Source organism: Dysidea avara, chromosome 5 (assembly GCF_963678975.1).
Source record: "Dysidea avara chromosome 5, odDysAvar1.4, whole genome shotgun sequence".
Taxonomy (NCBI): domain Eukaryota; kingdom Metazoa; phylum Porifera; class Demospongiae; order Dictyoceratida; family Dysideidae; genus Dysidea; species Dysidea avara.
The window spans coordinates 2869891-2994489 of record NC_089276.1 but is presented as its reverse complement, the minus strand read 5'-3'; the positions used below and the strand labels follow the sequence as shown (position 1 = coordinate 2994489).

The 124599-nt window shown below is 38.6% G+C and overlaps 4 protein-coding genes and 1 long non-coding RNA gene across 7 annotated transcripts; 3 read left to right on the top strand and 2 right to left on the bottom strand.

Moving 5' to 3' along the window:
• Positions 1 to 30664: 30664 nt before the first annotated feature.
• LOC136255720 (uncharacterized) lies at positions 30665 to 102537 on the bottom strand. 3 transcript variants are annotated; one of them, XM_066048554.1, is made up of 8 exons: positions 102389 to 102537; positions 82465 to 82953; positions 76211 to 76696; positions 73707 to 73901; positions 69683 to 70168; positions 69150 to 69539; positions 43289 to 43490; positions 30665 to 31075 (listed from the first exon to the last, which is right to left on the bottom strand). In XM_066048554.1, the coding sequence occupies exons 1-8, from the start codon at positions 102435 to 102437 to the stop codon at positions 30847 to 30849; spliced, it is 2526 nt and encodes an 841-aa protein (XP_065904626.1). In that variant the 5' UTR covers positions 102438 to 102537; the 3' UTR covers positions 30665 to 30846. The 3 variants fall into 3 exon arrangements, with proteins under 3 accessions (XP_065904626.1, XP_065904627.1, XP_065904629.1); XM_066048555.1 differs by having other exon boundaries at positions 76211 to 76693; XM_066048557.1 differs by having other exon boundaries at positions 82465 to 82950.
• On the top strand, positions 59346 to 60160 carry LOC136256753 (uncharacterized). The gene is made up of 2 exons (XM_066049770.1): positions 59346 to 59680; positions 59981 to 60160. The coding sequence occupies exons 1-2, from the start codon at positions 59396 to 59398 to the stop codon at positions 60053 to 60055; spliced, it is 360 nt and encodes a 119-aa protein (XP_065905842.1). The 5' UTR covers positions 59346 to 59395; the 3' UTR covers positions 60056 to 60160.
• On the top strand, positions 60152 to 62984 carry LOC136256752 (uncharacterized). Its single transcript, XM_066049769.1, has one exon. It carries the CDS (start codon positions 60159 to 60161, stop codon positions 62724 to 62726), a length of 2568 nt encoding a protein of 855 aa, XP_065905841.1. The 5' UTR covers positions 60152 to 60158; the 3' UTR covers positions 62727 to 62984.
• LOC136255721 (uncharacterized) lies at positions 82037 to 83175 on the top strand. The gene is made up of 3 exons (XR_010701055.1): positions 82037 to 82381; positions 82459 to 83014; positions 83070 to 83175. It is a non-coding gene; the product is annotated as an uncharacterized lncRNA (long non-coding RNA).
• Positions 102538 to 116229: 13692 nt separating the features above from the next.
• LOC136256524 (uncharacterized) lies at positions 116230 to 118359 on the bottom strand. Its single transcript, XM_066049502.1, has 2 exons — positions 118343 to 118359; positions 116230 to 117127 (listed from the first exon to the last, which is right to left on the bottom strand). The coding sequence occupies exons 1-2, from the start codon at positions 118357 to 118359 to the stop codon at positions 116230 to 116232; spliced, it is 915 nt and encodes a 304-aa protein (XP_065905574.1).
• Between the last annotated feature and the right edge of the window lie 6240 nt (positions 118360 to 124599).

Sequence of the window (124599 nt, the reverse complement as noted above, 5' to 3'; positions counted from 1 at the left end):
TGATCCGATATTTGCGTTACAAACAAAAGTCATAGTTAGTCTATGCAAAAGTGTACTGTACCTACTCTACAACAACATGTGGATATATTCATTGCTCACTCTATGCCTGTGGTAATAGTGGCTTGGGTTTCTATTGTGCAATCCAGACAATTAGGCACCCACAAACATTTTTATGCATACTCCCATGGAACCTTAAACGGATATTTCTGCATTACTCCGCATTTTATTGGCTTGTGTGAAGGCTGATACAGTAGGTTTTCTTGTGACTGTTCTTTTATTACAAAGGTACTATATATATAACTGCTTCATTTATTTAAGACTGATAAGCTTTCCAGCAACAAACACTAGAATCGCATGTATTTGTATGGCTTCTCGTACATAGCGCTTGCTGTCCAGTGAACAATAAGCCACTGCTACTGAACAGCCACATGGATAACGTAGAAAACCAATATTATAATCCATTTATGTACAAACTATTGCTGTATAAATATCGGTAGCGATATCGGTCCTCGTATCTGTACCGATGCCGATATTGGTAAAAATTGCCATATCGGTGGCCAATATTTTGGCCGATCTGATTATCGGTACAGCTCTATACTTTATTAGCCATGAATAACTAAAGTAGTGAGTAATATTGTTAACACTAATGGCCAAATCAATTTAGGCCACTTCAACTAAATCTTTTGTTTCTCGGGCCCGACCGACCCTGTATTTTTCAGCATAAAATAATTATGTTAATCACGTGATCACCTTGCAAAGAGTGATAACGCCATGAAGGAGTTGCAAATTTATCTTTAAGCTCTCAAAAAGTAAATATCTCAACATATAGCTGCCTACTCACAAGTGATACAGCAACCGTAATGTAGCTTAGCCACCGTTTGACTCGCAATATCACTCTTCAGCTAGCAAAATAGCCTATTTTTATTTTTATTTTACTGACCTACCGACTTTTATTTGGCTGAATTTCGCCCGAGAAACAAAAGATTTAGTTGAAGTGGCCTTAGCGCTACGCCTAGTGTCTGGACATTGCCACATGACTATACAATCAAAACAACAATATAAACTAACTTGTGACCTTCTTCATTCAGTAAAACAATGAAACTCTATCTTCTTCCCCAAGTTCATGATCTATGCTTCGGCTCACTTTACAAAATTAAAACCCACTATCAATCCTGTGAAATGTCACTATATTAAAGCAAAGGAGATCACAGAGTTTCATCAAAGAAATCAGATGATTTCTGAGAATGCTTGGCATACATTAATGAGAATGGGAGGTACAAGACTGCTCAAACGTAATGCCGCACTCGCTTGCACCGCTCGATTGCAAGTGATTAAAAAACTCACTAATTAAAGGGTGTGGCACCTGTTTCCTTCATGAGTATTCATCCCGTTTCGTATGAGATGAATACTTACGAGGGAAACGGGTGCCATGCCCTTTGCTTCGTGATTTTTTAATCACTTGCTGTGAGCAAGTACGACGTTACGTTTGAGTGGTACCGTAGTATATACAAGTTATATCCCTCCTAGGAGGGATATAGCTTGTATATACTACCTCCATTTCTCGTTAATGCATTCCTGAGCACTGATAGCAGTGCTATTATACCACTTATACACCTTCTTTTCCCTTTGAAGTGAGGTGTGAAAGTGGTATATATATATATGCATATATCTCCCTTGTCAAGATCTCACCGTGATTTGCTCACCACCATCAAACTTTGTGCGTGTATGCATCCAGCAACATTAATGGTAAAATTGCCTATGAATAGTTTCATTACATACTATTTTGTTGATCTAAACTTACTTTTGCCACCAGTATGCTCACAGCTCGCTGAATGTCACATATCATTGTTTGGTCTACATCATTGTGTGAGGTAACTGGTATGTCTCTGATCTCTAAACCAGCTAGTTGTAATTGATGGAATGGAACGACTGGTTTGTGTGCCGAGTAGAAAAATTGTTTTTAGTAGGTTGTGCACTGTTTCCAATGGTAACCCAGTAACTAGGATTGTGCTAGAGTTTGTTTTCTTCTACTTATAGGCATGCTAGATATCGCCTGCTCAAAATTTCTAGTTAATAATTCCCACTACAAGAATGCATTTTACAATCACCTATGCTGAAAAATGATTATTTAAGCTGCTAAACTATTTTATTGTAAACATGCAATTCATAGCCACTAACATACACTGCAGTTAACTCTTGTAAATCATTGCTAATGGTAGCAGAATTATAGCCACTTCAAAAAACCAGCCTCACTCGCTTAAACTTACAATTAACATAAAATATTACAGTAGTTACCTTTTAGATTGGTAATGAAGTAATTCTACATGGAATTTGATAGATTGTTAAGAGCACTATCCCATGTGATGGGTATTAAATAGAAGCATCAAGTGAGTGACTACAGAGGGGTAGGGTAAGCTCACGTGTGATGCTGATGATCGTAGCATATGACTTCGTTGCTCAGGACTGAAGTGTACTTTGTAGAAATTGCTGTGTATTCTGTTTATATCTTTTACTTTGTGTGATAATTTCTTTTAACAGATTTTTTCTTTGCGCATTGTCGTGCTGACTGTAAGTAGACTTTCTAGCGCATCGTGCATTAATTAGAATATGAAGTTGTTGACATGTCAGAATCACTCCGTACTCCAGAACGAGTTAGTTTTATGCTTGGTATAACAAACCTGTGAATGCTTTAAGTGAAATGCACAAACTTGCATGATTATTTCATGCGTAAGGGTACACACCCATTTATGGTATCACGTAGAAAAATCCACATGAAATGTATTGAAAATTGCTACAGGCACACACTTCAGTAACCATTACGACTACATTCTACCATATAATTCTATGAAATTTCATGGTTAAAGTCATAATGCTACCTTGTCATGAAAGCCGGTTGATAGAACCTGTTACGGAACGAGATTTATGCAAGGTGATAATGCGACAGACGCTTCCGCCGTGTTAGAACTCGCTGAAGAAACCCATTCGAAAAAAAACAAAAGCAGTTAAATTATTGGGGATCTGATTTCAAAAGTGACTGACCAGCTGGAGCAGATAAACGTGGTCCAAGTGGAAAGGTACAACTTATTGATGAACTAGACAGATGCTAACAGCATTGAGGGGCGAGCCTGAGCAAATATTCGAGAAGGTATAATGTGTGATCATCACCTATATATAGTGTTGTTCTAGCAGACCCATAGTCTGTGGCTGGGCATATTGATTAGAGATTATAAGTGCGGCCATTTAAAAGTGCGTGCTGCGATTACGAGACTATGTTGTTATAGCTAGTATGTATGTATGCAGCATTAGATCAATTGCTTGCATTGTAAATATGTCAGCACGTATGGTAGGCTATTATGATAGCTAACATAATGCAGCAATAGTGCCAACACAACTGCTGCTTAAAACACACAAACATTACAAAGTTGATGGTAAAAACACAGTTTTTTCAATTACACAAGATATTTAGAATTTTTGATGTTTGATTGTGGACCATACTATTAAATTAAACGCATAATTACATTTTATTAATGAATATATAATGTGGAGTTGCCGTTTTGACTTCGGGTTCTATTTTTTTGATCATATGTGCATGTTTTGTTATGTTCTATGCATGTAGCCTCTTTATAGTTCTTCCTCCATGCATGTAGCTGGAACAAATTATGTTACTGTCTTGTTTTCCATTACACAGTTAGGCACAAGACAATGCCATAGTGGAATATGCTGAGTCAAGTGATTGATGATGCAACAAGCTGTATTCACCCAGGGTGCTAAATGCTTTGATCTACAACATAAAGGGCATAAGTATGTTTGAACAGAAGTCACTAATGTGCAACACTGAAATAGTTCACTTTATTCAGTTTATTATTAGATCTGGTAAAGCTACTAACAAAGGCGTAGGAACGATTTTCAGAGTGTGGGGGCCAAAGATAGCCATGACCAGTTAACCATAAACCCATGCAGACACACAGGGTCCCATTGATATGGCTCCTCTGTACCCATGCAGTTCATATGTGCGTTTATATAAAGGTGTTGTGGGGTGTGTTATCACTAGCTAATAGTCCTACACCTATACTGCATAGCTATATCTCTTCATTCCCTACACCCGCCGCTATGCTCCTCTACACCTACTGCATGTGCTTGATGCATGTATGTATCACATGAGAAATCATTGTCACATGAAGGTCTTTTCTTTATGCGAGCTTTACGTACTTCACACTACAAGGATTACAGCATTAATAGTTGTTATCCGCAAAGTGGAACATCGTTACCTTTAAGGAACTATAAGCTGGGATGTCTGTTCTAGCAGGTGTTCCCAAACTGAGTGTAGATCACGTGAATACCACACTGCGTTCATGGTTGGCCACTTTGATTTTCAACATCCTTGTTTGTTTTCTTCATAAATCAACTTCACCATAAAGTCTTAATAATGTCTGGTTTAATCGTCGGTAGTCAGCAACTCCCATGCACTCATGCACTACAGTGTGACTGCCCTCTTAGACTTAGATCTGTTACTGCCCTCAATTTGAGTTAAATCTTTCCCACATCACTGATATAACACTCTTTCTACTGTTCAAACTTCTTACTGCACAGGATCCAGGAAATATTTGAACAACAGATATCACGTGCAAGCAGAACAGAAATAAAATTACAGGCGCTTTTGTGTTTAATACAGTGCCTCGTACAGTACAATGAATGGCTTGATTGTGGTGGACTGGTGATGCCACACCCCAGAGTGCTTTTGTGTGATGGTTGTATGGCTTCTCGTATGGAGGTATGCATTTCTGTGTGTGTATATAACTTTGGCTGATTGGCTACTGGTACTTGGTCCAAAAAGTGGGGGGCGAAAACATGCTTTTGAAAATAGTGTGGGGGCCTGGCCCCCCGGTTCTGACGCCCTTGGCTACTAATAGCTATATTTGATATATACACAATATACAAAAATTACATACTTGAGAAATACTTCATCAAGCAAACAAAATAAATTAAACATAACACAGTTATAAGATGAATAAAAATTGGAAATTTTAAAATGGGAATAGGGATCGCTGAAAAAAGCCACCAAACAAGAAGGGATCGCTGGGGTGGTAATGCAAACCACAAATTCCTATTTTGACTATCTGTCATAAATATTTAGTTACATGCTCTAGTCATTTTGAAATAAGTCAAAATAGGGATTTGTGGTTTACATTACCACCCCAGCGATCCCTTCTTGTTTGGTGGCTTTTTTCAGCGATTCCTATTCCCATTTTAAAATTTCCAATTGTTTATTCATCTAGTTTGTGTACTTTTTACTTAATCCAGTAATGGATTTGTTTTATTGATAATGATAATTATTGTAGATACAAGCCTCTTATAGTCATGTTGTCACATTAGCATCCTAATGCAGAGTTCATGAATTCACACCAGATGGTGTGATACTGAGCTAGCTACCTGTCACAAGACATGGGACTCTGACAAGCATATAATTATAAGTTAAAATAGTCAGTGGTTGTGCATTTATTATTTGAGCCAAGACCTTATACAATAAGAATCACATGCAGATTTTCCATGGGTGCATGGACTTAACATTGGCTCACTGGTGCACAGTTGTATTAAATGATAATATAATGTAGTTTGTACAGCTGGAGTTTGTCGTTCATGTGAGTACTGTTTCCATTTGGTATATATACCACAGTGAAGAAATCTATGTTGACATGTGTGAATGCATATGGCTTCCCACAGACAATATGTGGCATCCACAAATAAATTGTTTCACACACCAGAGAGAGATGTCTTGTTTTGTTAAGACAAAATACAGTGACAACTTAAGTACAGGGGTCTAGACTCAGGGGTACCAAGCACTGGATAAACAGTACAGGAGCCCTGGCAAGACTTACACTATTAAATTACAATACAAAAATAATAATTATAGCATGCAATTTTAGGAAAACCGATAAATCCCAGTCCAGGGAGGCTCTAGAATTAAAAATTCTGTATAAGCAGGAGACAGCAATGCGAGCAGCCTGGGATCTTATGGTCTTCTTTGCCATTTCACAAGCATTGGCTACTTGGGAAATTGTGTCAGGCATAAAATGGCCTAAACAACCAATCTCAATGGAAATGAGATTGACAGACTCATAAGCCAGAAAGCTGAAGGTCATATTGTAAATAGCTATACCGGTCTTCTTTCCTAGCTCTAGCAGCCAAAAGATGTTGCTGGGTATTGGTGGGAATAGTTAGTTCAAACAAACAGATGGAATTATTGGAAACTAAAACCAAGTCAGGTCTGCTAAGGGTGGAGGAAAGATTGGTTGGAATAGTGCTGGGAGGGCAGACACTAGCAAGATATCCTGGAAGGTCAGCATAGAGTTTAAAACTGTCAGGTAAGTGCTGTTGGAGTCCATGAACGAGAACCTGTAGGACTGAATCATACTTCCAGGTATACCTGCCTTGATCAAGAGCAACAGGACATCCAGTCAAGATATGGTTTGTTATGGGCTGGGTAGTTAGACAAAGGGTGGCTCATCATTATGCATATAGAGTTAGCCTGTAGATTAGCTAATCTGCATGCACTCACATACAGTCAGATACGGGTAAGTAGAATTCTAGGAAAGCAGGAACTGAAACGGAAAGTGGGAACGGAAACGACCATCGGAAAATGCCTGATGAAGGTTATCATGTCAATAGATTTTACAGCATGATGTTTCTTTGTAACATTGTTGGACCCTTTCGCACTGTTCCGCTAAAGCGATCGAAACTCTCTAATAGAGCAGTCACCGTGCATTAAAATACTCTAATAGATCAACAGTCAAGAATGTTTTGTAAACTATGCGGACCTGTGAATGATGGAGCAACTGTAGCTGGCAAAGATTAGGTATGTATATATCAGCCGGACCAGGCTATCAGCTGCAATTGAAACTGCACTGCTTTGAAGTACTTGCATTGCTTGTTCTTGCATAAAAATTATAGGTGCATAGCACAACCAGTGTGGATTAGAGAGCTGCATTTTTCGAGGCCTTCCGGACCATCAATTAACGGAGGAGTGATGCATATGCCGGACAACAAAGGAATTACTTCCACATTGCAAAGAAACGTTATCCTTTTAGCTAACTACATGTCAGTCTATGCACATCATTCTATGTAGTCACCCCCTATGGTTGGTAATGAGTAGTCAGTCCCTCCCTCCCTCTTTAATGCAGTCATAAAGGCTCCAAGTACCTAACTTTCAATGCACGGACTATAGCCAGCTATAAAGTGCACAAATTCCAGTGCATAGCTTTGGTAAATGGTATGTTACGGCATTTGAAGTCATCAATGGCACATTTTAAATTTTAATAAGAAATTTTTTAATAATACAAATGTATTATTTGTAGCTACTACGAAAATCAAGTCACAAGTGCATTAGCTAGCTAATCACATGCAGAGTTGACTGCAATTATAAAGTTTTCTGCATGTAGTCTCCTGCTCCTAAATATCACAGCTATTGTTTTCTTTGCTTCAATTGGCTAAATCAATCTTGCCAGCTCACTCCAATCCATTGCCTTAGCTTATTTAATAAACAATTTTTACAGTGAGCTAAGGCCCTAATGGGTTACACTTGTCGACACTATAGTGCTGCACCGTGCGTGATTATTAGCTAGACAATTAGACGTCACCTCCCACCCACACTGCGAATAGATATCCAACGTAGCTACGGTGCACGGGTAGTAGTGTCCGGAATTAGATGCAGTCCATTATTATGTGGTTTCCGGAATTTGAAAACATACTCGGTACGCTGGTCCGGTCCAGTCCGTAAATTATACCCTACGCTAATAATGATTCGTCTCCTGGCTTCTCATCTTCTATCCCAGGACTTTCATGATCTAGTGTTTCCAAATGAAGAACATGCTGTTGCTACCTTTGAAAGGTTTACATCTGATATCTATTCCCTCTGCTACCCAGCAGGACTTACAGGCTCTGTTAGATCAAAATCAGTATGACCAACTATTTGCTTCTTTCAACATCCGAAACTGTGCTCGACTTACTGCTTTCTCTCACTGATCTGGTACTAGCAGTGGATGGCTCAAAGCTATTCCTCAAGTCTCCCTTGCTCTGGCTATTCCTGGTCCTGAGTTTGTTGTTGGCCTTCGTTTGTGGCTCGGAATCCCTCTATTTCCACTTTCCCCATTATATGTGTGTCTTACTTCCATTGACCAATTTGGTGACCATCTTCTAGAATGTTCTCATGGTCCTATGAGAATTCGTCGCCATGATGCTCTAGTTGACATTGTTTGTCATGCTTTGTCCCAGAGTCACTCAGGAGTTTTGAAGGAACAACGTGTTTCTTATGAAGATAATTCTTGTCCAGGTGATGTGTAGCTACCACCCTGATTTTCAGCATGGTCGTCCAGCTTATTTTGATGTGTCTGTTCGTAGCACTACCCAGCCTTCTCACATTTCTTTCTCTTCTTCTTGTGCTGGGGTAGCTGCTGCAGCTGGTGAGTTAGCCAAGGACCAGAGACATCAAGATGCTGTAGATAGGGTATGCAAACCAAAAAAAATCGATATCTTCAAATCGACTTACAAACTATAGTCATGTGTAGGGGTAGGTCTAATCAAGAAAACACTAGAGTGGCAGCAAATTTCGTCCATGTCTTCTAGCGAAAATAACGCGAAATACCTTGAATTCGATCGACTTTTTGCCGTCGTAATTTACAATGTTATTCTTTTGGGCCAAAACTCTCTCTCAAGCTTTGAGAGGTTGTCCATTCTTACTTTGGAGTATAGGTAGTTTAATATAATTAATTAATATTTGGTAGTGGCGTCGCGTGCATCGCCGATTGGCGAAAAAAAAGACGTTTCGTGATCTGGAGCACAGCAGACTTGCAGGAAATACTGCAACATTTACTGCAGTGATCACCTCCAAGTCAAGTACCTGTGTGCAGAATATGGTGTGGATTGAAGTTTGTTGACCATCTGGCTGAGACCAGCCTCGCCCGATTTAGCAAAAATTTCCTCCACGATCCAACAAATACTGCAGTTTCGTGCAAATTAACACCTTTAGGCGTGCTGAAGTATGGAAATGATTGCTCAGAGCAAGTATAAACTAACAGCAATGGCTTGATTACTGACGGAAAATTTTTACAGTTAGCCGATAATGCAATTTATTTCCGGTGCAAAACTAAAACTCTTGTAATGAAAGTTCTACGGAATTCAGCTTAATGTTACTGACTTGATATGATTATAAATCGCTGTGAGCACAGTAAGATGATCATTTCTGTAGCAAGGATGGAGTCCAGAGGTCTTGAGTGCAAGGCCAGATCTATATAGCTATAGCTATGCAGGTCATGCAGCATAGTTATAATCATGCACACCTTTTTGATAGTTAAATTAGAGCTTATAATTATCTGATCATCTATTTTATGTGATACTCAGATGCAGTAGCATGCAAGGTCAAATGGTATGCTCCCAAGACAAGTTTTTACATGCCTTTAAACCACATCTGCATGGAAAACTATCACACAAAGCCGTGATATTTTCTGGTAGCTAATTTTGTACCAAAGTACCAATTGCAACTTATTCAGTCTCAATCATGTCTATCCTGTGCAAGACATTAAAAACATAGTGTTACTTCCATGACACAAAATCTCTAAAAATGAAGTTTAGTTATTTGTGATTTGGAAAAAATTTTAATTGTTATAATGATATGCCAATTGGATGATTTACTGGAACTTAAAATTGACATAGTTATAATGGATTAGATCAACATTAATAAGAGCAGTAGTCACATGTCACTGAATTTAGAGTAATTATCACAATGACTTTGTCATACTAATATAGATCTGTTCACAAAATTCAAATAGATGAAAATTTGTCCTGCACTGGGTCCTGGTTTTGAAGTTTTTGATGTATAATTTTAGTAGTTTGGAACATTACATGGAATGTATAAGAGTGGCCCACACAGATAGGATATACAAATATGTATGTACATTAAACTGTTGTTTTGAAGATTGCTTTTAGTCGTATAACTCAACTTTTGATTTTATTTTACATATCCTCACAGTAGTCGGCAGAGTCACTCTTCCCTACCATCAACTATGGAATTGGAGCAAACCCTTGGTTTCTGCTTTTGATAGTTACTATAATTATTGCTAATACCACCCCCATGCATAAGTATAGGATCAGTATTATACATACCAAATAGTACATTGCATATCAAAATGAAAATGCAGATGCTATGTCTAGACTATACCTTTAACGCTGTTGAGTATATGTGAGGAAGAAGATTTTCAGAAAAAGGCACAATGATTTTACTATAGCATGCAATATGCCAGCATTAAAATTAATTATATAGGTCAATTTACACCAACGCCACATAGCTATAATATGTATATAACTTGCATGAAGGAAACTCTCCAATAGAGCAGTCAGATATTCCTATAGAACAGTCAGAAATTGATTTTTTATACATAATGTTACTGAAATTAATTAACAATCACAAACATGTTTATTTAACTGCACTCAGAGTAGTTGTTAAGTATATCTAATCCAAAACAGCCAAGCTGTAAAAAAACAGTGCGGCCCTCAAAAAGACTATGGTGAAAAAAGATGTGAAATCTTAGGTGGCAGCCAAGAAATGGCTGTGATGGTAGGTTAATGGTAAAAATTTTAATAACGACAATTCGGGTGAATTTTTGTGCCTCTTGGTCTTGGCACAAAATTCACCTAAATTGCCATTATTAAAATTTTTACCATTAACCTACCATCACAGCCATTTCTTGGCCGCCACCTTGGATTTCACATCTTTTTCACCATAGCCGTTTTGAGGGCCGCACTGTTTTTTTTTTTTACAGCTTGGCTGTTTCGGATTAGATTTCATTTCTTTTTGCATTTGTATACCCCAAAGTCAGCCTATGGCTGGCTTTGGGACTTTTTTAACCTGTCTTTTTTTCTTTACCACAGGAAGAAGAAAAGATGAAGCAGATGTACTTTAAATATTTCTGATTTTATCAGTAAATGTACAAATTATATTTAAATAATACATTTATTTATTACAGAACTCTCCATGGTGGTTGAACACTCTACAAGGTGACTTCTTCTAGCTGCTCTCTCTACAGGGTGAATTGTTTGTAGCTGAACGATCTACAAGGTAACTTCTTCTAGCTGATCTCTCTACAGGGTGATTTGTTTGTAGCTGAATTCTGTGCAGGTGATTTGTTTGCAGCTGAGCTCTTTACAGAATGGTTTCTTTGTAGCTGAACTCTCTACAAGGTAACTTCTTCTAACTGATCTTTCTACAGGGCAATTTGTTTGTGGCTGAATTTTCTACAGGGTGATTTCTTTGCAGCTGAACTCTCTACATGGTAGTTTCTTTGTAGCTGAACTCTCTACAAGGTAATTTCTTCTAGCTGATCTCTCTACAGGGAGATTTGTTTGTAGCTAAACTCTCTACATGATGGTTTCTTTGTAGCTGAACTCTCCACAAGGTAACTTCTTCTAGCTGATCTTTCTACAGGGTGATTTGTTTGTAGCTGAACTCTCTACAAGGAAACTTCTTCTAGCTGATCTCTCTACAGGGAGATTTGTTTGTAGCTGAACTCTCTACAGGTGATTTGTTTGCAGCTGAACTCTCTACATGATGGTTTCTTTGTAGCTGAACTCTCTACAAGGTAACTGATGTCTCTACAAGGTCACTAGTTTGTAGCTGAGCTCTCTACACGGTGGTTTCTTTGTAACTGTCATTATGTTAAATTGTGTTGATAGTGACTACTGCAAACATTCCAATAACAAATTAGCACTTGTTTGCTTTATCTTAAAGGTAAATCTATCTGAAAATCTCCCAAAACAACAGAATGAAGCACCTTCCTATTTTGAGTGGAAACCCTAAAGTCTATGTTGCTTAAAGGTGGATATGACCAATGCATTTAATGAGTGTAGCCAGGATTCCTTTCTATCACGCTATCGATCTGATCTCCCTGAATTTTTTAGCTGGGTGCAGTGGTCTTACTGCTGCATTGGGGAACTACATTTTGGCCCCCACCGGATTGCATCCTCAACTGGCGTACAGCAGGGTGATCCCCTTGGACCATTACTGTTTTCCCTTGTCCTTATTGATTTCTTATCCAGTGTTACTTTCCCAGCTAGACTGGCTTTTCAGTTATGGTACTTGGATGACGGAACCTTGGTGGGTACGCGCTCCAGCCTTGCCTCCTTTTTGCAAATGCTTGTACAGCAGGGTCCGAGTTTTGGTCTCTACCCTAATTTATCTAAATGTGAGGTCTTTTGGCCTTCTGGTAATCAGTCGTTTCCAGAGTTTCCATCATCTGTCACCCGTATTTCGTTGTTGCAAGAGGAAGGAGCTGCCTTTCTTGGTTCCCCTGTGTGGGGATCCTGTGATTATTTCTTGTCATTTGTTGGCAAGGCTGTTGATAAGGTGGCTTCTCTTCAGGACCGTGTTGGGGGTTGGGAAACCCTCAAGTTGAATTCCATCTTCTCCGAAGTTGTCTGGGTGTTTGTAAACTTAATCATCTCTTGCGTACTATATTCCCAAATTGTGTTATTTCTCAACTTGAAAGTTTTGATTATAATCTTCGATCTGCTTTAGGTCGTATTTGCAAATCTTCTATATCTGACTTATCTTGGCTGCAGGCTACTTTACCGTGTTCTATGGGAGGATTGGGTTTGTGTGAAGCTACCAGTACCTCTTCAGCAGCCTTTTTAGGCTCTTGTTTCAGCTCCCAAGAATTGTGTTATCGTCTGCTCCAGTCTTTTAGTGTGGGTCCTGACGTGTTTCCTTCCATCCCGGATCAGGATGTTGCTACCTCAATTCTGCTGCCCTTGATTAACAGTGATTCCCTTCCTGATCTTATCCATCCAGCTTGTGGGCAGCGTGTTTTCCAACATGAACTTGATATTGCTCGTCAGACCCTTTTGCTTAATTCACTTACCATTCGGGACCAAGCCAGAATTCGTTCAATTTCTGCTGACACCTGTACCAGTTCATGGCTTCAGGCCATTCCTTGTGATTCTTTAGGCCTATCCATGTCCTCACAGGAGTTTGTATGTTCTCTTCTATACTGGCTTGGTGTCCCTCTCTTTTCTGCCACTTCTCCAGTTCGCTGCCCATGTGGTAGTGTTGTTGATCAGTTTGGTGATCATCTGCTGGGCTGTGGACATGGACCCATGCGTATACGTAGGCACGATGCTTTATGTGATGTGATATATCATGCTTTACTTCAGGACAACACTGGTTGCCGTAAAGAGCAACGGTGTGCTGGTTCCCAATTAGATCACCCGGGTGATGTTTTTCACCCTGACTTTGTGCATGGGAAGCCTGCGTACTTCGATGTTACTGTACGTTGTCCATTACAAGAATCTCTGTTGGGTCGGCCTGCAGTTTCAGCAGGTGTGGCTGCTGCTAAGGGAGAAGAAGATAAGGATGCTCACCATGATGAGCTTGTACAGGCCGCTGGAGGTGTCTTTGTCCCCCTGGTGGTTGAGTCCTTGGGTTTGTGGTCTGCTGCTAGTTGTTCTGTATTGCAGGATATTGCTTTGAGGACAACCACCAGGAGTGGCATTTCTCGTGGCCTAGCATACCGCCATCTGCTAGAGCAACTCTCTGTTTGTCTGTGGCGCCACAATGCCCGGACATTTTTACATCTATTTAGCCTGTTGCCTGGCAGTCCTTTGTGGGAGTTTAACTGTGTTCCATGCTCCCACTCCCTGCAGTTTGGTCAGTAGTTTGCAGGGATTTCTTGTTAAGGCCTCTGTCCAGGGGTTTTGCTGTGTGTATGCTGGCGGTCCATGCGGTGTTTTTGTAGGTCTGTGTAGGCTCTGTAGGTTTAGCTGCTTTTTGTCATTTATAAATTAAATTAGGTCCAACGTCTAGCTAGAGATCGGGGAGGATGGGAGTGCCATTAGGGCCGGAATAAAAAAAAAAGCCTTAATGGTACAACTATCCACCACACTGTAACTCAAGCGAAGATGTTCTATTTAAAAGGTTTTGCCTATACCTACACCAACAGAACCTACAGAACAAAGAATAGAAGATATTTCTTTGGTTGTTCTATTAGAGTGTATTAATTCAGACTGTGACAACTGTACTTGTGGTTAATCTTGTTGAAGTTCTCCGCCGCACTCATTGTCCCACTTTCCACAGTAGGGTTAATACATCGGATTAATCTTGCATGCATAAATAGATTTATCTTGTATAAATTGTGCTGAAATTTTCATTTGCTATATCTCGATAATCTATGGCTATATTGTCGCGAAATTTTGTTACGACGTCGCTCGCGATAGCGTGAATGTCTCCACTTACGTCACCGTAAAAATGTTTCATTACACGGCATTGTGAAATATTTCATTACACGGTGTCATGAAATTAACCATAGCTATGGCGTTGCCAATTTTAGATAATCAACAATCATCGAATTTCATTGTAACGACACATGCGACATGCTTAGTATGTCATGGTGTAGCTACTGACGGGAAGTTGATCCGCCTTGTTTGTGATGAAGATGTTTCTAAAAACCTATATTAGCGTTCTAGTCATCCTAGGTTTTGTGACAGTGAGTTTTTAAAACTATTGGTGTTCCAGTAATACAGCAGCATCGTTTCACCTTGAGTACAAACAGCCTATGTTAACGCCAACTCATTACGTCTCCAAAGCTATCCACGAATTAAGTCCCAATGATACAGCGATTGTAACATCGTTAAATGCTCCGATAACAGTAACAACCCAGTCAACAAGCGACAACGCAGCCGTCATAGCTGAGGAAGCTACCACAAAAAGCCAGGAATCACAAGGGCATGCTTTTATTTATAGCAACTTTGAAGAACAAACTAATGGGGCTAGAAACGTATGGCAGTTAGAAATATGGGCTAAATTGGTGGGCATGAAGGTTGCTGAACCATTTGCTGTAGATTCTAATTTTGGTGTGATGGGAGTAACTTCTACATTTAGCCAAGCATTACGATTCAGTGACTACTATGATATAGAAGACTGGAACCATAAGGTAACGAAGTTTGGTGGAAATCCATTAGTCAAGTGGGAAGACTTTCTTTCTACAGCACCTCGTAATGCTATACTTTTTTATACGATGATAAGAGGAGGTGTACAGACACCGATATTTAGTTATGGTAAAGATGACATAAAGAAATATAATCCTGGTAAGTATGAACAGATTACAAATGATGACATGGTTTGGATTGAAAAGAACTTCAACATCACCAAAGTGGTAAACTATGTTCGTGGAGGTGTTCGAAAACCAATGATATTGGAACAGTTCAAGTCTAGTGTATATGGGAGCTTGAAACCAAATGAAGTAACTTTAATAATTGTAAATTGGTTTGGTACAGAGAGGGTAAAATTCAGACCATCTGGTTCTGCTTTTAATGCTGCTGCAAATGTACAATTCTTTTTCCCACATGAATCAAATTATGCAACACTTGTGATTTCACCAAGTCAGAGAATTTTAAAGGCTTACAAATCTTATGTCTCCAAATACATCGGTGATCGGAAGTATATTGGAATTGCATTTAGAACACATAACATTTTACATTATGCTCCAAGACATCATCTTGCAGAGAAAAGCAAATATTTGTTTGACTGTAGTAAAACCCTTAGCCATTTGCTTGAAAAAATTAGGAGTAAGTGGGGAATATTCTTAGCATATGATATGGGTACGTATGGAAGTATTGGATTTTACAATTCGCTTGCTGACAAAAACTTGATTCCACTGCGTGATCAAATAATGTTAGACGTCTTTAATGGTAGTCTTCTAGCAGAACAAAGATTGATTAAAGTTGCAGGTGGGATTACAGACAGAGGATTTATTGCAATTCTGGAGAAAACAATTGCTACACATGCTGATTGTATTGTATTACTAGGAGCAATCACTAGTTTTGTGAGATCATCAGCATCGACATATATTTCACTCCATGATACTAATAGATGTATTTTGTCAATCTGTGCAGAGGACTACTATGACCCAACTGGTAAAAAGGTCTCATCTAATACAATACAACACTTTTAAAAAATCAATACCCTTATTTAGGTATCAGTTATTATGAATTTTTGTATATATTCACTTTCATATCCTTGAAGTGGTCACTGATAAATTTCTAGTAAAGCCATGCATACAAAAAATTTACAGAAACTGTATAGCAGTTATTGGATGGACAATAAGGAGTACAAGGATTGATTTACCTTTAAAGAAAGTAGAAGCCTACTAGCTACATTAAATGGTCAGAATCCCTAGAAACAAGGTGTCAATGGTCCCTAAAGTATACAGTGCACTTTTTGGTTTCTTGTATGCCTTTACCGTGATTAATGTTTAGTTACGCTACCACTCACCTACTTATGTGGTCTGTTCCTCGGATCTTCATTCTTCACCTCCAGCAATCCATTGATTGAGGAGGGGTTTGGTAAGTGCTAGGGGCCTCATCTGCCATGGTATATGGCCTAGGCAAGGTTATGTAATTCCAGTGGGACCAAAGTAGGAAGTACTTTTGATTTATTGATGCTTGGGTATGCTTGGGTAATGAAAGAATTTAGAGCAGAGAAGCGTCTCTGTCCTAAACTCTTTACAATAGAGGCAAACGGGAGAACCTAGTGGATAAGGCAGATATCCTAAGTGAGGCCCCTTGCTGTCTCAGACTCCTCTAAGGAGAATGGACGAACTGCTTATAGCAGCAGTAGGTGATGTGTTGACCTGCGGGTCAACACTAATCGCAGGTCAACACTAATTTGTGTCACATGGCTTTTAGCTTTAGCCAGATTGTGACAGCATCAACACCTGTGCGCGGGTGATACAATGGTCAGGGCGTGACCGTTGTTCTCAGAGTTGTCAATATCCACTGTTGAGAGTGGCACTGTCTTAAATAGCATCAACACTTGATAATAGCACTGTGGTCCCTCTATGGTGGTTAGCTGGTTGGTACTCTATAGCTGGGTCATGTTTGATAGTGTTCGTGACAGAAAGTGTCTTCTGGGAGATGGGAGATAGTGATCTGGATGGGAGAGCGTCTCCGGCTAGCAATCCAATTGTGAGAACATCTCTAGTTAGCGATATGAATGGGAGAGCATCTCCTAATACTGATCTGGATGATAGAGCGTCTTCGGCTAGTGATCTGGTTGAGAGAGCATCTCTAGTTAGCAATTTGGATGGGAAGGCATCTCCTGATACTGATCTGGATGAGAGAGGCAAGCAGCTGTTAGCAACACTAATTTGTGTCACGTGGCTTTAGCCAGATTGTGACAGCATCAACACCTGTGCACAGGTGATACAATGGTCAGAGCGTGACCGTTGTTCTCAGAGTTGTCACAATCCACTGTTGAGAGTGGCACTGTCTGACATAGCATCAACACTTGATAGTAGCACTGCGGTCCCTCTATGGTGGTTAGCTAGTTGGTACTCTATAGCTAGGTCATGTTTGATAGTGTTCATGACAGCAAGTGTCTTCTAGTAGATGGGAGAGTGTCTCCTGATAGTGATCTAGATGGGAGAGCGTCTCCGGCTAGCAATCTGGTTGGGAGAGCGTCTCTAGTTAGTGATTTGAATGGGAGAGCGTCTCCTAATACTGATTTGGATGGGAGAACATCTTCAGCTAGTGATTTGGTTGAGAGAGCGTCTCTAGTTAGCAATTTGGATGGGGAGACATCTCGTGATACTGATCTGGGAGGGAGAGGCAAGTAGCTGTCAGCAACCCGATTTCCTGATGACACTCTGAACTAGAGGGCCTGTCTGTGACTGCAGGCAGGATAAAAGAGCATCTCTCCTGACAAAAATTTAAACTGCGAGCATCCCTCAATAGCAATCTCTACTTGTGGTAGCAGCTGGCACAGTGAAGGAATCCAGTCAGATCTGCAGCTGAAGAACTCACAACAAAATGCATATAATAGCAAATAGTCTTTCATGTAAATGTTTCTGAGTAATTGAATGCAGGCACAGTGAAGTACAGAGTACAACAACATTATGTGTCTACTTGCTCCACTGCTTACACTACAAATGTACATAAGTACCACTATTGACAGTGGAATACTAACTAGAATTGTTATCTACTGGCATACAATGCCAATTAACATAGAGCACCTGCTTATAGTGAAGTTTGTGAACTGTTCAGTGGGTAGGGACAGGGTGTGGAGATTTCTTACAACAGGTATGAATTACTGCCAATGTGTTCTGCTCACAATGCTGCGCATGCATTGTTCTTATTAGAGCCCACTGTTGCATGCTAATATTTTGGATACTTGCATGGCCTACGCTTCACAACATTAACTGTGTTTAATAACTTAAACTTTATTTAATGTTTAGTTATGCTACCACTCACCTACTTATGTGGTCTGTTCCTCGGATCTTCATTCTTCATCTCCAGCAATCCATTGATTGAGGAGGGGTTTGGTAAGTGCTAGGGGCCTCATCTGCCATGGTATATGGCCTAGGCAAGGATATGTAATTCCAACGGGGCCAAAGTAGGAAGTACTTTTGATTTATTGATGCTTGGGTAATGAAAGAGTTTAGAGCAGAGAAGCGTCTCTGTCCTAAACTCTTTACAATAGAGGCCATAGGTAGGTCATAATATATTATATATATATATATATATATATATATTGTGATCTACCCCCCCAAGCATCAAGGTTATTTATTTAATTTAGACCATGCAATGTGCAGAAATTTGATGGTGACAACATCTAGTAATATGCACAATAAGCTATGCTTGCAACATACAGATGATGTGCAAACCGAGCCACGGTAACATATGAAACAAGCAGTGGCAGTGACATATGTTGGTATACAAACAAGCAATGGTGATGACATACATATCAAGCAAATGTGACAATATAAACATTAGGAAGATATAACACACAAGCAAACTAACATGGAACTAACAACGTATTTTTAATGGGTTGTAATGATGGCTGCGCTGGTTGTTTCAAGCTGGGTTTCTAGTTTATTCATCCCATGGTTGCTTTTTTATAGCTCTCCACTACGATCATTTGTTGTATGGTTGGTAAGTATTGTAACAATAAATATTTGTTAAGCGCGTATTTCTATGGCTTCTCGTAGTATATGCGCTTCTTTTCAAGGATATAGAAAACTACTATTTCCTCAGCCTTGTTTGCTATATAACAGAGGGTAAAATGTGGCTTTACCATGGCAAAGACTCTTTCGATATATCATATTGGTTTTTGGTGGTTATATTGAGACCAACCGATATTGGCAGAAATCTCCATATTGGCCACTGATACGATATGTATCGGTACATCCCTGCTCATTACATGCATATATATATATACACAGGGTGTGTGGGAACAGTGTGTAAGCTTATACTAGTACACCAATTGGTGTTATAGTGTTGCTTACCCGATGCAGCATCTCGTCTGAGGCCATTTCGCGATAGTCGCGGCGTTCCAGTTCCCCAGCTCCCGAAAATTCTGATTGATGCCCGCCACACGATCTCCCTGCATTTTATGTGGATTAGGTGGCGTCTGACGAACTGGCTATGGCACGAGGTGGAGCTGTAATCATTGATGTTGGCGACGAGTCCAGCGGCGATGGAGCTGTCCAAGGTGACAGTGATACTGTGCGTGGGCCGAGGCAAGCGACCCAGTTCTAGAGACGACCCTGACGGTAGCCACTAGTATTGTAATGTCACATCCTGTCGCGTTGCCGTCTTGCCCGGAACACCCGTTCCTTGAGGCGGCCCTTCCCCCAGCGTGACAAAGCTCCTCGCCTGCTCAATCCAGCAGTCGAACTTCCTAAGGACGACAACCCTCTCCTTCCTCAGCTAGCGAGAACAACGAGTACCCATCTTGAAGACTCGAAGCCACTGCAACTGGCAAGATTTCTTACAACAGGTATGAATTACTGCCAACGTGTTCTGCTCACGATGCTGCGCATGCATTGTTCTTATTAGAGCCCACTGTTGCATGCTAATGTTTTGGATACTTGCATGGCCTACGCTTCACAGCATTAACTGTGTTTAATAACTTAAACTTTATTTAACCACCAAAGTCTGTTTTCCATAGGCTCCAATGTATTTTGACATCACCTTTGATTAGCTGTTGATCTCATATACTTTAGTGTAGCAATTAGTTATACGGATTTTCAGAAGCTTCTGGAACAGCTCTATTAATTGATCCTTGTTGAATAGTGCAGATGAAGTTAATAGCTATGCAGCAATATTGATGACCTATCAATTTTGATTAAAACAGCTAAAATGAAAGCTCTTTTGTGAGATAGGCACTTTGTGGTGAAGTTTTAAAATGATTTCTGGCATTGTAGCCATTTGCAAGTGCTGTATTGCTCCACCATCTAAGTAAACCTAGTTTTCACGTGTGGGGGCATTGATAGTGGTGTTTCCCTTAATGTAATCATCACGTCTTAAAGTTTAATTGTTGTAATTGATGTTTTCGTTGTACTGTAGGGTTCCTTACTGCTCTAGCCTTTGTCTTCTGTGCTCTAGATTACGTAAACAAGTGATGTCATATGCGAGCAATTATTTCTACTACTGCATATTTTTGTCATGTTTCAAGGTATGAACTACCAACATGGACTCTTTTAAAAAGCATGCACAGTGTCAAAAGTTTATAAAGCTTTATAGCAGCCTCCAACACAACCCAAAGTACCATGCGCAGAAAGAAAAGGCCAAAAGGTAATGTAGTTTTTGGATATTGGCACAGGACACCCCCCACAGAAGCCATAAACGTAATTGCATACCTTGGTTGCTTATTGAGAATGGACTGAGTTATAGAGATACCCTTATAACTACTAGTGGACATTCAATCCCTATACTTCAAAGCAATATTGAAGTAGGGATTAAATGTCCACTGTCTCCATATATGTGACCATCTCAGCAAACTTGTTTGCACAACTTCCTATCTTATAAATGTGACTCAACAACTAACCTGTACATAGTAAGAAGAGGTAAAGAAGAAACCATGGCCGAACCCACTAAATTGAGGTTTGCCTGTTAAGCATAATGGTATCATTCACTGTCTGTGTGAAAGTAGCTAATTTTTGAGGTGAGAATTTGCACCGCGATTTTTTTTCTTGGGCTTACTTATCACTTGATGTCCCCTCTTCATTGCATGAATCATAGCTGCATATTTACTCAAACAATGGATGGAACACTTCTAAATACCAATGTTATCTGTACCCCATGCACTCAGGGTAACCTGTTGCTTTACCTACAGTAGTACCAATTTACAGTATTCTACACAGTAGTGATTTCACTGGTAACAATGTATAGCACTTACCCAGAAATAACGACCATCTTTATAGGACTCAGCAAAACTTTCACATCGATGCACCAGAAACGTTTGTCACAGAAACACAAATTTACTTTCTGCTGATTTGTACAGGTTTTTGGTCTAGTTATATACAGTGGAACCTGTGTATTAATGCATGGTCAACTTCGGATCAGGAAGTGTTGGCCTTTATATATATATATATGTGACCCTATTTTGGAAAACCATACATTTGGGCACATTGGCCAATTTTCTTTTTCATAGCTACAATGAAGCACTGAGTGGTTATCTATCTTGTGTGAAAATTTTGTGATGATAAGATCTGTATTTGGACTCAGTGTATATGGTAGAAACTAAGAAATAAACAGTAGTTTCTCCATTAATCAGTGGCAGATAAGTACTAAGAATACTTCTGCATAAATGCTTATTCGAATCCAAAAAGATATCTCTGTGTGTTTAACATGCTGGCTTGTTTGACTCTTGTTTCTTTACTTTTTCAGCGATTTCTACTCCCATTTTTAATCTTTTAATTATTTTTACACTACTTTGTTTACTTTTATAAATCCATTTATGGATAGCTAAGAGGTGCTGGTGGTGGCTTGATATTACAAAGTACTAAACAAAAAAGTAAACATGTATATCAAAGTTAGTAATCATGTACAGTAGCTGTTAATTATGTAGCTGTATCTAGGTATGTCATTTTTCTGTGACATACCTAGAAGTCACTCATAAGTGTCAAAACCTTCCCATAATTAGTTAGTCAATATTCGGTTGCTCTTTTTAATTGAAACTTTTAATTACTGTAATTAGCTTTTTTTTTCGTTGTAAAATAATTTTGTATGCAAGGATGTGTACGAAAATTTCTTACAGTACATGAAAATTTTTTTGCTTAAGGTGGCTCGGAACAGTTTTCATAAGGTTTCAACAGTGTTATGCAAGCAATCAAATTAGCTATGAGGCTTAAATATAATCATTACTGTGGTTGACCACTAGTTCCTATCATTTGCAAATGAATATAATTATGTTGCGTAAGCACACATCATCACAGCATTTAACAAGATCGCCGTGCGCTATTATTACAAGCCTCCATACAAAAATGAACTAGTTGCCGGTTTTTCAAGATACGACTGTCGAATTTTGGATTTGCAAGCAGTAGTAAATAAGCTGCAATTGTGCGGAAGCCGATGTTTAATATTAGCTTCTGCCTGGCAGTGGTGAATTTTTAAATAACCCGTTTCAAATCTTTGTGTGACATGGGTAGAATTAACGCGTGAACTAAAGACCTGGTAGAAAAAGTAGCTCCGCACAATGATAGATAATCAGATAAATAGTGTCTAACAGCAAATCCAGTCCCATAGCGCCAAGCACTGAGAAAGAGTTCACTCTGAAGGGCTAAATTTGTAACTTGCGCTACACGCATCCCAGAGAGCTCCTGTTTGTTGTAAACAGTAGAGAACAAATTGCTTCATAGATTTCTGTTAGTACAATGCACTTCGTGAAGATAGCTTGCTTGTTTTAGGCCCTGTAAATTTCATGGTGAAGCCATACGGAAACTGTTCCCAGCCACCTTAAGATCAAACTACTCTAATAGAGCAGTCATTCGTGTGAATCATGCAAAAATATCTTTACATTAAAATTAAGGAAATTACATTATGTCGCAGTGCTACTTTGTTCATCATGTCCTGGCTATATGTACAAATAGATAGATAATATAGCCACAACTGCCAGTTGTCAAGCCCCTGATTTGCCTTTTCTCTGCACTTAAAACCCCTAGACATCCAATATAGACACAGTCCACAGTCACCATTGGTGTCTGTAATGAGACTTGTCTCAACTGTACAGCAGTAGTAAAATGCTTTAAAACCTAAACTATGTGCATCTTTACTTGTGGTATACTCAATTTCAGGTAAAATTGTTGAGATGTATGTTATATGTGTTGCAAACTTGTGAGACATGCATTTAATATCCTTTAATCTGTAATTTTGTATACAGGAACCAGTTCGTAAATAATTACATTTATATATCCTGCTGCATGGTTATGAAGACATTTGCAAAATTGATCTAAATGTTGTGATACCAACAAATTTACTGTGTATGACAAGTAGTACTAAATACACAATGGCGATTTTTAAATTCCTCTATTCACCAACAGATATAAAGTCTCACAAGCACAAACAGGGTACACTGAAGCACATAAACCATCCAGAAATGTCAGTACTACTAGACTACGTAAGAAATCAGCAGAAGCAGTGTATGAGACTATTGACAATGAAGGAGCACATGATGCTTACAGTACTGCAGTCAGTATGCAAGATAACCCAGCCTATCAGGTCACTGGAACATATACAACCCAGCAATGACTGTGTGTACTTCTAACATTTGTAACTGTGCAAAGCTTGCATGCTTAGTTGATTTTTTTGTTGTTAGCGATGCTTTGTGGCTCAAATGTTGTAGGTATTATGTGATTTTGATATGGTTTATGTTGCATATATAGCATATTTAAAAGGCCTGGATTTTCTTTTGGCCTGAACTATATGGCTGAATCAGGTAGCTCACGATCATGTGACTCTGAATTTCCACCCCAACACCCATGCAGTTTTCTATAGCTATGTATGTGTGAAGATGTACACTATTCAAGTTTATTTTCTAGATTGAGTAGATTCATATCAATGCAAAACTCAAAGTTCATGCATGTACTGAGCTTATATGTGACCGGATTTCATATAACAAGGCAGGGGCGGATCCAGGAACTGGCAAGGGGAGGGGCACAAACAGGGTAAGTTGTAGGTGGTTGGGGAGAGCCAGATTCTCTGCATTTTTAAAGCAGCAAATAATCACCTCTTATTGTTTATTTTTACCATTTTGGCCTTTTCAGATGGTTGTGAAGTCTTAAAAACTGTTTTAAAAGCCCCGAATGTCAACAACAGCAACACGATAATTATTTTAGAGGCGCTTAGCACGCACGAAGGTGCTGGGTGACCATTTTACAGTTAGTTTGACTTTGGTTTGCTTTGGTTTCAGGTGAATTTGTAATAAATGCTAGTAAAGTGTGCATATTTTCATGAGTTGATAAACTGATCTTGGCCTGATAAAGTTTAGAAACTATGTTAATCAGAATCATGGCTGGCTCCTCCACAAGGTGAGGAGGGGGGGGGGCATTTGCCCCAAATGCCCCATCCTGGATCCGCCATTGCAAGGCTTCCACACACACAAAATCAAACTTACGATTTTACCAGAGATGGATTGCTGGTCTAATACACTATCATATTTCACACTGTACTTCCTTCAGCACTGGCAAGTCTGGTTTCTGTAGCAGCTTTCTTCCGACCCTGTCAAAGCCACGAGTGTGAGATTGGCACCATTAAATGGCCATGGCTTTGTGATAATGGTGTGTAGTGAGCTGGGACTTCACAGAGAGCTCGCCAATAGTGTTCTCAGTCAATTTGGAGTAATTAGAGGACCATGGAGAGCCCAAACTTGGCCTCTGGATTCCAGTCGTCTTCTTACTTCATTCTATACCCGTATATTAAGACCACCGTCCACCCCCACCCTCCCACCCTATTACTACCCCCACCCTCCCACCCTATTACTACCACCTGTGATATTATTACCCGCTCGAAAAAAGCTGCTCAAAACAGGGCAAATCTTGGGTATCAGAAATGTATACACCCACTCAGTGATAGCTAGTGAACAGATGAACAATTGGTGCAAATTTTGTTTGCATAGCTGTAGGCACTGGGAAGTTATTACACAATGATTCCTTAAAACCGCCATATCTCCTAACAAAGCTTTGTGCGTCGAAGCCTTGTTTTGTCAAATTCAGTCACATATAATTATTTGTATGTATTATAAGCAATGAAATAAATTCAAATGTATAGTAACATGCGGAAGTTACATTGTATTTATTGTACTGATTTCCTTTTATGCATACTCAGTTTGATTTTAGCAGGACATAAATTATATTCTGATGAAGACAGTTCTGATTGTGGAAGTGAAAATGTGAAGATATGGAATTGTATCATACACCATTCTTTTTTTGGAGACGAGTAAAATGAATAGGCATGCGTACATTATGCCGGAATAATTTTTTGGAATAATCAGTGGTAAAAAATTTGTGTGATCTTCCAGAATAATTAACACATTTTTCATGTAGTATCACATAAAAATTCGTAAAGGAACACCACAATCATTGCTAGCACAAAATCGGGCTAAAAGATCGAGATACTCTAATAGAGCAGTCACTTACCCTAATAGAACAGTCAGACAAGTTTAGTTGTGACTGTTCTATTAATCTTTAGGTATAGTTTTTATGCTTACAAGTGGTTATATTGTCAGCTGTAGAAGAATATCCATCAATTCCAGGAATGTAATTACTCCAGGAATATTTGGGAATAACCGATGAATAAAAAAAGAAGGCAGTGGTTTAATACTGAACCGAAAGTCGGTTCAGTAATGCCGGGGCTATTGAACCGACGGTCACGTGAAACCCACCGAATTGACTTATACGGGCTATGAGAAAGCCAGATAATTCAAACACAGTATAGAATGGATGATTACTGACTATGGTCTACTTTAATAATCACGTGATACGTGCACTTTATCACTCCGTGAATTTGATTGTGGGACTAGACATGAGGCTCCTCCACTCGTGCTCAGGAAATCCGTTTTAGAACGGTGGAACCATGGATAGTCACGTCAAGAATTACAAAGACAAGTTAGAACGTTGCTAGTCAAGAAGGCTGGCCAATGATAGGGCTGTTTGTAGCTACTCAGTTTTCAGTAATACATCAGAGACTCCAGGACATGCTAAGTAGAAGGGTAGTGGAAAGCCTTGTGAAATATTCCTGTATTCATGGAGCAGGACTGGAAGACATGTACAGTTGTTAAAGAGCCAGTCAACAGCTGGCCCAGCACAACAGAACGTATAGTGTACTGAGACATGTGTGGTGAGGTCACTTATGTTGCAGTATTTTAGTGGCTGGGGGTGAAAATTATGCTGTGTGTGGTACCGGTTTGGATTGGTGCACATGTGGTGTTAGTTGAGGTGCTTGACAATGAATTTCTGTCTGATACAGTAGCTAGCTAAATGTCAGTTCAATATCCACTACCTAAAATGTTTTCTCTATTAGCCTGTTATACAAAAGCTCGACTAGTTTGCAATAACTACATTGGGTAAACAATGCATTCTGCAAAAAAAAAAATTATGCGTGTTGCGATTGTAGTTGCTTCAGTAAACAGTGAAGCAAGACACAAATTAATAAGTGATATGCCATTGTGTTAGCCTGTTCATGGAAAGTAAGAATATCCTTGTTCCATATTTGTATCATCAAGCAAACTTGATCGAGGTATGTGTGTTTATTATGGTATTGTAAAACGTAACCTTTTTGTCCTCATTTCTAAGCTTGAATAGCCTTCTTGCAAGCATGGGTAGATTTAGGTTGAAAACTATTCCTTGGTGGATTTGCCAGTTCATGGTAAATGCAGAGCCAAGTCCTAACTCCATAGGCAGTTGTACTAGTGACTTATTGATCAAATATGTGGTCACTGTACTAATTGACAGTTTTGCTGTTCTTGCTCTCCATATAATAGATCAACTATATTCAACAGGTGAGGCTGAAAATTTAATAGCTCACTGCAGCTGGCTTTTCCCCTACGCAATAAAGAAATTATACTCAAGAAAATGTAAACTAGTCTGGTTTTTGTTCAGCCTGTTACACATGGCAGATACCATAAAAGGCAATTAGCACTGAAACAAAAGTTGGTTCAGCAATTCCCAAACACGTCAACCATGAATTTAATTGCAGGATACAAGATGATTGAACCTTGAAGCTGATGTAGTAATACTCCTCAGGAAATCATCTGCTGTCACATTCATGGTAGACAAGTTGTGAGTTCATCCACATCAGGCTCTAAGATCTCGGGTTCTCTACTGAAAGTTATTGTGTTTGAATGATTTAAATAGGCCAGGTGGGCTGAGGTGGCTCTTGACTGACTTGGCTATAGGTGCTACATTGTGGTATATTATTCAAGTCAGTTTATGCATTAAAATACGTATACATTGTTAAGTACCTCATGTATATGACTTATTATGGAAATGGAGCATGCCTTTTAACACTTATCCATAGCTGCCGTGCCGACTGACAAAGTACTGGCTTTAATTATGTTAGTGCAATGATATTTCTTGCAATCACTTGAATACCAGACAAATTTAACATCTTACGGCATTGATACTTTGTGTGTCTTGCACTTCCATGATGCACCAATGCCACTGGAACAGATGCTTCAGAAGCACAATCAATATACTTATCTTGGTCAACCTATATAAATAAGTTTGAAACCTGTGTTCTGCAATCCTGGAGAAGCCTTCTTAATTTTCTGATTCATTACAAGCTATGTATAAAGCATTCCAGCACTATGTGCAAAGTATATGGAAAAGGTGCAGTTGTAATGAATCAAGTACTGCACATTATATTTTCTCTATGTTGCATTTCACTGCAAGCATAATTATATCCTCTTTCAGTTGACTTTGAACATTTGATGACAGCTTTAACTGCATACATACAGCGCTGCAAATTAGACAAGGTTGGTAACGTGTCAATCATCATGTGATCTCAGCTGAACATTAGAGGTGCGTTATGAAAAACTTAGTAAAGTGAGCAAATTACAATTTAAAGAATATAAAAGATGTTATATTAGTTTTAACACTACGCCAAATGGTGGAAGAGTTGGAACCCCTAGAAAGTGTCTACACCATTAGGTATACAAGTAATTTAAGGAAGTTTACTATTTAGATAAATAAACCTATCTTATATGCGATATCTACCGAATTTGACAAAACAAGGCTTCCACACACACCCAACACTGAACCCCGTGGAACTCCACTTGTAACAGGAATGGAATTAAATTTCTTTCCATTATGCACTACTTGTGTTCTGTCCTTAAGAAAATTTTTCATGTTAATGTAAGTAGCTACTGCTTCATACATCGGTAATTCTACTACAATTATACAGTTCTACCTGATTGTGGACAAATGTGTTGGAATACAGTTGAGGCATGTGAGATGGAAAGGCTCAATGAATATTACCTGCAGTGATGACATAATATTGTTCATAATAAAGTAGCTACATATAGTTATGATTATTATTAGCATAACGTAACACTGTACATGTATCTTTGCTTGCCCATGTTCGGGTCATTAGCCTTTGTGCAATTATTTTGACAATTTAATGTTGAGCATTTTGTGGGTGTCTGCCCCCACATCACCTTCTGGCTGGCTGTGCCACTGTGTGTTTCTATATTTGGTTGAGGTGTTCAACAATGAATTTATTAAATTTATGTCTCTGGTATACCTGTACAAATAGAAATCAATTTTCTATCACTTTCCTACTGGGTGCTCACAGTCAGTATTAAGAACCAACATTTTAGAAATCACCTATACATCTACAGTGGAGGCAATAGGTGTAGGGACAACCTAACAATGAAACTGACACAGCAGCTTCTTGACGTATATAGGCTAACCAGAACACATGCCATTCTGGGATAAAAGAGTATTGTGATTTTAGAAACTATACTGGATTCTCTGTGTTGATGTCAATAAAGCAGCTCGCACATGGATTACTTGATGATTAGAAACAGTTGGAGGTCCTCAAGCTAATGAAACTTGGTACAGAATCATATTGCAATCACAGGAGGTTAGTCACGCATCATAACCCTATGACATGAAAGTACATAACCAAACATTGTTCATGACTTACCTTCAGTTGTATCAAGTCCTGTGTACATGTTTGCTGACGACACTAAGATTTTCCATGTCGTACGAACTAGTGAGGATTATTCAGTACTACGACATGATTTGGACTCACTTTATGAATGGTCAATTCATTGGCAACTTAAGTTCAATATCTTGAAGTGCAAGCATATGCACCTTGGACCAATGCATCACTATGGGCCATATTATTTGGATGCAACAATTGACAATATTGATTCTTACAAAGACTTGGGCATTATCTCGGACCACCAACTTAAGTTCCACCTGCATACCACAGAGGTTGCTGCAAAAGCTAATTGATTACTAGGATTAATTAAGAAATCTTTTGATTATTTAGATTCTGATATGTTGACAAAATTATTTCTACGTCCAACACCTGAATATAGTAATGCAGTATGGGGGCCTTTCTTTGTACTTGATCAAAGGAAAGTGGAGAAAGTCCACAACGTAGGGCTACACGTTTATTGCCATCATTAAGAGATAAACCGTACGAAGAGAGATTAGCAGTGCTACAGCTACCATCCTTGGCTCACAGGCGTCATATATCGGTGATATGATACTTTACAAGATTATCAATAACTATTTTTCCACTCTTACTCTATATACCTACTCCGATACCACCATTACAAGGGAACATCAGTTTAAGCTTTTTAAATGTCACTCAAGATTAAACTGTCGATCAAAATATTTTTTTAATAGGTTAATTAATGATTGGAATGCTTTGCCTGCATTGTAGTCAACGTAAATTCTGTAAATAATTTTAAATCCTTATTAGATAATTACTTATTTGATTCAAGATTTACTTTTGTATAATGGTTAATTGTACTATTGTGTGCAGATCCGGTATACAGGCTGTGCCTTTACCGGTACTTTAATCATAATTATAAAGTGAGATCGAAATACCCTAATAGAGCAGTCACTCTACAACAGTCAAGCATATTATATGTTTGATAGTAAATGATTAAATTGCCCTAAAATTCAACTTTAGAGGGCCTAACTTCAAACTTTTTTCCTGAGGGCTACCCCCGATCTCTGCATGCATAGCATATACTGTGTGGCTTTGCACATCATGATTGCTGTAGGTGTCCAACCAATCCTTCAGGGCTAGCTATACCACTGATAGTTAGATATTTCATTTCAAAGCTGTATAGTACAAAGTACATTTGATAAACAATACACTGGTGTTTGCTAACTCTGATAATAATAACTGACTACTTAACAGCTACTGTACATGATGACTGACTTTGATATACATGTTTAGTACTGTGTAATATCAAGCACCACCAGCACCTCTTATTATAATGTTAGCTATCCATAAATGCATTTATAAAAAGTAAACAAACTAGTGTAGAAAAAAAATTAAAATGTGGAAATAGAGATCGCTAAAAAAAGTATAAAGAAACAAGCCAGCATGTTAAACACATAGAGACCTCTCTTCAGATTCAAAAAAAACATTTATGCAGAAGCATTCTCAGTATTTATCTGCCCCTGATTTATGGAGAACTTTTTTTCCTTAGTTTCTACCATATCCATTGAGTCCAAATAGAGATCTGTGTGTTTAACATGCTGGCTTGTTTGATTCTTGTTTCTTCACCTTCTTTAGCGATCTCTATTCCCATGTTTTAATTTTTAGTTTGCAAGAGCACATGTATGCTCCTCTATAGCTAATCTGCCATTTAAACAGATAATTAAATATTTACTGTATCAATTAGTGTAAAAATAATTTAAACACAAGACAAATATTAATAAATCTTTGTTATAGTGAAACAAACAAACAAACATTTCATTCTACACCTATCATATTGACTAAAAAACAAATGCCAACAACTAAAGATAAATACAAGAGTAATTTATTCATCAGTAAACCAGCTTACATATAAGCTGGGTCTTCAGCTTTATTGACAGTGGAACTAGCACCATAGGCAGGGCTTGGAGACATCTTAACATTCTGTGTTCCACTGGTAGTAGCAGGATTAGGTGTGATGTTCACTGGCTGTGCTCCATCAATAACATCATAGGTTGGCTCTTTTGGTTCATTAAGTTCACTAAACTTGTCAGTGACGGGTAACTTTGTATATTTCATTTCTTGCAGTTCCACCCTATACAAACAAGTAAGAAATTGATTTTACATTAAAAATATAGGATATACACTACATAGCAGGTAGGTTTTGAATTTTATTTTTGGATACTTTGAAGTGACCCCTCTTTTCAAAAAAAAAAAAAACAACCCAAGACCTGCACAAAAATTTGCCTTTGCATGATCAAATATATTACACAAGAGTAACATCATCATCACCGTTGTTTAGTTCAGTGTTAGTGAAGATGTAGATTCTTGCACAAGTACCATAGACTCCGGTTATTAAGCACATGTGCTTATAAAATGACTACAAGAAGTTTCAGTCAGCTGGGAGAGCATTACTTATGGTCACCACATTTGTAAAGAAATTTGGACACCAGTGATAGGTGAAATACTTACTTGTGATCAAGAACATAATGACAGAAACATTGTTGGACACGTGCTTCACAAAGTATCCCATGTAGTGTGGTACTTCATCGAGCATGATGGGAGTGTTGATTGTTGAGTTACTGGATAGAGGAAGCATGGTAAAGGGCTAGAAGTTCCTTCTGTTTATCATTTTAATGCTCATAAAAGCTGTATGTGCTCAGTCAAGTCTCACACTGAACTCTATTCCCAGACTATCTACTAGTTATAACAAGAAACGATACTGGTATATTTAGCTGTAATTATAATATTATAAGACTTTCATTAAGTATGGAAATAATAGTACTATTATATCTAGTATATACATAGAAATTGTACATACCTGTACATACATTTTGATCGTAGCTATATGAATGTGTTTGCAATTACAACATGGACCAATGAAATTACACATTGTACAAGATTGTAAGAAAAATTGAGTTGTCCATACAGCTTTTCAACTGGTTACAGACATCATGGGATCTTGAATTACATCTTCAACTTCTGGTAATTTGAAAGATTCTGGCATCATGGAGAATACATAGTCGCCAAGGTGCTCTTGCATGAGCTGTTTGCAAGATCATCATTCATACATTTAAATTGTACATTAAAATAACATCAAGTGGTTGCACTAAGCTTGTGCACCCTGGTGGGTTCAGTGCAGTAGTGGTGTTGCAGCCTGTGGTCAACAAACCTTCAATAGATGGTGTTATTTGTGCCTTAAGAGAAGGATCCTCCACGTGTGATTTCCAGTGCTCTCTGGCCCAGTATATCATGGTTGATTCATTGTACCATGCATTCTTTTGGAAACATACAGCAACTTGTTGATCATAATTATCAATAAAGGTTTTATTAGCTTCCCTATGCTTCTAAAAAGTGACTAAAGGTTGGACATGGAGGATTCTATCAACAAACGCAGTGAGCTGAACAGTACACTGTCTCTTGTGTAGGCCCAAACTTCCTCCTTGAACCCATACTGTTTTGGACCATTTGCTTTCATAGTTTGGGCCATTTGTGAATGTGAATGTAGTCTGGCTGTTGAAGGGTTGGACCTTGAAATAATTGGTATAGAAGAAAATTTGGTATCAAAAGAAGCAGAATTTTTTTGTAGAATGACATATCCGAAGTCCACCAAAACCCACTTTGGGGAAATTTTTTATTCCTTACTAATTTTTTTACCGCCAACATTTTCAAGGACCATGTTATTTTGTACATTTCACAAACTGTAAAACGAATTACCATAAAACTATATATATAATATTGTTTGCTATTGTCTAAGGAATTTATGCAGTTTCTGTTTGCACAATGGTAACCACAAGAGTCTTATAAAGCCATAGCTAACTAGTAAAAATCGGACTGTCAGTTTTGTGAGAACATTGTAACACTAGCAAACGGTGTCTTAATGTTCCTTACAATACAATAAACACTGCTAGTCTTCTGATAATTGAATCAAAATACGTTAAGGCTGGTTTTCAGCTGCTTTACAACTACACAAATGTGCAAACACACACATGGCCTAAATAGAAAAGTTGCATTACAATCTCGTAACTTACCTCCTGCCTTTGCTTACCCTTCTCTTGTGTAGACTACATGGTTATCACTTCAACATCTTTTTAGTATGCTAGAAACACACCATAGATGAACAGGCGATTACGTAATGTTACGCGGAATAGTGCACGAAGGAATCATGTACCCATGTTCCCATGCTTGTAGGGGCATACAATTTTCAGGATATGTGCATTGGCTGGTTTAACGTATGAAGAAAGTTATAGCATGTCTAAATCGTGAGGTTTATAGCATCAGGGCAGAACGATCAAGCCTGCAAACTATATTTGATCTTGCTTGTATTATTTCAACTGTTTGAGTCACAATGGCTGATTAAATGTTACACATGGTGTTGGAATATTCAGTTGCTCAGCTTGACTTTGGATGTACATCCATGTGGAATATAATGCAGTTATCATCAAGATGAGTTCAAATCAATAATGGGCAGAAGGAGCACCTCAGATTCTCAAAAAGAACCGTGACAGTTAGAAAAGGCTGTTTGTCTGCATAAAAGCTGAACAATTTGTTCTAAGTATGGCTGAATGTCCATCCACAGTGCCAGAGAAGATTAGAGCATAGCTGTAATGGCATAGTGTATGGAGTTTGTAATTCATTGATTGTCGGAACAGCTATAGATAATTCCCATACCATGCAAGTTACCACTACCATCTAATGATGCCACATTGAGGTCAACATTATCTGCAACCCACTGACACTCTGCAAGCAAGTTATCAAGGCTTTCACTCTGAATAACAGATTGTCTGTATCTGTTTACCTCATCATAACTGATGGAGTAACCTAGCTGTGACTGTTCATTTATAACCCAACCCAAACACATGATCCATCTCAACACCAATGCCAAATAGTGTAGGAGTTATAACAGATTTTGGTCTTGCAGACTGAATAATTGAATGACCAAATGCCCAATGCTGTTCTGCTCAGGTTGTATAAGTAAGAGTTGCCAGGAATGTTTGCAGATGGCATGGTATCCATTCCAATAACATTAGCATTAGCAATATCTTCATTAGTGGGGTATGGTTTTGTAAATGTATCCTTTCCCTAATTTCAGCCCTTACGACTTTAGCTGCAGCACTTACTTACTAAGCGCTCTGCTTCCTCTTCTATGTTTTCTTTCTTTTCCAAGTACCATTTGTCATTGATAGTATTACCTGCCATGTTATTAAAGCACAAAATAGACCCACACCCTTTAACCTCTGTAAAGAATATGCAGCCTTCATAATGTTTGTGCAATTTTTGTTTTAGCCATTTAGGAGTATAAGTGTCAGATCCTCCAGAAAATTCTCTCATCTTGTCATGCAATTCTAATAGTGTATAGAGCTCAGCATCAGCCTCTGATTCAGGCCACTGGTCCAACATGTGGAACCAATGCAACATCCCTTTGTCCTTGGGCCTACCTGGAAACTTTCTATTGATAAAGTGTTTCCTTTATTTAGCAAAAATCGTGAATAACAATTTGCATGGTAATTTGCCTCTGCAACTAAGTCAAAACAGCCGTACAGACGTTTTTGAACCTCAGATGCCCACGTATCACCCCTTTTGTCACAACACTCTAGTAGATTATCACGCATAGCAAGTGTTGTAACATCGTGTATTTTGTTTCTTTCTGGGTGGCGAGCATCACTTTAGCTTTTCCCCACATAGCATGCAGTTTTCTTCCAATTAAATGATATCAAGCTAGATCTTAACCATTTTGCTTGTGGAAGCTGATCCTCTTCAACACTGCTGCAACAAGTGACCCTTCTTTGGTTCGACTGCAGCTTTTATGTACTAAGACGTTTCCGATAGGAGCCTGACTGATACATTCAGTAAGGTGGGAATGAAGCATTCAATGTCCACATTCTTTACTGAAACTAATAAGGCTCATAATATAATAATACCCTTTTCTGTCACTGTGATAGCTTTATCATTTTAAAATCCTTGTTTGCATATGACACAACCATCTACTTCAATTGTGCTAACTGCTCCCGAAGATCCCTCTTTGACTATGATAAAACTTGATCTACAGTCAAAATATACACAACTTCAAACCAGCTACCAAATTTTAATGCAGTATACTTGTTGATGATAATACAAAAATTAAAGATAAATTAACAGGTAGAATAAACTAGCAACATGCACTAAGAACAGATTTAATTAATGATCATTACTACATGCGTAGATAGTTAATACTCAACAGCTTACCTTACAACAAAAGCTTTATGTTGCGAATTTCAGTGATCAAGCGCTAGGCTGGTGTAGCACTCAGAAGTTAGAAGCACTTTAATAAGCTTAACTAACTCAAACACTTAATACTATACTCATACAAACAACAAATTGTGCTCTGTATTTATACTACAAAAACTGAATTACTTTATTGCATGATGGAAGACTTACAAAAACAAAAGACCTAATACAGCAACAGAGTCACTTTAACATTGTAAGGCTGCCTTATATCTATACTAATTAATCATACATCATTTCCTAATTACAAAACAAAACTCCACCATTTGCTAGGTGTGTACTATAGTCTGGCAAAGCCCAACCTGCGTGCGGAGCACTCCAGCTATGCCAGTCATACATAGGCCATTACATCACATCTTTTAGCCACACACATGGTAGCTACGTATGTTCTAAAATAATAATGGCGAAAGATGCCTATTGACATTTTGCATTAATGTTATACAAATTGTACACTAATGCTGGAATTTGTGATGAAACAAGTCAAGTATGGGTGCAAGTTCATGTTGAAAAACTGAAGTCAGGCTAATTAATATAAATGGTCATAAATTAAATTCCACAAATGCCATTGAGGTGGATTTTGGATATGTTGTTGTCTGGAACATTCCGGTTCTTTTGATACCAAAATTGCTTCTATACCAATTTCTTCAAGGTTTGATCCTTTTTTGATGTTTAACAGCCAGACTAATGGTAATGGAGTTTGATCTACATTTGCTATGCAACTCGATCTAAATTTTCCCAGTGGGCCTAGCAACTGCTTTTGCCCTGATATATCAATGAAAGCTAGAATCAGGATGTTAAGTGATATTTGATTAACATTGTGCTATTGTAATGTCTGAAAAATCTGAGCATGCATTGGAGGGCCTGCTGGGCATGACAGATAACACATCAGGACATGGCAAAAAGCGCGCTGAAGTGTACGTACCATTGAACTCGACACGTGTAATGGTTGGCCAGCTGCGTGGATTGGGTGCTGAGTTAGGATTACCCACGTCAGTTTCTGTAGGAGATATAAGGGTCATGATCGAGGTGAAATTGCGTGAGATGATTCGTGAACCCAGCAGTGTGCAAGTGGCACTACCTAGGAACCCTGAGGACACAAGTTTTAGTCTAGCAGACCACTCAGGTGTGTTCCTCACTGTTGGACCAAGGCACAAAGTGCCAACAGCAAGTGATCAGTTGATTGGGTCATGTGAGATGTTGCCTACCCTTGAGCCAGCTACAAGCGATGAGACAATACAGGCTCTCACACAAGGGAAAGAGATGAGTTACAAGGGAGAGTCAGCATTCTGCTGATGGAACTCCACACTTTGTAAGGAGAGTTGGAATCCAGTAAGGCCAGAGTAAAGGAGATCTGGAAAATCAGTTGTGAACAGGTTGCTGAGTTGATGAAGTCATGGCAGCCAAAAATGCAGAGATCTCCCAACTGCAATTACAATTGGCAGCAAGGAGAGAGACCAGAGCCACGTCACCCAGTGAAACATCATTGACTTCAGATACAGTTACAGCTCCAATGGTTACTATTCATTACCAGAAAAACTGCAAGTGGGTGTGCACCTCCCATTAACTTGTTTTCAGGAGGACCCTGAAGTTCACTTAGATGAAGGCTTCCAAGTCTGCAACGTACATCCCAGTGGAACAATTGGACAACCGAGGAGCAGCTAATACAACTAGCAAGCCACCTTAAGGGTTGTGCTCTGGCAGTGTGGAACTTGCTTACTGGAGATGAAGTGAAGACCCTGGAGATAGCTGTGAAGTGCTTGAAAGAATGTCTTGACCCTTGTAGTAGAGTCCTAGCAGGAAAGAGCTTTAGAAGAACTGTTCAATGTGACACAGAAGCAGTGGCAGATTTCATCTATCGTCAAGAGAAATCTTACTGTGTGGCTTTTGAGAATGATAGGATGAGTAGAGAGACAAAGTATGCAATGTTGTATGGGCAATTGCAAGAGGGACTGCATTTATCTCTAATTAGAAGTTATAGTGTCTCCAGTGCAATGTGATACCAAGAAATTTGTATGGCTTCCTAGCATGAATAGAAGAGACAGACAGAACTGAAGAAACACCAAGAGTATGATGACAGTTTGAGAGCAACACCATATCATAGAGACAAGTTTGCAAGAAGTTCAGGGAATGATAAGCCTAACTTTAAGCAAGGTGCTAAAGCTACAATGAAGGATGCTCAAAATAAGATCAGATGTTATCTTTACCATAATGTGGGGCATATGGCAGCAAACTATAAGTTCAGTAATAAGGAACAAGAGGCTTCAGGTAACCTTAGACAGAAGAAGGATACTACCAAACAAAGGCAAGTTGGCTAAACTGATATTGTTCCCCCACCTAAGCAAGAGAAGGTGAAGAGTACCCTATTGAATGACTTGGACCCCTTGGCTCTGTTGTATTCATCTGACTCGGATGGTTCAGTTAGTGCAGTTAGGGTCAATGATCAGGGTAGAAAGCCACCATATGTAAATGTTACCATTCAAGGAGTAGCTATGTCTGGCATTACAGACACAGGTGCAGACATTACGATAATGGGTGGCAAACTGTTTAAGAAGATCTCTGATACTGTCCAATAGAAAAAGTAGGACTTTAAGAGACCAGACTGCATCTCTAATATCTATGATCACAAGGAATTCAAGCTCCATGGAAGAATAGACTTAAAGATTGGCTTTGATGACAAGGTGATAACAACTCCTATATACATTAAGACGGATGCCCATAACCAGCTGTTGTTGTCTGAGGGTGTATGTAGTCAGCTGGGTATTGTACAATATCACGCCAATGTTTGGCCAGGCAGTGAACCTGAAGCAGCGATTGGAGAGGAGAGTGTATCAGTAGCAGCCAAGGTTCTTATAGTCAGGACTTTCTGTGTCCACCTTCTAAGATCCATTGCTATCCCTGCGAACATAGCAGTTACAGCTAGTTCCTGTGTACATTGCAGAGGGTGAGCTTCCCATGAAGACTTTGTTGTTTGAGGGTCATGATTATATGTCTGCAGTCACTGCAACCCAAGCATTGTTGAATACTAACAACGATGGACATGCTACAATTAAAATTCGTAATGAGAGGAGATTCATAGAAAGGATCCCAAAAGACACTGTTGTAAGTTAAGTCACAGAGGGAATCTGTTAAAGATGAGCTGATTGGGGATGAAGCAGTAGTTGAAATGGTGACTAATGGCCCATACATTGAGCGTAAGCAGAAGTTGACTGAGACCGTAGAAGTGGTGAATCTATTAGAACCAGAGAGGGTGCTGCTGCTCAACTTGTTGAGAGACTACCATGATATTTTTGCTCTTGAAGAGAATGAAAGGAGTGAAATTGACTTGATTCAGTGGATACAGGAGATGTCACACCTATTAAGCAACTGTCGAGAAGAATGCCGTTTGCAGCTAGAGAGGAGGCAGCAAAACAACTCAGGAAGATGAGACAGATACAAGTTGTTTAACCTTTGAAGTCTCCCTGGTCTAGTCTTGTGGCACTTGTGAGGAAGAAAGACGGATCACACAGATTCTGCATTGACTATTGGGGACTGAATGAGGTTACCAAGGGTGATAGCTTCTGCTTCCACATATCGATGACTGATTAGATTATTTGGGTAATGCAAGATATTTCTCTACGTTTGACTTAGCATCTGGGTTTAGGCAGATCTCATTTCATGAGAGATCACAGGAGAAGACAGCCTTCTCAATCCCATTTGGCTTATTTGAATTCAGAATAATACCCTTTTGGCTCAAGAATGCACCTAGTGTGTTCCAAAGACTCATGCAACAAGTGCTGGGTAGACCTAAATCCTGAGATAGGACCAAATGAAGCTTTGTGGTGGTGTACATTGACAACCTGTTGGTTTTTCCAGCTCTTTAAAGGCATATTTGAATCATCTCAGCTGTGTTTTGAAGTGAATCAGAGAAGTGGGGCTGAAGGTTAACCTGTCTAAGTGCCAGTCCATTAGGAAAGAGGTTGAATACCTTGGTCATGTGATAACTCCTGACAGACTACGACCAAATGACAAACTGGTTGGAGCAATGAAGGATTACTCACCACCAAAGAATGCTCAGGAACTGAAGAAGTTTCTAGGGTTGGCCTTGCATTACAGAAAGTTTGTACATCAGTTCTCTATGGTAGCTCACCCATTGTATTTAAATGGTCAGAGAAATGCCAGGCAGCATTTGACAGGTTGAAAGAGCTGCTTATAACCTCACTTTCAACGAGATTTCCTTTTGGAAACTGACATTTTGCATCAAGGCCTAGGAACCATGTTGTTCCAAGTGCAATCTGATGGTTCATCTCTCCCAATTGCATATGCTAGTAGAGGTCTGACACCTGCTTATAGCAATAAAAGCTCTTTTGGAGACATTAAGTCCAAGTGGTTGACATGCTCACTGGTGGACCAGAGTATTATGGTCAAGGGATCAAGGAAGTGGGTATGGTGTATTGTGCTGGAAAAAGACAATGTGGCTGTGGATTCCCTGTCCTGCAACCATCTGCAAGTGGTACCAGTTGAAGGTTTAGCAAGACACAGGTTGCTGCTATCATGTCACTGCCAAGATCTACTATTCATTAAGTGCTTCAGGAAGATCCAGTTATTGAAGGACCTCTCAATGATCCCCTAGAGGTACAACAGAAAGACCCAGAAGTACTGGAGATGGTTGGATACTTAGAACATGGTAAGTTACCAGATAATGATAAAGAGACATGTAGAACTGTAATACGGTCTTGTATACTTACTGTGTAACTGGTAAGGTGCTGTACTATGTAGACAATCACAGAGGAAACATCAAACATATAACTGTCCCAAAGTCACTGAGAAACAGAATACTAGCTGAGACTCACAGTGGTCCATGTGCTGGACACTTTGCTGGTCACAAGTTATACAATGTGTTAGTCTGGAATTGGTATTGGAAGGGAATGTATGATGCAATAAGAGCTGTCCTGAGTGTGCAACCGTTACAGGTAGTGGTAGTGGTAAATTTGTGAAGCCACCACTTCATCCTATACCAGTGCGGAGGCCCTTTCAGATACTGGGATAGGATGTCATGGACTTGCCTATAACGGAGAAGGGAAATAAGCATGTTGTAGTCTTCCAAGACTACTTCACAAAGTGGCCACTTGCACAACCAATACCAGACCAGAAAGCAACATGTTTAGTGGAACTATTGACCAAGGAAGTAATTGCAGAGGCCCTGTTGTCTGATAAAGACATGAACCTTCTGTCTAATTTTATGAGAGATGTCTGTTATAGTTTGGGAATCACCAACACTGCCTACCATTCACAGTATGATGGCATGATGGAAGATTTAACCGAACACTCAAGGCCGGGCTGAGGAAACATTTCAGTCATTATGGTAATTGGTGGGGACCAGAATCTAGCCAGAATCTTGTGGGCAAACAGAAATATTCCACATAAGTCTACAAGTGAGAAACCTTGATTGCTGCTCACCTACTGAGGCAGAATTGTTGTCACCTTTGAACTCTAGTGAGACTGATATCACTGCTTATCGTCAAGAAGTCACTGTCTTTAGCCATTGTGCTGAGACCATCCAAAAGGCACAGGAGAAACACAAGTTGCAGTATGATTGTACGGCCAAAGCAGATCGATACAGAATTGGTGAATGGGTGTTAATTAAATTTCCTCATGATAAATCAGGAAAACAAAGGAAGTTGTCAAGGTCATGGCATGGCCAATACTGAATAATGAGTTTGACTGATATGGCCATCAGGATATACTTTTCAGAAGATGGACCTATTAAGGTTCATCTGAGCCGTGTCTCTCCATGCCTTGCTGGATTTCCAGCAGGGTACTACTGGTATGGTGGAAACAAGCAAGGCCCTGGCCGTCCATCTAAGTGGTTAGGATGTCTCCTGCAAGAAGATCGACAGAAACTGGATGCTGAACTGCAAGTGACAAAAGAACAGATTAATCTTGAGCACAAGGAGTCAAGATTAGAGGACCAGCAAGTACATAGTAACGATCAAGCTTTGGAACAATTCCTAATGTTGAAGTTTCTCAACCCCAGCCAATAGCCAGGAAGAGAACTCGAACTAGAGAAGTTTTACCTCCAGTACGTTATCGTGATTAGCTCAGAGAGTCTGATAATTAAGAGGGGGTGATGTAACAGTGTGACAGTAACTGTATTACTACTGTAGGCTCCAGTTATTAAGCACATGCACTTATAATTTTTGGAGAAATTGTTTGAGAAATATACTACGTTTGTTAAGCGCATGTGCTTACTAAGTGAGTTTCTGCTAGGAGAGTATTACTCGTGTCCACCATGTTTTTCTAGCGATTTAGTTATCAGTGTTCAGTCAAATAGCTTACTTCATTCGAGGAAACAACAGTCCTGAAAAGTCAGGTGCAGCTATCGTTAATACAGGCAGTGGTATCTGCTAGACACGTGGCTGGCAAAGTATAGAGTGTACTGTGACACTTCTGGCTTGTTCTATGAGTATTTTACTGTCATTCTACATAGTTCTAGCTTGCAGGAGCAAGTTCAATTATATTTGCTTAACAGGAAGTGCTTAGCGCAAGTATTCCATATGCGCTAACAAGCAATATTCACTTAATATCATGTACGTCTAAAAACCAGAGTTTACAGTATTATTATTATCATAGTCTGTATATGCCTGTGCGTATATATACGCATATGTATTTGGTGTCATTAAGAATAAATTGAACACGTACTAACAATTGCAATCCAGAAGGCTGATTTGCTGTACACAGTGAAGGGAGACCTCAAGGGAGACATAAGTGCTCGAGGAGACATTCATTCTCCAGTAATTCCAGCGTTTCTTACCGTGTGTAGCTTTGTCACGTCTTGAGCTTTGCATTTGACCATGTGTGCTTATCAGCCATAGTTAATCACAAGAAATGTGTATACACTTAACAAATAATATGTACTGAATAGACGCATGTACTTAACAACCCAATTCTATGGTACTTGATGAAACTACCTCAGCTTTGTGTGTAAGACAGCATACATGTAAACTGATTTTGCAGCATTTTTAGAATTCATCAAACCACATGTCTGAAAATTTAAATTGCTGCCTGGTGACATTGATTTGAGAAGCTGCTGTCCTCTCATCCTGAACCACCATCCCATTACTGTCAGCCCACATTGGCGTAGCCTTCGATATTCTTCATATAGCATTTCTTCCACATCTGGGTATTCTGCAGTCCTCCCAAAAGGCACACATAGGCATAATGCTATTGCTAGCCTACTATGCATGAAATTAATTGGCAAAAGTCTCTTCAATAGCACAAGCAATGCTATTTGTACACAAGTAGTTAATCAGTAATGTGGTATTAAATGAGTGCTGTAGGAAATCTGGTATTTGTCATGCTATGAGCACTGAATAATCAAGATTTCCTAATATAGCAGTCACCCAATACAGTTGAGTGGATTTACCAGACCTAATAGAATAGTACATATTATACAAGTATTATTTTAAACATACTAGTTTATATTTTATTCAAAATGTGTATTTGGCATTACTTTATTGTGGCAAAACACATGATATGTCTATGACATTCATATCTATGCACAACAAAGAATTGAGTAATGCTTATGGTTCAAAGGTAAAGGAATTCGGCACTAAATAATACCTCAGCAAACTTCACTTTATATTATCTAGCTACAGTGCTCCAAAACCTCAATTATCCAAACACTTGGTTATCCAAACAGTGGAAATGACTGCTCTATTGGAGTAATTTGTCTGGGATGTGTATTCTTTGAATAGGGCTCTGTATATAAATGAATGGGCTTTGTTATCTGAACCTGTCTTGGTCCCAGGGGGTCAGATAATCAAGGGAGCACTGTATGTGGAAAGAATCCTTACATTGACATATAGCACAAAAATCAATCAAATAAAGGCCAATATAATTTATATTAAACAAAATATCTCGCTATTGTGGTCTTTCAATAGTCCATTACTTGTGACTTACACTGACATATGTTTAGTGGAGGAGAAAAGAAAATGATAAAAATGTGAATTGGCCCTTACAAACAGCTATGTACGTATACCGCTATGCTCACTAACTATAACACAACCTTGGTTTCTTTCTTTGGATGACCAAGAACACATTAATTGCGATGGAAATTACAAGTCCGATGGCTAATAGTGCGATTATAGATCCCAAAACAGCTGCTACTCTACTACTGTTGTCATCACAAGTCTCACTGCCAGCAGCAAAAGTTGAAGTGGGAGTTGGAATAGAAGTTGGAGCAGGAAGTGGAGTTGAAGATGAACTTTCTGTAATGTACATATCAGTTACACAATGCTACAGTTCAGCATTACTTAATAGCTTAGTAGTAGGGATCTCCTTAGATAGACTAACAATCAAAAATGCGACTGAAAAACAATAAATGTGACCGGGCCTGAGAAAACAGGGCATGTGAGCACAAACTACACCCCATCATATAATAGGTCACATCTTAGTACTAGTATAGAATATTGGCATTTCTGTAACTTGCATTATAAAGCCAATTAAATGCTTATGAATGGCGAAACATTTCATTGCCATAACATAATGGTATGAAAAGTTATGAGTCAAGGAAGTTTGAAAAAGTAGGCAAACATCATGTGCCCACATGCCCTATTTTCACAAGCCCAGTCACAAATTGTAAAAAAAATTTGCCATGGAAGCTTTGGCATATGTGAGATCAAGTCCAACAAGACCTTCACAGAAATAATAATGAAAAGTAATTTTGGTCTGCCATCTTATTTGACCACAGTCGAAGCACTCAAACCTAGAAGATTCATTGCACAAGCTCTATCAATAACAAAAACTCACTCATGACATGTGTACTTTGGAATCCTGACAGTATGATCTCAGGTTTTCATCACATGCCAGTGCAGCTCTCTAAAGTAAATTACCAATACAGTGCTGCTCACGAGCAATACCACGAGCTTGTGTATTCGTCTTGCTTGCAACATGTGCGTCACACGCCTATGCGCAAGCCACACATCAAAGCATATAGTTAGGTGGCTTAGCAAAAAAAAAAAAAATGTGAACACAACTGACAAAAGCACCAATTTTTTTTTCTCTGAGTTCCTTACTACATAAGATTAAAATTTTTGATAGGATTCACCTTAGGCATGCGTGCTGGGAAGCCATTCAAGGCTCGGAAATATGCCTTTTTTGCAATTTTGGTGTTTTAAATAGTAATTGAAACTATAGAATAACCTAGAGTATTTCAAGTGATATTAAATTATAAAGTATGTCATTAAATTTAAATATTTATCAATACATGTCTATGTTTTTGTTTTATTCATAAATACTCTATTAGAGCAATCGGACAGTACTACTGCCTCCTGTAACACATCTCAAAGGTAAGGACATATCCACTCTGCTTTTTACAATGCACTTGAATCACAGTTACTTAAAGCATGCAATAATCTACCAGACCACCACCACAAGTATCCCTAGGCTGTGTTGTATTGTGCTGTGCAGTGCATATGCACTCTCCTCAAGCATGTATGTATTTTGACAGATGGAACCTTTTAGATTAGCTTGCTCTGAAGCATATAATTTCCAGTCTTGGGGCTCATATCTAGGAGTGTTTACCCCATCAGAAATTTAACCATGTACTTACTTATAGGAAAAGCTAGCAGAGTACATTTCATCAATTGTATGCTTATGATACAACAAGTGTATCATAACAGATAGATAAAAACAGCAAGGAAAAGAACTAAGTTCTTCTGAAAACTAATCAGTGCTGCATGGTAAAAATTATATTTGCAGGACTGATTTATTAAATGTGGGAATTTGAAAGAATAATACTGCTAGAACAGTCATCTATAAAGTTTGCTACACAGTAATAAAATTACCATAACCATTGTGCTAGCTGCATGAACTCTTCTTTGCATGTGATTTCAGCATGGTATTTTACCCAATATTGTATGCATACAATTGTGCCAAATATGTCATAGCTGAAATTCTACACTTTTGATTACCTGATCAATGAAATATTGCAATTCTGTGTTCTTTAAATCCTAACCTAGTATGCCAAAACTAACTGTGTGTAATCTTTCGCTGCTAAGTTTCACAGTAATGGTGAATGTAAACAAACATGCTATACTAAAAGTTATTTTTCACTGCTACAATTTGATTTTAAAATTGCAATACTCCATCAGGTTGCATCATATGTCTGAAACATCTTTAAAACTATATATAGCATTTGATATGTATGTACCTGCCCAGTCAGGCTTTGGTAGCTATATTTACGTGTACGTAGTTAATCATTTATACTCTACTATTGCTCAATAAAAGCTGTTTGGAAATTCATGAAAAAGAACTCCATGGTGACTGCATCCCACGGTCAAATTGTACTTAAACCACCCTTTGCTCTCACAAACCCTGGTGAAATCCTATACATTACTAGTATATTAAAAATTATGAATTTAAAAATGAAGTAGGAATCCAAGCGATAAAAAGTAGTGAAACAAGAGATGAACGATGGTGACTATTACAGCATAGCTTGGTGGGAAATTCCTACTTTGGCAATGAACACAAAATAATTGCTATACCATTCCCACCGAGCTATGCTGTAATAGCTACCATCGTTCATCTCTTGTTTCGCTACTTTTTATCGCTTGGATTCCTACTTCATTTTTAAATTCATAATTTTTAATATACTAGTTTGTTTATAGTTTTTTGTTAAGGCATACAGCTAGCTATAAACACGTGACTGTTCTATTAGGGTGACTGCTGTATTAGAGTATCTCGAGTCAGCCTGCAAAGATGTGCGCTTGCCCAAAAGGGGGCGTGATTTCTATCGATTATTAGAATATCTTGAGTCAGCCTTCCAACTTGAAGATGTGTGGTCACTGAAATACAGCTAGCGTAAAAGGGGTGTGTCATCGTGGTTGTGGTTTCAATTGATAGATCGATAATGCGTAGAATGAAGAATGGGCGTGACCTTGTGACCTATTGTGAAAGCAATCTACTGTATTACCGATACCTTGATCCGTACAGTAGCCTTCATCATAAATTATATCAGTAAGGAATATATAATCTATGCCTCCCTACAGTAGCATAGTCTAAGTGCCTTGAATAATCTTGTGGTGTCTATTAATGCCTCAATATGGTTTCGTTGGATGAAGAAGAAGACAAGCAGCTTGATTGAAGAAGAAAAGACAAAGCTCAGAGGGCATACACTCGTTGGAACCCCAAAAGGCACATCCCACTGGTGAGTTTGTTATTGTGGCGTAAAATGGTGGCCGTGCACTGCTTCATTTGGCCTCTAGGCTTGCGACTGTGGTCAGTCAGTCAGGCAGTCGGTCTAAAATTCAATTTTTTTGGGCAATTTTTAAAATTCTGTATCCAGCCACCTGTAAGCGTTTTGTTGCATTTAATATTGTTTTATGTATTATATGGACTAGTACTATTCTGTAAAGGTGATTGTAATCTCGCAAATATCTCTAGGATGATTTTTAAAGGCGGAATTTTGGACGGAGCACGAAATTTTCACCTGGATTCCTACTTAAACGGTACAACCATACCGTTTGATATCCACTACTACAAATACACAGTTTTAGCATTACTTGAAACTTGAGTATAGGAATTTTAACATAAATGGTATACAGTTGTACTGCTGGATTAATGGTATGAAGAACCTTACTGTTGTGGTCATGCATGCAGCAATAACACATGGTATCATACTAAATAACAAGAGCTGGTGTAGTTTAAGCTGGTAAGTTTAAGCTGGTAAGTTTAAGCTGGTAAGTTATCAAGCTATAGTTACTTCGCAAACAAGCACAAAATGAATTCAGTAAGATGCAGAGTAATATTACTGTTTATCAGGTATTGGCTTAACTCTTAAACCCACACAATCCAGAGAAACTGGTTTGATAAAAAACGAATTGAAAATGCACAGTACTTCTGCCAATTTACATAGGTGGTTACAAACAAGCAGATCTCATGAAGCATTTGTCCGATCGCTTAGAAAAACAGATTTTATTAATTGGCAAAGGGTATGCTATCTAACTGTGTATAATTTTCAACATACGTACAACAAGGAACTCACCCGCTACAACGCACTGAATCATTAGGTGTCCTTTCGTCTTCTTCATTGTGCCCATCCAACAATGGCTTAATCACGTGATATCTATATATATCAACTGAATCGCCATTACGTGAGAAGCAATGTGATACCAAGAACAAGTCGATGCGATGAAGTACGGCCAAGTCATGGCCATTTGCACTTTGTTACGTGAAGAAGGAAGACGGAGGGATTGTTCTTTTGCACTTTCAAAGTGAAGCAGGAAGCTCTGGGTTGTATGAATGCGATGAAGTATGGGACTATTTAAACCGGTGAATAAGATGGTGTTTATTGTTTTTAGATAGCTTTAGCGGTTGCTGTGTTATGGACTTTAGTTTTACAAGGGATGCATGCACTCCAGTCTACTGGATTATGCATTTTCAGTGTGTGCATTTTATAAAACAGCTGCGGGTTTAAGGGTTAATGTTCAACCCTGCATAATGTTCTCTTGCACGAAATAGAACAAAACTAGTACTTATATGGCTTACCGATTTTGAAAATACTTTAGTTACATAACTATAAATGCTTTTATGGAAAGGTCCTTTTCAGAATAAGATGGATCCTATCAAAAAACTAACTACATATGTGGAGAAAGTTTGGTGTTTTTGTCACTTGTGTCCACATTAATTGTAAATTTGGCTTTAAGCAACCTAAATCTGAACAAACATTTCCAAGTATGTAAATGTAGGTGTTATGTATATTTGTAACTAGTATCATGCAAGATATATCGCTAGCACCATGCAAGATGTTTGCAGCTAGTTACGCACGACTCTTTGTCTGTCGTATACTGCTGTAGCTATACATACTGTACTGTAGCTATATAGCTATCAATTTTAACCTCACGTATTGTACACTCAGCTGCTATGTGCCTAATTTATATGCATTTTCTCTGTTTAACAGGTCAACACACTGCAGCCACTGATCACTATCTTCAGAAATGTACGAGAACAAAACTGAATGTGACCTTGACAAAGCCAATGTTTTTAACAAGTACCTTCACTCTGTCTTTATTCGTAGCCCATTTATTTTACCTAACACTGAAGATATTCCCACTCTCCAAACCCTATCACTAGAATCAAACTTTCTCTTGCTGAGGTCTAAGAATTACTGGTTTCACTTCACCCGAAAAAAGCAACAGGCATTGATGACATTGGACCCAAAATCCTGCAGTGTTCTCCACTGGTCAACCGCTGCACTACTTGTTTTTTCTAAGTGTTTCTACACAACCAAGAAATTCCAGCTGAACGGAAAATTCATTCCATTGTGCCTGTATAATGATGCCGTAGGTGATATCAACTAAAGATAACAATATTTCAACTGTCATTGATGAAATGCATTAATCAAATACGGCTATGTAGCTGCAAATATAAATGTATCATGAACCACGATAGTGGGTTCATAAACCACGATAGTTGGTTCATAAACCACAATAGTGGGTTCATAATAGGGATCGCCCATCTTTTTGCAAAAACTCTAATAGAACGCACACCTAAAAACCACCTTGGAAAGCATCCTCCAACTCAAAACAACCCTCTAGTGGTTATTTGCAATGAGTATTGGTCCACTAGTAAGTATCAAGTGAAAAAGAAACAGTATGTGTATTTGGGACAACACTGAAATTAGCCGTTTTGTTCATCTTCATATTATTATTATTATTATTATTCTTTTGTTTCACTCATGTACAGCAAAAGTTATCAACTTTATCGAGCTAAAAACTATATAGCCATGCTTACTGAGTCCTTCTGCGTGTCCATGACCAATTAATAAGCCCATATTCCACAGATCGCGAACCACCCTATACATCGAAATTTTTCTAAGTCCTCTTCACCATTATGCTACACAATTCCGTATACTAAAGAAGCCGTATAACAATAAATTACAGGATTCCGTTTCGTGACTGAGCTTTGTTCAGTTGTAATAATCTAGGCTGAAGCAGTACTACTCAAGGCTGTAACAGCGCTTCTCACACTTAGATCGCGCATAGCTTCTCTGCATGGTGAGTATACTTCTTCCTGTAGGGGCACTATCGTGACTTGCTATACAAACGACCATACAAGTGCTTTCTCACAGAGACTTAGCTAACGAAGTGAAAGGCTGACACCAGAGATTATTCATTGTTATGAATGTAGTTTCTATAAACCATTTCCTTTCCACTTAGCCTCAAATTGGGTGGAGTCAGTTAGTCTTGTTAATTAAAATCCCATCCAAAAACAGCTTATAGCTGTAAAAAAAGTGCGCGTCCAAGTAAAGCAGAGTTAACTGCGACAAAAAGTAATGATATCATAATGCGGCCATGTGCAAGGTGTGCAAGTTGTAAAATTAATATTAGCTAATCAGATAATACAATGTTATTGTTAAAGTGTTAATGAGAACTATGTGATGCTGCTAGTTTTTAAGTGTGTGAGCATCTTCATAAATGCCACACAAATTTAATTCTCAATAAAGCAATGTGAATAGATTCTCTGATAGTAATAAATAGTTTGAGTTTGGCCACCTTTCCTTTGTTCGTAGCATTGCTGTATACAGGAAAGGCGGCCAAACTCAAACTATTTATTACTATCAGAGAATCTATACACATTGCTTTATTGAGAATTAAATTTATGTGGCATTTATGAAGATGCTCACACACTTAAAAACTAGCAGCATCACATAGTTCTCATTAACACTTTAACAATAACATTGCATTATCTGATTAGCTAATATTAATTTTACAACTTGCACACCTCGCACATGGCCGCATTATGATATCATTACTTTTTGTCGCAGTTAACTCTGCTTTACTTGGACGTGCACTTTTTTTACAGCTATAAGCTGTTTTTGGATGGAATTTCAATACTTTTTGTTAGAATAAGCAATGCACTGTTGATAACAGTAGGTGAGTTTCCATGGTTTTGACAGAAACCCCAGATTACAGTGACAGAATATTAAAATATAACTGTAATTTTAGTGGCCAGGGCCACCCACATTGGGGGTAACTGGGGTATTTTTCCCCCTACCACAGCCCGAAAGGGGCCACTTGAATACCTGTTTAAAGAAAGATCAATATACTCTAATAGAGCAGTCAGGATCTAGACCCTTCTATGCCCCTGGGCCCCTCTTCAACTCTTTTCCCTAGGCCCTCTAATTTCTCTGGACGGCTCTGTTAATGGCATGCAACTGCAGTCAACTAACACCCATTTTAACTAGTAAACCCTTAACAACACTTTGCCTTTCATCTTGTACTGCATTGAAACGATCAAGATACTCTATTAGAGCAGTCACAAAACAGCTGTAACACAGCAATCAATATTTAGCATAGTTACAACTTCTGCTTAGCATCGGATTGTATAGTTTAAATTTCTAGCTACTTACAGACTTTACAATATAAAAATATGGCACTTGTAGAAATGTGACTGTGTCTCGATCTACTTCAAGCATTGACTAATTCAAGTGAAGAAGCTACGCCCCTGCCAAGAGATCTTGTGAAATGAAATGAGAATAGTAAAGAAAAGGCAAGTATGTACAGAGACAATAGAGGGGCGCGTAATTATGTCCTGTTGTAAATAAATGCCTTTAAAATTTATATTACTACTAAATAAACGCACCAGAATAGGCTTGTGTGGCTGTTGTCTCCAAGGTTGTCTCATTACTTGTCTTTTCGTGTTGAAGGGATTTAGTCGCAATTGGTGAGTTTAACTATACATGTATTTGTGTTGTAAAACTTAATTGTAAAAAGGCGATTAGCACATATCATGATAAACATGTATTTGTCACAGTAGAGTCTCTCACAAAGTCACGATTACTACGAGACATTGGACCAGGGTAAAAAATTTACTGCTATATTTAGAGGTTGTAGCGTTTGTATATCTTAGTATCTTAATAAATAATCCCCCATAATCACTAATCACTAATAGTACAGTGAAAACTGGTCATTATTCAGGCCGTAGGGACAAAATTATCTAACCTTGCCTTTTAAAGAGGTGGCTGCATTATGCGGCCTTAAAAAAGGTAAGAAGCATGCTGTTCTAACTGGCTATAGAGATGGATTTAGTGTATGACAGCGTATGAGACAGTGAGTGCTGGCAGCAAGGGGACAGCCAATCTGTTAGAGCACCAAAAGCACTGCTTCAGACATAGGCAGTTGACTGTCAGCCCCAAGTGTAAAAAGTTTCACTATTGGTCCTTATAAGCTCCTGATGAAGAAAGTGATGAAGTCATTATCCATAGGATATATTTTTCAGAGTATCCATTTCAGTTCTACAATATAGTAGCCAAGCATAAGATGAACATAACACAGCATTCCAGTAGTTTAGTGGTGACCACAACACTGCCTGAGTTAAACTGTGGTGAGATTTGAGACTACCAGAAGCCCTGGAATGTCTTCAACACATGAAATACCAAATATCTAATGCCTGGCTTTCATCCACAGTGGACCTGTCTTGGTGGCCACTTGTACAGAAGGGAAACAGCTGCCACACAGTCTTGCGAGCGAAACAGCTAGTTGCCACACCCCTTAATTATCAATTTGTAAAATCTTTAGCAAAATTGTGTGTGCGAGCAAGTGCGATGTGGCAGTGCTGTGTATATGGTTGCTGCCTAGCAGTGACACATCACGAGTATTGAAGTCACAATGCGTTACTGTATCATCCATCTAAATACAATCTCTGAATGTGTCATTTTGTGTAGAGAGCAATCTTCCACAAGAAGTGACCTGCAAGTTTCAGTGTATATTGTTAACCATTAATATTGTTCACAATATTGTGAACTATATGTACAGTGAAACCTCACTTAGTGGCCACCTCTTTAATAAGACCACCTCATTATATTGGCCACCTCTAGTAGGTCCCAAATATAGCTAAGCATTACTTATGACCTCATTAATAAGGCCACCTTGTCATTCAGGCCAAATTTTTTGGTCCCACAGCCTGCCATATTAATGAGGTTTCATTGTACTTATGTTCGTAACTTTTCTTGAGGTTTACTGATGGGCACTATGAAGCATTGTTGACTGGTACGTGTATAATGTGGTGACTTGAAATGCTAAAACAGTACGTAGCATGTCTTGTATGTACATGTAATGTGTTGTAATGTGTCCACACATCCACACATCTTAGAAATAAATATAATTGTATTCTCTATAAATAGTCAGTTTCATTGTGCCACTGGGTCATAAGTTGGTTGAGTATGGATCATCCAGGGCACTTGAGTCACATTTTGTCCTGGCCAAGTGGATCTCATCCACTGACAGAATATACAGGATCAGATCACATGTACAAATTACGGTGGAACTTGTTTATTGCCACCTTCACTCATTCAGCAGGTAACAGTGTATAAATTCTCAATTGGAATTGGCTTTTCAAGAGTGGTTGTCTTTCTATACTAGTGGCCATTAAGATAGGTTGTACTGATAGAGTGTACATACTAGAGATGCAACAATATCCTCCACTTAGTGTCGTTTGATAGTGATGCAATGGAGACTATGTATTATTGCATTTAAATACTATCTAATCCAAAACAGCCAAGCTGTAAAAAAGTGTGCGGCCCTCAGAAAGGCTATGGTGAAAAAAAATGTGAAATCCAAGGTGGCGGCCAAGAAATGGCTGTGATGGTAGGTTAATGGTAAAAATTTTAATAATGATAATTTAGGTAAATTTTGTGAAGCGGCACAAAAATTCACCTGAATTGTCGTTATTAAAATTTTTACCATTAACCTGCCATCACAGCCATTTCTTGGCCGCCACCTTGGATTTCACATCTTTTTTCACCATAGCCTTTCTGAGGGCTGCACTTTTTTTACAGCTTGGCTGTTTTGGATTAGATTTCATTTCTTTTTGTATTTGTATACCGCAAAGCCGGCCTATGGCCAGCTTTGGGACTTTTTTAACCTATGATTTTTCTTTACTACAGGAAGAAGAAAAGATGAAGTAGATGTACTTTAAATATTTTATCAGTAAATGTACAAATTATATATACTGTATAATACATATGTGACCGGATTTGCGAAAAGGGGTCTTCCACACACATCCAATTTGCCAACTTTGACAACTGATAACTTTAGATTGGAAAGAGCTATTGCCTTGATATTTGGGCAGTGGTGCGTACCACTATAGCTGAATGCATGGTGAAATGTTCAGGTTAATATGTTACTTGAACACTGAGTTATGGTCTCCAACGTTTACGGAATTGGATGTGTGTGGAAGACCCCTTTTCGCAAATCCGGTCACATATATTGATTACAGAAATCTCCATGGTGGTTTCTTTGTAACTGAACACTCTACAAGGTGACTTCTTCTAATTGCTCTCTCTACAGGGTGAATTGTTTGTAGCTGAACGATCTACAAGGTAACTTCTTCTAGATAATCTCTCTACAGGGTGATGTGTTTGTAGCTGAATTTGGTATAGGTGATTTGTTTGCAGCTGAGCTCTTTACAGAATGGTTTCTTTGTAGCTGAACTCTCTAAAAGGTAACTTCTTTTAACTGATCTTTCTACAGGGCAATTTGTTTCTGGCTGAATTTTCTACAGGGTGATTTCTTTGCAGCTGAACTCTCTACATGGTGGTTTCTTTGTAGCTGAACTCTCTACAAGGTAATTTCTTCTAGCTGATCTCTCTACAGGGAGATTTGTTTGTAGCTGAACTATCTACAAGGTAACTTCTTATAGCTGATCTCTCTACAGGGTGATTTGTTCGTAGTTGAATTCTATACAGGTGATTTGTTTGCAGCTGAGCTCTTTACAAAATGGTTTCTTTGTAGCTGAACTTTCTCCAAGGTAACTTCTTCTAACTGATCTTTCTACAGGGTGAATTGTTTGTAGCTGAACTATCTACAAGGTAATTTCTTCTAGCTGATCTCTCTACAAGGTGATTTGTTTGTAGCTGAATTCTGTACAAGTGATTTGTTTGCAGCTGAGCTCTTTACACAATGGTTTCTTTGTAGCTGAACTCTCTACAGGGTGATTTGTTTGTAGCTGAAATCCCTACAAGGTAACTTCTTCTAGCTGATCTCTCTACAGGGTGATTTAATTGTAGCTGAACTCTCTACAGGTGATTTGTTTGTAGCTGAACTCTCTACAAGGCGATACTTCTAGATGATCTCTCTACAGGATTCCTTGTTTCTAACTGAACTCTCAACAGGGTAATCTGTTCATAGCTGAACTTTCTACTGGGTGATTTGTTTGCAGCTGAACTCTCTAAATGGTGGTTTCTTTGTAGCTGAACTCTCTACAATGTGACTTCTTCTAGCTGAACTCTCTACAAGGTGACTTGTTTCTAGCTGATCTCTCTACAGGGTGACTTGTTTCTAGCTGAACTCTCTACAGGTGATTTGTTTGTAGCTGAACTCTCTACATGGTGGTTTCGTTGTAGCTGAACTCTCTACAAGGTAACTTCTTCTAGCTGATCTTTTTACACTGCATATTTGTTTGTAGCTGAGTTCTCTACAGGGTGATTTGTTTGCAGCTGAACTCTCTACATGGGAGTTTCATTGTAGCTGAACTCTCTACAATGTGACTTCTTCTAGCTGAACTCTCTACAGGGTGACTTGTTTCTAGCTGAACTCTCTACAGGTGATTTGTTTGCAGCTGAACTCTCTACACGGTGGTTTCTTTGTAGCTGAACTCTCTACAAGGTAACTTCTTCTAGCCGATCTTTCTACAAGGTGATTGATTTTTTTGCAGCTGAACTCTTTACATAGTGGTTGCTTTGTAGCTGAACTCTCTAAAAGGTGACTTCTTCTAGCTGAACTCTCTACAGGATGATTTGTTTGCAGCTGAACTCTCTATGTGGTAGTTTCTTTGTAGCTGAACTCTCTATAATGTGACTTCTTCTAGCTGAACTCTCTACAGGGCGACTTGTTTTTAGCTGATCTCTCTACAGGGTGACTTGTTTCTAGCTGAACTCTCTACAGGGTGATTTGTTTGTAGCTGAATTCTCTACAGGGTGATTTATTTGCAGCTTAACTCTCTACAAGGTGACTTCTTCTAGCTGAACTCTCTACAGAGTGATTAATTTTTTTGCAGCTGAACTCTCTACATGGTGGTTTCTTTGTAACTTAACTCTCTACAGGGTGATTTGTTTGTAGCTGAACTCTCTACAGGGTGATCTGTTCATAGCTGAACTCCCTATAAGGTAACTTCTTCTAGCTAATCTTTTTACAGGGCGATTTGTTTGTAGCTGAGTTCTCTACAGGGTGATTTGTTTGCAGCTGAACTCTACATGGTAGTTTCTTTGTAGCTCTAAAATGTGACTTCTTCTAGCTGAACTCTCTACTAGGTGACTTGTTTCTAGCTGATCTCTCTACAGGGTGACTTGTTTCTAGCTGAACTCTCTACAGGTGATTTGTTTGCAGCTGAACTCTCTACATGGTTTATTTCTTTGTAACTGAACTCCCTGCAAGGTGACTTCTTCTAGCTGATCTCTCTACAGGGAGATTTGTTTGTAGCTTAACTCTCTAACAGGTGATTTGTTTGCAGCTGAACTCTCTACATGATGGTTTCTTTGTAGCTGCACTCTCTACAAGGTAATTTCTTCTAGCTGATCTCTCTACAGGCCGATTTGTTTGTAGCTGAACTCTCTACATGATGGTTTCTTTGTAGCTGAACTCTCTACAAGGTGATTTCTTCTATAGCTGATCTTTCTACAGGGTGATTTGTTTGTAGTTGAACTCTCTACATGATAGATTCTTTGTAGCTGAACTCTCTACAAGGTGATTTCTTCTATAGCTAATTAATCTTTCTACAGGGTGATTTGTTTGTACCTGAACTATCTACATGATGGTTTCTTTGAAGCTGAACTCTCTACAAGGTGATTTCTTCTAGCTGATCTTTCTACAGGGTGATTTGTTTGTAGCAGAACTCTCTACAAGGAAACTTCTTCTAGCTGATCTCTCTACAGGGAGATTTGTTTGTAGCTGAACTCTCTATACATGATTTGCTTGCGGCTGAATTCTCTACATGATGGTTTCTTTGTAGCTGAACTCTCTACAAGGTAACTTCTTCTAGCTGATCTCTTTACAGGGTGAATTGTTTGTAGCTGAACTATCTACAAGGTAACTTCTTCTAGCTGATCTCTCTACAGGGTGATTTGTTTGTAGCTGAATTCTGTATAGGTGATTTGTTTGCAGCTGAGCTCTTTACAGAATGGTTTCTTTGTAGCTGAACTCTCTACAAGGTAACGTCTTTTAGCTGATGTATCTACAGGGTCACTAGTTTGTAGCTGAATTCTCTACATGGTGGTTTCTTTGTAACTGAACTATCTACAAGGTGACATCTTCTAGCTGATCTTTCAACAGGGTGATTTGTTTGTAACTGAACTCTCTACAAGAAAACTTCTTCTAACTGATGTCTGAACAGGGTGAATTGTTTGTAGCTGAACTCTCTACAAGGTGATTTGTTTGTAGCTGATCTCTATACAGGTTACGAGGGAAAGCACTATTATTGGTGGAAGCAACGATGTTTTCTTACTTGGAAGTTAGTTCTATGTAATGTACTCCAACTATTACTTTACTGCAAGCAGTTTTTAGGGTATTCCATTTGAGTATTAAAATGCGCAAAAGCATTAGAATACACTTACGAGATTTTAGCCAATAGTCAGTAGGGGAAAAGTCTTATTATTGGACCAAATTTACAAGTTTGTACTACTGTCAAATCACTGATACTACGCTGTGTGGTCTGTTATTTAGTGACTAGTCCATAAGTGATGACTTACTATTTGTAGCTACTGTACAAGCATTGTTTAGCTATTAAAAAGGTAGCAAAACAAAATTTCTATGATAAAAGACTCTGTTTACTGTGCTCAGGATCGAGTAAGGGGCACCAAGAAATAGTTTTTCATATAGAGCAGTCGTTCTTATAAGACTTGTTTGTATTTCATGTGTATGCAGCTTCTGTAGACATATCAGTACTGTGCATGTTGTACACTAATGATGCAGACACATGTGTCATAAGATAAATAATATACTTTGAACATTTGCTTTTACCATATGCTTGCAGCACTAGATGTGCGACTGCTGGTCAAGACAAATCTATTGTAGATAACATGGCTTATAGCTACTATAGCATTCAAACCAATATTGTTAACACTGAGTAATAATGACTACAATAGCAGTGCAAATGTAGATGTAATGAGCTATTCAATTTGTGGATGGTAACAGTGTTAGTGGAGTTTGTACTAAGATTCTGTCTTATAGCAGTGCTGCCTGTTCACGTCTCAAAACAAACCCAAAGATTCACTCGCAAACAACTATAAACTTGTTGCTAACTACTCGCATAACAATAGTCTATATATCGCATACATACAGTATGCTATAGGATACTAATATAATTATGTTCTAGTTAAATGTCTGTTGTTACATATAGCTTGTAATGTATGACTGGGTACAGTACGTATGTATGATGACTTACGATATGTGACCGTCTCAGCGAATACCTGTCTAGTTCGCACAAGCATGAGTATTTAGAAAATAGAAATTTTAAAATAATCCATAAAATTACACATGCTACAAGAAAAAAATATGCAAGTTTTTATCGGGCCAGTACTCAAAGAAGGAAGATTCAAATCAATTAAACTATGCACCATCTTTGTTTTAGAATCTTCCAATGGTTTGTGTGTCACGTGAGTTTGTTTACAGAGCAGTAGACATAAACAAAGTTATTGCTGTTTTTTTTTTTTAACAAAACCACCTTCATACCCTTATGCACAGGTGAATGCAAGGCAAAAACTATACCTTAGTTGGTCTGCCAATCCATGGTGAACATTGTAAGCCAAATTTCAACTTTGTAGACTAATCCAAATGGAAGTTACAGGGTATGACTGCGAATGCAAGCGCCTGTAGTTTATTTTTAGTTTAGTCACCGTACAAATTGATTTTCTTGTTCTTCCTACTTTCTAGCACTGTAATTCCAAAACTACTCACCACAGAAGGCTGAAACTTTGGTGAACCATTTCTTGGACTATGCAGATAATGCTGAGAAATAAAAAAAAATATTTGGAGGTTGTGTGAACTAGACAGGTTTTCACTGAGATGGTCACATATGTGATTATTGTATGTACATTCAGTAAAATTAAGTAGTGGATATCATTCAATCTTTCTTTAATAATGTTACTCTGTGTTGTGTTGGCCGGTCCATCTGTAATGCTATAATTTTTATAGCATACTGTAGTATTGTTACTAGGTTTTACTGAGAATAAAGCAGATGGGGTTGATAATGGTCCTATTCAGTGTCATACATGGTATTGGGGACGTTAGCTTTATATAAGTTGACCATATAATATTATTAATTGTGTACACCGAGCACAGAGTTGACGCTTGTTTTCTGTGTAATAGTGTTGTGAACCGGTATGGAAAAACTGATTAACTGGTATTGTCTTTTGCCCAATAACTTGGTAGACTTCTGCTGACAAGTGATAATGTCATAGCATAACTTCAAAGCATGTGTAAATGCTGTGTAACAACAAAATAATATTTAGGCAATTTGCAGTTGTCAATTTGGCAAAATACACACTATTTAATTTTTATTAAATTTACTGGTAAATTGGCTCTACACTGTTGCAGATGTTGTAGGCTGACAGAAGGATGAATTTGTATCCTGAATGTTTGTTGTGCTGAAATGTCTGCCTTGTAGATTTAGTGTTCAGTCACAGTGAGCTGTCCACTGATCCCTTTCATAGGGTTAGATCATCCGATGCGCAATCAAATATCTGGATTGGATCATGTTTGCGATGGATCAATTAGTTCACTTTGAAGTGTTTTAACTTAGTCCTGCTATATACAATCTATTTTTTTTGTGAGCCACACCCACTTATCGTTATCATGTACATCGTGTGTATCTCGAAGTAATACAGTAAACCTTTGATTTCTTTAGGATGTCATATCAAGTTACACATACAGTGTTGACAATGTCATCAGTGGACTGCTTATTGCAAACTACAAGGGTTATTGAAACTTAATGCTGAGTAGATACCTGACCAACTAAGGGGTCATCCATAATTTTCAGCATTTTCGCAAGCGTACAGAGCGTACGCTGGGGGGGAGGGGGTAAATTCAACACGTACGCTTTTTAATAATGTTGATATTAGTAGCGCTATATAAAAATAATTCTAAATAATTTAGCATGCGTATTCATTTTCAGTATCAAGATGGCGGAACGGGAGTTGCAGCACGAGTCAGAGCAGTTTCTTCTGGAACTTGCTAGGCATCCAGATAGTGTACACAAGTCACCAACTAATCAATACCAGCATTTCGTGAACGCCGTTGTTGTGACGAACGATACGAAGATGAAGAGGGCAGATGCGGTGAAGGGCGCGCAAGTGGAGTGGAAGGAGCGAGCTTTTGACAGCGAAGAACACTATGTGGCAGCACTGAAAAAAGCTGCGCAACACTTGAAGCGGAACAGGACAAGGTGTATTGATTCGTTTTTCAAGGTACAATATATAAACAGGCTATAAAACCACAGCTAGCTGTGCATTAAGTATACAGGTAGCTATGACTAGGCCTTGTTGGGTAACAGCCAGGATCACTTTTAGTAAAAACTGCTTACACTGTAATGAAAGCATGTAGCTGTACAGTACTAAATGGCTAGATTGATAGGTTTAGCACTATTTCATACATGCGGGATTGTAGCTTGCCAGGTAGCCGGTTTAATCTATAGAAGTAGTGTTTACAAATAGGTGACTTGCACAATGTATTGAACAATAGTTACCTATAACTTGTTTTCTTTGCAGACAAGCACAGTGAATGAAGAAACTGCAGCAGTAGAAGATGTCAGTAGTGGTGCTGAAGCTCATGACAATGTATAAAGTGTTGTAACTCAGCAAGTTAGTACAGGTGTTGCAAGCTGTAGTACTGATGATAATTTGATGCATCATATTGAAGACTAGCCAACGGATAGCCATTTCTGTGATGTGCACAAATTTGAATATATCAGCTTGTGATCTGTTGACAGAAGATGTGACAACTCACAATGAATTCATGAAGGTGCTAGCTGATGTTGCCATTTCTGTTAATGAATATTTCGAACTTTCAACAGTATGGAAAGGTCACCAGTCCTTCATTAAAAAGAACTCATCAGTATCTGTCAAGCACAACAATGTAGAAAAATCAATACAGAGTTTGAAGACAGGGCTGGTGGAATTAGCTGGGATGAGAGTGGTGGCTACAAACTTAACCTTGCAGCTTCAGTCATGCCAAGCTAAGCTGTCAAAAATGACGATGCTATTGCCTGTGTTCTTCGATGCAAAACATGCAATTGAAGATATCATACCTAATTTACAATCATGCATAAGAGCACAAAAGCAGAGGAAATTTAACAAGATGACAGGGGGGAAGCAGTTTGTGTTTCTGTCAAATAACAGCATTGGCCTGACTTGGGATGTAGCTATTGCTAACCTTGATGAATTAGAGTTTTCGAATAAGGGAGCCTTGTTTCCCTTGAATGCTGAGCAGTTGAAATTGTTTCCTGTCATCAAAGATAGATGCCATAAGGATGGGATAGCTTGCATTCCTGACTGGATTGTTTGCCAAGTTTATGATATTGATTATTCTGGAAAAGAGAGGGTCAGGGAAATTATATATCAGCTGATCGACCATTTTCCACTTGTTGGTGTTGAGAAGGGGCACTATGTGCTTATAGATTACTGTGAAATGATATTTCACCCTAGCATGGTTCATGAAATGATGTCTCTGGATAAACCTGATGAATCAGACACAGACTCTAATGATCAATCATACCCCATAGCAGAAAGAAATGAAGGAATCATGTTCTACAGACAACCAGGCCCAATACCACTGCAGACAAAGTTTCCGCAGTTGCTCACTGTAATGTTGGACTTCATCAAATTACATGGATTTGCAGCCCACATGAGAAGACGTTCTGCCACTTCAACTACGTGTGGTGTCGGTCTGAATGACATCCGTGAGCACGTATTAAAAAATGTAGAGGGCCTGACTAAAATCTCCCGATCAAAGATATACAATCTCCTAAAACCAGCAAAAGAAAGTTCAATTGAAGCTTCACGGCACAAGGACTGCTTGGATGTGCGAGTGGGTGTCAAGTGTTGTGACATTAGCAAAGCCAGTACAAATGCACATGAGTACTTTGCAATGGCATCTGTGATTCGTCAGATGTGTGCTGAGTTTCCTGATGAAGCTATCATTTTTTCTTGTGACAGCAAAGCCAAAATTCACATAGGAGGTCAAGCAGTTTCCAGATACCACCAAATCAGAACTTTCTTCCCCAATGATGACATGCCACATTATTGTGATCATGATTTTCCTGTGCCTGGATATTTGATTGAGCCAGATGGCTTCTTGTTAAAGTCTAAAGGATTTGATAGGAAAACCACGACAGACAAAATAGGAAGAACAGTCATAGACACTCCCTCTACAGGGCCACTGTGGGTGTATAACAGGTGTGTGAAGAGTACGACAATTGTTGATCATCTTGGAGATCTGGCAGACTTATTGATGGCTAATCCAGAATTGAATAGGCCAGTGTTAGCATTGCTTTGTGATGGTGGTTGTGATTGGTCACCCAAGTCCAATCTTACACAGTTTTTTCTAGGCAGATTTTGGAAGGAGAACAATTATGATATGTTGTTCAGTGTCTGCCATGCTCCAGGTCTATCCAGATATAACCCCATTGAGCATCTGTGGGCACCTTGCTCCAGATGGTTGGCAGGTGTTTCTTTGTCTGCGTGTGCAGAGGGTGAAAGTGTTCCACCAGCCTATCAAACTATTTCACCAACAGAAAAGGAAGAGAAGGAAAAGCTTGTCTTTGAAAAGGCTCTGTCAGATCTTAACAGCTATTGGGATGGTAAGACACATGATGGATTTCATGTTACTTCAAAAGGTGTAACAGAGGCTTATTCCACTGAGTACAAAGATTTTGATCTGGTAAAAGAAATGCTAAAGAGTAGTAACAAATCTATTAAAGCTTGCAAACAGAAAGAAGAATTGTTGGATGAATGGAAATATTACATCAAGCACATGGACAGACGACGAGGTTTTGTTTGCTTTCGCAAAGGAGTATGTAATGATAGATCATGTGATTGCAGCAAAAATATGGTTCGTGCTATCAATTTGATGAAGTTGCCTGTAGGGGAAAAATGGTCTTTTCCTCCTATCACAAAGGATTCAAAAAATCCTGAACATTACATGACTTTTGACCAGCTCAAGTCTTCTTTGTCATTCAGCAATCCCGATGAACATCTCAAGGATGGGACCAATGAAAGCTGTATGCGATGCCGTTATGTTTTTACCAGTGAAGCAGACAAGGAGCGCCACACACGTCTGATACACAGTGGAACTAGGTCACGAGAGGAATCAGAATCTACTTCACAGTCAAAGAAGTCCAAAGTTGAGATAAAATGTCCTGTTTGTGGTGAAATTTATCCCACCAGATACCAGCTTCAGAAACACCAGACTGAGAAGAATCACAAACTGGGAAGGGGAAGACCTAAAAAAAAATAAGTATAATAGACTGTCACACAAATTCACACATGTAAATAACTTCTTGTATGATTGATCTGTCTGCATTTCCTACAGTGTAAAAGCAGCAACAATAATTCTTTTTATAAAAACAATTTCATATGTGACATACATACAACAATTCATGATCGATATCAACATTTTTAATAGTACGCTTTTAGGTGGGGGGGAGGGGGTTATGGAAAAGAGTACTCTCTGTACTCTTGTGAAAATGCTGAAAATTATGGATGACCCCTAACACATTAAAAGTGACTATAGGTATTGCATCATCGCTTCGAGATATGCATATGCACAGGCTATATACTGAAGTAGGATACTCTCCTCTCTTTATATATTATGAACTCTTGCTAGTGGCCATGGGCTTGGCTCCATGTAAGCTCACAGACAGTATCAAACATAAGATTCATGCAGACTGTAATACTCTAATTGATAAATGAATACAAGCAGCGTCTTATAATTAGAGTGAATTTGTTAGTTTGTGCGTAAAATCACTGATACAAGCAGTTTTTTTTATAAATAATACTTGTTCGTGTTTCATGTATACAGCTTTCCTAGACATATCAGTACTGTCCATTTGGTGCATATAGGCACACATGTCAGAGAATGATAGTATAGCTTTGAGCATCTTATTTAAAGATCACTTTCACCGTACCTTGCAGCAGTTTGAATGTGTGACTACTGGTTAAGACCAATCTATTGTAGATACACTTTTCTGTACACTTCGTAGAATGAAATTAATTTGTGTATAAACATGGCTTATAGCTACCATAGCAAATAAACCTATCACTTTACAATTATATTGGAGTATTGATGGCTACAATAGCAGTGCTAATGTAAATGTATTGAGCTAGTCATTTTGGGAGTGGGTAGCCATGTTGGTAGTGTGCATACTAAGATTCTATCATATAAACTATTGGCATATAGCTTATAATGTATGTGGACAGTATAGATCCTCGCTAACCCAAACTCCTGTAATCTAATCCCAACAGTAGAAATGAATGTTCTATTAGGGTATTTTGAGAACAAGTGTTTGTTCTATTACAGTATTTGAATAGGGTTCTGTATATGTGACTGAATTTTACAAAACAAGGCTTCCACACTCATCCACTTTTATGACTTTGAAGTACCATAACGTGATGTAGCAGTAAGCCATTAGTCTCAAAGTTTGACCTGGTATTGTACTATGCTATGGAAGGACTATGTGAAAAGTTGAAGCCAATAGCTTGCTGAGTAGTCAAATTACAGCTGGTTAAAGTAAGAAAATTGGATGTGTGTGGAAGCCTTGTTTTGTCAAATTCGGTCACATATAGTTTATAATCTGAACAATTTTACTACTTTTATCAACTTGAGAACAGTGCTGTTCAGATTATTGAGGATCCACTGTTTAATAAATTGCTATAATATCCATTATTAGCTTACAATGTGTGACTGTTGTGTGCACATATGATAAAATTAAGTGATGGATAACTCCCAATCTTTTTATGATAGTTTGTCTCTGTGTTGGTTGATCCATCTGTTTCCCTATAATTTTGATAACATACTTTAACATTGTTACGAAGTTGTACTGAGGTTTCAGTGTCTTTGTATTGGTACTGGTGACATCAACTTTATAATATTACCATGTATTTTGTGTATGTACACTGTGCACATGGCTTTCCCCTTGTTATCTGTACAGTGGTCCTTCTATTTTTTAAATTCATTAAATAATGGGAAGTTAAAACAGATTGATTTATACACAGCATTCCATTCAAATACTCTAATAGAACATACAGTGTACACTCTGAAACAAACTACTGTAATAGAACAGTCACTTCTGTTTGAATAACAAAACATTTGGGTATCGATGGCCGAACATTAAAGGGACCACTGCACTGGGGATGTGTAACCTATTAGAGTATTTTCCATTACATGAACATTCTATTAGAGCATGTGTATGTTTTATTAGAGTAGTTGAACATAACTCTATATAAACAAATGGGCTTCATTTATTTGAACAAATTCACTTAACTGGAAGCTTTTAATGTTGAACTGAAACAGATGTTCGGATAATGGAGGTCCTACAATACTTATTATACATCACAGTTAGACAAAGCAAATACAAGTTGTTTTATATGTTAACAAATTTACTTGGTTATGTGTGACCCGGTCCTAGTTAATAATAATAATAATAATAAAATTAAAAATTAGCTAATCTCGATTGCATAATTGTTACACACTGTTGATTTTTTCGCTGTATCTTCCTGGTTTTTAGCTCGATTTCTTTCAAACTACAAAAGGTTTGAGGTTCAATAGTTAACCTATTCACCCACCGATTTTCAGCTTCTTCCCATACGCGGTTTACCCTGTAGGCGTGACAACATATTGGTGTTATGTTTCGTGCATAATCGCTCATAACTCTTTGCCTGTTTATGGTATTCCAGCCAAAGTTGGTACCGAGATTCGCCTTTATACCCCCCCCCCCTTCTGTGTGCCAAATTTCAAGGCAATCGGATAACGCGTTCGCGTTTTATAGCAGTTTTTGTATAAAGTGTGCGAAAAGAGGAAGAAAAATAATAAGAAAAAAAAAACGAAGAAACTAAGCCAATTTTTGAAGTCGCATATCTCAGGAATGCCTGAAGCGATTTCGCTCAAATTTGGACTGTGGAGTACTGAAGTTGGAGGGAATGTACACAGCAAAATTTGTCTTGTTTCATCAAGGCAGCACAGAGCTACGGAGGCGCGAAAATTGCGTTTTCTTTCTTCCTGTCAATATACTCACGGGGTTGTGCGCCGGCTTCTTGGGCCGCACGACACACTACCGTGTGTCTTGATACTATTATATTGCAACTCTAGCACTTATTTATAACAGGAATGTTTGTTAACTGTTTAGACATACTGGAGCCACACCCACTCATCTGGATTCTACAAATGGAGTCATACCAACTTGTTGTCATCATACTTACTCGTTACTCCCATTGTGTTAGGATGAATATACATGCCGTCATGTGAGACTTGCTACCATGGCGGGCCACTGGAAGACATTTGCATATAGCAGTTATATTACAGTCATTATTGTATAATTCTTACATTATTGTTGTGAAAAGTGTTTGGTATTCATGTGTCTCCTCTGTATGTTGTAATTACACGTGTAATTTTGTGTGGGGGTGCTATAAAATGCAATAATACATGGTGACAATTGTATTAGGCGATTTTGCACACTTCCTTTTAAGCTAGCTACATGTGCTAATTACTCACAGCTTGTGTCAACAACTGGTAACCGCAGTTGTACTCTTGTGTCATTCTTTAAGCCGCGCCCTTAGAGGACAAATTATGTGGGGGCGACTAATTTCAAAACGAAGGATGGTATGCAGCACCATAGATTATATCTATGGACTATAATCTATGGCAGCACACTTCTTGGTGGCTATATGTACTGATTAACTACATAGAGCGCCAGTTCATCAATACCCAGTGACCGCAGTTGTGCTCTGCGTCATTCTTTAAATTCCAAGTAAAATTCTTAGAGAGCAAATGACGTGGGGGCGACTAAATTCAAATTTCAAACTAGCCATTCTCGAAAACAAATGTTTCAATCTGAACGAAACTTTCAGAACAGTTTAAAGACACATTGCCCTACATGCCAAGCGAGTATTGCGGAAAACAACAATCTGGGATTTGTATTTGGCCTCTAGGTCGACTGAGGACGACTGAAACTTCGTTTGGTGCTGAAATCATGACTGTAGGGTAATCATGTATGGTGAAATCGATGATGTGAATCTTGAGGTAATTGAGTGAATACTGAAGCGATAACAGGGCGATCAATGTTCGGAATGCACAAAGGAATGCAAGGCATACACCTGCGGTTGCGTCTAACCGCATGCGATAAAAAAAAAAAAATGAAACTTCCCCTTTGATGTCGGCAACCTCGATCACGAAACAATCGGCATGGATTTGCTTCACTGCTTGTGTGGTAGTTACTAGTGACACGATGAGTTCAACTCCAGAGTTTCAGAGGGATAGCGTAAGTGACGGGTGGATTACAGGAAGGCCGAATTTGACAACGTTCGTTCTTGTAAAATCCTCACGTAGTGGTCGCGTCATTTATTGTCTGCGGCGCGTGTTTCTGCTTTACTGGCCACGCGACTCACTACCGTGAGTCTTGATTATGAGTGCCTTAATTGTCTGACCACATTGTGTAAACAACATGGCTTCATGCTGCTGATAACCCATGGTTTACAATACACATTACAGACACACAGTATCTGACTGTATGTGTGTGCATGCAGATTAGCTACTCTACAGGCTAACTCTATATGTATATGATGTGGTGTGTGAAACAATTTATTTGTGGATGCCACATATTGCTTGTGGGAAGCCACATGCATACATACATGCATGTCAACATAGATTTCTTCACTGTGATATATATACCAAATATACCACTTTAGCGTGGGCGTTCAAAGGCACCGCTTGGTGTTTAACTCGCATATTACCCGGGAAATATCATGGGAAAGCGGTTTGCCAATGACTTTGATACCCAGCCAGTTCAAAGAATTGATGCGCTTTGACTCATTATATTGAGCGACATAGAACTTTGTATTGTGGGACTTGTTTTTGTAGTAGTTGCTAAGCTTAGTACATAGGCTAAGATAGACTAGTTGGTGTTACTAAAGGATAACGAAGGTATAAAATAATCATTTGGGCGATTGTGGATGCGTATTTCTACCCACCGCGTATCAGCCTTTGAATAGACCACGGAACAGCAAAACTACTACTGCTACATTGAAATAGGTGAGTAACTTACAGTCCTAAGTACTTAACTTAATATAATAACTTACTTACTGTCCCAATAGCAAAGTTAGTTGGCTTAACTTGGTACAAAAATGATAACAATATAAACTCAATTCCACAATCGCAAGTTTTCTAACATAGCGTGTTGAAGCATAGTAACGTATTAATGATGTTTTAACGTATGGACAACGTTTTGATGGCTATTAGCCCACGCTTTTAAAACCATGATCGATTTTCAGAGATGCTACTGTATAAAACAAACAGGATGAGTTCTCGTTAGTTCTTTCACCTATTAGGTGAGTGTGCTCCAAGTGATATATATCACTTATACCACGGCTGCTTGGGATTTTGCTGACATATACACCCGCAGCCCTCGGGCTTTGGGTGTATATATCAGCAAAATCCCTCACAGCCATGGTACAACTATTAAATGGATACAATACGCACATGAACAACAAACTCTAGCTGCATAAACTATATTATGTAGCATTATATTATCATTTATACTACTGTGTGCCAGTGAGCCAATGTTGTAGTCCATGCACCCATGGAAAATCTGCATGTGATTCTTCTTACTGTGTACGGTCTTGGCTGAAATAATAAATACACAACCACTGACTATTTTAACTTATAATTGTATGCTTGTCAGAGTTCCATGTCTTGTGACAGGTAGCTAGCTCAGTATCACACCATCTGGTGTGTATTCATGAACACTACATTAGGATGTTAATGTGACAACATGACTAAGAGACTAGTATCTACAACAATTATCATTATCAATAAAACAAATTTATTACTGGATTAAATAAAAAGTACACAAACTAGATGAATAAAAAATGGAAATTTTAAAATGGGAATAGGGATCACTGAAAAAGCCACCAAACAAGAAGGGATCGCTGGGGTGGTAATGTAAACCACAAATCCCTATTTTGACTCATTTCAAAATGACCGCTGGAGCATGTAACTAAATATTTATGGCAGAGAGTCAAAATGGGATTTGTGGTTTACATTACCACCCCAGCGATCCCTTCCTGTTTGGTGGCTTTTTTCAGCGATCCCTATTCCCATTTTAAAATTTCCAATATTTTATTCATCTAGTATACTGAGTTTCATATGAATCAGAATTTTTACTTTCATCAGAATTTGTATCCCTTGAGTACTCAAGGATATCTCCAACCAAGTTGGCAGATTATTCTTGTAATATGCTCGACAGCTTCTGATTATTCTAAAATTACTTTAGCAAACCCATTATTCTAATTACTCCAGCATACCCATTCTTCTAATTACTCCAGCATAATAGACTCAGGCCTAAACAAAAGTTTACATGGCATCGGTATTCTTCGTGTTCTGTGGAGTCTGAAAAGAATTCACAGCGAGGAATGTTGTTAGTACACTTACATTACAAAAACATTGAGTGCGAAACCTGTACCAGAATACCAGGATAATTTCAAAAAGGTATGCTGTTTCTTCGGCATTCACTCAAGGTCACTACATCGTTTCTGTAGGCCAAGTATAACACTGGGTATTGGATGAAACTTGTGAAACTATGTAGTATATCTCTTCTGACTCCTTTCTATATCATACATATGTGCTATACAACACTGACAAGTCAATCATGACAATATAGCAACCTACTCCTTTCACAACTCCATCCTCCTTCACTTGCCATCCACATTACTGATCCATCACTCAACACATCACACACATATGATGGGTCTCCATTACCCAAAAAGCCCTCTTCACACTGTAGATCGCACATTGACTGATATGTGCTACTACAAGACTCAGCCAACATGCTGTTTATTGGTAGCGATGATGAGGGACACTCCATGATGGTACAGGACATTGGTGATCCACTCCACGTACCATCAGACAGACATGTTCTCTGAGGACTACCAGTTAGCTCATAACCAGTGCTACATGTGAAACTACAACTGTCTCCCTCATAATCCATTCCTATACTACCAGAACTACATGATGCTATCTCTCCATTGGATGGTGTTGTGAGGTTATTGCACTGAATATCTAAACAAATGAAACATTTAAGAATAAAAGTGGTTGATAATTAAGAAAGGTACAGTACATACACAAAGATGAATATCATGTACATACGGTATTGAAGTATGTACTGTATTGTCAGCAAAGTAATTTACTGTCATAATACTCACCAAGTGTGAACTGGATCAATGGTTGTCGTCTACTGGACATGATGCCATTGTTAAGATCAACTGATGAAGCATTAGATCCTTCGAATACATAGTACACGTATCCATCTGTTTGTATATCTTCAATTACATAACGCGAATCAGATGGATTATAAAATCCTATAACATCTCCAGATAGAAATTGTATTTTGTTACTCCCAGTTAGTGAAATATTAGCTTCCAGGTAGGCTAACTGAGTGTTGAGGTGGCCTGATTGTATCTGAACTTGATCAACTAAACTATAGAGTTGTGAAGTTGGTGACTGTCTCCATACTTGTATATAAGGAAAATTAGTCCTAGTGCTAAAAGTTGATATCCTAACCCTGATGTTGGATATCCTACCATTACAAGTAAAGTTGAGACGTGGAACAATTACTGTTCTGTTAGGACTAATGAAATTATCCTCAGTTTGCTGAACATTATCAACATCATCTATACAAGTCTGTCCACCTAAATGAAAACCATAACAGTGATCGACATACTTGTGAAATTATTGACCCTGCTTCCAATATCCTGGTAGAACTACAACATATATTATAACTAGCATTGGTACCTGCCCTATGTGCAGAACCATTTCACATTTTCACATTAGCAAGCCTAATAATGTGAACATGGGATTAACTAAACAGAATTGCATGTAAGCTAAACCAATTATTATCAAGACATGTGCAAATTATGTGGTGCTGTCCTATCATGAAGGCACTGTAATAACGTAGTCAACAAAGGGTATTAAGGCAGTTGTAGCTATACTACAAGCAAAGGTTTGAGCAAAATTAACAGAATACACAGGTACACACTTCCTGGCTATAATTTAAGCATTATATAACATCACATAAAATTGGAGTTACAAAAACAAGTCACTTACTGTGCATGAAACAAACAGACAAACCAATTGGCCTGCCCATGCCTTCCTTATTCCTATATTCATGGTACCTGCCTTACATATAGGACCATTTCACATGTTCACATTAACCACAATAACATGAATCAGTGCTTTAGGAAGAAAGCATTAAAAATCATGTCCTAAGCTGAGTAGCATGTATGGTGGTATCATGAACTTATTTTTCCATCATGCAAGCCTAATAGTTAAAGTGATGTGAACATGGAGTTAACTAAACAGCAGAATTGCATGTAAGCTAAATCAAGACATGTGCATATTATGTGGTGCTATCCTATCATGTAGGCACTGTAATAACCTGGTCAATAGTATTTAAAGCAGTTGTAGCTAACTGCAAGCAATTGAAGGTTTGAGAAAAATTAACTTAATACACAGGTATATGCTTCATCATATCACAAAGAATTGGAATTACAAAGAGAAGGCACTTACTCTAATAGTACACACATGTACAACACACAAATGAGCATGCACCCATTGGCCTGCCCTATACCTATCCAATGTGCTACTGTATACTTTTCCAACAGTCCATATGCGGTGTAGCAATACTAGGATGCTATGAATTTACTATGAGAAAAGAGTTGACTTAGAAAAAAGTATGTACCAAAAAGATGTATAAAATGAAAAATAAAGTTATTGTCACTGGCAGCATTAGAACCCACACTCTACACAGCAGTAACCACAGCAACTTCAGGGCGGTGCTTTACCAGCTGAGTTGTTTATCGTGTGGTTAGCAATGGAATGCAGCTGAAGTTTTTTCTACATCATGGCCTTCAATGTGCTGTAGCAGATTAAGGAATGTACATATAACATGTAATAAACTTTGCGACGTAGCCAGATGATGAGCGTTTCATTTCGCATGTGAATCATGTCGATACATGTACAAATTGCCAAGTAATCATTGTCAATAGCTGACATATGAAAAAGTGTGTCACGAAAAGGTGGCACTGCAAGGTTGTCATGGGCAGGAATCAAATCCTGGACCTTTGAGTTAACAGTTCTATGCACAAACGCTTTGGCTGTTTGTTCGTGGTATTGACAGGAATGTAGGTCAAGTTTTCCTCTACATTAATGCCTTCAACTAGTGTTGTGAACCTGCAGAGTTTACTAAAATTGGTTATTGGAGGGTGAATAATTGGATATTGACTGGTTATTGTCTGATTGCAAATTAGCAGACACTATGGTACTCAACATGCCTGTTGGAAGCCTTAGGGTGGTACCAAAGTGATCATCAGCATCCTGCTTTGGGAGTGCATACACAGTGGAAAGGACCACTGGAATGGTGGAATACTGGAATTGAATTTTTAAAAGTTCAATATCATTTTTTACATCCAAATAAGTACAACTCCTCTCCTTAACTAAATAGGATTCCCCACTGAAGTCAGGTCACATTTAGCATACTTTCTCTCATCACAACACTTGTATGAATATAACTCAATAATTTATTACTTGTCTGAAACTGTCTTAATGAAGGTTCAGTTCAGTGTACATGTGGCACTGCCATAGATTTTCGCTTAGGCTCCTAGGATAGTAGTAAACGTCTCGTATAGGCTCTGCCATCTGTGTTCGCCCTCCAGTGCCTAACTGGTAAAGTTGATAATAAATAAAAGAATAGTTCATTATACAGTGAGTGTACTTTCACAATGCATACATGTAATCAGCTACAGAGGCGGCGGAGACACCTACATTTAGGGGGGCTGGGGGCTAGCATGATGATGCCATGGCCTAGTTGTAAGTCGAAGACCAAAAAAAAGTCATTACTTGCTGGCTACCTGCTGCTTCCCTCTACCAACTAGACTATATCTCCTTATTTATAACTACATATGCAGCTTGCTACACTGCTCCTCAAAGAATACTGTGACTGCTCTATTAGAGTATATCGATCTTGACTGCTTTATTAGAGTATCTCGAATAATGCTATTGAATAATTTTAGGAATGCAAAGCCCCTCCATAATTTTTTTCACAGGGGCTACAGCCCGCTCTTGCCCCCCTTTCTCCACCGCACCTGATCAGCTAGCTAGCTAACTTTTTATTATTTGGGAACATGGGTTAAGTCAGGGATCTTCTTGGCAATCCCAATAACCTTCTATTGTGCATGTTCATAACTGACTTTACAGTACATTACATTGATAAACTTTGTCTATGGTGAGGTGAATTAACCTAAAAGAGCTGATTTCAAGGGGAATCCTATTTATTTGTTTACTTAAGGGGAGAAGTTGTACTTATTTGGATGTAAAAACTGATATTGAATTTAAAAAAAAATCCCATTCCACCATTTCAGTAGTCCATTCAACTGTTTATACACTCCCTCCTACTTTCTGTCTTACAATAACAGCTATTACAATCACATATTTACACATGCTTAGAGGTTATGTTATGGTGTTAACACTTGTAAGCTGGGGTAATTTATGGTTTACCAAGTGGGTGGGAAAAACCAGTTTAAAGGCTTCTTAGGGCTATAGATGACGAACGACGGCAGCCAGAAATTTTATTTACTATTGATTTCAGTTCCGTTTGAACACTTCCGTCCGTGCCACGAGCTATTCCATGACGGTTTTTAAAGTGAACTAGCCACAAGAAGCTGGCTAAAACCACTCACAAGAAGTCACTGTGACGCTACAATAATAAACTTAGCTAAAGAAAGGTTTTAGCTTCACTTCACACATAACGCGGAAGTTGTAAATGCGGATGGAAGTATTCAAACGGAACTGAAATCAACAGTAAGTGCTAGCTTATTCCTAGATGATGAGCGTGTTGTTTGGTGCCAAAACCGTTTCGACATGTGCAGCAACTGGTGAGAAGAACGCGTGGACTCAAATAGAATGCAGACAGACAGGCAGACAGACGGCTTTTCGCCTTTATATATAATATTATAGATTACAGATATAAGAGGAGAGATAGTAGGATGAGGAAAGGAGTGTAGGAAGAAGGCTAAATGCACAAAAGAAATTTGAAACAATGTTATCAATGAGATTTTCATATATTTTGCAGGAACCTATTCAAGAATGGTACACTTGAGAAATAAACAAAGGATAGGGAATTGTGTATGTATAAAAATTTGGTAAGGGATGTTTTCGTATTAAGTAACATACCTTTTCTACACACATCATCACTACCACTCCAGCTCCCATCACTCTGACAGGTCCTAGTATTACTACCAGTTAGCTCATAACCAGTGTTACATGTGAAACTACAAGTGTCTCCCTCATAACCCATTCCTGTACTACCAGAACTACATGATGATATCTCTCCATTGTATGGTATTGTGAGGTAATTACATTGAATATCTAAACAAATGAAACAATAAGAACAGAGGCAGTCAATCTTTAATAAGTAAAGGCATTTAATTGAGGTACAGTACATATATGTAGACAAATACAGTGCTTGAAATACTTTTTTTAACTGCTCAGGAAAATTTCCTGACTTACGTAGAATTGTCAGGAATTTAGTTAATTTGTATGGCAGATATAGCTGAAACTATGTAGGTAACATTATGTAAAGCACAACCAGCATGTGAAGAAGAAATTTCAAAATTTGATGCACTGAAATAGCAAAATGTATGGTGTACCATGCCCTTACCTGCCTATAGCACTTCATAGTTTTTATAACAATGTATTTAAGAGCATTTTGTATAATTACAAGTATAAGAAGAGTGTAGCACAGTAGGGACATTCACTTCTTATTGTTTTACAGTATTTGGACATTACGTACTACTCTGATCCAGCTTGTTTCAGTACTTTTATTGCTGCACTATACACTCTAATTTAAAATTACTATTTTTTTATTATACTTGTTTGTGAAGTTTTTTTAAAAGCTCATGACCACTAAATAGCCTGCTTTTCACAAAACCAGTCACAATATTTTAAAAGAATTAATCACAGCATTATTATACTAGATTATGACTCATGCAATAACAACTGATCAGTGGGCGTGGCTCTACATAAGCCTGCAGACAATAATGTATGTGGATTCGTACATACCTATGGACTGATGAATGGGCATGGCTACCATGTGTACAGACAGTAATTTACGTAAGTAGTCATGGATTCGTGCATACTTACAGACTGCTTCTTTGTGAGTCATGTCCACTTATGTAAATTACTGTCTGTAGACATATGGTAGCCACGCCCATTCATCAGTGGGCTACGCTATGATACAATTAATTTAGCATGTGGGGTCAGACCCGGAATAATCTGTAGAGCAGGACCTGGATGACCCGACTCGGTTTAACATTGTTACTAAATAAACTGTATTTATTGACGTACACATTGTTATATAGTTCGCCGTGAGTTGCTCTCTCTGATCAATAGCGAGTCACGTACGCATGTGTTCAAATAGTTTCAACTGGCAACCACGTGTATTCGAATAGTTTGATGCAATATACACTGGTAGATGGAAGCCGTACTGTAGTCTATTAACACTCAGCAGTAGAACCTTGACTGATGGCCATGGTAAAGAAGGATAAAAGGTAAGACAATAGCGCAAGCATTGTATGTTTATTAATATACCAAAAGTTTTTTCTTAAGCGAACTAGAAACGTTTCTGCAAAGGAATTAGGGCTGTAGTTGTAGCCAGTTTTCCGCTATGCTTGACTGAAGGCATCAGGCAGGCAAGCAAGCAGTAGAAAATTCTGTTGAATAATTAAAAAAAAAATTCTGTAGCAACTTGACAGAAACGTTTTGGGTCGATGTGAAGATGCTTTTGGGCTTGGTTTTACCCAACCAATACTGTCATGTTGTTGTGAGGAAAAATCACAGCAGATTTTTGGGTTATATTATATCGCAGATTACCCCCACACCTTTGATGTCCCTACTATTGTACTGTATGATACATAATAGCATGTAATTAAACAAAATAAATATTTCAAGTTTCTTGTTTCCATACAATTCCAAGGAATTCCATGCTAACAATAGCATCATGTTGACTTGAATCACGATATTATTTTCTATGATAATGTAAATATAATGTTTTGAATAATACACCAATGGCTGTTTTCAGCTGTGCCCTTGTACGTACATACAGTATGTTTCCAGTTTTACAGCTGAGCGGCTGGAGCAATGGGAGTGAAGTTTGTGCGGAAACATCACAGTAGTAGAAAATCCCTGCTTGAGCATTGAACCTGGGACCTCTTGATCTACCACTTGGGCTACTAACTGCTTCTTACTAGCAGGCACTGCTAACAATGAAGAAGAATGCTACAATAGCCTGAATCTGCCCTGAACTACTTGTTGCCATGTCATGCCTTTATGCATAGAAAATTAAAAACCAGTCAAACCTGTTTGCATACTGGGCCTGCATACTTTGCACCTCAAAAATTTAATTGCTCGAATGTGACAAGCTACTATGGGAGCAGCTATGAATGATGATGTTGAAGCGCCGAATGGTGCAGCAAGGTGATTATTAAATTCAATACATACATATATAGGGTACAATACATGAAAACCATAATTGTATTGTCCAGATTTTTTAATCCGGACATTTATATTCTATCTTGGAACTTCCACAAAATGAATTATCCTGAAACTTGCCAGTTGCTGGACGGTATTTCGAGCACTGTGAATATCATGTGCATACATATTATATTATACAGACTCACCAAGTGTGAACTGGATCACTGGTTGTCGTCTACTGGACATGATGCCATTATCAAGATCAAGCGATGAAGCATTAGATTCTTCGAATACATAGTACACATATCCATCTGTTCGTATATCTCCAATTACATAACCAGAATCAGATGGATTATAAAATCCTATAACATCTCCAGATAGAAATTGCATTCTGTTATTTCCAGTAAGTAAAATGTTAGCCTCTTGGTAGGATTGAACACTGATGTGACTTGATTGTATCTGAACTCCATCAACTAAACTATAGAGCTGTGTAGGTAGTGGCTGTCTCCATACTTGTATATAAGGAAAATTAGTCCCAGTGTTATTAGGCATAACCCTAACCTTGATGCTGGTTATCCTACCATTACAAGTAAAGTTGAGACGTGGAACAATTACTGTTCTGTCATTACTGATGAAATTATTACTGTTTTGCTGAACATTATCAATATCAGCGATACAGGTCTGTCCACCTACTAAAGAAGAATCATAATAGTGAATATCAAGTAGCAAGCAAGTATCATACTACTACAGTGGTGGATCTAAAAGGGGATTTCTGAAAGTTGGTATATAGCTGAATATTAAGGCATCTGATGACATTTCTCTGGAAAATTTTGAGATTTTGGAAGCTTTGAGATTGGATTTTAGGCTACTTTTAGTTAGCAATTACAATAAATCCAATGCTTTAAACTGTAAATACTATAGCTAACTATAGAGCAAAGATGGTGACTAGATACAAGCTGTAGCTTTGATTGCTCTATTAGAGTAGTTACTTGACTGCTCTATTAGAGTGTCTCGATCGTTTTTAATGCAGTGGGAGATGAAAAGTAAAGTGTTGCTGAGAGTTTACTATCTATAAAGGGTGTTAGTTAAGTGTAACTGCATGCATGCTACTGAAATACAGTGGTATATAATCGTTTGCTATGACAAATTGTCAGTACTGTTTATGTATTTATACTGTCACTGAGCTAAATTTAAAAGGGGGTTTCTGTTGAAACCTCAGAAACCCGTCTAGATCCGCCACTGTAAAAGGTATAGTATAAATGTGAGTAGATACACTTTCTATTTACTATACTTCATAGTGCAGGATAATAAGCAAGGCCAAGCCTTCTACTTTACTTCTATTCCAATAATCCAAACAAGAATAAAGAAAAGTTAGGAATTTTAAATCTTAGTAGGGATCACAGTAATAAAAGGTAATGAACAGACATGGGGCCAAGTACATGAGTACTTATACTTAAGTACACTTAAGTACAGATTTGAAAGTACTTGTACTTTATTTAAATACTTTCTTAATTTCCCCAATGTAGTTGTACTTATACTCAAGTACTTTGCTAAGTACTTGTATGTACTAACAAACATTGTACGTAGTTTGTACACAGTGGGTGAAGGTGCAGTTTACAACTTTTTGTGATTCTTCTACTGCCTTCCCCAACCTTACTATGTACTATGTTGCCACGATTAATGATGTCATAGCATTCTGGCAAACAAAAACAATGCTGCTATTCAAGTCAGTGAATTTTAAGAGTTTAAGAGAGAGAATGGTTGACAAAAACCAACCCCCTAGGCGCACTTACATACTACAATACACTGAATACAGCATATATTTTACTACAGCAAAATGTACTTGTACTTTACTTAAGTACTTCCAGCATGTACTTGTACTTTACTTAAGTACTCTCTTGATTGCTGCTGGAGTACTTGTAGTTGTACTTGGAAAATTCAAAAGTACTTGTACTTTACTTAAGTACTTTTAAATGTACTTGGCCCGATGTCTGGTAATGAAACAATGGAAGACTGCACTTTTGACTCTTACTTTGGTCATAATGTTTGTCAAAAGTATATGTAGCTATGACCAAAGTAGAGATTAAATGTCCACCAGTATAGCTGCAGGCAGGTGACTTCCTTTGTTTTATTGGTTTCTATTTCCACGATCCATACTAAGTTTAGAACTTAATATCTTGTCAGTTTACTTTTTTTGCAACATAATTTTTTGACTGACATCTAAGGAAAGAATGGTTCCACACATACGTACATAACTATCATAAAATTGATTTCCCATTGAAACACTTGTTCTTATTAAAAAGGTAGATCCATGATGCACTAGTAAATTAAAAAAAAAGAATTTAAAAATAAAGTAGGAATCTAGCACACATACACACACTTTTCCAAATCAATTATGGTCATAGGTGGTGGAAGGGGGGGGGGGGGGGAGCTAGGGGGCTGAAGCCTCCCTCAGAATGATATCATGCCGAAATTATCCTTCTTGGAGTGGGGCTGAAAACCGCAATAAAGATCGAGATACTCTAATAGAGCAGTCACTCTAATAAAGCAGTCACAGTATTAGAGCAGTGTGTAGCAAGCTATGTAAGGATTTATATGTAGTTTATCAGCTATAAATGCATAGCTGGTGAGGTGGGCAGCTATTGTCAGCTGGTTGTGACCTTTTTTTTTTTTGGTCTCACCTCAGAGACAATGTAGTACCTCACTTCCATAAGTCTGGGTCAGCTCAGCCCCCCCCCTCATATCAACTACTTCCTTCGCCCCTGATTATGGTAACCAGGTGCATACCCTACAGCTGGTGGCAAGGCATGCAACTGGTTAATAATCTTTGTGTAGACTTGTAACATTACTGAGATTTTGTCATGCAGTGGAACCTATCTTAACAAACTCCCCGAATTAAGGACACAATTGAAGGAAGAAAAAAAAATGCGAATTTTGATCCCAACAGGAACTGGTTAATACATTTTGTACCTCTGAAAACCTAAAACCTCTATTACAGCAAAAAGTGGCCAAATATTCTGGGTCCCAAAATATCTGCAATATAGAGATTCAACTGTAGATTTTGCAGGAACCTTTATAATGATTGAAGAAATGATACCTACGTACATGTCTGTCATCAAAAGCAGTTCATTTAGAAATGGCCCATAGACTAGATACTGACTTATTTTTGAGAGAACTTAATGAGATGTGCCATTGAAAGGAAGTGCAACAGAGATGACTTCAGATAACGGTACCAATTATTAGGTTAGATTATCAATTTTGTCAAAGACATGGGTACACATTAGGCATTGTCTGCAAAAGTGTTCCCACACAAACATACAAACACATTGACAATTACAACAGACAAAACAGAACTGTGTAAAACACAGAGTTTACACAAAAAGAAACAACGAAGTGCAGTCTGTAATACAATTGGTATAAGAAGATGCGAACAGGAATTGTGTTCCATAGGAAGGGAGTGTTGACAAAAAAAATGAACAGCAAGGATTAATAGTTGAGGATGGGATACATAACGTCATTGAATAAGATCTAGTGATGGTGTAGAAAATTGAAATATCTAGAAAATGGGATGGCAACTCTGTTATGCAAGATATTATGGGTCAGACTGATAGAAAGATCTCCTGGTATGAAGTGGTGACCAATTAAGTTCTTGCAGACAAGAGAGTTTGAAGACTTAGACCAATTACGGCTGACGGTGTTCCATCTGCTACTGCACACCCAACATGCAGCACAACGATGAATCAATTATAGTTGAGACACATCTTTTTGCAGAATTTAAGCACCAAACTGGAGAAGCATACTCTAGAATTGGTCTGACTACAACTTTGTACGCAGTTGCTTTGAGTGATGCAGAACATGAAAACAGTGTATGGCACAGAGAGTTCAGCAAACGGGATGCCTTGGCTGCTAGATGCTTCCACGTGATCACCCCATTTGAGCTGAGAGTTATTAATAATGAAAATTCCTAAGTATCTCACTACTGACTTTAGTGGAATCCGTAGGTGCTAAATGTTATGCGAATTGAGTGATTGGATGCTTGTACAAACAAATGACAGGGAGCTGTTTTTATAGTTTGGTAAGAAGTGGTCCACAATTTTCTACCTTTTGCAGGTGTACAAAGAGTACTCTTTTTTTAACCCCTCTCCCCCAACTTAAAGCATACTGTATAAATGTTGACACGTTCTGTATGGATATATTGTATAGCAGAACAAATACATGGATACATTTTAAATATTGCAAAAAATGCACGTTATGGTGTTTGTATTGTATTGTAGGCATGTTATGGGTTTATCATTTTGATGCTTTTGAAGCTGTTACCCTGAAGGGAACATTCCTACACACACTGGGCATTGGTACTAACCTGATGTACATTTGCAAACGTGTATATACACATCATGGAAACAACATGTTCTTGGCCATCTTCAATGCGCTCATACAAAACCATCCCACCACTGGCCGTAGCAACAGTAGGACTAGTTTGTTGGGCATTCACCATAGTCTGAGGGGATTGGAGTCAGGAGATGTGGTACATCTGCAGAGACAGGTTTTCTCTATGAGCCTTATCCGAAATTACGTCACAGACATAAAAAAGGCTGCTGTAGTGTGGGGACGTTCGTAAAATTTGTATGGGCAACTATGGGAAGAAAATTTTTGAACGGCAATATCTCAGCCAAGAAGGAAGATATCGAACTCTAACTAGCAGAAATCGCTATAAGATGTCGTAAAAGCGATTTTTGGTTGATTTTCAAAACAACGCTAGATTCCTATTCTTTCAGCTAATTTATAAACATACCTGCTGGTTAGAGCTTGATATCTTCCTTCTTGGCTGAGATATTGCCGTTCAAAAATTTTCTTCCCATAGTCGCCCATACAAATTTTATGAACATCCCCACACTACAGCAGCCATTTTTATGTCTGTGACGTAATTTCGGATAAAGTCCATATGCAACCCACAACTACCACAACCATGTAGTGTCAACAACTTAGTACCCACATAATCCAGCCTCCCATACCAGCGTTGAAACCGGGTCACTACTGCTGACCCGGATGACCCGGATTGGATTTCACCCGGATTAATTAAAGCTGAGGCTTGCAATAAGAGCTAAGTTTCGGGTAGTCTCGAGCGAGCGAGACTACGTTTTGAGCATTCAATTCGTGTTGGGTAAACGAGTAGTTATGTGATAACTAAGCCGGTAAGTTTATAATTCAGTGGGTTTTGGTTCCACTTAGCTACTGTGAGTTTACAGACAGCAATTGGGTGTGGCTTCGTGTATACCTAGTATTACAATTTCCAGATATACTGAAGTTCACAAAAGTACTTATCCTGCTGCAAGACTAGACTATATATAACTCATACAATAATCAATTAGTGGGCGTGGCTCAACATAAGCTTGCAGATAGCAACGGACACAGTTTTGTGCTACAGACTGCACTTGCTAATAAATGGGCATGGCTGAGCATATGTTTGTAATGCAATAAGTGGGCGTGGTTCACGAAAGAGCTACGCGACTAGCATTTATAATTTTCCACGTCGTCAAACGAACAATTTCGTCTCACGTGATCCAATCCTGGTCAGACCCGGATAATTTGTAAACCGGGTCTGACCCGGATGACCCGGAGAAAATGTGACCTCGTTGACCCGGATGACCCAACCCGGATTCAACGCTGTCCCATACCCAATAGTATTCCTAAACCCACAACAACACCTTATGCAGGTAGAAAACAAACGTAACAAGCAGTATAGCTACATGCTATTCAATTGTAATCGTTTATCAGTGCTAAGACTAAAGAGAAAGTACATAAATGCTGCTATAAAAGTATATGATGCCTGTAGTATGTGTTATCACGCTGATAACTATCTTATCTGTAGTTTGAAACATGACTCAATGGGTTTTATCTTTGTCTTTCCTTCAGCTAATAAAGCCTCATTTCATTGGTAGCCCAACATTGGTTTCCAGAGTGCACCGATCAAAGCACACTAGGCCATTTCCAATCATGTTGGCCCATGCCTTAACAGCATCAGCTCATTTTAGTCCACCATTTAAATGGAAAAAAACATACATGCTATTTCATCCCTTTCCGCCTAGTCTACGGTTTGTACACTAGTGAAACAGCTGAAAATTGTGGACCACCCCTAAAGGATGTGATGATTAATTTACTCTGACAGGTCCTCATGTCACTACCGGTTAGCTCATAACCAGTGTTACATGTGAAACTACATGTGTCTCCTTCATAACCCACTCCTATACTACCAGAACTACATGATGTTATCTCCCCCATTGAATAGTGTTGTGAGGTTATTACACTGAATATCTAAACAAGTGAAACATCAAGAACGAAGGCGGTTGATCTTTAATAATTAAAGGCATGTAAATAAGGTACAGTACATACAGTATAATGTAGATGAATATCATGTGCATACATATTATATTATACAGACTATTATATTATACAGACTCACCAAGTGTGAACTGGATCAACGGTTGTCGTCTACTGGACATGATGCCATTATTAAGATCAAGCGATGAAGTATTAGCCCCTTCGAATACATAGTACATATATCCATCTGTTTGTATATCTCCAATTACATAACCAGAATCAGATGGATTATAAAATCCTATAACATCTCCAGATAGAAATCGTATTCTGTTATTTCCAGTTAGTGAAATGTTAGCTTCTAGGTTGGCTGACTGAGTGTTGAGGTGGCTTGATTGTATCTGAACTTGATCAACTAAACTATAGAGTTGTGAAGTTGGTGACTGTCTCCATACTTGTATGTAAGGAAAATTAGTCCCAGTGCTAAAAGTTGATATCCTAACCCTGATGTTGGTTATTTCACCATTACAAGTAAAACTGAGATGTGGAACAATTACTGCTCTGTTAGGACTAATGAAATTATCCTCAGTTTGCTGAACATTATCAACATCATCTATACAAGTCTGTCCACCTACTGAATGACAACCATAACAGTGATAGATCAATCAACAAGTAAATATACTACCAACACATGGGTAAGGGAAATAACGTACATAAATGTGTTGGATTTTATCTATCTTTATACTGTAGTTCTACAAAGATAGTACTTGAAGCAGAGCCATGATGTTTGTGTCACTTCCATTCCAGTAATTATATATAACAAGATTATGACAAAGTTATGAATGTTAAATCTTAGTAGGAATCAAACAATAGAGGCCATCTATACTTGTTACCACACTTTAAATTCTACTTTGGTTATAATTTTTGTTAATAGTATAGCTATGACCAAAGTAGGGATTAAACGTCCACCAGTATAACTGCAGGTGTAGGTGTACGCCTTTGTTTCATTAATGGTTATTTCCATAATCCCTACTAAAGTTTATAATTCTTCTACTTCATTTTAGTTTGCTTTTTTGCAACATATTTTATGACTGGTGAACCTGTATATATCATATCAAAGGAAAGAATGGCCCCAGACATAATTAATTGTTCATTTAAACATGTGTCCTGGCTATCATTTACTGAAAAGGTACAGTACAGGTTCGTGATGCATACATTGTAGCTGCTACAGTGGGCAAAAAGACTTTTCAGGCTAAAACGACATCAAACAGTGAAATATTGACCACAGTCAATGACTAAGGACATCCATTAGTTATTTTGATAGCCATTGAAAAAAAAATTCTGAAAGAGTTTTGAGTCAGCAAGGTTAATTGTTCTGAGCACACATTCTGGGCTGAGTATACTTACATACTGCAATACCAAAGAGAGAAGCATATGGCTCACTTTTGACAGAAATTTTTAGTGGGAAAATACAAATGCATGATCCCTACTATGAGAAGCCCAAAAAACCACAAGGAGCAAATGTGACCAGATTAGACAAAATTGATCAAAACTGTACACCCAGCGGTTAATTGTTATTAAATTAATGAACCATAAATTGGTATATAGACAAATTATAGTATGTACAAGTTAAGCTGGATTCTGAAAAACAGGTAAAAATTAAAAGTAGATTTTATCTCAAGAGAGTAAACATTTCAGCAAACCTGATGATTAATGGTGACAGCAAAGGTGTCAACAACAAACATGAACAGTTTGCCTCCATTACAAGTTCAGAAAGGGCTGTAATGAACACTGCACTTTTATGACTTCTCGTAGAAAATAAATGTTGAAAATTTTGAGTGGCCATAAATATCATGTTAGACATTTGAATGAAAAGGATTTTGAAATATTTTTAGTGGGTCAAGCAGTACTAAAATGAGCCAAATTTCAAGATAGTGTGTCGTTGCATCTATGAGTTACAAATGTTCTTGAGGATCCAGCTCAACGTGTAAATACTATAATCATCACAGAAAAGCCTTTCAGTGCTTTAGCTGAATCAGGTTTAAAACATTGCAAAACCCAACTAGGTGTAGGAATTGCATGATTGAGCTACTCTAATAGTGCAGTAACCCTATTAGAGCAGTCAGCTAGCAAAGTTTGGCTATGTAACAAGTCACCCTGTACAGGGTCTACTAACTACCCTGTCGAGAGTTCAGCTACAGTGCAAGTCACCCTGAAACATGGAAATAAAAACATCTGGTATGCGCTTGGATGACTTGTTCTGCTTTGCTATATGAGCTGGTCAGAATGTTACCCCATCTGATTGATACAGTATAGCTCAATAGCTATCATGAGGCATTACTGTAACTTTGCTGTATCCATGTGCGTCACTCGAGTGCCCTTCACTCGTGTTGTGCATGTACATGCGACGTTACCTGTGAGCAAATTTCACTTGAGAGCGTCATGCAAGATGAGAAAACAGGACTCACCTATGGTGTTGGGTGGTGGCGCTGGCTCAGTTCTGCCAGCTGTGAGGCCTCCTGATGCAATGCTTGTGTTGTACCGATAACTCGGTAACTTAGTTGCTGACTTGATTTATCACAGACTACAGTAAGTACTGTAGTGGTAGCAACCGTAGACCTAGATGGGTCGCCAAGTAATGCCACAGAAACGGTAGCTAGTTACAGCAGGTAGCTAATCAGTTTATGCTGTCTCTTCGAGAAGAATTACTCTCTTTCACCATCGTGACATCTTTTCAAGAAGACTTGCTCTCTTCCATCGGCGTGCACATGGTTACTCATGTGACAACAAAACTATTTGCTGTGCAGTCGTAATTTAGTCTCTGTGTCACACAGGTAATCTTTCGTATTAAGCAACCGGCTTTGTTAGTGCTGTTGTACAATAAGCTCTATTGCTCTAGTCCTTGGTTTCAGCTATACTGTCACTGTAAATTGTGCGCATCTGTAGAAAAATGCTGCAAGTCTGGCATCACCATGCTGCAGTGCTGCTATGGCCATATTCTTTTAATACTTGGCTAAAGAATTCAACCTAAATGAAACAATGACATGGTGAGTAAAATGCAAATGTAACTGGATCTGCAAGAACCCCATATGTTAGTGCATTTTTCAAATTCAATTTTACTCCATTTTCTTTACTTGGATAGCCAAAGGGATGGTCATCTGAAGTTTCAGCTTTATAAGCCTACAAATTTCAGAGTTACAGAGCTCCAAAGTGGCAATAGCAGAAAAATCGATTTGTACAGTGACTATAAACTACAAGCACTTAATAAAATGATCATAACTTATGAATGGAGTCCTCTACCAAGATGCAACTTACACCATTGTGTTCTCCACGAACAGGCAAATCCATTGCTGGTAAGTTTTGTCTTCTGAGCTTTTGCTATGGGGGGCCAGTCTGACATTCCAGCACATTTGAAGTAAACAGTTAGCAAGTCGTCGTTATCTTAGTATCAGTTTAGTGTCATAAGATTGTCATTGTCTTCCCCATCAAACTCGTCAGAAGAGTCAGCGCTGCCACTTCCAGTAGCAGCTAAGAGCTCCTCACAATGACGCCTCCACCCACCCCCGGGGTAGCGACACCTCTATTACCAGAAGCCTGAAGTAAGCGACCATAGCACTAGTAGTGGAGATCCAGAGCCGTGTAGCTACTGGAAATCCAAATATCAGGGCTACTCTTAAACCACAGATTAAAATTAACTCTCAGACTAACCGTACTACAGTGCATTGCTCAACCTCGCCCGCTGCAACACTATCTTCAGGAACTTCCAGCTGGTGGCAAGACATATTCTCACCACGACTATTCAAAGCCTCTTACGCCAATCGTCTACATTGGCGCGGATGGCGCCACCAGTGTGCGGGACATTTGCGGCTAGGCCGGCTAATTTGATGCTGTGTGTTCACTGTTCCATGCAACAGTTGGCTGCAATGGTATTGGCTTCTGCTCCATGCAGCGGTTGACTGCAATGCTATTGTATTTTGTTCCATACAGCGGTTGGCTGCCTATGCTCTAGTTGCAGGTGGCTGTTTGGCTGCATGTGGCAACTTGACTGTCAATGCATATTCATGCAACCATTGTCTGAGACCGTATGATCCTCCTTCCAAGTGTGAGACAACCACTCTTCTTGTCAGCAGAAGATGATGTCATATCCACACCAGTAGTTAGAGGTGCAGCTGCATATTGGACTAAATCAATTCAATTCTTATGAACAGTGTGACATCTAGACCACCAGAATGCCAGCTATCTTCCTGTAAGTGGAAACAATCAAAACTCAACACCCAGAAGTTAATAAAATAGATTTCTAACTTTTTCACATGGATGTTTTCTCACTGATATGTCATAGCTTTGACTTCCTGTGAGACTACTACTCTTCACAACAGCCTCTGACAGTCCAACTAAAGCAGAGCAATCCTCCTTCACTGGAAACAAGAGAACAACAAACAAGCCAGGGAAGTCATTTCAAAACAGGAACTCTAAAGACATTATGACCGGATTATAACTACCCATTTTCTTACAGCCGGAGCCGCCACCATTGCTCATTTAAAACTCAAAGGCTAGCCTGTTTGCTGTAATCCTGTTTTCTTCCTTTCTGATTGTCATGGCTGATTTACTGGTGTTATTATTTCAGCATGGAAAAAGTGTTACTGAATCTCATCACAAGCACACACTGCTCTATCTGCACATGTACAATAGAGGTCCCAACTGGTCCAATATGTGGTCTTCCCCCAGGGTCCATGACTAAGGTAATTAGGCTAATTATTATTTTTTTCTTTTGCCACTTAAGATATGGACCCAAAGGTAAGACTGCATACCAAGGAGCCCACATTTCCGCCTATTAAGTGTGACCTAATTGTGGTTCCTTTTTCTGTAAAGCTGGACCTGGGCTACCAATCAGAAACACTTAATCCAGATATGGGGAGAAAATATTGCTGATTAATTATGTGCAGTCCTACTATTTGTATCACTATAAACAATTCCATCAATGGTGGCAGCAGCTGTCCCAAATAGTATACTTGTAATCTGGCTTCTAGTGGGGGGAGAGCAGGTAGCCAGTCACAGTAAGAACTTCTTCCATATCTGTCTTCCCTACATTAGAAAGTTTCTGGTGCTACACTTTCACGGATCGGTCAGAGTCTCTACCTTGATACTACTAACAGGCAGTTGATAACAACATTGAGAGGTGAGCCTGAGTAGTGACAATTGGCTAGCTATTTACTACCGAGTGGTGTTGTTAATGTGCCATCAGTATCCTACTATGGAGACTGGGCAAACAGCTGGACTGCTCACTCTGCCACTCTGTTTTTGGTTGTGATTACACACGGCAGCAAAGAAGGGTTACAGAAACATCGAATCTCATCACAAAACATATTGATCTATCTGCACATGTGCAATAGAGGCCCCAACAGGTCCACTATGGGGTTTTCCCCCAGGGTCCATGACTAAGGTAATTAGGCTAATCATTTTGTATTTATACATAAGATATGACTCCAAGGGTAAGACTTCCATACCAAGGAGCCCCATTTCCACCTTTTTAAGTGTGACCTCATTGTGGGTTCCTTTCTGTAAACCTGGACCTGGGCTACAATAATATACATACTGGTTTAACAAGAAACAACTAATCCAGATTTAGGGGGAACTATTGCTGGTTAGGGGCAGGCCTACCACTTTAATTCTGTATCACCACAAAGAAACAATTCATCAGTGGTGGTAGTAGCCATCCCAAATACTGGAATCTGCTTCAATTGGTGGGAGTGCAGGTAACAAATATTACTTTATTCAAAGCACTTGGTAAGGCTATTGGTTTATAGACCACAATTGTGGTCCCATACCTCCCATGTGTATTGAGGGACAAGATAGGACACTATGCTCTGCATGCTGATGATTCCAAAGTCCCCACTATAGGATTTGTGTCTCATAATCATCTCCTGTATACCCATGGGATATGGCAGCTCACCACTACCCTGAAACAGTTCTGACTGCATACAAAGCAGGAGATTGCAGTAAGGATATCCTGCATTTGAAAGTATCTGGTGCTACGCTTGCATGTACCAATCACGCAGAGTCTCTACCTTGTCACTGCTAACAGGCAGATGATAATAGCATCGAGGGTCGAGCCTGCAGCAGTGACAATTGGCTATTTATTTATTGAGTGGTGGGTAAATGTGCCATTGGTACACTACTATGGAGATTATAATGTCAGACAATTAATTGTACTGATTGACTTCAAAAAAAAAAAAAGGTAATGGCACACATGTCTATAGACATAACAGGAGAAGGTGTACCATTCTACAAACATGCTGCACACATAGCTACCATGCACTGCGACAGTAGAAGACAAAGTTCTGGCATCAGATTCGACAATACCCTCCTCAGTCATTCGATAATGGCTATCTATTTGAGTATTCACGATTACACTTTTACTACCCTTGACAGTACACATACGTACGTAAGCCGTGATACTTTGAGTGTCACAAAAAAAGAGAAATATGGTAGCATCTGCCTAGTTTATAAGTCTTCAATTAGTGCGGCAAAATTTGTGACAGTCTTGAACGTACATACAACCAAATAAGGAGAATTTGAGAAGTCTTTCAAAAGTATGGCGAATTCCGTGACACTGCCTCATCCGTCTCTCCTGAGGAGGCTAAGTGTGGCACCCGACTAGACATTGGGTGACCCTCAGATGCTATTCACTGATCTGTGATGATGGTCAGGATCAAGCTCTACTAAAATGGATTAATGGACCATGGCAGTCAAGGAGGACCATAATTGTTGGCAGCATAGTCACTATCATTATCAAGTCTACCAGTTGGGCACCGGAGGGTTTGCACAGAAGGCAGAGCATGTGCGAGGTGCTTCACCACTAACCCAGGGAATCTAAGCAAGGCCCCGTATATATCGCAGTACTCTCAAACATAGAGTGGCAGCATAGATAATATACGTAAACATGGATTGGAAACGTGCATACAAATAAATACAATAACTGTGCCCTATCCTCATTACGGTGCACGAAAAAGTATGGTTAGTACAGCTGGAGCATTTCGCATTCTTGTGTGCTACTACACGATTTACAGCTGGATTAATTACCACCTACACTAACTGGAGGTTAGACTGGTTAGATACACTGACTCCTAGCAAACAGTAGGGGTACAAAATTCTCATTGTTTAAGAGGAATATGGTGTTTCGGAACAGTTTTGTAAATTCGCTGAAGAAACTGTAACCTCAGTATCGTTTCTAATCTGTTGCCTGCACCACTAGTAACAGGTAGAATGTTATTAGGTTACTTAGGTATTGTTACTTTACTGCATAGTTCCACTACTTCGATAAAACTATGCCAAAATAGGCTCTAAGTTTTGTAATTATTTTGCCCACGCAAAGTAAAACTGTAGTTAAAGCTTTATTGTAACGTGCCAAGCATTAAATGGGTAGTGCAAATGAAGCCATGAAAAGTTGGCTAAAAGCTACGTTGCTGAAATATTCGCTAATGCTCACCTATTCACCTGTCACCAATGGTATTCCCTCCAACATCACCACACACCTACCTGCACACCTGTATTCTTGTTCAGTACATAACGAAACACACTGACAAAGTAAAAGAAATGTCTACACTACTAAATAACCGGCCTGTGAACAGCCTGCCAACATTTTGACAACTAGTCGAGGGGTCCGCAACAAGGGCGAAATCCTGGAGGACTTCACTGAGATCCAAATTGAAATCCGAGATCCGAGATCTCACTCATCATATTTCTCCGATTATTCCCGTATAACTCCTGAATTTTAGATCACGTGAACCAGCCATGTGCGACCTTGTGCTGCCACGTCACGAGTGTAATTAGCTAATGGCTGATGACTCTAGGAAAACGGCGGTTTGCGATAGGCGAGATGACAGTGAAGAAGACCAGCACAACGAGAATCAAGATGACGATGACGAAGTGGAAAGTCTCGCAGTAGATGAAGTTAAGACCCTGCAAAGAAGCCGAATCGGAGCCTCAATCGGAGCTCATAGTGGAGATAATAGCAGAGACGAAGTGTATGTGTCTATCATATACCATGCGGGTGGGTATGGGAAGGATTGCGAGGTGTATACCGTTGTCCATAATATCATGCTAGTTTCCTAGGACTATCATCCCTTGTTGCAAAATATTTTGCCTTCAATACCATGCAGACATACTCGAGTTTATGAGCTACATACAGGAGGTGTATAGGGATAACCAACCGAGAAAACAACAATTAGCTATATATACTAGCCAGTTAGTATCTTTTTTTTATTTATACAATGGGATGTTGAGAATTCTTTGATATTATTCAGCCACAAACTTTAACAAACAAATTGCATGGGCTCCAAACAACATTCCAACTACACAACAAATATTATGACATGCATTGCTGGGATTCTTCAGTAGATAGAGCCTCAGGAATGACATCATTCCTAAGGGATTGTTTATCCCACTATTGTAGCACTGCATGTCTTACCTATACTAGTAGTAGTATCTGTATACAGCTTTCAGGTTAGCTGGCTCTTGTTTCTATCGGCCACTATACCTTGCTTTCTCAATTTGGGTAGTCGGAACATGATCACCATGTACCACAGCAGTTTACCCAGTTCTGGTATGGTTACCAAATTCCTTGCCATTTACTGTTTTTATTAGTATTGTGTTAGTATAATAATATTGCTACAAAAAAATGGCCAGCATTTCCACATCATACACTTTGTGGATATACATAAGCAATGCAACAATGAATTGAGATGGTAAAAAAGATGTTGCCTAGTAGACCAGGGAAGTTTTCCTGGCCAAATATGTATGCTTGTATGCTTGAAATTAATGTATTTATGCATTGTATAGCTATGTTGAAGAATTGAAGTCGAGTCTGGATATCAACAGTACAATAGAACTAATGATGAAAATGCTGCCAGAATACGCTGTGAACTGTTTTTTTGTCTGCAGGGTATGATGAAATGAGTGTTCTTTGCAACTTTGACATAAGTAATAATCCCAATAATGGAATAGCAAAGGTAGAAGATTTCATTAACAGACGATTTTCAAGCAACCCTAACCATAATCCAAGATCATTAGTACCATTTGAATTCCCCCCTGGTCACAGAGAAAAGATTTGCAATTTCGTTTAAGAGCTGAAATGTTTAGAGAAACGCACTGGTAAGAAGAGATCCAATCTGTACACTGAATCCTCCACAGCAATCAAAAGATCCAAGGTTAACACCTATGATTGTAGTGGTAGCGTTATACCAAAACCCGATGTGACCATTGAATCTGTCTATAAACAAATTAGACATAGATTAAATGAATGGAAAAAGAAACTGGAAGAAGATGAAAGTCATTTGAAGCTTCTGAAAGAAGAAGAACATTATTCGATACAAGTCATTCCACAAATGTCGTCAGGTTTTTTCAAAGTATTAATGAGGTGCCACAATTCCATGAAATGCAGCGGTAAAGGCGTCAAGTTGCACCAAAAAAATCCGCAAGTCAGTTCATCACCATTTTCTATTTCTAACTGGACTAAACATGTAAGGTCATGCTTTGATAAGAAGTCAGTTGAACATCACAATGACCAGCCTCAATTAAAGAAGTGCTTTTCCAGTCGTAATGACAAAGGCCCTACTGTGTCCAGTGACACTGTAATTAACTTGATGGATAGTAGTAACAATAGTAGTGGTAAACCTTTCAATGTTATTCCTGTAAATGTTGAAAATGTATCAAAGGGTGTTGAATCATATATAGAGTCTAGAGAAATGCATTCCAATCCACAGATAAATGTTGTCAATTATAACCATTCACAGTCCCAGAATTCAATGGACAATAGAACTAAGTTTTTATCATGGTCCAATCGAAAGAAGCAATCACTTGTCAAAGCAGCGTCTGATCCATCGCAAACCCATATAACAGATTACCTTACAATGCTGGACAGTATTGAGAAGTTAACGGCTGAAAACAAACGACTATCCATGTTGCTCAGCCAATTAGAGTTGACAGAAAATGGTTCCAACTATACGTCATCACCAGCATCATTCACTAACATCTTAAGACAAATTTTTAGTAATGCTGAAAAAAATTCTGGTCAATATCCAACACATCGCAGGCATCTACTGATCTTAAAAAAGTTTTCCACAGTTCTGTTTATATTAGCTGGCCCACTGGCATATGAATTAATTCAGCAAAATATGCCAGAAGCTTTGCCCTGTATCAGAACTGTGCAAAGTGCAATTCACTCAGAGTATGAAACAATTGATGAAGGAGTATTTAGATTTAATGAACTGAGACAGCATCTTGATCAGTACGATGTTCCACTGTGCGTTTCCATAGCAGAAGATGCCACAAGAGTTGTTGGACAAGTGGATTATGATGCGGAAACTGATCGCTGTGTGGGCTTTATTTTACCTTTAAATGAAAAGGGCTTACCTATAGTTGATTCATTTATAGCTATTTCATTTCCAGCAATTCAGAAAATGTTTATTGACAATGTTGTTTCAAAATATGCATATGTGTACATGGCTCAGCCATTGTGTGGCAGTGCACCTCCTATGTTGTTAGCTTGTCTTGGAACAGACAATATATTTAAAGCTAAAGAAGTAATGCTTAGGTGGAAATATATTATTGAACAGTGTGCTGAACGACACATAAAGGTGTTGAGTTTTGGAAGTGATGGGAACAGTAGATTGATGAAGAGCATGAAAGTGTCTACATCTTTCAAGACTCCTCAGTCTGAACCATTGGTTGCCCATCTTCCATCAAATGCCTTGCTACATGCTCCAACTATTCCTCCCAACTGGCTAGATTGGTACCACATTGAAGCTAATGGAATATGCTATGTTCAAGACATTGTACACACTGCAGTTAAATTAAAAGGTAGACTGCTTAAACCACAGATTGTATTACCTATGGGGAAATATTTTGTTAGCAGTAGTCATTTGCATGCAGTGAAGCTCACCTTTCAAAAAGACAAACATGGACTACGCCAAAGAGACATAGATCACAAAGACAAACAAAACTTTCAAGCTGTAATGAACATAACATCTGCAGGACATCTGCTAGCAGAAATACCACAAGCAAATGCTACAAAATGTTACGTTGACCTTATTAGAAATGTTATTGACAGTTACCTGGATAAAAGCTTGGATCCACTGGAGAGACTAGAGAAGCTATGGTATGTGGTCTTTTTCTTGAGATATTGGAGGAAATGGATAACTTTGAACAAAAGTTACACTTTAGGCAACAATTTTATCACTTCAAATGCTTACAATTGTATCGAGCTTAATGCTCATGCACTGATCAACTATATTATAGCCATCAGAGATGATGTTAAGGAAATCAAATGCTTTGTTCCCTGACTTCTAGGCTCACAATGCTGTGAAGTAACATTTAGGGCAGCCCGAAGTATGAGCAGTATTTATTCAACAGTTATCAACTTTGGTATGCCTGGGCTGTTACGAAGATTGCATAGGTTGCAAATTCAACTTGCTATCCAAGCTGAGACCCAAGCAGATATAGTTTACCCAAGATTATTAAAACACCAGCACAAAGTTGGCAAAAATGCAGAGAAAGATAGTATTACTCTCTTAATGGCTTCTAATGAGCAGATACTTGGCGCAGTGCAAAGAGGTCAAACCAGAGCAAAAGCAATGATAGAAGAGCTTGGAATGAGTGATCTGTATATTAAACATTCCTTGTGGGATTCAAATATAAGAATAAAAGGTATTGATGGAGGCATAGATAGGGGTAGTGAGAATAATGATGACGATGATAATGATGACAGTGATGAGGATAATGAAGAATCCAGTGTTAAAAAGGAAGTTATACCACTAAGCGAAGAAACACACGATGTACTGCTTGCACAGGAAGAATGCAGTGTTAGTGATGTAGAACAAATTGCCTATGACTTATAAGTATATCCAAGTGTAATCTTCTTGATCCCAGTGTCAAGGAGCATTTCAAAGAGTGCCACAAGTCTTTCAAGCGTTTACCATCTACTACCATACCAATGTATGAGCGTGCAGAAAATCAGAATAAAAAGGTTAGGAAATCCACAAAGCCATTTTCTACATTTTTAGAAATAAAAGCGCCAAATAATGAAACTGTTTTCATTCGAAAATCAACCGCTGTCTGGCTACTTCAAGAAGGGGAACGTGTTTCCACTGATCGTTTATTCAGAGTTAGGCATAAACAACCTTATAATTCTGAGATTCAACCGAAAGGAACAATCCCTGCTACTGCTGCAGTGTCTTTTACTGCTAAGCTTGATCAGATCAAAATAATAAACAGTCCTTCGCCCAAGAAACAAAACACTTTAGATACTGTAAAAGGCACAACTGAGACAGCAGTAATTGATATAACTGATCTACCATCTGAATCTGATGAAGAGATTGATAATGATGTCTGGGTTAAAGTTGAAGGTAAAAAATTAAGGAATGTGGACAAGGAAGTAATATTAAATGGAAAGTGGCTTTGGGGGACACATCTAACAGTAGTGCAGCTGCTGTTGAAGAAGAGATACACTGACATTAATGGATTGATAGATGCTTCAGTATTTGTGCACAAAGATCAAACAATCTCAACTGGTAGTGTGCAAATACTGCATGTGAATGGTAATCACTGGATTACCATATCTACAATGCAGTGCAGTGATTCCAATTTTTGTGATGTGGTTGTGTATGATTCCTTGCACTTTCATTTGAGCCAGGCAACTAAGGTATTATTAGCACGACTAATCAAAACTTCAAGGAAAGAGCTAATAATTAAAATAGCAAACACTCATAAGCAAGCAGGCTCTGATGACTGTGGTTTGTTTTCAGCTGCATATTGCACTTCCTTAGTTAATCACCAGGACCCTTCTTTGCTTGTGTATAATCAAGATGCTATGAGAGCACACTTGGTTCGCTGCTTGGAGAGTAAGGCAATGGAATGTTTTCCTGTAATCAGAAACAGACGAAGTGGCACTGCACGATACGACAAGATAGCCGTATTCTGTTATTGTAGATGTCCTGATGATGGCTCCAAAATGATCCAGTGTGATGGGAAAAAATGTAAAGAATGGTTCCATCAAAGCTGCATTTATACAAACATAAGTAAAGGGAAATAATGGTATTGTTCGAAATGTTCATAAACATGTATTTGTTTGCATGTTTTATTGTGAGCAATGTATCATTTACAGTATAGATTTTATGTCAATTCCTGTCCTGATTATGCATAATCACTATAATTGTATTATCTTTGTTGCTAGTTGCTGCTATCAATGAATGTACAGCTCCAGAGTTTTATTTGAATAAGAAAAAGTAGATATATACTATCATGCGCTTTTCATGTTTACGTACATTATCTATGGTGGCAGCCAACTTACCAGCTTGAAAGTTTGCAGGGCACAGTTTAAGGAGGAGTGCCGAAACTGCCGCAGCAGTAGCAGAGATACAAGATTCTTTACCAACTAGACTCTACTGAAGTTGTTGGCAGAGCTCAGCTTATCTGCCATATACATTATATCAAGCTTAGGGGTCATCCATTATTATCAGCCTTTACGCAAGAGTACAAAGAGTACGCTAGGGGGGAGGGGGTTAAATCACATGTATGCTTATAAAATGATGAATAATCATCGTGTATATACTGTACATAGTATCAACATTTATACAGTATGCTTCGTGAAGGAGGGAGGGGGCTAGAAAAAAGAGTATTCTTTGTATGCTTGCATAAAGACTGAAAATTATGGATGGTCCCTTAACTGAATAATAACACCTTCCAATTAGGGCTGGGACGAATATTGAAATTTACCTTCGAATATTCGCTAATAAAATGTTCGAACATTCGAAGCTTCGGTGTTAGCTTTCAAGTTACAGGTTTTCTTATATTTATGCACATCCTTCTTAAGATATCTTTCTGAACCTATTTAATAAGTTTGTAAGCATTTGGAAAATGCATAGCAGCAGTACTGAATGACACGATCGGTCGATTGCAAATGGGCGTGTCCGCTACACTGCAACCATGCATAGGTAAACACCAAGTAATGGCTAAAACCACGTTTTCCATACATTCTCTATCACTTTATAAGGTGTTTTAAGGCTGCAACTATGGTAGCAAGCTGAACTTAGACGGTTTAAAAGTGGGCGTGGCACATGAAGATCAATCGCGAAGAGACGAACAATGATCACGCAAGAGGAATAAGCAGCTGCAATAAAAATAACGACATTTATTTGTAATTCTTTCGTACACTATGAGTGCATTACGAGCTTCGAAGGATACTTTTATAATTCGAAGTTTACTTAACCTTCGAACCCACGAAGCATTCGAAGCTGTGAAGCTTCGTCCCAGCCCTACTTCCAATCAACACATGTACTATTGCTTCTTTGCATAAATGCACATAATAATGGATTATTATGTGCTTATGTGGGTTAATTATGGGCTTAGATGGATGTTCCAAGCAATTTTGGGGATATAACTGATGGGTCGTTAACCTGTCTTTGTTGGGTGGGTTATCCCCAAAATGCAGAGGAAAACTAACTGATGAGTTATTTCAGGAAGCACTAGAGCCTGAAACAATAAGAGGACATACATGCTTGCTAATATGCAGGCAGACAATTGCTCAAGGGTAATGTCCTGCAGGCTCGGGTGTCAGTTCAATCTATTCACAGAGCACCAAAATCAGGCCCATAATCCCATCCTTTATAATGCATAGCTTACACAGATACAGATTCCAGGATTGGTGTTTGACTCATTGAATCCAGCACCTAGTTAAAAGGAGGCTACCACTGATTGTTGAAACAGTGATCAAAAAGCCCATTGGTTCTCATGAAGAAATTACGCTGAACAATTTATGCTCGTATTTTACAAATTAATTGCTTAAAATTAATTTTGAATGTGGGGTTTTACACCATAGATCACCTGCACATGTTGCACCAACCTGTAACATGATATAGTGACGTTGATGCTACAGAACATTTTGTGTTTCTGTATGGGATCAACTGTTCAAGTTATACACAAGGCTCACAAGATCAGAAGTCAATTTTTTTGTAACAGAATGAGTGAAAAATGATAGTTTACCTCTCTAATGTAGTTGGGCCCATTTCCATTAATGACTTTTAAGATTAATTTACTTTAAGAACAGTAGTTATTGTACTAATTGTATATATTAAGGCTTTACAGCATAAGTGGTGAATTAAGGCCAGTAGGACACCTGGTCCTATGTCTGTGTAAAGTTGTTATAGAAAGTGTGTTTGAAAAGGTGGAGAAAGGAGAAAAAAATCCATGACAATTATTAAGTAGCAATGATCACTTCTTAGTAGATTGATTTTGTCATTATGGCCTTTGCAGATGGTTGTGAGGTCTTAAAATTTGTTTAAAAGGCAATGAAAGTCTTAACATCACCACCATGATAATTATTTTTAGAGGTCTTAACTTTGATTTCAGGTGAGTTTTCAGTGATATGCAGTTATTCATGAGTTATATATTGGTATGACACTATGTATATACTCTATCAAAAGAATTATGGCTGAGTGTGTGTGAAGGCATTTACCACAAATGTCCCATCCTGGATCCGCCAATATATAATTATTAAATGTAAACTACTTTCACACCTTAGATCAAAGGAGCTGATACAGATGGGAAGTGTTACATGTTAGCTGTAACATAGGGCATTCGGGCTTTTGCTTGAAATGTATGCCCTCTGCTTGGGCAGTTTGGCATACATTTCAGGCGAAGTACTTGTGTTATAATTACTACATATAATTATACGCATATATTGGTCATGAAGTGATCTGATTCAGGGGCGGTGGAGCAGGCCAAAGAGTGAGGGGGCCAGGCCAGCTGTGAGGTGAAGACCACAAAAAAAGTCACTACCTGCTGACAATAGCTGCTCTCCACCAATTATATCTCCTTATTTATAACTACACACAGTAGCTTGCTACACTGCTTCTCTGAATACTGTGACTGCTCTATTAGAGTATGCAGATCCTGACTGTTCTATTAGAGTATCTCGATCTTATCTTGCAAACAATGTCCCATAAATGGCCCCCCATCTCCACCGCCTATGATCTGATTGGCTCTGCCAACATTCTGGAAGTGGTCACGGAATTTGTGCAACAGTGACCAGATAGTTTTTCCCCATACAAACTGTCTGGCATGTGACACTAGGTATGAACATGTCAAGTAATGCAACCACCAAAAATCACCAGCAAATCTTTGCATATGTGACCGTCTCAGCGAAAACCCATCTAGTTTGCACAAGCATGCATTTTGAGAAAAATGAAATTTTAAAAATTGTGCATGTTACAAAGAAAATTTTATGCAAGTTTTAATCGAGCCATTACTCAGAGAAGGAAGGCTCAAATCAATTAAACCTATACACCATTTTATTTGCCTACTCATAGGGGGTTCAAAAATCTTTGTTTAATTTCTGTAGCGTTAATAGTTTGCATGTCAGGTGCGTTTGCTTACAATGCGGTAGACGTAAACAAAATCGTTGCCGTTTCTTCAATAATACCGCCTTTATACGCCTATGCGCAAGTCACTGCTGGGCGAAAACTAAACTTTGGTCAATCTGACAATCTACGTATGGTGAACATTGTTAGTCAAATCCCAACTCTGTAGATGAATTCCAAACGGAAGTTATGGCTGCAAATGTAAGCGCCTGTAGTTCTAGTTTTAGTATAGTCACTGTACAAATTGTTTTCCTTGCTCTTCCTACTGTCTAGCGCTTTAATTCCAAAACTACTGACCATAATCGACTGAAACTTTGGTTGAACAATGCAGATAATCTGATTGGAACCACTAACATTAGTTTCACCAGAGACCGATCTTTGGCCGTCAGTGCATGGTACCCCTAAGACTAGGCCCTGTATGTATATTGTCTTGTTCCTCCATGTAGGGGGCATGTCCTGAAAATAAAACATAACAATCTGACTATAGAAGGTATAGAGCTCTTCCATCTCCTTGATGACCAAAATTGGTGCCGTAATTTTTTTGTTTATTACACCGTATTTCGGCCATATTTATGAACATCAGTATCGAGGGTTCTATGGGAATATTTCCATCTGCTTTACAGGTTAGCGTGCATTTTATATATGTTAATTCTTACCCAATACCAAGTCCACCACCACAGCTTGGACTATTAGTTGTTAGCGGCTTACGTAGATTGGCTAATTTCAACTTGTCCATAGGCCTGCTGCGTACAATATTGTTCAACAATATGGCCGACGAAAACGGTTGTCAAGGAGATGAAAAAGTTGTTAGGCGATTTTTTTTGTACTTGCTGTCACAAAAACTTTGGAGCCCCTATTTTGGTTCCCCCCAGTCCAAATATATCGAAATATTTGGACCCCCAGAACAAAAGTGTTTGAAATATTTTGTCCCCCTACAAATTTTTTTAGCAACATCATTTGCACGCATTCAAAGGAGGGTCCAGATATTTCAGCTGAAATATTCGATCCCCTGTCTATACTATATCCTTGCCCTTTCCTGTTGCATTCAGCTAACTACCACACTCTCTATATACAGAAAAGTGACAAGCGTAATACTGTATAAAGTGTCTAACTACACTTCAGGCAAATTAGTGTTCACCACAGAGTAGAGGCTCAGCTGCAGGAAGCAGAACATTTATTCTCCTGCGTATACAATTAGGATACTATAGCTATAATAATTAATTTCTTTTTGGACAACAGCCAGGGTATTATATTATTATTGCTGGTTATTATTATTATTAGTTTAGTCACAAAAATGACAAGGTGAATACAAAAAGCTATAGGCCTATACCATACACAAAGCATAGCTAAATACAAAAAAGTTAATAATTTGGTACACAAAGACAAAACTATATATTTATTTATTTAATACACAAAGATTAATTACACAAGTACAAATACAGCTGAGACTTCAATACATCACGGTTAGACAAAGAAGCTACCAAGGCACACAATTCCAAAAGAACACACTATTAACTAAAAAGAGAATCTATAACAATGAAGCAATGCTAGCTTACAACAGATAGCAAGTGAATGTGATCTGCCTAGTAGGGACAGAAGACAGAGTAAAATATTTTTCAAAATCTAAGCAATGATGGTGGTTCAAAATGTTATGGACAGATAGGATGGTAAAAAAAAATGCGATGAGATACAGTAGGAGGGAAGGTGAATGTAAGTCAGAGTAACAATGGTGTTCAATGAAATAAAGAGTAGAACAATTAAATTGATCACTACATAATTGAACTGATTCTAATTGCTTAATACCCTGTTGGGTGTGAGGATTCCATGCTTGACAGGCACACTCCTACAAAAAGAATTAAATAGCAATTAAACCTTTGGACGCATGTGACCAAACAGGACCACAACATTAAGGACCTGTGTGGACAGGTGTGGCTACAAAATTAAAATAAAGCATACATCAGTAAAATACAGTTATTATGATAAGTATGGTTGGCTGAGTCCACTCACTCTTTGTATAACTGAGCTACGAAATTCTTTCAGAAGATGAAATCTATTAATCTATTACAGGCAGCATCATTCAACATCTAACAACATGGAAGATGCTGTTAATTCAGCAGATTGTTCACAGAAATTGGCTGGTAGTGGCAAAGTAATGTACAGTAATTCCAATTGTCTCATAGTAACTTAATAGCTACTTGCAGCAATTGGAGGTATACTGTAGGTCTGCATATAGCTATACTTCAACAAATGAAAATTAGCAAACACTTTTAACGAGTTTTGTAGTTAGAACATGTAGCACCTTATTGTGATGGTAAGTGTATCTCTGCTAACTTATAGTGACAGGGTACAACCATATTAAAACATGTGCCATACAAAGGCAGGTGGAATTACACAATAGGCACTTTACATCACATTACATGGATTGGTATTGGCAGGGGGCAAAGTGTCGGCAGATACAATAGTTAGACACTTTACACTTGTTAGGCCCCTATTTGATGATTATTAGTTTCTCATCCACCGCCCGCATTCTTCTTAGGCTACCGCATGGTAAGCCATTATTTACTTTGTGCATGCCGAGGTGCATGCTCAGAAGAACATGTGATACCAAACCATCATCGATGACGTTTTTAAATTAATGCTACAGTGCGCCAGGAGTACTGTTGTGTTGTTTCCTTGGCAAATCACTGCAGTGGATTCTATTTTTGACTGTTTTTCAAGTCAACTGAAATCCTGCTAGCTCAATAGAGCACGATTGCAACTAAAAACCAATGTTAATTTGTGGGAGGAAAAAAGGAGAATTTGGACAAGGTCTGTACATCAGTGTATTAATAATATAATGGCCTAATGGTAATGCCCTCCCGCCCGCATCATAATAAATAGAAAGACTGGATGAGAAACTAATAATCACCAAATAGGGGCCTTAAGAAAGAAACTGAAGTGGTTAGCTGAATGCAACAGGTAAGGGTAAGGATACTATACACAGGGGGATTGATTATTTCAGCTGAAATATCTGGACCCCTTTTGAATGCGTGCAAATAGCGAATTTTGTAGATAAAATATTTCAGAGGGGTCCAAATATTTCTTTTGGGGGTACAAATATATCGTTACAGTGCATCTAATCTCTGCCAGGTTACTTTGGAAGGGAAATGACAATGGCAATTAACGGCCTATTGTTGCGTGAATGAACTTGGGCGTGAGCCGGTAACCTACACTACGTAACCCGCGCAGGTAATGCACCTATCAATGTATTGCCCCACTGCCCCCCCCCCCCCCCTCGGGCATATATGGGGCTATAGTGGGGATTTGACACAGCCGAATGTCAAATGACCCATAGTAGGGCAAACCTATCGTGTCAAATCCCCACCGTTGGCCCCAGTTGCAACGCGGGATTAACTCGGGATTTGACATAGCGAAGGAAGTTACAACAAAAAATATTCAGTTGGGCACTTACTGAACGATCGTCAAATGCCCCATAGTGGGGCAGCAGTTTCGTGTCAATTCCCCCTGTAAAGCCCCACTTACGCCCGAGGGGGGGGGGGGGGGGGGGGGGTGGTGGGGCAATACATTGATAGGTGCATAAAACTGTCAAGAAGTAAGTTTATACGGTTTCTACACACACACACACACACACACATATTAGACTTTTACATCACTCACTTAAAGTGCACCACGGCAATATACCGAATATCAGATAACAGACTTTCATTCCTCCAACCTAGCGATTAATTCCCTTTCAAATATAAAATGGAGCCGGGTGGAGTTTCCGCCAGACTCTGCCTGGAAGGTATGTAATTAAAGTTTATACATTTTCGTGGCGCTTAAATCGTGACCGCGCTGCCTCTGCGCCCAGAGCGCCAGAGTTGAACGCGTCACGTGTACTTCAATTTAAAGCGCAGTAAGCTTTTACGATGACTGCATCACTTATTATATGTGTGGTCGTGGTATGCACGAAAGATTTCTTTAAATCCGAGTTTTCGATTTTTTAGACTACTATTAGCGTTCTCACGTGCCCTCGGCTCTGTAATAGCTATAGACCCGCCTACCTCTGAATAAGCGAAACTCCACCCACATGTTTACTGTTCTGGTCTACCAGATAGACAAATTTTATTTATTTATTTATAATATATTATTCTTATAGTACTTGGTTGTATAATTATTTATTTTAGACTTTACAGCATACAGAATTACAGTGATACATGTGGTTACAACAGATTAGTGGCTACAGGTATGCTGAAGGCCTACTGGCAACCTGTGCCAGTGGCCTAAAATAATTACAATTGATTAGTTATATAGTTATATAGTGATTAGTTAGGGAAAAAAAAGTATATAGCTATACTACAAAAGTGATTGTTATTGCAAGGGCTACAATGCTTCAAAATTAGGCGGTTTGGGGGACTTGTTACAGGGACATAAAAACGAATATATACATGCATTATTAGAATCAAAATTAGTTTCAAAATGATTCCATAGGTAGCTAGTAAGTTTTTTTCTTTATTGTTGCTATACTAAGATCACAATTGATGATTCCAGATCTGCGGTAGTCGATTGAAGTAAAAGTTGCTAGTTAATACACTGGGGTTTCTATTATGTTGTAATTTGTTCCTTGCAGTGTTGGGCAAGTTACTTTGTAAAAGTAACTAGTTACATATTACTTGCAACAGAACTATTTAGTTACAGTTACATATTACCCATAAAATAAAGTAACTGTAATAATATTATATATTATATTACTTTGTGTCCACAGCCTTAAGCTGTCACGTGTGAAACTACCACCTTATCACTTGACATGATTGCGTTGTTTGGACAATGTGCAAATCTTGGTTATAAGAAAGAAGCTAGTGAATAAGGCTTCATTCAGTAGGCTTCGTTACTTCGTTGTGGTTAGGCATTACTCAGAAGATTACTAACGAGATTAGTAACTTCGTTACTTTTAGTAATAATATTACATCATATTAGACTCGTTACAGTAATTATATTACTTAGGTAACGCATTACGTTTGTAAGTAAAGTATCTTGTGTTATATTACCTGTTCTCAGACTCATAGTGTATTTCGTTATATTACTTTGTTACCACAAAAGTAATAATATTATGTAACGCGTTACTCCCAACACTGGTTACTTGTACCTTGACGTGTATTTCCTGATGCAAAACTAATAAAGTTATTAATATAAAGGAATTGTTTGGCAATTTTAAACACTTTATCAGAAACATTATGTCTGAGATGTCTAGAAAATACATAATTGGCAAAATCTTGAGAGTCATCAATCGATGTTTATAATCACTAGTATAGTCATTAAGAATATATTTTGTTGCTCTGCATTGAAGTTGCTCCAATGTTTTAATATCTTTCAATAAATTGGGTTTCCACAGTACAAAACCAAACAAAAACTGACTTCTGACAAGTGATAAGTAAAGCTGCTTCTTGGACTGGAAAGAACTGAGAAAGAACGCTGTAGAAGTCCTAACATTTTTTATGCTTTGGACAAAATGAAGTTATAATGAGGCTCCCAGATTGAAGTTACAATTCCCAGGTCTTTGCGAGTACAAACTTTGGAGGTGATGTTAGATCCTATATAATAGGATGCGGTTTGAAACTCATAAACAATGTCTTTAAGAGACTAAACAATAAATTGGTGTCTATACTCCATTCATTGAGCAGATTCAAATCTTTTTGCAATTCTATGCTGTCGTTAAAAGTGGTGATTGTTTTAAGGCATTTGGTATCATTGGCAAATAGAAAAGGTAAAGAGGATAGGATGTGCTCAGGTAGGTCATTAATGTATATCAAAATTAATAAAGACCCTAGAATACTACCTTGCGGAATGCCTGATAAAACTGGTAAGAAGTCAGAATATTTATTGTTGATCTTGACACACTGTTTTTGATTTAGTAGGTAAAACCTGATCCATAGCCATACTAATACGGCATTTCCCAAAATACCAAAACTCTTTAGTTTACGTAATAATACATTGTGGGACACACGTCTAGCCAAATGTTTGAAATAACCTTACCATCATGGTTATTTTAACCATCTGTGGTAAAATTAACTCACATCACAAAATATTTGTTTATTTGTTTGTTTGTTTGTTTACATTAATTAACGAGTCAGTCATCACTAGTAATAACATACATTAATCTATCTATGACACATATTCACAATAATTGCTACATACTGCATCCTAATACTTTAAACATACCTGATCTTATGGAGTTTTCAAATTGTATATAAACCTCACTTTTGATTGTGGGATCTAACACAAATGTTATAACGGCCAGTGTACTGTAAATTTAACTATGCAGCTGGTCATCTAATCTGTGCCATAGTAGACTTGACCATACGCACTGAAATTACCCAAATATGTTATTTCAACATCCTAAGTGAACAGTTATATTGACCTACCCTAGTTATTTTGACTGATTTAGTCCAAAAGCCTATCCTAGTTATAACCACTTTTAGATGGTCAGCCTAGAAGTAAAAAGACAAGTAAATAGACTGGTCATGTTTTGTAAGATCCATCAAGGACTTGTACATAATGCTCAATTTACCATCTGAATTATCCCCACTTACATCCATTACCTGAGGCCATGACAGAAGATATCAGATATCATTTTCAAGAATAAACGCTCATAAATTTAGTTTCTTTCCACCCACCATCACGTTGTGGCCTGATCAAATTGTTAAATTAGAAACCATTCGAAGATTTTGTAACTCTCTTAATGATTGTGTGATCAACAACTAACTTACAATCACACATTTACATAGTCCTGCGATTATTATAATAATATTATTGTATATACTACTCTAATGGAGAGCACATTTTTGAGGACTTCTAATAGAACGTACATAGAATGTTCTAAACAATGTACTTATATTGCTAGATCTATGAAATTACAAACGTTAATTTATAAGTGAGGTGATCAACCAATATACCAGTGGTTCAGTGGTTAAGGATGCGAATGTTAGGCTACTCCAATTGGTAATTATGTTTCTGGTCCACCGTCCGCATCCTTTTTTGGAGAACGTGAAATTTCAGAAATGCATGGGTAAAATTCCTGCATCAGCTTTTTGAAAAACCTGGATTTCAGAAATAAATATTGGGCTGCAACAAGTATGTTAAATCTAACTATCTAAGTGCCATAATTTGTATTTTATCAGTGAAAACCTGCAAGAAATGGGCAGAGTGCATAGTACAGATCGATATCGATCTGTACTATGCACTCTGCCCATTTCTTGCATATCGATCTGTACTATGCACTCTGCCCATTTCTTGCAGGTTTTCACTGATAAAATACAAATTATGGCACTTAGATAGTTAGATGTTCTATTAGAGTATACTCTAATAGAACTCTAATAGAACAGTCAATGTGTCACAAAAATACTCTAATTGAGCAGTCACTTCATTGTTGCTGAATTCCGCCTGGACGCACCTAAAACTGATTTTCATAGGACCAGAAACATAATTACCAAATGGAGTGGCCTTAGGTATAGAGGTCCCTGGTTCGAACTCCAGTAGCTAAGCTTTTTTTGACATTTTTGTGTACTTTTTTTACCCCATGTTGACTGCTCTATTAGAGTCCTGGTTAAAGTATCTCGATTCCACAATTTTGCACTTGCTTGGTTTTGCATTTCTGCTAGTCTATTGTTATTCAAATTACCAAAAGAGGTCATGCATACAAATAAATTACTTAAGCTCCCTGCCCACCATTCATATCGAATCAACTACTTTGGTACTAGAGTAATTAATGACAATATTAATCTTACAAGTGATATTGCATGTGGAGAATTTTTCATTAAATAGGCTAATTACATGTATATTGACAACATATTGAATCTGCGCATACCCGGAAACAATTTAAACTTGAATATGTACAACTTCTGGCTAGGTTAGATTGTTTGAAGATTTTTCACTGCTACAGAGTTGTAGAAGTTAGTGTTTGGGCCATTTTCTACCTAATTCTATTCTTGTAATCAAAGATGTGATTAATGTTACCCAGCAAGTACCCCTATTTTCTAAAGTGAGTGCTAGAGGACTTTTAAATGAAACAGCCAGTGCCTCAATCTCTGCTTCACAGAGAATTTTCAGCGGTAGAAACTCCAAAGAATGAACAATCAACCCGGACTGTTTTTAATTGGTATGCTAGCTGTAATTATAGCTTTATAATTAGAGTGTTTTATTTTCCTTGCCATGTCCACAGCTGACCCAAGTTGGTCAGATATGTGGTTGCATGTTGACCGAGAACCCATCCATTTACATGTCATTTTGTTCATCTTAATCATGACTGTGATGGTGTTTAATAAAAAAATTAGATTTATGTTAATGTAATAATTGTATTTATAGTTAATTTTATTTAGTTTATTGTACTAATTTAGGGCATTATTATTCAGCAGACTGGACCACTGGACTGGAACACTGGACAGGACTACTGGACTGACATATTTTTGGTTTTTGCACATTCTATAGTTGGATTTATGGAGTCTTACTAGTAAGTACCTTTAGGGCACCTGCAGCCCACTTCTAAATGCTGAAAGTGAGCAGTGAAATATGCGAAAATTGTATTTTGCTACTTTTCTTTATGCCACTATACAGCACTTATATATTCCTTCCCTGGTGTGTAGTAATGCTGCAGGCAGTGCAGGCAGTGTGACAGCAATAGTTAACTAGCGATCAACTTGCCAGTAGACAATATCCTTTGAGATATCCTTAGAGCAAGTTAGAGAAGCAAGCTAGTCTTGCTGCCAGACTTGTTTCAGTGCAAGGGCTTACCAAACACAGATTATAAGTGCCGATGCTGAAAATCTCTACTTGGTAAGCTCCTGCACTGAACTCAGTAGAGGCCATCTAGCCACACGAGACTAGCTTGCTCCTCAAGCTTGCTTCAAGGATATCTTGAAGGATATTGTCTACTGTCAAGTTGATTGCTGGTTAAATATTGCTGTAACTTTCCCTGCACTGCCTGCAGCATTACTACACACCAGGGTAATTAAGGAATAAGTGCTGTATAGTGGCATAATGAACAGTAGTGAAATTATTAAGAGATACTTTTTTGCATATTCCACTGTTTGTCTTCAGCATTAACAGGTGCCCTAAGGGTGCTTACTAGCAAGACTCTGTAAATCCAACTATAGTATGTGCAAAAACCACCAGTCCAGTAGTCCAGTCCAGTAGTCCAGTCCACTGAATAGTAACGCCCTATTAATTTATGTATGTATGTATGTATGTAATTGAATGGGTCTACAAGCTTTTTAGTCTCAACCAAAACAAAATCACATCATAATCATAAACAAAAAGGCACCTGCCGCCTATAATTTATATGTACACACCAATTTTCAAGTTATTCCCACACTCAGTTTACCTGTAGCTGTAACAAAAGTCTGATTTTTTCATAATAAATGCTAAGTGGTCAGTGCTTGTGAGTTGTGAAACAACAAAGAAGACTATAAGATCCCTGTTTGAGCAGGCTGCTCATTATAATATTGCTGTCTCCTGTTCATACAGAATTTTAAATTCTGGAGCCTCCCCGGGCGAAAAATTTTTTTGGAACCACTTTGGACTTAGAAAAATTTTCGACTAATGAAATACAAAAATAACCAGTTAGTATGTGACATTGAGAAGGTTTCTGGATTGTACCACGTGATGTAAGGATAAGACTATCCGCAAGACTACCACCTCATAATGCCTCTGAATCATCGTGTCAACGTTCGAATTGTCGAATGATCACGGCTGGTGGATGATTGCATAACTGAGGTGATGACATCCATGGACCACCAAGGTGCACGTGGGCACTACAACATTTAGGATTTTGAAGTGGAACATCTTGATCTAGTGGCAGGACCATAGTTAGCTACTGGAGGGCACGTAAGTTTTCGTTTACTATCTGTGGCAGGATGACATACAGACACTAATTTTATTCAGTCAAATGACCCTTCCTGTAAAAGACACTGGGGTCTCTGCACTGATGATAATTTTCTGTGTTGGACTGACTTGTTAATATCATAGATAATAAAAACAATATATCATCTATCTCAGTCCCCCAGTCCGAGACATTCTGGACAGTGCCTCACAATAATGTACATCTCTACATCTCAGCAAGGGGGTGACACACAGGCACTCACTGTAGGCAGATCTGCAACTGTGATCCAAATTAAAGGTCAACGCCACCAAATTCATGTCAAATGAAGGGTCAAGGGTGAAAATTTCCAACCCACAATTAAAATATAGTTTTAAAAAATACCTTTAAACGTAGTTAATGGGGGGAACGAAACACCAGACCTCTGCCCTGGCAGGAGTTAGGTAGCATTAAAAAGAGAATAGGGCATCAATTAGAGTAAACGCGCATGCGTAGTCAGTACCACACGACCAGTGAACAGCTGCATGAGAGCGTTTACAACACACCAACACGTATCAGTTCCCAGTAATTTGGACCGAGGTCAGCTAATCACATCTGCTCGTCAATTCCTAGAGGGGGGGTTGGCCGCAACTACCAGGACTACTTATGCAGCAGGCATCCGACGGTACACCAGTTTCTGTAAAGCCACTAATCTCCGCACTTTACCTGCATCGGAGTCTACATTGATACTATTTGTGACCCACCTAGCTACTGGTAACATCTCACAGGCTACCATCAAAGTTTACCTCTCAGCTGTCCGGCGCATTCACGTCCTGAGGGGGCTCCATAACTCATTCAGCCAGCAGCTTACACCGCGACTCCAGATTATTTTAAAAGGGATCAAGAAGCACCAAGCAATCTCTCACCCATCCAGGGTACGCCTACCAATCACTATACATATCCTAAACCGGATTAGAGGCATTCTTCGACATAAGAACCCCTCTTACTCAGAAGCTTTGCTTTGGGCAGCATGCTGTCTTGCCTTTTTTGGCTTCCTCCGAGTGAGTGAGTTTACCATACCTAGCACAGCTGCTTATGACCCTACATGCCACCTATCCCTAAAGGACATTGCAGTTGACAACAGGGACAACCCCCACTTACTGCAGGTGGCCATTAAGCAGTCTAAGACTGACCCCTTTAGAAGAGGTGTAAACATTTACTTGGGTGCAACAGACTGTGCCATCTGCCCTGTCAAAGCAATTCTGGCATACTTAGCTATGAGAAGCGACCAGGCCGGGCCCCTCTTTATTACACAGAAAGGAAGAGGCCTTACCTGCCAAGTATTTAGCTCAGCACTGGACTCCTTATTATCAAAACTCAAGCTTGACTGCAAACAGTACAACACTCACAGCTTCCGGATCGGAGCTGCAACCTCTGCAACCCAAGCTAGGATACCAGACAGCCACATCAAGTTGTTGGGACACTGGAAAAGTGGTGCCTACCAGCGCTATATCAAAACCCCTACAACAGAGCTTGCCAAGCTATCGAAGAAATTGGTCAGTAGTCTATAAGAGAAGCAATTGCAGGAACAGTTGCTCTCTAGTTACAATATTGCACATACTATATGTTCAATGTATTGACTCTATCAGTTTAGTACATTTACAAACTTGTAGGATAATTGATTCAACAGAACACAGGTTAAGCATGTCTCATATATATTTATATATTTATATTACCTAGCCCCCTCCCCCTAAGTACTACAACAGACCACTTGGGTGAAAGGTTCCACCATCCTTCAGTGGTCCCCCTTTCTGTGGCTTGAGTATGGGGAATTCGGAGGAAAACGGAAATGACTCCTGACGCCGAATTCCCATCTTACCCAAGTACCTGTTGCCTTATAACCAAGAAAAGGGCCCATTCATGTTTGGCCGTAAAAATAGAGTTGGAACTTTTATCCTACAAGGCAGCCGAGACCCTGTACATTTACCAAACTACCACCACAATCAATAGCTTGTGGGAGGTGAAGAATGCTTGGGATGGTGACAGTAGCCACTGCTGACTCCCCTGCTTCACATAATAGGTAAGTGTACAACATTAAATATAGTTTAAAAAAATACCTTTAAACGTAGTTAATGGGGGGAACGAAACACCAGACCTCTGCCCTGGCAGGAGTTAGGTAGCATTAAAAAGAGAATAGGGCATCAATTAGAGTAAACGCGCATGCGTAGTCAGTACCACGCGACCAGTGAACAGCTGCATGAGAGCGTTACCCATGCACCCCCTTCCCTCCACTTCTCTGGCTTGGCCTCACTGCATAACTTATGGTACATTGCATTGGTGTACAACAACCGTGTCAACCAAAACACAGCAAGTCTCAGTGGTACACCGCATTTTCAGTAGTGTATTTAACGGGTACACACCCGGAGCACATCTCCCAATAAAAGACCTGTAGTCTTACCTGACATTTGTATACCGACCAATGAAATTCTATACAGCCATGATATATCATATATGGACCTGCTATACTGGTTACGGTCCCGACTTGGTGTATGCGTGGTTCACACATACCAGCTGGAAACATAGCCCATTGTAATTGTTTGTCACTTTACTTTATTTTTTTAACCAATACAGATAGACATATGGCTGTATCAGCCCACATCAAGTACAACTGACCTCAGTGGCATTACTACCATTCAACTGTGGTGATATCACCGCCATCCGGTTCGCGAGCGCCTGCTGGCATCTTCACAAAGCAAGTGCCAGTACCTCGCACCGAGGGGGACATACCAGCACACTGCTACTCCGTCTAGCATTTGCTGTCCCCTTTACATGGGTGCACCAACACACTGCCACTTTGACGGCAACTGTTGACCCCATCTCGGCCAGATGGTTGCAACTACATTCTGGCGCTCTGTTGTCAAATGTAGACGTCCAACTCATCCTGCGCCAATTCAAACAGAGCACCAGCATCACCAGCTCTGGCTGCAACGCAGCACCTCCATTCCTGATAGAAGGAATGTGATAGTATTGGGGTCTCCCCTAGGATGACTGCCAGAGATATAATAGGCTACGTAGAGGCTTGAGTATGGGGAATTCGGAGGAAAACGGAAATGACTCCTGACGCCGAATTCCCATCTTACCCAAGTACCTGTTGCCTTATAACCAATTGCAAGAAAAGGGCCCATTCATGTTTGGCCGTAAAAATAGAGTTGGAACTTTTATCCTACAAGGCAGCCGAGACCCTGTACATTTACCAAACTACCACCACAATCAATAGCTTGTGGGAGGTGAAGAATGCTTGGGATGGTGACAGTAGCCACTGCTGACTCCCCTGCTTCACATAATAGGTAAGTGTACAACATTAAAACTACTAAAATACTGTTGCTAAGTCACCAGTTAAAGCAAAATTTTGGCAGGTCAAAACTTTGACCGTGGTTACAGATCGACTTACAGTGAGTATATGTGCAACACCCCCTTGCCACAGGAATTTCATGGCATGGGAGTGGAAGTGCCTTAACTGAGAATCAATTTAAATACTTAATTTTTATGTACTTTAATATAGTTGCTTCATGGGTCCAACCAACCACAGATTGAAGCATGAAAATAAATTCTCTCAAGTAAAAAATAGCTAAAGCTTGAATACCTGTTTAAGCACAAGTGTCATTCTTCCAATACTGTTTACCTCTTATCTTCTAAAAACCAGCTCAAAAGCACACTACAGCAGCAAGCAAGTATGAGACCATGCCTTTCTTCTATATATTTTTGCACTCATTATATGTTCTGTGTCAACCTACCTATAGCTACCCCACTCTTCAGAGTGAAACAGCTAATCAAGTTGAACAAACATATATGTATTTTATTTCGTTTACGACATCCACTGTTGTGCCTGCACAGGTGTCATCTCTTCATCCCTCACAAGTGAAAGAGGTTCTGACTCAAAGAATATATATTCAACAGTAGCCACTATAGAGATCTTTGGCAGTATGATGGGACTTCACTGTGTGTAACTAGTAAAATACAAGACGTACTCTGGCACAGTACACAGGAACTGCTCATGATGATGTTAATGCCTTCAGTACCCTCTCATAACTATAATCAGCATATATGCAAACGTATAGTAAATCGTGAATTTGTTACATAAATGCTACGCTCGTGGCTACACTGCCACTGAATAATAACCAATTACATTACAGGTGTTTATGGTTCTACTTATAATTACACGGTATTGAGAAGAAATATTGTTGTACTACTTTTTCAAGTTAGTGCTCTGTGCTGCAGTCAACTTGGCTTTGTTGAGAGAGAGCTGCTCCTATAGTATATAGCATGAAAAAGATAACATCAAAGTAGTGAACAATATTTAGCACATGAATGACATCATTTCTAATAGTCTTGTTGACTACAAGCCATGCAGCACATTTCCGAGGCTGCATAAGTTCATGGTGATGGTATAAGTGTGACGTACTTGCACATACGAGTAACTCTAGGGTTTGTATGATGAGTTACCAGTCTACAATTAAGCAGTAGCTAATAAAAACTCGTCAAGATAACTACCGTATAGCCTAAATATTTCGAGGGGGAAATTTTTTGCTGATTTCGCAGTTTTGGGTGTTATCAGCGAAAATTTTAACCTTGAAATATTTAGACCTCCATATAGTCTAATACATTTTGGGAGTGTGTGCGAATCCACAAAAAATTTATTTTTAGCAACATTGCTGCTCAACCTCAAAATATTTGCCCCTCGAATTATTTAGGCTATACAGTATGTGTAGCAATTAATGAAACCTCACTAAAGTATTATACCATACAACAGGAAATTTGATGCGGAAAATTTGACAAATTGTTTATGTTATCAATATTTAATAAAAGTTCTACTGAACATGCGCCTCTGTACAAACTTTTTGTGTGCTTATGCATGTAGCAGCAATTCAAGATCAAGGTGTGAAGTGAGACACTGCACTTTTAACCTACATCAAGAATGTCTATTTTGTAGTACTTATACGTATGTATCAAGGTGTCCATGCCCATACACATGGTGTCTTTGAATAGCAGAACAGATGATAAATTCGAACATTGTCACAAGTGTGGTAAGAAGCAGGCATGAGTTTACATGTGTAATAGTAGGTGAGACCAGTAACTTCTAAAATTTTAGAGGCGCTTAGCTATGCTGGGGAATTGGATTCATCAAATTTTTCTGTTGTACGGTACAGTGGAACCTCTCTATAATGGACAATTCAGGACCAAGATTTTTGGCCACTCTTTGCTGTAATATAGAGGTTTTCTTCTTTCAGAGGTAAAAATGTATTAACCAGAACCTGCTGGGACCAAAAGTTTTGTCCTTATTATGGAGGCGTTTTCTATTGTGTCCTGAATTCAGGGAGTTTGTTAAGAGAGGTTCTACTGTATATCACATGTATGTATGCATAATAGTCTGTCACAGTCAGCATTGAAACCGTGTCACTTTTGCTGACCCCGATAACCCACTAACCTGAAATAAATTAAAATGACGCATGACTCAAGAACTACATTTGGATGCTCCACTAACTTAACAGGTAGCTATACAACAACTACACAGGTACAGTAATTTTATAGTAGTGATCAGTCAGTGGGCATAATTCAAGTAAGTCTACAAAGCAATAGGTGTGACTTTGTACATAGACAAACTTTATCATCCCCCCTAACATTGTTCTATGTCTACACACAATATCACATGTTCTCAGTAAGTGGGCATGGTTGACACAAAAAAGCTGGCTTGCAGCAAGACTATCAATATCTGCATTTATATAATTACATTGATTTGTATATCAAAGAATTGCGTGGCTCCATGTAAACCCATTGCATTAGACATGGATTGTGCATAACCTTATAAATACACAGGTTTCACTCTACATGTCTCGATACAATTACATTTTGTTGCGCTTGTTGGTTGAACAACTGTCTTCCTTGAGCACAAGTTTTACAGATGTGTATTTTGGCTGTTCTTTAGCCTTTTCCACAAGTCTTGGTGTTGTCTACTTAGCAAAAAGTCCTGCAGTCTCTCGTGTAGCTATACACCGCATTTTCTGCAAAACTTTACTGATCAGTAGCCAGCTGGCCTTCTTGACTAGTGAAGTCCCAACATTCATACTAGTTGCCAACTTTGTAATTCATTACCATCCGTGGTTCCACCATTCTTCAGCATAAAATTGTAGACGGATTTCCTGAAGAGTACTTCTGCACGGGTGGAGGAACCTCACAAGTCATGTATCGGGGATTGCGCATCCATGGTCATTTGAAAGTTTAGGGAAATCAAAAATAGCCAATGAAATTTGTTTGAGGCACGAGATCAACTGGATCTTGGCGCAAGTCTTGGTGTGGCAGAATGTCCGCGGAAAATACTGGCGGTAATCTCGGTGGTAATAGTACGCCTACGGTCACAACAGTTGTGAATGTGGTGGGAACAAGGAACACCACAGTGACGTCCAGTAAGCATGGCAAAACTGTGACAGTGCCGGTGTCCAATAATGCACCTGTTGTTCCCCCAAGAAACCCGCCACCTACTGAGAATTCTTTGCCAATGTTGTTACAGCTACTCAGTCAAGCGTCAAGAAATACTCCTCCAGTCACAGCTGTTACTAGTCGCAGTCCTCTTGTGCCAGTGAATACACCAGTAAAACCCACGTTGAGTTTTAATGTTAAAATATTCAACCCACTAAAGAAAAAGGACTTTGAGACTTGTGTTCTTAGAGGAGTGACTAAAGAAGCCATTTTAACACCAACTTTGATGCGAACGGAGTTGAGAAAGCAGTTTGGAGCAAGTTTAACTTCAGCTGACCCGGATTGTTCAATGGGGTACCTAAAAGGTGGTAGCAAACTGACCATATGTTCCTCAGCTGACATCGATGAGGTATGGAAATGTGGTATGAACGGAGAGAGTGTCACCTTGTGGTGTTATGCACCAAAGCAAAATGAACATAGCAGTGACAGTGATGATCCTTTGCCACAGAAAAAGAAGCGTAAGAAATTAAGTGCACTTGAAGAAAAGAACAAGAGAGTGGAATCTGTAATCTCACAGTTACGGGAAAGGCATGGAACTAGATTTATTAACATTCAGTACAGACTCTGGGGGGAAATGGTTGATGTTGGTACTCACAAGTAAGTGTGCATGTGGTAGCTAGTATAATGTGGTGTGTTATGTATAGTTGTACATTATTACAGGTCTTTGGATGATCCACCCAGCATTCCAGCATTCTGTGGTTGCCAGAAGTCGTCAAACAGTAATAGTACTGTACATGCCCTGACAAATGCCATGTCAGAAATGGCAAAGAATATCACTTCAATTAGTGCTGCTCCCAACAAGCCTGATTTATGTACATCAACATCAATCTCACCAGGGAAAGTGGCTAACTTGAGGGCCAGTTACCTCCAACAGTTACGAGATCTGTATCAGCTATTTGATTGTGGTGCTATCACACAATCCAAATTTATTGAACAGAAGAAACCTATATTAGACCAACTTACAAATCTGAAACCTTAACTTTATGTTCAAGACTTCACCCGTAATTCATGATTTTAATATGAATGTGTGTATGCGTATGTATGCACATGTCACTGTAGCTTTTGTATCTTCTAATCAGTAAAGTTGAAATACATGTCAATGAAAAATTGAAGTTATCAGTTGTGCATGATATTCTTAGACATATCCAGAAAACTTTATATATTGTCTACAGTTATCCACTGTAACTGACTGAAATGCCATCAGTAATATGCTTGCTATTGACAGTGATGTATTCAGCAATAAGTTATTTGCTTGCAGAAACTGTTTAACTTCTCCAAAAACACACTCTATTGGGTTTAAGTCTGGTGAATAAGGTGGTAAGAACCTGACCAAGGCTCCAACACCACAAATGGCATTCACGGCAGCATCGGTATGGTGAATGGAAGCGTTGTCCAAAACGACTACGGAATTATGATTAATTCCATCAAATGACATCAAAAGAGGCAGCAGCTGGGTATACAAAAAGTCCAAAAAGGTATCTCCATTGACAGTATTTTCTGTAATGTACACATCCTGCACACCATCCATTGATAGTATGCCTATAGCAGAGTAACGTACTCCCCTGAGCTGCAGCTGGTGGTCCTGAGGAGCAAGACCTCGAATGCCATACCCATATTGACGCAGTGCATTCCTCCTATCACAGCCTGTTTCGTCTATCCATAAAATCATTGCTGGATCAAATGCATACATTTCAGCAATGAACTGTGCCCTCAGTAACTCTGATCTTTGTAAAGCTATGTGTGTAATCTTCTGTCGACTGAGCCCAATTTTATTCACTGTACGACATATGGTAGATACATCAACGTGACATCCTACCTTCTGAAATTCTGCTTGTAGTTCTCTCAGAAATATTCCCGGATTAGACAATATGAGGTCAATTAAAAGGTATTTATCGCTTTCGCTCAGTTTAGAACAGCAACCATTTCGTCGTACTGTTTTTTCCACCTGACCCGTAGCGTTAAACCTCTCAGCATACCTCAACACAGTTCTTTCGCTAACAAAAAGTGTCTTGGCCACATCTTCAGCTGGCTTTCTTAATTAAACAAACATGATGCCAGACAATGCGCCACCGCTAATCATTTGAATAAGACCAGGGCATTGCTACTTCAATGTGATTGGTTATTAATCACGTGTGACCATGGCCCCAAAACGCTTAAATGACCATGGATGCGCAATCCACGATACAGTATCCCACAATTAAATCCACGGAGCTATAAGCACGTGGCTCACGTGATTATTAAAGTAGACTAGATTCAGTCATGTAATCGACCATTCTAATGTATAATTTGCTGTTTGGAATTAGTTGGCCCTTCTCATAGCCAACAAAAGTCCACTTCGTAAGTGTCACGTGACTGTCGGTTCAATAGCCCGGCGTTATTGCACCGACTTTCGGTTCAGTAACCACTATTATTATTTATTATTATTATTATTATTAACACTTTACAGTGACCAGCACTGAAGGTCTACAACAACATGTGCTGCAGCCTTAGGATTACCTAACCTAGTTTCAAGGACTTAGACTTAATGACTTATACAGTAGCTGGAAAGGTGTAACAGAAAAGGGGCCAAAGTAAGGAAAAAAAAAAAATCCCTCCAACCCCAGGAATCGAACTGCAGGTCACCCAATGTCTAGTCGGGGCCACACTCAGTCTTCCTCCAGGAGGGATGGATTTTCTTCCTTAATCCTAAGGTATTTATTATTAACACTTTACAGTGACCAGCACTGACATTGGGTGACCTGCAGTTCGATTCCTGGGGTTGGAGGGGTGACCTGCAGTTCGATTCCTGGGGTTGACTAGTCCGGTAGATTTAAGGTTGGACCCGGAAAAAATTCGAAGAAAGCTGATTTTGGTATCATTAGAAAGCAAATTTTTCATAGAATAACATATCCAAAATCCCCTAAAATCCGCCTTGGGGAAAAAATTTTATGGCCAATTTAGTATTGAGGCATACAGTATATATGTGACTGGGTTTAGGAAAGTGGATCTTCCACACATATCCAATTTACCAACTTTGACAACTCATAACTTCAAATTGGAAAATGGTATTGACTTGAAATTTGATCAGTAGTGAGCACCAGCATCACTTATTAGTTGCAGAAAATTTCAGGTTGATATTCACCTTTTACACTAAGGTGTGGTTTCTTTATTAAATGCATTTAGTATAGACCTATTTTTGCAAATTTGGTCATTTGTGGCTAATAACAAAAATGCATATTATACCACCATCTTCACTATATTTTACCTACCTCATCCACCACGGCATACCAAAACAGCTATTTCTCAAGAACAATAAACGAGTGGAACATACTACCAACTGACACAATTGAAATTGCAGATACTGATCTATTTACAGCTAGACTCCAATCATATTATTGTACCTAATGTATTTGTTTATGTGATTCCTGAGCACACCAGCAGGGCTGACTGCTCAGTAAACAATAATAATAATAATAATAATATTATTCTTAAAATATTTTCTCATAAGAAATTCATTGCAATCAATATTAGCTGTATGAAATAAGGATAAGACTAGTTATAGAAATAAAAAAGGTTCCTATCATGTAAGTTCTGAACAAAAATATTTGTCATGATTATTGTAAACGGTTTCTTCAGCACTTCTGCAACTCTCTCCCTTGCAACTGCCACATGCTGCAACATACTTTAATCCATGATTACACTGAGAGCATAATATTGCTACCACATGGACTTGCAGTAGAAAGCTTGCATTTATATTGTACAAATTAAGTTAAGACTTCTGGTGCTAGTCCCATGTCTGTTATCATCAGTTGCATACAGCCTCGATCCTTCTAGTTTCCAGCTCCATTATGGTAATGGATCAAGTTAGTCATTAAGTTCCTTCTAATGAATAACTTGTAGATGCACATACAAGTTGTGAAAGTGCGTTGTTCTTGCAATCATTTGCACATCATTTTCTTCTTGATTAGGCAAACTTTACCCCTTTCAAATGTCGCTGATGTTGTATCACAGCCACTCCATGCAAGCATGCGAAAAGAGAAGATGATGTAATTATGACGTTACAATAGGACCTATGTGCCCAATAATGTCATCAATTTTCCAATACTCAACTGTTTCCCAACCTCTGAAAGAAATATATACTTGCTATGCTCTGGTACACCATGCAGGAGGACAAGAACATCAGTGTCATCAGCTACAACACACTTTACTTCCTTCAATTGCATATTGAAGTGCACATTGAACGATCAGTGTGTCAGTATCCAAATTACTCTGATGTCCAACCTGGCCATCATCTCTCAGATATTGGACAATCAATTGATGTTTGCTCTTTTCATTTGCAAGAAAATTTCCTGGCTTTTGTATGTTTCCATAGATTCACTTGACTGAATATCTGCACCTGCACATACGTACCATAAACATACCTGGGGATGCTGCCAGCCCTACACACTGATTGCACACATGGAGATTCTGACATACTGATGGTCCAATGCGCACTTCAATTTTGCAATTGAAAGAAGTAGAGTGAATGTTGTAGCTGATGACAACAATGAAGTTCTTGTGCTACTGGTGCACGCTGGAAGCAGAACATGACAAGTACATATCTCTTTTCATTCAGAGGTTGTAAAGCATTTGAAGATCTGGAAAAATGATGACGTTATTGGGCACATATTTAGGTCCTCTTTTCACATGCCTGGGTGGCTGTGATACAATGTCCGCAACATTTGAATAGGTAAAGTCAGCAATCAAATGATGTACCAACAATTGAAAAGTTAATGATGGATTATATAATGTAACAATTGCACATGTTGAAAAAGTTGGAGTTTGATGGGAATCAGTCTGATTTAGTCTCAGGTATACAAAACAAAAGTACATGGAAATGGTGGCATCAGAAAGTTATTACACATGCGAGCTGTGAAAGTGTGCTAACCCTTGCAGTTGGATGGAGCTTTCAGGATCAATGGTTTTAGCTGATACAAGAAGTTATTCATTGGAGGGAACTTAATATGGGGCTGGAAACTAGAAGGACTAAGGCTGCAACCGATGATGATAGACATGGGACCAATCTCATAGATCATATAATTAATTTTGTACAATATATATTCCAGTTTTCTATTGCAAATCCATGTGGTAGCGATATTATGCTCTTGTTGCAAACATGGATTATTAGTGTGTTGCAAAATGTGGAAGAGTGAGTTGCAGAAGTGCTAAGGAAACTGTTTCTTGTGAAAAAAATAATTTAAGAATAGCACATTTTTGTTGGTCACAAATGACCAGATTTGCAAAAATGGGTCTGCAAATACATCCAATTGAGAAACTACAACTTAGTGTTCAAGTTGAATATCAATCTGAAATTTTCTCCACCAAATAAGTGATGCTGGTGTTCACTACTGATAAAATTTCAAGTCAATACCATTTTCCAAACTGAAGTTATGAGTTGTCAAAGTTGGTAAATTGGATATGCATGAAAGATCCACTTTCCTGAATCCAGTCATATATGCCTCAATACTAAATTGGCTATAAAAATTTTTCCCCAAGGTGGATTTTAGGGGATTTTGGATATGTTATTCTATGAAAAATTTGCTTTCTAATGATACCAAATTTATCTTTCTTCGAATTTTTTCCGGGTTCACCCCTTTTTCAGTTATATCTACTGGACTACACTGCCTAAATTAAATTAATGAATAAAATTTCGAGCTCCTCTTGCTTTGGGGGATCACGTTGCTACTAAAATTATTCATCGTGGGCGTGTACTGTAATTAAGCCTGCGCTATAACATATGCATGGGGCTCAATGGGGTTCTTGCAAATCCGGCGACGATGACTCAAAAACCACGGGCTACAACTGTATGATCGTCGTGACAAGTCGTGCGCCATCCTCCCGACTAGCAGTGGAAAAAATTAGAAGTTCACCATCGGAGAAGTGGTCTAGTTGTTAGGGGTGGAGCCAAGAAATAGTACCAGAGCTGGCGTTGAGAGAATAACATACTGAGGATCGAAATACTCTAATAGAGCAGTCAGACAATTAATTATTTGATACATATAGTAGTAATATCATTAGCACAGTAGCACGGTCAGCAATAGTATGAGCCAAGTAGATAAAGCAATCGTCTCTTTATAAACTGCATCTTTTTTCATTATTATTATATTTTAGGATAGCTAGAAGAACCGGCAACCGGCCCTAATGGTACAACTATCCACCACACTGTAACTCAAGCGAAGATGTTCTATTTAAAAGGTTTTGCCTATACCTACACCAAAATTTGATGTCATAATTGACAAAATGGCTGTGTTAGTGTGGTGGCTTTAGAAACTTTGGTGCACAGTATTCGAAATGAATGTTGTCTGTATATTTTACACATGGAACCACGAGATAATAAAGGTAAGAAGTAGTACATGTACTGTGACAGTGCAAAATGAGCTCCTACAAGGAAAGCAGACCAAAAAATTTAAAATCGCACCCAAATAGGCTTATTTGAATTGCCTTATATACTATAAGCCTCACCTTCACCCTTATTCGAATTTATAACCGCTATCATAGGGAAACACCATCTCGCCCAATGCCTCCATGTACAAAGTCCCCACACTACAGCGGCCATTTTGTTTTGTGACATCACAGATAATGCACGCTACGTCAAGATACGTAATTGCGGGTATCACTCATAGAGCAGTCAGTAAGTGATCTCAGAAGGAATCTGTAGGGGTATGCCTCCAGACCCCCTAGTAAGACCATGTGTGTATTTTGTACATGGTACTCAGCTTTACAACTACCTGGAACAGACCCCTTACTACGGGCTTGATTTCTTCACTGTTCAACGTTGCTTGGTACCTTAATTTGGCATACTGCAGTACAGATAATGAGAACATCATGGACCTACTTGAGTCTTCCTTTATGTATCTTTGCTGACAGCGGAAGGTGTTGATTTGTGGTAGCTAGCACCATGCATGTAATGGCTTCCTTCAAAAATTATAATTATGCACCTATTATTTGCTTCAGCAATCAGTTCGATATACATCATCACATTGTATCATTTGTACCATTAAGTAAACATGTACGTGTTTGTTCATGTTGTGGTAAAATGTATCTATATTAGCTTAAATAACTTCTTGATGAATAGTTGGATTTCTTGGTGAACCAGCAGATTTCTTTTCATCGTCTGTTGTATTATACCGATGAGTTATGATGTGTCACATGCATTATAATGTTTGTTTATTTAGAATCATTGGATGACTATTGTCAATCTTGTAGAATAATTAGTTTGGATGATGATACACCTGACATGGTGAGGCGGTCTAGTTATGCATACAAATTAATGTATGGATTCCATAGGTCAGGTGCAATAGTTGCTCATGGGGTACCATGAACGGTGTTTAGGAAGACATGTGGTTATAGCCAGGCAAGATGAAAATGGATACAACTTTTCTGGGTCTTGCTGTTCATCAAATGGATTTGTAACTCATGTATTGGAGCATACTAAGTTATATGTGTAACACAGCATACCTGATTCCAAACTAGGCCTGCGCCTATTATGCCGGCATAATCTTGAGAATAATAGGTCACCAATTTCGTGAGAATAATTCCGGAATTATAGGATAGTTACAGGCATAATTTTAGAATATTCGGACGACCACGGAAATAATCGGTGGAATTGGAGGGCGTGTCTCTTCTTGATTACCTAGAAGAAAGAGTTAAGCTACTACAAATTATATAAAGCTGACAGGAGTGCTGGCTGAAAGGAGCTGAAAGGCCTCTAAAAGATCGATATACTCTAATAGAACGCTCAAATACTCTAATAGAGCAATCAGATCGTTTCATGTTAACAATCTGCAGCCAGCATCAGAAATTTAACTGCATGATTAATATCTGCAATTCTAAAACTTGTACATCTTATACCAGTGTATCTTCTTCAAGTCTTTGAGCATTATTATCTACCTAACTTAGCTATACAGTAGTTACAGCATATGTGACCAGATTTTACAGAACCGAACCAAATCGCACATCAGGCAAAATCAAACTAACGCCACCAGTGGATAGCTACACTATCGTACTACAAGTTTTGACCCTCAGGACTACTTAAACTACACGAGGCTGGTTTTAATAGACGTCTTTTCTGGGTGGTGTGGAGTGCCCAAATGGCTGTTTCAGGCCTTGTGAAGGACCTGGCTTGGAAAGAATCAGTGGTTTACTGGTGGACAGCCTTACCTCATGCAGCCGTACACAAGAGTGGACACATACAAATATTCATATATGCCATCATCAATTAAACTTTGGAATACTTTGCCAGGAGATGTTATCAATCAAAACTCAGTGGAAAATTTTCAAGCCAACTTGCACACACACACATGCACACACTTGTAATTAACTGACAACAAATAATGTTAATATACATTCACACACAATCATATAATTGTAATTCAGATATGTACGATTATACTCCACTTATGGAGGTATGTACATTAAATCTATATTATTATTATTATTATAATGTTGGCCAGACGTGTTCTCTGTAGATTTTGCTACATATCAGCCACTAAGGAGCCAGCACAGCCCTGTAATCTCGTGTCTGGACTCCAATCGTGGTCTGCCTCCATTTTGAGGCCTATCTTTTGCCCTCCCCGCCACCCCCCAGCCTCCACCCCTTTGTGAGCACTCGTGATACTACTTCGCTCGTCCAACTGCTCAGATTTTCTATCTTATTTGGCGGGAAACTGTACAAGCAGCTACAAGTACTGGAAGTGACTTGAAAGGTAACAGATTGATTCATCTTTTGTGTAAATTTCATACGCGTGCTTGCTATCCTTGGAGAGTTATGCTGGCTTCAATTCTTTAAAACCGTTTATCTCGAAACTTCTAACGTGCGATTTGGATCGTTTTTCCAAAATCCAGTCACATATTATTATAATACACTAATAATTAAGTACACTTGAATTATTACTGTAGATACGTAGCTAGCTATTCTAAGTCTGCTGTAACTATTATGGATAGAAATATGATGTGTAAGGTGGAATGCTTCATATATGGCTATTAATAATTCGGATAAAACTACTTATAGCAGCATCTTGAAACTAAGCGACTAGCCACAGATATATACTGAATGAGAATAATTATGGAATAATAGGTTGGATACAAGAATAACAAAAAGAATAATAGGAGAGTTTTTTGGGAAATTCTTGAAAGAATAATAGGCAAAATTTTGAGCATAATAGGCTCAGGCCTATTCCAAACACTATAATATGTTTGCACTAATAACTGTATCACACAGAGGTGACATTATATTATGTAGCTAACCACGTGTTGTGTTACATCTGGATGCATGGGATAATGTGAGAGTGAAACTAACTACGTGTACCATTTAAGGCTGGACGTTAAAGATATGATGTTGGACCTGAGTTACAATGTACCAAACCTTATCTGCTGATATGCATTTCATTACTGGTGCAGCATGTGCAGTGTTTGCATGTGCTGGATAACTGCTATAGGAGAAGTAAAACATGCAGACTGGACTGTGCCCATATCAGCTGATCAAAAC

Coding starts and splice junctions, on each gene's coding strand:
- LOC136256753 (XM_066049770.1), top strand. CDS start 59,396: ATGGCGGAACGGGAGTTGCAGCACGAGTCAGAGCAGTTTCTTCTGGAA. Junction 59,681..59,980: donor GTATTGATTCGTTTTTCAAG/GTACAATATATA, acceptor TTTTCTTTGCAG/ACAAGCACAGTGAATGAAGA.
- LOC136256752 (XM_066049769.1), top strand. CDS start 60,159: ATGTGCACAAATTTGAATATATCAGCTTGTGATCTGTTGACAGAAGAT.
- LOC136255720 (XM_066048554.1), bottom strand. CDS start 102,437: ATGAAAGTCTGTTATCTGATATTCGGTATATTGCCGTGGTGCACTTTA. Junction 73,902..76,210: donor AGTGATCCAGTTCACACTTG/GTGAGTCTGTAT, acceptor TCATTTGTTTAG/ATATTCAATGTAATTACCTC. Junction 31,076..43,288: donor ATCCAAAGAAAGAAACCAAG/GTTGTGTTATAG, acceptor TTGTTTGTATAG/GGTGGAACTGCAAGAAATGA.